Here is a 142908-nt window from a genome sequence, read left to right on the forward strand (position 1 = left end):
TGGACTTAGCACAAATGACTCCATCTTGGGCCTGTTGACTCTTTTTATAACAATTATTTATGCTGCAGAAAAAAATTCTTTCGATCATATTATTTCCCCATTCTAAAGGTAAGAAAATGCAACCAAAAAAGTTATTCCTTTATTGAATAATTCAGATAAATGGCATAGGGTTTAATATTTCGCATCATCTTGCCTTAGTAAAACCTCAAGTCTGCTTCCTACTTGAACCTGGCCTCCCAGTCTTTTTATGAGATTATATTTCCTTTTATTTATTTATTTTTTTAAATATTGTATTTCCAAATGCAGCTCACTGGTTATCTCTAGCCTTTTTTATCTTCCTTCAGGCAGGGAAAACGCAGAATCTACTTTTAACATGTATAGAATAAATATTTAATGTCCATTCATTTCCTTGCTGAGATAGATAGACCTGTTGAAAGCCAGTCCCTGGCCATACAAAGAACGCTTGCTGTTTCTGGCTATAACATAAATATTTAATTAAAACCTACTTTGAACCATTCTTCCTTAAGGTATAAAATATACTAGCCTTGGGATACACTTAAGCCATTTCCCAAACCATCTGTTATTTATCCCAGAGTTTTTATCAGCTTTGCAAATTCAGGAGGCAGTCACTTGGCTTTTGGAAATGTTTACAAGAGGTGAATGTTTAACCTTTAGCTACTGTTTCCAGAAGAGTATCAACCATCACTGTAAGAATTGGAATTTGGAGGGGCACCTGGGTGGCTAAGTCGGTTAAGTGTCTGACTCTTGATTTGGGCTCAGGTCATGATATCATGGTTGTGAGAGCCCCCCGCTGGGCTCTGCACTGACTGCACAGAGCCTGCTTCGCATTCTCTCCCTCCCTCCCTCTCTCTGCCCCTCCCCTGCCTGTGCTCAATCTCTCTCTCTCAAAATAAATGAACATTAAAAAAAGAAGGAGGAGGGGGAGGAGGAGAAAATGGATTGGAATTTGGAATAAAATGAGACGTGTACCATTCTAAAGTTAATTCTTTAGCTCCATAGTTAATTTGCGTCTATTTTAAGGTATGGCCGTGGTTAGCTCTCGGTTGCATGCGCCTTCCAGCCGTCTGCAGATAAATTGAGGAAATTGAAGCCTAGAGGTAGAAGCTATGATCCACAAGCTTCTTGCTTTCCTGTGCATTCAGCATAGTTCCAGCAGTACTTTTGTTTTAAGTTATTAAGGATTTGTGGGGCGCCTGGGTGGCTCAGTCGGTTGAGCGTTGGACTTCAACGCAGGTCATGATCTCTTGGTCCATGAGTTCAAGCCCTACATCCGGCTCTGTGCTGACAGCCTGGAGCCTGCTTCGGATTCTGTGTCTCCCTCTCTCTCTGACCCTCCCCTGTTCATGCTCTGTCTCTCTCTGTCTCAAAAATAAATAAACATTAAAAAAAATTTTTTTTAATTATTAAGGATTTGTTATAAGTAAAGATTCCTCTTTAATAAATAGCAGATCAGTTCCTGTTTCCTGAAAGCCAGTCTTTATCTGCTTGAATAGAAGAAAGTCATCACTTCTTTTGATTCCATTGCCCAAGATTATGAAGTCACACATACACTTCTGTTGTAATTATTGAGAGGATTGGCAGTTACTCTGTTAATTTTACCTATATCCAAAATGGCAGTCGGAAAAAGTAAAAAGTTGAAGTGTCACAGTATAAAAGAGAGAAACTTAACTAATAACGGTATGGTGGGTGGGGTTTTGTCAGTGTAGATATGAAGGATTGATTTGACCTAGCAAACTAAAATGGATTTTTACTGCAATTAAAAAAAAAAAATTACGAGTTCAATCTTCAGCTCTATTCCACACTAAAAAGAAAAAAAATGCTGATTCGGGCCAGCTGTGATTTAATAGTACTTATATTGACAGTAAAACTCTTTATTAAGATAACAGCAGAGTTGAAAGTCTAAGCTGCAGGCTCAGAGCTATTTCTTGCAGTAACTATTTATTTTATTATTTATTTTATTTTATTTTTTTGCAGTAACTATTTAAGTGTCATCTCGCCCATCTTAAAATGCTTCCCATTTGTAAAGGGAGTATTAATTTTTTCTCTTTTTTTTTCTTTTTTTTTTTTAACATTTATTTTTGAGACAGGGAGAGACAGAGCATGAACGGGGGAGGGTCTGAGAGAGAGGGAGACACAGAATCTGAAACAGGTTCCAGGCTCTGAGCTGTCAGCACAGAGCCCGACGCGGGGCTCGAACTCATGGACCGCGAGATCATGACCTGAGCCGAAGTCAGCCGCTCAACCGACTGGGCCACCCAGGCGCCCCAATTTTTTTCTTTTTTTATTATAGTTGATACACAATGTTACATTAGTTTCAGGTATACAACATAATGATTCAAATTTAATGTAAATTACTTTGAGCAAATATATATTATCCCTAAATGATGTAATCCCATAGATAACTACATTGTTCTAGTCACTGCAAAGATGCTCAAAGCTTTACTGAGTACTTTCAAGACAACACTGTCTCAAATGAAAGTGGTTTTACATTCAAACTTTAATTGAGAGGACGATAGAGGAAATATAAATCATGACCGAAAAGGTTTGGATAAGAAAAAAATTGTGACAGGGCGCCTGGGTGGCTCGGTCGGTTGAGCATCCGACTTCGGCTCAGGTCATGATCTCACGGTCCGTGAGTTCTAGCCCCGCGTCGGGCTCTGTGCTGACAGCTCAGAGCCTGGAGCCTGTTTCAGATTCTGTGTCTCCCTCTCTCTGACCCTCCCCCGTTCATGCTCTGTCTCTCTCTGTCTCAAAAATAAATAAATGTTAAAAAAAAAAAAAATTTTTTTTTAAAAATAGTGACATAATTCTGGAATGTTGTGTAAATAAGATAGATATTTATAGTTCTAAGATAGATGTAAGAAATGATATTTATTTCATAAAATCTATGTTTCAAAGTATACTGTATAATCTTAATCTTATTTCAATATTGTTTTACACCTTTCTTACCCCAATCCTTACCCTAAATCATCTTTCATTCAGTCACCTTTTCAGGTTGCAAGGTAGGGCTTTTTCTCATCCTCCCACTTTGCAGCTGAGAATACTTTGGCAATGAACCAGAACCGCGGGGACCTAGCTCAGATCACACTTGGACTGTGAGGGATGTTTGCCTGCCAAACCATGTAACACTAGCTGCAGTCTCTCCCCGGCTTTTTAAGGAAGTGAAAACATTTGGATTGTTTTTCTTAATTCTCATGAGAGATACCAAATAAAAACAAGATGTCTTGGATTCTTTTCATTATGAACTGGAATTCAGAGAAATTTGCTACAAATTCTTCTTTGAGAGCCTATGCTATTTTTGGAAAAGCAGTTTACGATCGATGTAGTTTAAGAATGAGGTAGCTGGGGGTGCGGTGCCTGGGTGGCTCAGTCGGTTAAGCGTCCGACTCTTGGTTTCAGCTCAGGTCATGATCTCACAGGTTCATGAGATTGAGCCCCATGTCAGGCTCCGTGCTGATAGCATTGAGCCTGCTTGGGAGTCTCCCCTTCTCTTTCTGCCTCTCTCTCCCCCTCCCCTCAAAATAAGTAAATATTAGGGGAAAAAAAAAACTTAAGAACAAAGAATGATGTAGCTATGATGAACTGATCAGAAACTGATATGTAGCTGCTTCAGTAACAGGTTCACACATCTGTCCTCTTTTTTCCTGCTCAGAGTGTTTCCTTGGCACTTAACATGGTTCCTATCATAATTTTTTAAAATACTTTTTTATTTATTTATTTATTTTTTTTAATTTTTTAATTTATTTTTGGGACAGAGAGAGACAGAGCATGAACGGGGGAGGGACAGAGAAAGAGGGAGACACAGAATCGGAAACAGGCTCCAGGCTCTGAGCCATCAGCCCAGAGCCCGACGCGGGGCTCGAACTCACGGACCGTGAGATCGTGACCTGGCTGAAGTCGGCCGCTCAACCGACTGCGCCACCCAGGCGCCCCTAAAATACTTTTTTAATGTGTATTTATTTTTGAGAAGCAGATAGAGTGTGAGTGGGGGAGGAATAGAGACGGAGACACAGAGTCTGAAGCAGACTCCAGGCTCTGAAACCATCAGCACAGAGCCCGACGTGGAGCTCGAACTCACGGACCGTGAGATCATGACCTGAGTCAAAGTCGGACACTTAACCGACTGAGCCACCCAGGCGCCCCCATAATTTTATTTTTAAGTAAGTTTACACCTAGTGTGGGGCTTAAACTCAGGATTCCAAGATCAAGAATCACATGCTCTACTGACGGAGCCAGCTGGGTGCCCTCTCTATACTGCTGTTTCACAACCAGCTGAGTAAGGCACTTTGTTTCACAGAAGTCCTTTGTGGTTTCCCCTTTTCCTTTGCAAATGTTGAGCTTGGGGTCGAAGAATGGAGATGTTATCGACCATGATGAAAAAATCACATGTACATAAAATGTTTGAAGATGAAAAGTGGATGGATGAAAGCTAAGAGAGCACACCTCTTCATTCCGGATGCTTAGCAAGCGGCTGTCCCAAACATTTGGGGGTGGGGAATGGTATGTTGAATTAAAAATTGTGAAACAAAGTCATATTTGCTCATGATTCTCTTCATACCTACTAAAAATACACAAATATAAAATGGAGGGAAAGCTCCAATCTCCAGTGAGAGAACAGCCCCAAGTATTATGAAGGGAGAATACTGCTGAGAGCTGACACTCACCTCTTAGACCTTGGACAATCCGTATCTTCTCCACAACAGCATGACAACATGGACGCTGCTTGGGATTCTCTCTCTCCTCTCTCTCTCTCTCTCTCTCTCTCTCTCTCTGCCCCTTCCCCACTCACATATGAATATGCTCTCTCTCTCTCTCTTTCAAAAATAAACTTTAAAAACAAAAATCAGGGCTGCCTTTGTGGCTCAATAGGTTGAGCATCTGGCTTCAGTGCAGGTTATGATCTCACGGTTCCTCATCGCTTCTTGGCCTTTTGGCTGTATCAGATGTGATCTTGCGTTTCTTGAGTTCCAGCCCCACATCGGGCTCTCTGCTGTAGCACAGAGCCTGCTTGGGGTCCTCTGTCCCCCTCTCTCCGCCCCTCCCCCACTTATGCGTGCTCTCTCTCAAAAATAAGGATTTTTTAAAAAATCAATTAGGGGCACCCGGGTGGCTCGATCGGTTAAGTCTTCAACTCTTTTTTTTAATGTTTATTTTTGAGAGAGAGAGAGGGAGCGGGGAGGGGCAGAGAGAGAGATGGAGACAGAGGATCCAAAGTGGGCTCTGTGCTGACAGCGGAGAGCCCAATCTGGGGCTTGAATCCACAAACTGTGAGATCATGACCTGAATCAAAGTTGGATGCTTAACTGACTGAGCCACCCAGGTGCCCCCAGAGCCTTCGTGACTCTTGATTTTGGCTGAGGTCATGATCTCACGACTGTGAGATGAGTCCTGCGTCAGACTCCCTTCTGGGCCTGGAGCCCGCTTAAGATTCTCGCTCTGTCTCTCTCTCTCTCTCTCTCTCTCTGCCCCTTCCCCACTCATGCTTTGTCTCCCCCCAAAAATAAAACTAAATCAAAATTAAAAAAATTACAAAACCCCAGCAAATCTCCTTTCTGAGCGATTGTAATCAGTTTAAAAGAATTCTTTTCCTGTTGTCTGCTAGTGTGAATTACTTACCATCATTTGGCAATTTGAATGTCCGTGAGGAATTAGAAAACAATTATTGGGCTTCAAATTCTTGTGAGCAGCGGGTACACTGTGGGTGTATGTACACTGTTAATATTCAAAATATAAATGAAATTTTAGGCAAATGAAAAAAGGCTACATTGACGTTAAAACAAATCGTGACAGTTTTGTGAGTTGGAGCCCCTTGTCGGGCTCTGTGCTGACTCTGCAGAGCCTGCCTGGGATTCTCTCTCTCTCTCTCTCTCTCTCTCTCTCCCTTTCTCCTCCCCAGCTCATACTCTCTCTGTCTCTCTCAAAATAAATAAATAAACTTTAAAAAATGATTTAAAAAAATCCTGATGTCGTGAATGTCATGGAGTTGTCCACGTAAGAATGAATAATTTTGATGTAGGTAGAATAAGCAAGTTATATTACATCAGTGGCATTTTAATTTTTAAAAATAATGAGATTTGGGGCACCTGAAGGGCTCAGTCGGTTAGGCATCTAACTTTGGCTCATGTCATGTTGTCACAGTTCGTGGGTTCGAGCCCTGCTTCAGGCTCTGTACTGACAGCTCAAAGCTTGGAGCCTGCTTCAGATTCTGTGTCTCCCTCCCTCTCTGCCCTTTCCCCACTGGTGCTCTGTCTCTCAAAAATAAATAAACGTTAAAAAATTTTTAAAAAATAAAAACAATGTGATTCTTTTGAATAACATAACTACGAGTTCTCAAAAAAGAAAAGAGATATTCTTTAAAAAAAAAAAAAAAAAAAAAAGATTTACTTTTGAGAGAGAGAGAGTGCAAGCGGGGAAGGGGCAGAGAGAGAGGGACAGAAAATCCGAAGTGGGCTCTGTGCTGACAGCTCAGTGTTGGGCTCGAATGCCTGAGCTGTGAGATCATGACCTGAGCCAAAGTTGGACACTCAACAGACTGAGCCACGCAGGTGGCCCCCAGAAAGAGATATTCCTTTTTTTTTTTTAATTTTTTAAAAAGTTTACTTATTTTCAGAGACAGAGAGACGGAGCATGAGTGGGGGAGGGGCAGAGAGAGAGAGAGAGAGAGAGGGAGACACAGAATCCAAAGCAGGCTCCGGGCTCCAAGCTGTCAGCATAGAGTCCAATGTAGAGCTCAAACTCGTGAGCTGTGAGATCATGACCTGAGCCAAAGTTGGGCGCTCAACCGACTGAGCCACCCAGGTGCCCCAGAAAGAGATATTCTTTATGAAGTGATCTACCAAAGGGTTTGCTCTGCTCATCTTATTAAAATGTTCTAACATACACATGCAAATTTATTTACAGTAAACTTTTAGACAATCTAGTATAAAACAAGGTTGCCTATAAATGCATTTCTCCCTTCATGCAAAAGGATATTTACACTCGTAAGAAATGTGCTTTGAGGGGCGCCTGGGTGGCTCAGTCAGTTAAATGTCTAACTTCAGTTTGGATCATGATCTCAAGGTTCTTGAGTTCGAGCCCCACCCACATCAGGCTCTGTCTGCTGTCAGTGCAGAGCCTGCTTCAGGTCCTCTGCCCCTCCCCTGCTCTCTCTCTCAAAAATAATAAACATTAAAAAAAAGAAAGAAAGAAGTGTGCTTTGAGAACTCACTGGCCCTTGGAGGTCTCTGATTTCCTAAAAAATTCAGTTTTCTGAAGTAGAGGGCCTGCTATCTGGTGGTTTTGAATTCCAAGGAAACTGATTGCTACACAGGGCCCGAATAAAGTTTGCCGTAAACATCTGTGGGAAATCTGGGGGTAATCTTGTAGAGGGGTATTAAATTTGCAGGGCCTGTTGGCTGTTTACCCCCGAAGTGTTAGGTCCCCGTCTGGTAAATGAGGTGAATTCTTTGGCACTTTTTTCCTAAGGAGTCTGGAGAGCTCTAAGGATTGGTAAGCAGGCTGCCTTGCACTTTTTAAGCCCTGGTTTGAATCTAACCCGGGTTAACCTTGTGACCCTGAATTGTTTGTGTGAAATGAAGTGGTGATCTCAGTCTTGCCTGAAGGAAACGCCTTTTACACAGAAATTGGCACTAATTGGTCTCCCTGTTGACAGGCTTCACTGAGAGCCGGTGATTGAGTAGGCAGTGAGAACAGAAACTAAATTACCCCACCTCAGCTCCGCATGTCGGCTGAAGGACACCGAGGGGGCAGCTACCAGTTCTCCCCTCTTCAGCGGCATCGAACATGTAAAGCAACGGACTAGATCCCGAAGGTCTGAAGGCCTGTCGTGTGTACACTAAGGAATGATCCTTGCCATACGTCTGGCCCTGTTCTGCAAAGCAGTCTTGGCGCCGATAGGGCTCTCGACCAGGATTCTGCAAACTTTTTTTGTAAAGGGCCAGAGAGGAGACAGAGATAGGTTAGGTTTTGCAGACCATACGGATTTTGTTGGAGCCACTCAACTCGACTGACAAACGCAGCCACATAGCATACATATGTGAATGCATGTGCCGATCTCCCAACACAACAGTAGGGACGTGAAAAATTGAGTTTTATATAATTTTCACATGTCAAGAAATAGTCTTCCTTTTTTTTTCCTTTCAAGCATTAAAAAATATAAAGATTACCCTTAGCTTACAGGCCATACAAAAACAGGCAGTGGGCCAGACTTGGCCTAGCACCCATAATTTGCAACCTCTGCTTTATTTTATTTTATTTTATTATTTTATTTTATTTTATTTTATTTTATTTTATTTTATTTTATTATTTTTAGGCCATAATTCTTTTTTTTTAATTTGAGAGAGAGAGAGAGAGCAAGTGGAGGAGAAGGGCAAAGGGAGAAAGAAATCCATGTTCAGCAAGGAGCCTGACCTGGGGCTTGGTCCCACGACCCTGGAATCATGACCTGAGCTGAAATTGAAATCAAGAGTCAGTCGCTCAACTGACTGAGCCACCCAGATGCCCCCATAATTCTTTTTTAATTCAAGTATAATTAACATACAGTGTTATACTAGTTTTATTATATTAGAATCAATATAATGATTCAGTAATCCTATACATTTCTTGCTGCTCATCAAGATATGTGTACTCTGAACCCCCTTTACATCACCCAAAAAATGTGGAACATTTCACAAATTTGTGTGTCATCCTTGCTCAGGGGCCATTCTAATGTCTGTATCATTCCAATTTCAGTATATGTGCTACAGGAGCAAGCACTGCTGACCTCTGCTTCTGACCAAGACTTGGAACTTTCCCTCGCTCCCACGCCAGCTAGTTAGTGACTGAGCTGTGGAACCCTGAGCACTGGCTTAACTTCCGTGGGCCACGGTCTCTTTATCCAGTGTGGTTTGACAGAATGGGGAGGAACAGAAACAAATGAAACAAAGTTCCTTTTAGCTATAGTAGATTTCCTGATTCTATTCTAGGAGTGTAAGTCAACATAAGCAATGTTATGTATGTGGAATGGAAATTAGTTAAGTTAAAGGAACCACATAAATCTTAATATTCTCAATGTGATTCTTTGTCCTAGTAAGAGGAGTAATGTCACCATCCTGAGAGCAAGACCAAAATTTGTAGCCTCCTATCTCTATTTGAAGGCTCACACCCTTTCTTTTTGTTTTGCCAATGCTATTCTTTTTCTTTCCTGGTTTCTTTCTTTTTCTTCTTTCTTTCTTTCTTTCTTTCTTTCTTTCTTTCTTTCTTTCTCTTTCCTTTTCTTTCTTTCTGGTGGGTGGGGAAAGTATGATCCCAGAGTTTATTGGAAAACAGAAATGTTTCTCCTTCAAAGATGTTATTTTAAAATGTTAATGTTTTGGGGGGGTGCCTGGGTGGATCAGTTAAGCATCCAACTCTTGACTTCGGCTCAGGTCATGATCTCACAGTTTGTGGGTTCGAGTCCCACATTGGGCTCTGTGCTGAGAGTGTGGAGCCTGCTTGGGATTCTCTCTTTTTGCTGTTTCTCCCTCTCTCTCTTTCTACCCCCCCTTTCTGCCCCCCCCCCCCCGTGCACATATCCTCTCTTTCTCAAAATAAATAAATAAACTTAAAAAATTGTTGGTGTTTTTGCAACTTATTGGCAAGTATATTTTATAAGCTCTCTGCTACCGGATATACCTTATTGTAGGAGGTGATGACTGAGGTTAGTAATCATTTTTGCTGAAGATCAGAAAAGAAAATCACCAAACAGCTTACCCAACGCGCTGATTTTTTTTAAGGTGGAAGTATTTTCAGAACATATTCATTTCTTCATAAATCACATTCATGTATCCCTTTGTTTTTCCTTTTGTTTTTTTGTATCAAATACCCCGTCAGTGTTCAAATTTCTCATAATTGTTTCACATTTGGTTTGTTCAAATTAGGATCCAAGTAAGGTCTACACTAGCCATTGCATTAGTTGATAGCTCATTCTTTTTACTGTATGCTCTTCCCCTGCTTTGTTTTTCTCACCATAAATTTGTTATGAAGGCTCTGATTTTTTTTTTTGTTTTGTTTTCTTACTTATTTTTGAGAGGGAGAGAGACAGAGCATGAGCAGGGGAGGGGCAGAGAGAGAGGGAGACACAGAATCTGAAGCAGGCTCCAGGCTCTGAGCTGTCAGCACAGAGCCAGATGTGGGGTTCGAACTCACAAACCGTGAGATCATGACCTGAGCCCAAGTCAGACGCTCAACCAGGAGCCACCCGGGAGCCCCAAGGCTCTGATGTTTTGAAAAACACTAGATTGCAAGCTATCTGAGTGAATGGAAATGTTTCCTCCATCTTTGTGTCTTCCTCTTTATTTTAAACATCTTATTTATTTTGAGAGAGAGAGAGAGAGAGAGAGAGTAGGGGAAGGGCAGAGAGAGAGAGAGAGAGAATCCCACACAGGCTCCGCACTGTCTGCTCAGAGCCTGACCCTACAAACCATGAGATCATGACTGGAGCCGAAATCAGGAGTCGGAAGCTCAACACTCAACCGACTGAGCCCCCAGGGCACCCCTGTGTCTTCCTCTTTATTAACCAAAGCAGCACCTGGGATTTAGCAGGCTCAATAAGTATTTTTTTTCTTTCTTTTTTTCCTTATTTTTGAGAGCAGGAGAGAGGTGGGAGAGGGAAAAAGAGAGAGGGAGACAGAGGATTGGAAGCAGAATCCACGCTGACAGCAGAGAACCCGATGTAGGGCTCAAACTCACGATGCTTAACCAACTGAGCCGCCCAGGCGCCCCAAGTACTTTTTCTTGTTGTATTATAGGTATTTCTACAAAGCCTCCTGTTCTATTTGGATGCTCTAGTGAACGCTGAATGAACTGCATCCATGCAGTCCCAAACCAGGGTTGGTTAGCACCGACTTGAACATCCAGTCCTTCCATATCACACTGTTGTTCTTTAACCATCTTGTTCAGAGAACCATTGTCTGGCTTTTGAGCCATGCTGGGGTTGGGGGGCGGGGGGGTTCTAGAAGGTACAGATGAACACGAGGTAATCCTGCATTCCTGTTATGAAGCTTAAACAACTGGTAACAGGTAGCTTGTGAGAAGGACAAAGCAACAGTTTGTTCCCCAATCCAAGACAATTTCAGTGTGTGACAGAAAAGACAGCATCTTTTCTCCCTTCCCTCCATATGAAAGCAAAGAAGAGGGGCACCTGGGTGGCTCAGTCGGTTAAAGCTCTGACTTCAGCTTAGGTCATGACCTCATGTTTCGTGGGTTAGAGCCCCACATCAGGCTCACCACTGTCAGTGTGGAGCCTGCTTGGGATCTTCGGTGCCCCTCTCTCCCTGCTTCTCCCCCACTTGAACTTTCTCTCTCTCTCTCAAAAAGAAACATTAAAAAAATTAAAAAAGAAAAAAAAAAAGAAAGTAGAGAAAAGAGACTCCTAGCTACAGGGTAGGGGCCTCACTGGAAACAGAGTTCCTTTGAGATCTGGGCATCTGGAGTGCAGCCAACTCATTTTTGAAGGGATTTGCATGGAAATAATGGATATGAGGCCCAGCTTTATACCCTGTGCTGTAATAAAACTAAAGAGAAGTGGTTTCTCCTTTAAAATCCTGAAACTAAGTTTGGCATCTTGCCTTAGGCCTGCATACTTTATTCCTTTTTTTTTTTTTTTTTTTTTTTAAGGTGTAGGGAAAGAGTTAATTTGATTTTCCATGTTTCAAATAATAAGAATTTTGCTGACTTGCTCTGGTTCCAGGGCACTTCATTGCATGTTTTTTAAACAGGCTGGCGTTGCAGCTTTCCTTCTGGAAGTAATTTTTTCCAGCTCTGAGACCTGCCCTCTGACCCCAAGTTCAATGGGTAAGTGGAATGACAGAGTCTCTTCATTTTGTTTAGAAGGCTTAGTGGCATCGATGGCCCCAGTGCAGGAGAGACAGCTGCCTTCACTTCTTTTAAAAGCAAACATTATTGGGGCCTTAAAAAAAATTTTTTTTTTGGTAAGTATAGAAAAACTCAAAGAAAGAAATAAAAATTGCTTGCAATTCCACCTTCTAGAAATAATCTTTTGTAATATAATGATAAAATTCCAGTTCCCCCTCCCCAAACAAAAATAGGGTTATAGGGGCACCTGAATGGCTCAGTGGGTAGAACATGTGACTCTTGATCTCAGGGCTGTGAGTTTGAGCCCTGAGCCCTACATTGGGGGTAGAGATTATTTAAAAAAAAAAAAAAAAAGGATTGGGGCGCCTGGGTGGCTCAGTCGGTTCAGCTTCCAACTTCAGCTCAGGTCATGATCTTGTGGTTCATGAGTTCAAGCCACTCATAAGGGTCTGTGCCGACAGCTCAGAGCCTGCTTTGGATCCTCTGTCCCCCTCTCTGCCCCTTCCCTGCTTGCTCTCTCTCTCAAAAATGAATAAACATTAAAAAAAATATTATGAGGGTGTTTTAAATGTTTTCTGAGTGTTAGTTCCTTTAACCAGTGGGGAGGGGCAGAGTGCAGGAAGTTAGTATTGGTTCCTGACAAAGACTCTCCCTGACCAAACTTTGGGTCAGGCTCCTCTAAGCCTTCTTTCTTTTTTTTTTTTTCTTTTTCCTTTTTTTTTTTTTTTTTAAGTAGGCTCCACAGCCAAAGTGGGGCTTGAACTCAGGATCCTGAGATAAAGAGTCAGGTGCTCCACTGAGTCAGCCAGCCAGGTGCCTCTCCTCCAAGCCTTCTTTCTGGATAAGCCTCACCTTTGGGCCCCAAAGTGTCTTCTGCCTGCCCAGTCCAGCCTTAGCAAGAATCCTGCCAAGGTCAGTTTAGTATGAATCCCTGACCCTTGATATCTGATCAAGTTCTTCACTCCCCACCTTGACCTGCCCTTAGCCAGGAGTCCTACTAGGTCAGTTTAGCAAGAAACCCCCTACCCCGGAAGTCTTGTTAGTAATTTTCTATCCACTAACTCCCTCACTCTGCTTCTTGGCTGAAATCCCAAGCTTCTCTGCTATCTTTGCTTTACAACTCTCTGCTGTCTAGACTTTGCAAAGTTTTTTTTTTTTTTTAATTTTTTTTTTTTTCAACGTTTATTTTATTTTTGGGACAGAGAGAGACAGAGCATGAACGGGGGAGGGACAGAGAGAGAGGGAGACACAGAATCGGAAACAGGCTCCAGGCTCCGAGCCATCAGCCCAGAGCCCGACGCGGGGCTCGAACTCACGGACCGTGAGATCGTGACCTGGCTGAAGTCGGACGCTTAACCGACTGCGCCACCCAGGCGCCCCGAGACTTTGCAAAGTTTTGAATAAAGTCTTCCTTACCATTTTAGCAAGTGTTGGAATAATTTTTTCTTGAACACTTCTCACGTCAGAATCATGGGGCTTCCAATATTCTTAGCCTTTAAGTGTTCCAAACTAAGGATCCTTTTTTCTCCAATATTTATTTCTCTGTTGGCCTCTTGCCATTGGAGAGATAAAGTGGACTGTTCAAAGGCAAATCAGAATCAGCTTTGGGATATCCAGCTCTCAGCCTCTGAATTTGCATCCCTTAGTGTCTCATTGGACTCAATGACTATTTAAACTACATTTGGGTTTCTATCTTTGGGTGTGAAAGTGGAGTTGTAGCACCAGGAAGCTGGAAGGGACCCTAAGACGTTCTTCGGTTGGCTAAGTATTTTTACTCTCTTTTTAAAGGAAAGGCTACCATGGTCCAGAGTCTTGTATTGTCTGAGTTCAGTGGCTAGAATAATGGAGCTAGAATAATGGAGGTAATTTGTGGGGTGTGTGTGTGTGTGTGTGTGTGTAAAGAAATGGTATTAAATGCCTTTCCCCTGCCCCCACCTCCTCTTCTCTGCTCTTTGCATCAACACAGTTGCTTAGCAAAGCCTTACATTGCTCCTTGAGAAATACAAACAAAAGTCTCCAGGATTTGTTCGTTCTTTCTTTTCTTTCTTTCTTTCTTCTTTCCTTTTTTCTGGAACAGGGGAAAAAACATGCTGTGGAAGCAGAAATGGTCATAAATAAAGAGAAGCCAGACAGAAAATGATTTCTAAATCAGCCTTAGATGTCAAGGCATGATTGTCTTTTTAAAATTTTTTAAAAAGTTTTATTTATTTTTGAGAGAGAGAGACAGAGTGCGAGCCAGGGAAGGGCAGAGAGAGAAGGAGACACAGAATTCGAAGCAGGCTCCGGGCTCTGAGCTGTCAGCACAGAGCTGGATACTGGGCTTGAACTCATGAACTGCGAGAACATGACCTGAGCCAAAGTTAGCTGCTCAACCAACTGAGCCAGCCAGGTGCCCTAAAGCTTGATTTTCTGAGTTAAGGGGGGAGGACCTTCAGCCCGATGAATTTTGGTATGGAAAAATATTTTGAAGCAGTTCATCAAAACATCATCCTCAGTGTAACATGTGTGCTGTAAACAGACTCCAGAGAAACCACTGCACTCCAAATGTGTGGGTATGGCCTGGGTGTGTCTATTCCTTGAGGCTTTGCCCTGGCATTGGCTGTTGGATAACCAGGTCTTCCTGTGAATCACCCACAACCCAGAAATGCTTTGGTGTGTGATGACCCCAGGCTAGTGGGAAGCAGCAAAAGTGGAGTTATTCTAGATGGAGTACTAGTTAAACTGGACTTGATGCAAGCAGAATGAATCTACGGCTCAGGTACTGGACTGTGTGCTGGGTGACAGAGATGAGTCAGTCAGGAGGCTGGCCCTCCAGGGATCTCAGGTTGCCTGATAATTGACAGATAATTAAGTATTACAGCCCTTAACACACAGGGGTTTTAAAGGGTTAACAATGTGCTCCAAGAACAGATGATACCTTGCTGGATTTGTCTCAGGCTTCACGAGCTGAGCTTTGGAGGATATCACCTGGTGGAAAGGGGGAAAGCCTTCCAGGCAGATGGAATAATGTGAGCAAAAACATGGGAAGATGTGCAATTTTGTGTACCTGGAGTACCCCGTCCTTGTGTGGATTGCAGGAGTAGAGCAAAGATAGAAATGGAGATGAAGCTAGAAAGACAGGCTGGGGTTAGAGTAAGAGAAGCATTGAATGCTCTACTCAGGACAGACCCCAGGAAGATATGAGCATCAAATGATCAGGTTTATCTTCCATAGCAATTACAAATGTAGCAGGCATGCTTTTGTTCCTCCTTCAGGTTGTTTTCTAAACCAAATGAAATCTTTTTTTTTAAGTTTACTTTGGGAGAGAGAGAGAGAGACAGCATACATGAGGGTGGGGGGAGGGCAGAGAGAGACAGAGGATCTTTTTTTTAATTAATTAATTAATTTTTTTTGAATATCAGCTTTCTTTCTTTTTTTTTTTAACGTTTATTTATTTTTGAGACAGAGAGACAGAGCATGAACGGGGGAGGGGCAGAGAGAGAGGGAGACACAGAATCGGAAGCAGGCTCCAGGCTCTGAGCCATCAGCCCAGAGCCCGATGCAGGGCTCGAACTCACGGACCGCGAGATCGTGACCTGAGCTGAAGTCGGATGCTTAACCGACTGAGCCACCCAGGCGCCCCGAGACAGAGGATCTTAAGCAGGCTCTGTGCTGACAGCAAAGAGCCCAACGCAGGGCTTGAACTCATGAACCGGGAGATCATGACCCGAGCTGAAGTCAGATGCTTAACTGACTGAGCCACTCAGGCGCCCCTTGAAAGTATTTTTTGAACAAGTATTTGCACATGGTAATACACAGTGAAAAATAAGCCTTCCTTTGATCTTTTCCCCATTCCTCTCTCTACAGATGACCTCTGTGATGACCAGTACCCTTCCAGAGATTTTCCAGCCACACATGAATATATATGCCCATTTCCCCCCCACCCCCATGTTTTAAATGCAAGTAGTGGGTCTATCTTTCTTTTTTACTTCAAAATATGTTGGGGGGTGCCTGGCTGGCTCAGTCAGAAGAGCATGTGACCCTTGATCTCAGGGTCATGAGTTTGAGTCCCACGTTGGGTGTGGAGATTACTTAAAAAATTATATCGGGGGGGGGGTGGCGCCTGGGTGGCTCAGTCGGTTAAGGCTCCAACTCTTTTTAAAAAAAAATTTTTTTTTAATGTTTATTGATTTTTGAGACAGAGACAGAGCATGAACGGGAGAGGGTCAGAGAGAGAGGGAGACACAGAATCTGAAACAGGCTGTCAGCACAGAGCCCGACGCGGAGCTCAAACTCACGGACTGTGAGATCATGACCTGAGCTGAGGTCAGACACTCAACCAACTGAGCCACCCAGGCACCCCAAGGCTTCAACTCTTGATTTTGGTTCAGGTCATGATCTCAGTGTCATGGGATCAGGTCCCTTGTCTGGCTCCATGCTGAGTGTGGAGCCTACTTGAGATTCTCTCCCTCTCTTTCTGCCTGTCCCCTACTCATGCGAGTGCAGGCTCTCTCTCTCTAAATACATACATACATACATACATACATACATACATAAAACATCTATATTGATATAGATACAGATATAGCTTTCTGGGATACTGTCTTATATCAATCAGTACATAAAGTTTTGTCTCAATCTTTTTAACTACATAGCATGTTCTTTAGATGTATATATAGTGTTAGAATGACTTTGTTCTTTCTCAGGCATAGATTTCACTGAAAAAAAATATTTAAAAATCCTTTTATCATGAGACTTTTTAGTGTACCTTTTAGTTTGACTACTGTGTCCCTCTTTAAGTGGAGAATGATACCAAATCTGTCTTCTAAAAACGTTTCTGTGTCTAGTGTCCAGAGATCGCAAAGATGGAGGGCCCCTGAGAAGATTCTGTTTCTCTAGTTTTGCCATGTAACACTGGCCATTCAGGTTGGAGACCTTGTTTTCCATGAACTCTTTTTTTTTTTTTTTTAACGTTTTTTTATTTATTTTTGAGACAGGGGGAGACAGAGCGCAAGTTGGGGAGGGGCAGAGAGAGAGGGAGACACAGAATCTGAAACAGGCTCCAGGCTCCCAGCTGTCAGCACAGAGCCCGACGCGGGGCTCAAACTCACGGACGGACCGTGAGATCATGACCTGAGCCGAAGTCGGCCGCTAAACCGACTGAGCCACCCAGGCGCCCCTTTCCATGAACTCTTAAGACGTGTTCCATTTGGGAGGAATTTGGGGATATTTGTGAGGTAACTGATCCTTTGGGAAAACAAGTGGATGCATATTTGGCTGTAGTTTAAATTTCTCTCCTTACAGGGGCACCTGGTTGCTCAGTTGGAAGAGCGTGCAACTCTTGATCTCAGGATCATGAGCTTGAGCCCCACACTGGGTGTAGACATTACTTAAATAAATAAACTAGGGGTGCCTGAGTGGCTCAGCTGGTCGGGTGTCCGACTCTTGACCTCGGCTCAGGTCATCATGTCATCATGGTCTGGAGATCGAGCCCAAATGGGGTTCTTGGCTGGGTGTGGAGCCTGCTTGGGATTCTTTCTCTTCCTCTGCCCCTTCCCTGTGCTCTTTCTCTCTCAAAATATAATTTTTTAAATAAATAAATAAATAAATAAATAAATAAATAAATAAATGAAACAAAATAAAAGTTAATAAATAAATAAACTTAAAAATAAATACAATTTTCCTCCTACAGTCTTCCCCCTTGTTTTGTTAATTGGACTAGCTTAAGTAAAATGATAATGGAAATGTCACACAGCTGAATGAATGTTTCCACAGTTTAAGACAGTTCTACCTCATAATTTCAGGCCGTGAAACCTCATAGCTGGGTCTACTTCACAGCATCCCTGTAGCTAACAAGGGCCTGATTGTATATTTCCAGTTCAAGTGCTTGGGAGACAGAAGCAAGCTCAGGACAATTTTTCAGACCAGGCGACAGGTCCAGTGAGTCAGGGCATCGTGTCTGGGCTTCCTCATCTAGCCTGGTGTGTGGACAATGTTGGCATCTCTGCTTCACCGTCCATTAGCCTCGTCCTCATAGGCAAGTGGCCTAAGCTATCTAAGCTTTCTTTTCCTTTCTTTTTCTCTTCTTTCTTTCTTTTTCTTTCTTTCTCTTCCTTCCTTCCTTTTTTCTTTTTTCCTAGCTTTTGTTCTTCTTGTGGAAGGTGTGGCTTAATATTACCCTTTTCAGAGGGTAAAATTTGAGGATAAAATTAGATTGCACATGTAAAACCCTTAGTACAGTTCTAGGCATAGAGTGAGCTGAGAATAAACGAGAATTATCATTACCCTTATTATAATGGAAAAGACACTGTGCCAGATGCTAGAGATAACAGAGACAAAAGTTATAGTTCTCCAGGATGGGAAACACAGCAAAGGTATCCTTGATCCTGCAAGGTTAGGGTTACCATAAAGAGAACTCACCGGAAGAAACAGCCCTCACTGTGGAGCTTATACAGGCATAGGAGTGTAGTTCATTTAGACTCCCTGCTGTATTTACCCATCCATCGCCATCAGAGTCAGAATTCAGATGTGAGATGGTTGTCTCAGGTTTGCATGTTTATTTGAATTGAGAATTGTGTCTGACTCGGGGCACCTGGCTGGCTCAGTCGATTAAGTCTCTGACTTTGGCTCAGGTCATGATCTTGAGGTTCGTAGGTTTGAGCCCCGCATCGGGCTCTGTGCTGACAGCTCAGAGCCTGGAGCCTGCTGTGGATTCTGTGTCTCCCTCTCTCTCTGCCCCTTCCCTGCTTGCACTCTCTCTCTCTCAAAAATAAATAAACATGAAAGAAAGAAAGAAAGAAAGAAAGAAAGAAAGAAAGAAAGAAAAAAAGAAAGAAAGAAAGAAAAAATTGTGTCTGACTTATTTGTCATAAGGAACCCTGACCAGTGGTTGCCCAACTCCATCTCTTATCACCTGTGTGATCAGGTCGCACTTCTTGATCAAACACGGCTTGCAGTTTCCTCATCTATAAAAAATATAGAGATACTGGGGCACCTGGGTGGCTCAGCCGGTTGAACATAAGACTCCTGGTTTTGGCTCAGGTCATGATCTCCTGGTTAGTGAGATCGAGCCCGCATCTGGCTCTGCACTGACAGTGTGAAGCCTGCTTGGGATTCTCTCTCTCTCCCTTTCTCTGCACACCCCTGCCATCTCTGTCTCTCTCAAAATAAATAAGTAAACTTAAACATATATAGCAATACTAACAGTAGTTAACACACAGTTGTGAAATTAATGCCCCCAGTGTATAGTGTTCAATAAATGTTAGCTATCATCATTTAATAACATCATCTATCATTACGAGAATGATTTACAAGGAGCAGGGTATAGATGATCTCCGATTATTATGGTTGTTATTGATGATTGATGAGCTGAGGGAGCGGGAAGTCTGGAATGACCCCCGGGTCTGGCCAAGCATCCCTCCTCCCTCTTATAGGGCCAATTTCTAGTAGTAATAACAAACGCCCTACCTCTCATTAACCTGTCTTTCCTCCAGGAGCTCTCACCCAGCCTCTGTCCCCAGCATATGAGGTTCCAGCCTCTGTCCTCAGCATATGAGCTGGACCACCTCACTCAGAAGCTCTGGCTAGAGCCTGATAGATCACAAGCCCCTCTCCCTTCAGTCCTGGGAGCTCCTGGGACAAGACGGTTTCTCAGTCTTTTGGGAATGCCCGGGGCCAAGCCAAGGCTGAATTCCACGGACTTCACCACTGAGCCTCGCCAATCGGGGTGGCACCTCTGGAACACTTTACTTCCCTCACCACCTAAGTGTATAGGATATCCGGGGGTTGGGGGAGGAGCTAGATCCCAGACCTCAGAAATTCATGTGTAGAAAGAATTTTAGAATTCTTAGATTTCAGTTCCAACTCTTCATTTTACAGGACAGTAAACGGAGGCTCGGAGACAAGGGAAGTAGCGAGAAAAACAGCAGACCGAGACTCAAACCTGGGTCTACAGACTCCCGGGCCCGAGCGAGGTCCTTGACACCCGCGGGTTGTCCCTGGTCGCCTCTCTCACTAGGAAGGATCCCAAAGCCAGGGAGATGGCGGCCACTCCGGTCGGCTCAGCTCTGGGGACCAACTGGCCGTGCTACTCGCGCCGCGGTTGAAAGAGGCTCTCGGGGGCTGCGGGGCCCCCCGTAGGACTTGGAAAAGCCCCAGCGCGGCCCCCCCCCGCCCCGGGGTAGGGGAGCTCTCGGTTGCCCCGGGAGCTGGGAAGTGCAGAGAGACACGGGGGTGGGGGAGGCAATGGGGGGCAGGGCGGCGGAGTCCTGCCTGGGGTGGAGCAAGGCCTGGTAACTCAGCCCTTGGAAACCCCCATTGGGCGCCGGCGGTCGAGGACCGTGGCCGCTCCCAGGCCTCGCGTCCCGCCCCACCCCCCGACCCGCCGAGCACAGCCGTCCCCGCCCCCAGGAGCCCGTTCCCCCGGCAGCCGGCGCCGCGCGCAGTAAGCCGATTCCTCCCGCCGCCGGTGCTCGCTCCCGACCATGCGCTAGGCTGCGGGCCCCGGCCACCCGTGGCGGCATGGCCCGGCCTGTGCAGCTGGCGCCGGGCTCGCTGGCGCTGGTGCTGTGCAGGCTGGAGGCGGAGGAGGCGGCGGCGGCGGGCACGGAGGAGCCTGGCGGGCGCGCGATCTTCCGCGCGTTCCGCCGCGCCAACGCGCGCTGCTTCTGGAACTCGCGGCTGGCGCGCGCCGCCTCGCGGCTGGCCTTCCAGGGCTGGCTGCGGCGCGGGGTGCTGCTGGTGCACGCGCCTCCCGCTAGCCTGCAGGTGCTGCGCGACGCCTGGTGCCGCCGGGCGCTGCGCCCCCCGCGCGGCTTCCGCATCCGGGCGGTGGGTGAGTGCGGGGCCCGGGCGGGAGGGGCGCCCCGCGCCGGCCGCGGGGACGGAGTCCTGGCCACCGGGGACGTGTGCTGCCCGGGCTCTGCTCTGAGGCCGCGGGAGCCGGGGGAAGAGGGGATGGGCGGCCCGTGGGCTGCTGGAGGAGGGCCGTCCTCCCAAGACATTTCTTCCTGCCAGGACACTGAAGCTCAGCTCCCCCCAGGTCTGCTTGGCCGCTGCCCTGGGCCAACTCCGGGATGCCTCCATATCCCAAGTCTTTCAGCCAGTGGAGCCAACAGGTTCCCGGCCGAAGGAACTTTCTACTTAGAAAAGTGATGCTCTGGAGGAGCCACGGGGTACCCAGACTGGGGTCAGGAGACAGAGGCCTCTGCCCCTGCACCATGAGTATGCTTAGGAAGGATACGGATTCTGAACTGGTTGCTGCTTTTTTTTTTAATGAATGAATGAATGTGCTTAGGAAGGATACTGATTCTGAACTGGTTGCTGCTTTTTTTAAATGCATGAATGAATCAGTGAATCAATCAATCTATTTATTTATTTATTTATTTATTTATTTATATTTATTAAAGTTACAGGCTTGGAGCGGACAAGTCTGTGGTTTCTATGCCCTTCTGTACTGGGTGGTGTGGTGGTCTCGCGGTTCAGGGCCTCGTGGAAGGTTTGGGGTGATTAACTGCTTGGGAAAAAGAGATGACAAATGGTGCTCTGAACACAACCCATCCCATTAGCCTAAATAGAAAGAATTCCTCCTTTTCAGCCTTTTCAGAGAGCCCGTTTGTTAGAAGACAGACAGCAACTTTCTGCTTGTATAAAATAGCTTCATTTGAGAAACGAAAGCACTCCACCGTTGAGCGGTCTTTGACACCCACCACTAAACTCCGGAGGGCTTGTCAGCGCCCCGCCACAGTCTCGTTTGTTTGCATTTAAGAGTGGGGTAGTGACGACCATTTGATGGTGTGCTGTTGACAAGTCACCAGTTGTCCAGCCCTGAATTTTGACTCCTACCAAGGACACCCCCCCCCCCTCAGTCCATAAATCCTCCTCCTTCCGTGGAGCAAATAAAACATTTGTTTTACGTCCTCTGGGAGAAGGGGGGTGGGGTGGGGGTTGGGAGGGTACAAGAGGCACTTGATGTTGTGTATCATCTGCTCAGAGATGATGTCTCAATATCGGGGCCAGTGAGGCTAAATAAACCTTGGCTTTTCATCTCCGTGCGTTCCCATCTTTCTGGTACCCCTGCCCCACTTTTGTTGGGGGCAGACCACTTTAACTCTTCTGTTAAAAGCAAAAGAGAGCTCATTTGCAAAGCCACGTACACACATTTCATCACCTTTGACTTGTGGGAATTAGTGAAGAAAATCGGTTTCTGACTCTAATAGCAGAGAGCTAAGTAGCCAGGCCAAAATTCTCACAGGGAAGGGGTCTTTCAGACAGGCTGGATGAAAAACTCTTTCCAGCTCTGTGTCCTCTGTTTTTCTGGTTTGAATTAGTGGTTGCATTCTCTGTTCCCCCACCCCCTTTCAAAGGGTGAGAAAGAGTATTGCAGAGAAGGAGTGGATGGAGTTGGGGTCTGGACCTGAGGGTGACACAGAGCACTTGTGCTAAGCCAGAGGCAGCCATGGTACTACCTCCTGGGGCCCATCAAGCAGTGGAGAATGCTGGTTCCTGGGTTGGCCCTGTTTTCTGCCATTTGAACAGTGCGGTGGACAAAGAAAACATGTCGCCAAGTACTCTGATTCTCCACCCACTAGATACTGCTGCCTTGTTGCAAAACTCAGGATGCTACGGACACTATAGCCTGTGGAGTGAACAGTAACAGGGGTCTTTACGCTGGGTCATCACCCCTGACTTGGGTCTCTTAGAAGGAATGGTGTTGAGGTTTTTAACAGTGTCCTGATAAGAATTTGGACATTTTAGCCAGAATTTGCACAAAACCACCTATTAGGACAATTTGGATAGCAGAATGGAGAAAGATCTTATTTGATGCAGGCCAATGGATGCACATGGGGAGGGGGGTTATTTTGAATAGAATTGATAATTACTGATTTAACTTGGGGTCCTGGGGTCACATCAGAGAACTGCATCAAGACAGCTCTTGGGCCATCTCAGTCCCAGAATGTGGTGAAGGAAGGAGGAGCTGCTTCCCCACAAAGAAATTAGAAGTTTCTGTTCACTTGCTTTCCTGAATCTGGCAGCATTGACTTTCAGAAGCAAATATGGGCTTCCAGGAAGGCAAGGAAGAACAATGGTGCACTCTTGCGGGTACTGTTACTTTGTGGTGAAGAGCAAAATGTTAGCAAAAGACAAAAAAGATCAATTTGGTTCCTTTGCTGTAGATTTTTTTTTTTTTTTTTTTTTTTTTTTTTTTTTTTTTTTTTTTTGGTGAGGCTCATTTACTCCCATATAAAAGTATTTGTGCATGGGGAATGCTGTTGGCCAGCTCAGACAAAGCACAGGGAGGGAAGGAGAGGTGGCCACCACCAGCTTTATAAACCCATGGTACTCTGCTGGGTTCTCCTCCTGGGCTTCTGGACCTGGAACTCCTGGGGCCTCATAAAATATGAGGTAGGAATGTCCTGGTTGAGCGGACAAGTGACTGGAGTTTCCACTTTCTGGTGCAGACCTGAATTTAAGGAGGAGTTTATATTTTCTCCTTGTTTTGTGTCTTTTCTTTCCCTCTTCACTCTCCACCTCAACTTCCCTCTGGTGAGAAAAATAGTTCCCAGACTGAGAGCATTCTCCTAAAAAGAGGGACATCTTTAACGTATGGGCCAAGAGCTAACTCTTCTTTTGTGCTCCAGTCTTCCTGTCTCTTTTTGTTTGTTTGTTTGTTTGTTTCTAATAAGCAAGTGACATTAACAAATGAAAGGGGTGAGCTCTGGAAACTGGAGGGAAATATCTGCTCTGCAAGCTGAGCCACTGCAGGTGGTTAGGGGTGGGGGACACCTGTATTTGTTTGGCTGAATCAGTGGTTACTCTGGGACCACACCTCCTGGGGTGGTGAAAAGTTAATGATGGCTTCCCAGGGTAAGAGAGGGAAGGCCACTTGGCCAAACAGTTTGTTCCTTTCTCCTGAAATTTATAGCTGCGGTGTCCCTACTCTTTCACCCCTAGCATGGCCTTCCATCTGTTTTCTTTGAATAAAAATGCCTGTGGCTCTTTCTAAATACTTGCTTCATTAATCCATTCATGTGTCAGGTGCTCTTCTGAGTGTGCTTGTGTTTTAATGCATACTTCATTAAGAGCTGCTCGTGTACAAGGTGAAAATAGAGTCAGCCTATTTCCTTCATGTTCACTTCAAGGGGGGATAGCTGAATGGGAGGCTATGTTCTAGAAGTTGGCTGGTTCGAGTGCCTGGGCGGCTTAGTTGGCTAAGGGTCTGACTCTTGATCTTGGCTGGAGTCATGATCTCATGCTTTGTGAGATCGAGCCCCACATCAGGCTCTGCTGTATCAGCTCTGAGCCTGCTTGGGATTCTCTCTCTCCCTCTCTCTCTGCCCCTCAAGAGCACACTCTCTCTCAACTCTCTCTGTCTCTCAAAATAAATAAACATAGAGAGGTTGGCTGATTCACACAGAGTCTTTTCCATCCCACTGTGACATGTGTGGGCACTGCAGGATTGGCCTGTGATTTAGTTGGGCAAGAGTTCTCTGGCATGTGATTTGGGGGGCAGTCTGATCAGGCAGGTCAGACTGGTGAAAGGGAGGTGATAGAAGGATCTTTCCACCTCTCCCCATGTCCCTTATACATCCTGGTTTGCCTGAGACTGCCCTGACTTTAGAATTGATAATCATGCATCTTGGGAACCCTTTTGGTCCCAGGCAAACTGGGATGATTGGTCATCCTAATTTGGGGGAGAATTGACATTTTAGCAATCCATGAACATGGTATATCTATGTTTGAGTGTTCTTAATTTTTCTTACTAAGGGCTTGTACTTTTTAGGGTAGAGGGCATGAATATCATTTGTTAAATTTATGTTCCTAAGAACTGTATGCTTTTGGATGCTACCATAAGTGGAGTTGTTTTACCTTTTTTTTTGAGAGAGAGAGAGCAGGAGTGTGATCAGGGAAGGGGCAGAAGGAGAGGAGAGAGAGAATCTTAAGCAGGCTCCATGCCCAGCTCTGAGCCCAATGAGGGGCCCAAGGCAGGGCTCCATCTCACGACTGTGAGTCATGACATGAGCTGAAATCAAGAGTCAGATGCTTAACTGAATGAGCCACCCAGGAGTCCCCCCCTTAAGTTTTTATTTATTTTTTTAAAAAGATTTTTTAATGTTTGTTTATTTTTGAGAGAGAGAGAGACAGAGACAGAGTGTGAGCAGGGGAGGGGCAGAGAGAGGGAGTCATAGAATCCGAAGCAGGCTCCAGGCTCCGAGCTGTCCGCACAGAGCCTGACGTGGGGCTCAAACCCACAAAGCACAGGATCATGACCTAGGCTGAAGTCGGATGCTTAACCGACTGAGCTACCTAGGTGCCTCCTCTTTTTAAAATTTTTAAATTTAAATTTTATTTTAGAGTGAGAGAGCAGGGGAGGGGCAGTAAGAGAGAGAATCTCAAGCAGGCTCCATATGCTCAGCACGGAGCCTGATGTGGGGCTCAATACCACGACCCTGGGATCATGACCTGAGCCAAAATCAAGAGTTAGATGCTCAACCAACTGATCTACCCAGGCCCCCCCTAGAATGGAATATTCTCAATGTATCTGTTAAATGCATCTGGTCCAGTGTGTCACTCAAAGCCATTGTTTCTTTGTATATTTTCTGTTTAGATGATCTGTGTGTTGATGTAAATGGGGTGTTAGTTTTTCTACTATTGGGGTGCCTGGGTGACTCATTCAGCTAAGCATCTGTTTCTTGATTTCAGCTCAGGTCTTGATCTTAGGGTTGTGAGTTCAAGCCCCACGTTGGGTTCCATGTGTGGCACCTACTTAAAAATAAATAAAAATTTAAAAACTATAGTTCCCTACCATTATTGTATTATAATCCATGAGTTCCTTTGTTTGTTATTAGCTGTTTTATGCATTTGGGTGCTCTCAAGTTGGGTGCGTAAATACTTAGAATTGTCAGATCTTTTTGTTGGATTGTCCCCTTTATTATGATATAGTGCCCTTCTTTGTCACTTGTTATAAATTTTTTTTAAAGTTTATTTATTTTGATGGGGCGTCTGGGTGGCTCAGTTGGTTAAGCGTCCAACTTCAGCTCAGGTCACGATCTCGCGGTCCGTGAGTTCGAGCCCCGCGTCGGGCTCTGGGCTGATGGCTCAGAGCCTGGAGCTTGCTTCCGATTCTGTGTCTCCCTCTCTCTCTGCCCCTCCCCCGTTCATGCTCTGTCTCTCTCTGTCTCAAAAATAAATAAAACGTTAAAAAAAAATTAAAAAAAAATTTTATTTATTTGGAGAGAAACAGAGACAGCACAAGTTGGGGGGGGTGCAGAGAGAGAGAGACAGAGAGAGAGAGAGAGAGAGAGAGAGAGAATCCCAAGGAGGCTCCACACTGTCAGCATAGAGCCTGATGCAGGGCTCGAACCCACAAACTGTGAGATAATGACTTGGGCCAAAGTCAGACATTTAACTGACTGAGCCACCCAGGTGCCCCGACAGTCTTTGTTTTAAAGTCTAGTTTGTCCAACATATGTATCGCTACTTGGGCTTTCTTTTGATCTCCATTTGCATGATAAATGTTTTTCCATCCTCTCACTTTTTTTTCTTTTTTCTTTAAAGTTATTTATATATTTTGAGAGAGAGAGAGAGAACGGACACAGGATGGGCAGAGAGAGAGGGAGAGAGAGAGAGAATCCCAAGCAGGCTCTGCACTATCGGTGCAGAACCTGACGTGCGGCTCATACTTACAAACTGTGAGATCAGGACCTGAGATGAAACCAAGAATCAGACGCTTAACAGACTGAGCCACCAGGCATTCCTCCCCCCCTCACTTTCAATCTGCAGGTGTTCTTAGGTCTGAAGTGAGTCTCTTAATAGGCAGTTAGGCTGTCCTTTTTCACACCCTGTGTCTTTTGATTGGAGTATTTAGTCTCTTTACATTCAAAGTAATTAATGATAGATACGTATTTATTGCCATTTTATCACTTGTTTTGTGATTGTTCCTGAAGATTTTCTCTGATCCTTTCTTGTCTTTTTCTCATGGTTGGCTGGTTTTCTTTATTTGAATTTCTTTCTCTTTATTCTTTACATATTTAAACATTTTTTTCTAATTAATAGACTGTGTTTCTTTTTTTTTTAAGTTTGTTTATTTTGAGATAGAGGGGGTGGGGAACAGAGAATCTGAAGTGGGCTCTGTGCTGATAGCCCAGTGCGGGGCTCAAACTCACGAACCGTGAGATCATGACCTGAGCCAAAGTCAGATGCTTAACTGACTGAGCCATGCAGGTGCTCCAGTATTCTTTGCATACTTAGTCTGTCTTTTCCTCTTTTAAAATGTCATTCTAAGGTGCCTGGATGGCTCATTCGGTTAAGCATCTGACTCTTGGATTTCAGCTCAGGTCATGATTTCACAGTTTGTGAGATCGAGCCCCAGTCTATGCTGTCAGCATAGAGCCTACTTGGGATTCTCTCTCTCCTCTCTGTTGTTCCCCTCGCTCGTGCTCTCTTTTTCTCTCAAAATAAATAAACTTTTAAAAAATGTCATTCTAGTGACGAGAACTGTCTAGCCTGTTGAGAAAATAACGGTCATGTCAAGATCATTTAGACAGTCACCAGGAACAAATATCTCTGCCCCATGTCTTCTTTCTCCCAAACACATCTTCATATCTCCCCAGTCTTTTGTAGCTTGGTTATTCCTTTTCTTCTGTTAGGTGGTAAGCTGGAATAATTCTGTCCATTTTGCAGACAGGAAATGGAAATTAGGACTGTCATGTGGGTGGTGTTGTGTGCGTTTCTTGCCTTCCTCTTTATTCACTACCAGTCTTCCCATGGTTCCTGTGAAGGTTCTGGCATTTTTCACAAGCCAGTGCCCTGGCCCTCACTCTCCCTGTGAGGCTATCAGATTGCCACCATGGCTTTGGTCCACTCCAAGGCCCAGGAAATGGCAGAAACAGCTGCTCTGACCATGCCCCTGCTCTTACCTCTCTCCTTTCTACCCAGGATCCTTCCACACATGTTTTTCTGGCTTTGTTCTGCCAGATGTTACCTTTCTCCTTATTCTGTGCTGAGACAGCTGAACAGTTCAGTCCGAAAGAGCCAAAGGGCTCACAACAGGGTGTCTTGTAGGCATATTGTTACTAAGCTGGATGATCTGTATGTAGCATCTGAGCAGTTAATGAGTGTTTCTGGCTCCATGTTTTGATTTAGCAACTGGTGGATAAGAAAAGACACCTCGAGTTGCTGCCATGTAGCATTGAGGCCCAATGGGATGAAAAGAACCATTAATCTGAAAATCAGCTTGGACTCCTCTGCCTTCTTCCTCATACCCCAGGCCAGTAGGTCACCAAGCTCCAGGAGGCTTAACTCCTCAGTGTCTCTTAAACTCAGTTCTTTCTCTCCATTTCCCCTGCTAGGCCTTTGTCCACCCAAGATCTTACCATTTCCTACCTGAGGTTTTTTTTTTTTTTTTTTTTTAATTTTTTTAACGTTTATTTATTTTTGGGACAGAGAGAGACAGAGCATGAACGGGGGAGGGGCAGAGAGAGAGGGAGACACAGAATCGGAAGCAGGCTCCAGGCTCTGAGCCATCAGCCCAGAGCCTGACGCGGGGCTCGAACTCACGGACCGCGAGATCGTGACCTGAGCTGAAGTCGGACGCTTAACCGACCGAGCCACCCAGGCGCCCCCCTACCTGAGTTTTGACTTCAGCTTCTTCCCTTTTTTGTGGTGCCTCCTCTTGGCTGGCTCCGTGCACTTCAGTCCATTCGCCACCTCACAGGTAGATGGACTAATGGCATCTAAAATGCGTATCTAAGGGGCGCCTGGGTGGCTCAGTCGGTTAAGCGTCCGACTTCGGCTCAGGTCATGATCTCGCGGTCCGTGAGTTCAAGCCCCGCGTCGGGCTCTGTGCTGACAGCTCGGAGCCTGGAGCCTGTTTCGGATTCTGTGTCTCCCTCTCTCTCTGACCCTCCCCCCATTCATGCTCTGTCTCTATCTCAAAAATAAATAAACGTTAAAAAAAATTTTTTAAATGCGTATCTAATTCTGCTCTTCCTCTGCTCAGATACCTCTGCTGCTCCCCTTTGCTTTTCAGAAAAAGTCCAGAGCCCTTAACATGCATCACAGTGCTTCTAATCCCATTCCAGCCTGAGCCTCCTGTTTCTCCCCACCTTCTGAAAGGTGCCTGCCTTCCTGTTATCAGTCAAGTTTCAATCAGAGATACAGAACCGGTATGAGATATATATATTCAGAGATTTATTACCAAGAATTGACTTTTGCATGATTGTGGGGGCCAGGGAGGCAAGTCCAGAATCTGCAGTTCTCGCCATCATGCAGGGCAGGTGGGGACTCTGAGGCACAGCCAAAGCTGCTGTGTATAGGTAGAATTTCTTCTTTTGAGAAGCCTCAGTTCTACTCGTAAGGCCTTTCAGCTGATTGAAATCTAGATTAGGTAGGATCATCTCCCTTACCTAAGATCAACTGAGTGTAAACTTTAATCGCATCTATAAAATATGTTCACAGCAGTCCCTGGGTCAGCGTTTGATTGAATTACGGAGCTGTAGCCTAGCCAGAGTGATGGTCGAGACTGACCATCACGCCACCCTTCAGCCAGACCTGAGTGCCACCCTCTGAACAAGCTGGGCTGTCACCGAGGGTGTCCGCATGCTGTACCCTCTGCCGGGTGCCCAAAGTGGGTGCTCTTTGGTCTCCCCCATGCCAGCCATTGGCAGGCTTCCCATCACTGGCTGTACTTATGTGCCTGTTGCTCTTCAAGGAAAAGTCAGTTATTGAGTCATCCTTGAGTTCTAGACACCTCTGTTCTTACCTCTGTTGCTGGCTGAGGGGTGAATGTCCCAGAAGGTCAGCTCCACACTGTTTGTTTGTAAAAGATGGTCATCTTCCTTCTCCCATTGTGCCACGCCTCGAGTCTTTTATTTCTTATTGTATTTTAGAGAGAGAGCAGGGGAGGGGCAGAGGGAGAGAGAAAATCTCAAGCAAGCTCCACGCTCTGAACGTGGAGCTGACACGGGGCTGGATCCCACGACCCTGGAATCATGACCTGAGCCGAAATCAAAGAGTCTGACACTCAACCGACTGAGCCACCCAGGCACCCCAGAGAAGCACATTTTAATAAAGCAAAGGGGGAGGGCATGTGTCGCAGGGCATGGCCCACATGGGGAACCACAGGCAGCCAGGCACGGCCGGAGCGTGGAGTGGCACGTGGGCAGTGGCGTGAAGGGCCTAGAGAGGGGCTGGCCTGTGACAGACTCTGACCACCATACTGAGGGGTGTGGATTTGAGCCCGAGGCCACTGAAGAGTATCAAGTTGTGGGGTGAATAATGCGTACGTTACACATAACATTTGACATGGTGCGTAGGAAATCTTTCCCAGCCTTATGTGAGCATTATCTTTCCTCCAGAGTGTTTTCTGCAGTGGTGGTTCTTTTGGAGGGTTACATAGCCTGTGGACCTACTGTAGTTTGTGCCATTTGCGCCCGTGAGGTGGTGGTCTGCCCTCCGAGTAAAGCTGTAGGGAGAGGCCGAGGGCCATTTAGGACACCCAGATCTAATCCTCTGCCACTAAGCAGCTGAGTGACCAGCTTCTGATCCAGTCCTCTGGGCGCCTCGGTTGCCTCCTGTTGGCAAGCATGCTACCTGCCCTTTCTGCAGAGTTGGCCTCAGGCTCAGATGGGACACCCTCTGGGAGAACACTTTGGAAAGTACAGAGTACAAGAACCAAGCCTTTCCATTTATTTATAAATCTTTTTTTTTTTTTTTTTTAATTTTTTTAACGTTTATTTATTTTTGAGACAGAGAGAGACAGAGCATGAACGGGGGAGGGTCAGAGAGAGAGGGAGACACAGAATCGGAAGCAGGCTCCAGGCTCTGAGCTGTCAGCACAGAGCCCGACGCGGGGCTCGAACTCACAGACCGTGAGATCATGACCTGAGCCGAAGTCGGACGCTTAACCGACCAAGCCACCCAGGCGCCCCTAAATCTTTTTTTATCTTTCATCAATTTTTGTTAGTTTTCAGGGTACAAATCTTTCACTTCCTCAGTTCAGTTTGCTCCTAAGGATTTTATTCTCTTTGATGCTACTGTCAATGGGATTGTTTTCCTAATTTTCTTTTTGGATACTTGTTAGTGTATAGAAATGCAACTGATTTTTGTATGTTGATTTTGTTCCCTGTAACTTTACTGAATTTGTCAATTAGTTCTAGCAGTTCTTTTGTGGAATCTTTTCGAGTTTTCTACGTGTATCAATCAAAAAGTGATTCCTCTCCTTCTTCTCCTCCTCCTTCTCCCCCTCCCCCTCCCCACCTTTTTTTTTTTTTTTTTTTTTTCAACATTTTTTATTTATTTTTGGGACAGAGAGAGACAGAGCATGAACGGGGGAGGGGCAGAGAGAGAGGGAGACACAGAATCGGAAACAGGCTCCAGGCTCCGAGCCATCAGCCCAGAGCCTGACGCGGGGCTCGAACTCACGGACCGCGAGATCGTGACCTGGCTGAAGTCGGACGCTTAACCGACTGCGCCACCCAGGCGCCCCCCCACCTTTTTTTTTTAAAGTACTCTGCCCTCAACGTAGGGCTTGAACTCATTGCTGAGATCAAGAGTTGCATGCTCTATCAACTGAGCCGGCCAAGTGCCCTGTACTTCTTCCATTTCAATTTAGATGTCTTTTATTTCTTTTTCTTGCCTAATATCTCTCTGGCTAGGCTAAATAGACGTGATGAGAGTGGCCATACTTGTCTTGTTCCTGATCTTAGAGGCAAGGCTTTCCGTTTTTCCCCATTCATTATGACCTTAGCTATGGGCTTCTCATAAATGGCCTTTATTGTGTTAATTTAATAAGGCTAGTTTAAGGTAATTTTTTCCTATGTTCATGGATTGGAAGACCTGATGTGGTCTACAGATTCACTGCAACCTGTCAAACTCTCAATGACATTTTTTACAGAAACAGAAAAAAACATTCTAAAATTCATATAGGATCACAGAGGATCCTGGATAGCCAAAACAATCTTGAACAAGAAAAACAAAGCTGGAGGCCTCACGATTCCTGATTTTAATGTGTTATAAAGCTATAATAATTAAAACATTTATGGTACTGGCATAAAGGTAGACATATACACCAGTGGAACAAAATAGAAAGCCCAGAAATAAGCCCACACATATACAGTTAGCTGGTTTCTGGTAAGGGTGCCAAGAATACACAATGGGGAAAGGCTCGTCTCTTCAACAAATGGTGTTGGGAGAACTGGATATCCACTTGTGAAAGAATAAAATTGGACTCTTTTCTTAGACCATACACAGAAACCAACTCAAAATGAATTAAAAACTTGGGGCACCTGGGTAGTTCAGTTGGTTAATAAGCATCTAACTCTTGATTTTGGCTCAGGTTATGATCTCACACTTTGTGGATTCAAGCCCCGTGTGGGACTCTGCTGTGAGCAGAGACTCTCTCTCTTCTTCTCTCTCTGCCCCTCCCCTGCTCACACACACTCTCTCTTTCTCTCTCTCAAAATAAATAAAGTTAAAAAAGAAAGATTCTCTCTCTCTCCCTCTGCTCCTCTTCCCCACTTGCACTCTCTCTAAAATAAAATTTTAAAAAATGGATTAAAGTCTTTTTAAAAAAAATTTTTTTTTTTAACGTTTATTTATTTTTGAGACAGAGAGAGACAGAGTATGAACAGGGGAGGGGCAGAGAGAGAGGGAGGCACAGAATCTGAAATGGGCTCCAGGCTCTGAGCTGTCAGCACAGAGCCTGACGCGGGGCTCGAACTCACAGACCGTGAGATCATGACCTGAGCTGAAGTCGGACACTTAACCGACTGAGCCACCCAGGCGCCCCAAAAATGGATTAAAGTCTTAAATGTAAGACCTGAAATTGTAAAACTCCTAAAAAAAACAAAAAACAAAAACCTAGAGGAAAAGCTTCATGACATAGGTCTTGGCAATGATTTCTTGAATAGGACACCAAAAGTACAGTCAACAAAAGCAAAAAAAGGCAAGTGGGACTAAAGTACAAGCACCAAATATTCACAGTGGCTGTGTTCTCTCGTATTGATTATGGTTGGGGTGTTCTGTGTGCGTGTGTGCGCTCATGCGCTTATGGAATACTTTTTATATTTTTAAGATATTACCTTTTTTTAGCGCCTGTTATTTTGATTTAATGGGTTGCTTAGGGTAACATATGCAGCTGGTACAAAAGGGCACATAGTAAAACGTCTCTTTTCCCTGCCCCCAGCCGTATTTCTTTTCTCTGGGAACAGCTGCAGTGCCTGGTTCCCTAATCCTTCCAGAGATAGTTTATACATCTACAAGCAATACAAAGGTATATATTTGCCCCCATTTTTTACATAAATGTTAGCATGTTACAGGTATCTTTTTTTCTTGGAAACACAAGGTTTCTAGAAAGGTCGTTAAAAAAAAAGTATAAATGCAAGGAAGCTAACAGCACTGATCCAGTTGCGTGTGGAAACACTAGCTGTGTGGCATGTAGACAGGTATTACATAGAAGAGTTTCCTAGGTAAGTGCGTTTGGAAACCACATTTAAACAGGTTTTGTTACTGCAAAGACTTCTGGGAGAACTTAGTCTGTTGACTGCCTGCATCTAGGAGGCGGGAGAAAGATCTAAGTGCTCCAAGCTTGTTCTACCATGGAAACCTCTTTTGCCAAACTCTTTCTCAGGGAGACGTTTGAGGAATTCTTGGGAAATTCTGGGTTCCTATGGAGCGTCTTGTAGAAGGAGTTGATAGGCTCATCAGGTGGGCCCAGAGGCCTGTAGTGGGCCTCTGTCTCTGAGCTGTTGTGATAGTGGGATGGAGAGAGAGAAAGTAAAAACTGCCAAAGCACACCTGCCCTGGGGAGTCTGAGCCATGGAGTATGGAAGGTTGGGAGGGGAAATGGGGAACATGGACAGAGTCTGGGCTGTTTGAAGAGTACTAAAAAAAATTTATTTTTAACATTTATTTTTGAGAGAGAGAGAGAGACAGTGTGAGCAGAGGAGGGGCAGACACAGAATCTGAAGCAGGCTCCAGGCTGTCTGCACAGAGTTCGACTCAGGATTCGAACTCATAAACCGTGAGATCAAAACCTGAGCCAAAGTCAGATGCTTAACCGACTGAGCCACCCAGGTGCCCCTGTTTGAAGGGTATCAATCATGGGACTTGGGACTGAGTTTTCCCAGCATTCTGATCCTGCAGCCCTCCTCTTATTAATGAGAGTCACCATGCCTGCCCTGCCCCCAGAGTTGTTGGGGCTTTGGATATGGAAATGCCCTAATCAGATATTACACACACACACACACACACACACACGCACACGCACACGCACACACGCACGCACGCACACAATTAATGGAAGAAGTTTCAAGGAGTAGAGTTTGACTTCACAGGTTTTATAGGTCAGAGGGCTTTCAAAGGCTCCCTGGGGGTTCAGCTAAATTGTGCTAGTTAGGGAAAGTCAGACTTTAAATTTTAATACAGGGTACTCTCTAGATCAGCTGACTTTTTACAGATGAGGAAACAGAAACTGCTTGCCCAAGATCATTTGCAGAATTAAGGTTTTTACATGATAATTTAACTTAAAAAAATTATCTGTTGGGGCAAGAATGTTCAAAATGATCCCCTTGCTGAGTCATGGCACCTCTCTATGGCTCTGCCGCATTTCTTTAGCTGTGATTAAGGATCAGTAAGTCCCTTGTGAAATTCTTTTTCTCTTTTAATTTTTATTATTTTTTTATGTTTATTTTTTGACAGAGAGAGAGATAGAGAGAGAGCAAGCTGTGAAGGGGCAGAGAGAGGGAGAGAGAATCCCAAGCAGGCTCCACACTGTTAGCACAGACCCTGACGAGGCTCCATCTCATAAACGGTGAGGTTGTGAACTGAGCCAAAATCAGGAGTGGGACGTTTAACCGACTGAGCTACCCAGGCACCCCATATATTTTTTAAGTGTTTATTTTTGAGAGAAAGAGAGACAGAGAGAGAGAGAGAGACAGAGGATCCGAAGTGGACTCCACACTGACAGCAGAGAGCCTGATGTGGGTCTTGAACTCATGAAATGTGAGACAAAGACCTGAGCCTAAGTCAGAAGCTTAACTGACTGGGCCACCCAGGTGCCCTGTGAAAATTCTTTTTAAATCAAAACAGCTTTTGTCTCCTCAAGTCTAAAACCATCAGTTGTAAGTGTATTTATTTGATGGAGGGGTCTGGCAACACAAATTTTTTCATGGCTGATTAGTCTTACATAAGTGCAATTGCTTATAAGTTACATTTTAAAAATGAAATATTTGGCTTCTTTTTGGGGGGTTTAGTGAGGCATAATTTACATACAGAAAAATTTATTCTTTTTAGGTATACAAGTTTGAGTTTGGGCAAATGTAAACAGGTAACCACTACCACAATTAAGATATAGGGTATTTCTGGGACGCCTGGGTGGCTTAGTTAGTTAAGCATCCAACTCTTGGTTTCAGCTCAGGTCATGATCTCATGGTTTCGTGAGTTTGAGCCTCTCGTCGAGATCTGAGCTGGCAGCTTGGAGCCTGATTGAGATTCCCTCTCTCTCTGCCTCTACCCGACTCACGCTATCTCTGTCTCTCTCAAAATAAATAAATAAACAAACTTGAACTTAAAGGTATAGTGTATTTCCATCACCTCCCCCCCAAAATTCCCTAGAGTCCCTTTGTGATCAGTTCCATCCTTCCACCCTGATCCCAACAGCCACTGATCTGATTTCTGTCCCCATAGTTTTGCCTTTTTTGGAATGTCATAAATGAAGCATTTTGAGTCGGGCTTCTTTCACTTTGGATAATGCTTTTGAGATTCATCAGTGTGTGTATCAGTAATTCATTCCTTTTGTTGCTGAGTAGTATTGTAACTTGTAGATGTTCCTCAATGTGTCCTTCCATTCACCCAGTTGATGGATACTTGGGTTGCTTACAGATTTTAGTGATTATGAATAAAGCTGCAACGAACATTAACCACAGGTCTTGGTGTGGGTATGTGTTTTCATTTCTCTTGGGTAAATACCTAGTGGGATTAGAGAGCTGTTTTCCCCAGTGGCAAAGCATTTCGCATTCCCAATGTAGGAGTATTCTAGTCTAGCATTTGATACTGTCTTTTGTTTAGTTTGATAATTTTTGGCTATTCTAATAGATGGATAGTGGTACTTCATTGTGGTTTTAATTTGTATTTCTCTCATGCCTAGTGAGCTGAGTATCTTTTCATGTGTTTATTTGCCATTTGTATCTTCTTTGGTAAAGTGTCTGTTAAGATCTTTTGCCCATTAGAAAAAAAAATGTTTTTTCCCTTATTGGATTGTACAAGTTCTTCATATATGTTAGATACAAGTCCTTTATCATATATGTGTTTTCCAAACATTTTCTCCCAGTCTTTTTAAAAAATTTCTTAGAAAATGTTTATTTGTTGAGTGCCTGGGTGGCTCAGTTGGTTGAGCGTCTAACTCTTGATTTCGGCTCAGGTCACGATCCCAGCGTTGTGGGATGGAGCTGTGCATCAGACTCCACGCTGACTGTGCAGCCTGCTTGAGATTATCTCTCTCTGTTTTTCTGGCTCTCTCCCCAGCTTGCACACTCTCTCTCTCTCTTTCTCTCAAATAAATAAAATGTAAAAAAATTAATAAATATGTTTATTTTTGAGAGAGAGAGAGAGAGAGAGAACGAATGGAGGAGGGACAGAGAGAGAAGGAGACACAGAATCTGAAGCATGCTCCAGGCTCTGAGCTGTCAACACAGAGCCTGACTTGGGACTTGAACTCAGCAACCGGGAGATCATGAGCTGAGCTGAAGTTGGATGCTTAACCAGCTGAGCCACCTAGGCACCCCTCTCCCAGTCTTTGTTTTGTGTATTATTCTTTTTACCAGCACCTTATGAAAATCAGAAATTTTAATTTTAATGAAGTACAATTTATCAATTTTTCCTTTGTGTGTTTGTTGCATCCTAAGAAATCTTTGCCTTACTAAGATCATAAAGATTTTTGTCCAAGAAATTTTTAAAAATTTTATACTTCTGGTTTATGTTTGGTTTTCTGATGCATTTCATGTATGTGTTTGTATATGATATATGTGTTGAGGTTCATTTTTCTGCATATGTATGTCCAATTTTTTAAGAACTATTTGTTGAAGAGACTGTCCTTTCTCCATTGGCCCTTTGTTGAATGGAAATTGACCACATATTCCTGGACTATGTTCTCTTCCTTTGATGTCTATAACCTGTCATTTCACCAAAACTACAATGTTTTGATGACTAGCTATATAGTAGATCTTGAAATCCAACTGTCTTTCTTTTGTTTGTCTGTGATGGGTCCTTTTCTTCTCTTTTCTTTTTCTTCTTTTTTTAAAGGGTCGTATCACAGTAACTGCGTATTAGGACAATGTCTCAGTTACATGGGTTGATTTGTTTATTTTTTAAAGATTTTTGTTTTTTTAAGTTTATGTAAGCGTTCTACACCCAACATAGGGCTTCAACTCATTACCTGAAGATCAAGAGCCATATGCTCTACTGACTGAGCCAGCCAGGCACCCCCCCCTTTACTTTTCTGTACAAACATTAGACTTAGTTTGTCAATTTCTACAAAGAATAAAATCCTGCTAGAATCTTTTTTAGGATTGTGTTAAATCTACAGATTAATTTGAGGAGGCTTTATATCTTAACAACATTGAATCTTCTGATGTATATATCTCTCTCCTAAATCTTCTTTTTTTGACTGTGTGTTACAAATGTAAGTGTTGACCTTTGACCTCTGGAGTCTTTGAAAACCTGTGAAATCAAATGCCTTCCAGATACCAAGGAGTAAGCAAGGTAGGTGCAGGAGGAAGCAGAGGAAAGAGAAACCGCAGAAGACCTATTTAAATTCTGGAGAGGCACAGGGGCACTGAGGATCAAAAAGGAACAGATTCTTTAGGAAAAATTAGAAAATCCGTATCAACTAAGGGGAAAAGTATTTTGAAAGGCAACCAAAGATGATGCTAACTTAAGTTTTAAGAGCATCAGCAGATACCTGTTTATTGTGGTGGTTTGGGTTGGTGGGGGGTTTTGTCCAGTTGGGAGTGGGTCTGGGGATTGGAGGGTAGAAATGTTTTTAAGGAGGCGCCTGGGTGGCTCAGTAGGTTAAGAGTCTGACTCCTGCTCAGGTCATGATCTTGTTCCACATTGGGCTCTGTGCTGATAGCTCAGAGCCTGGAGCCTGCTTCCAATTCTGTGTCTCTCTCTTTCTCTGTCCCTGTCCCTGCCCCATTCGTGCTCTGTCTCTGTCTCTCTCTCAAAAATAAATATTTAAAAAAATTAAAAAAAGAAAAAAGAAGTGTTTTCAGGTCTTTTTCCTGTCTGCACCCTGCCTGGAACTGATCAAGGCCTTTCCTTTAGTTGTTGATCAAGAACCATGCTAGGCCAGCTCTGACCTGGGTGCCAGGAGGGCACAGTGAGCAGTGCAAGGTCTCCTAGCCCTGTGGACATAGGCCAAGTGGCATTTCCTGCACTGAGAAACATACCTGTCATTTTATTCTCAGTTCTCCTTCAAGGCAGAGGCTAGGAGGCCGCCCCCAGTTCCTGCTAATTGACCCAAACTAAAAGGTGCTAATTCTGGCCAGACCTTATCCAGGTCAGGCCCAACCCAGCTTCACTGCTGCCTTCCACCAAAGCCCAAGTGGCTTACAGGCCTCCTTCTCCCAGCCTTTGCTTGGGCTCTTTGGGGGCCTCTGATGCCACTGGCTAGGGCCAATATTTAAGGAGGAGGAAGAGCAGTGTGCCTGAGTGGCTCAGTTGGTTAAGCCTCCGACTTCAGCTCAGGTCATGATCCCATGGTTCATGGGTTCAAGCCCATGTCAGGCTCTGTGCTGACAGCTCAGGCCTGGAGCCTGCTTTGGATTCCGTTTCTCCCTCTCTCTCTGCCCCTCCCCCGCTCAAGCTCTTGAGAGCGCGCACTCTCTCTCTCTTTTTTTTTTTAACGTTTATTTATTTTTGAGACAGAGAGAGACAGAGCATGAACGGGGGAGGGTCAGAGAGAGGGGGACACAGAATCTGAAACAGGCTCCGGGCTCTGAGCTGTCAGCACAGAGCCCGACGCGGGGTTTGAACTTAGGGACCGCGAGATCATGACCTAAGCCGAAGTCGACCGCTTAACCGACTGAGCCACCCAGGCGCCCCTCTCTCTTTCTTAAAAAAATAAACATTAAAAAATTAAAAAAAAAAATTAGGAGTAAGAGGGATTTCAGAACATAGTGCTCAATAAATACCAGTGGTCAAGAACACTGGCTCTGGAGCTAGACTGCCTGGCTTCACATCATATCAAGGCTACCGAGACAGTGGACAGTGTGTTTAACTCTCCATAGCTCTACCTCCCCGTCTGTAAAACTTACATACTACGACTACATTGGGTTGTTGGAGTAGTAAATGAAACAATGCAGGTAAAGCACTTAGAAAAGTGCCCAGCCAGCAATGATGAATCCTCAGTAAATGCTAGCAATTCATTATTATTGTGGATCACACAGAGTGCCAGGCCAGGCACTTGGGCAGTACTCGAATCTGCCATCAAACTGTCCTGGAGGCCTCATTCTGTCACTCTGGAGGGTGTACTTTGGCCATCTTGGTTCCATGTGCCAAAAGATCACTACTGTGTTAAAACAGACACAGAAACAACTTTTTCTCTATTAGGGCTGCACTAATATTTATTAGTGTGCCCCAGGCTTTGCTTTTTCAGATTCAATCAGGCATTATTGGCCTCTGAGTCTGTGAGACCTGGCTTCCATTCCTAACTTGTCCTGTCACTGGCCAGTTCCCGGCTGCCTCTGGACTTCAGCTTCAGTCTGTAGAGTGGGCGTGTTTCCTACCGTGTTGTGCTGTTCTCGTCCCACTGAATCACTGAATGATTCTCGCAGGCCAGTAATTCCTGGCCTCTTCTGACTGTTTGATATATAAATCATTATTTCCTAAAAATATGGAACAATCTACATTACTTTTAATCTAGAGTGAATAAAAATTACATTTGAAAAATTGAAAATTGCGTGGTTTTGTTATGCCCAGAATTCACGATCCCCAAAGACCACCAGGGAGCCGAGTCCGATGCAAAAGCAAAGAGCCTTTATTCGAGCTAGCTCGAGCTCAATCTCCTACCTGCACCGGCGCAGCGGTGAGATGCCAGAGAGAGAGCGAGTTTCAAAAGCACAAAGGTTTTATAGGGGTCTGGGGGCAGTTGGTGGGGTGATGGTCGTGGCCTTAGCCGGTTGGCTGGGGAAGGATCAGAGTCCCGTTGCGCAGGTTGCCAGGTGTGGTTTGAACGGGAAGTTTGAACGGGTGAGCGGGAAGTTACTCAAGGGGAGGAGGTTTTAGCGGGTGAGCGGGAATTTCTTTCTGCGGTTTGCCCGGAAAAGGGGGCCATGTCGGGGACATAGTCACTCAAGATGGAGGACACAGAACAAAATGGAGTCGGCTGGCCTAGGTCCGCTCTTTCAGTTTCTGCCCACTTCCCATCTGACAGAGGCACTTGCAGCTTCTGGGAGCTACAGAAGGAGTCCTAACCAGGGTCGTTCATCGCTGCATCAGACTGCAGAGAACCATGATGCTCAAGGCGAGCCCCTGCCTTGTCTTCTGTGTGGGAGGCCTCTCATGTCTGTTTGACCCGAAGGTTCTGTGCACAGAGATGGCAAGCCAGTAAGGCTGGGAGCCTGGTCTTTCCATCCCTCTACACCAGACTGTGATTCCTATTGGAAGAGAGGTAAAAAAAAAAAATTACCTGCAGGGAGCAGTTTGATATTTGCTTTGTTTTTGTTTCGTTTTTGCCCCAGCCTTTGCCAGAATCCATTCTAAACTTTTCATCATCTCACTTCTCCATAACTGTAAGAAAGGGAATAAAGGAATGGTGTGGGCTTTAAATGGTAATTGTGGGTCACATAAACTGGCTGTCCCTGGAGAGCAGTGGCATTTGGTGATGGTGCTTTTCAGAAAGCCCAGGGCTGTGTTTTTTGTTTTTAAACTGAGCTTAATTGTCTAGCCCTGCAGCTGCCTCTAATTGTATTTGCTGGTTGAAAGCCCTGGTAATATATTTTTTTTAATTTTTAAATTTTTAAAAAATTAGTGTTCTAACTGAATGCACTGTAAAGGTGTTTCCTTGATGTGCCTTGAGAAGAAAGGCGAAGACAGTCTCCTCAGAGGGAAGCCTGATTCTCAAACCCAGGGCGCTTCACAAAGACAGTGTCTTCTGTTTCTGTTCTCACCCATTCATCCCACACAATGGATTAGGGCAAGGTGTGGCATATATAGGATTGGTGATGGCACACAAGTTGATTTAGATATACATTTATTTTTTTTAATTTGTTTATTTAAGTAATCTACACCCAACATGGGGCTTGAACTCATGACCCTGAGCTCAAGAATTGCGTGCTCTACTGACTGAGCCAGATAGGTGCCCCTAGATACACATTTAACCATTAAGCATTTTTTTTAATGAAGTAAGGTGTATCTTCTGTTAATAGCTAATAGTACTGATTTTCCACTTACAGTTGGGACATAAAGTTTCTTTAGTAATGATTTTAATACAGTTGATTTTAAGATAAATATATATGTAGATAGGTCCCAAATCCCAAATGTGACCCAAATGATTGATGTTTAGGAAACGAAGGCTTAGGGTTTCTGAAACATTAACTTTTCAACTTCCCTAAACCATAAGGAGCCCCTGGTGGGTTTGGTGTTGCAGAAGAAGCTTCCTTGGAGTTGAATACTGTGTACATGCTCATTGTATGTATGTGTGTATGTATGTATGTATTTATCATACTCACTTTAAAGTTGACACTTTTGTCATTAGCTGAGATTCCATGACATTGCATTTGTTTATTTTTTTAATATAATTTATTATCACATTGGCTTACATACCACACCCAAGTGCTCATCCCAAGTGCCCTCCTCAATGCCCATCACCCATTTTCCCCTCATCTCATTTGTTTGCACTTAGACTTTTGTGTAGCTTTGCCAGCTTCTTGAAGGGGGGGGGAGGGGCTGTGGGAGGGCTGGAGTCATAGGAACCTTCCTGACCAAGGAGGCAGGAGTGAGAGGTGTGGTTCCTCTGGACACCAACTCATTCTCTGCAGATGCCAACTGGGTGTGTCCCACAATTCTGACACTGACTGCCCGGAGTTAGCATCAGACTCCACAGGTTTTAGGGTTCAGTCTCACAAGACTGGCCCCCCTTTCAGATAACTGTTGTAAGTACTGGGTCCCCCAGGTTACCAACACTCCTAACTTGACTATAAAATCAGGAGTTCCCTGGGGTGCCTGAGTGGCTCAGTTAAACGACCGTCTGACTCTTGATTTCAGCTTCAGGTCATGATCTCGTAGTCCTGAGATACAGCCCTGTATCAGGCTCCACGCCCAGTTTAAGATTCTCTCAATCTCCCTCTGCCTCCCAAAAAAAAAAAAAAAAAAGAAAAAAATCACGCATTCTCACAATCACCTCATGTTCATTAATTTGCTAGAATAACTCAGAACTCAGGAAAAGTGCATTGTTACGGCTTGTTACATATTTTTTTAATGTTTATTTTGAGAGAGAGGGCAGTTATAGAATCCCAAGCAGGCTCTGCGCTGTCAGCACAGAGCCACACTTGGGGCTCAATCCCATGAATTTTGAGATCACGACCTGAAATCAAAGAGTCCGATGCTTAATCGACTGAGCCACCCAGGTGCCCCTCAGCTTATTATAAAGGGTACAACACAGGAAACAGCCAAACAGAAGGGATGCATAGGGCAAGGTGTCGGGGAGAGGAGTTCAGTGGTTCATGCCCTCTCCAGCACCTTGGTCTATTCACTAATCCAAAAACTCTCCCAACTTCGTTTTCATGGAGGTTTCATTACATAGACGTGACTTACTAAATTATCGGCCATTGGTGAAGAATGAGATCTCCAGTCCCTCACTCATCCCCAGAGGTTCGGGAGTGGGGCTGAAAGTTCCAAACTTGTAATCAAGGCTTGTTCTGGCAACCAGGCCCCATCCTGAGGCTATCTAAAGGGGCCTGGAAGTCACCCTTATCATTTAGGGAATTCCAAAGGTTTTAGGAACCAGGAACTATGCCAGGAACTGGGGATAGAGACCAAATGTCTTTCCATGTATGATAAGGGGCAACACACAAAGTCAAACACAACTCTATCCTTGCAAAAAGGATGGAGGAAGAGGGAGCCTCAACATTATAGGAAATTTGAGTGTTCCATGAGCATAATGAATCATGTGGATCTTAACTCACTTTCTAATACACTTGACATCCAATTGTGGCAGTAAAAAGTCATTAAATTTTAAAATCTTTTAATTAGAGTATTGTTTGGTTTTTAATATTCATCTTTATTAATTTTATCTGGAATGCACACCTGAAGTGTTCTGGGTCAGAGACAATTTATTCTTTTTATTTTTTTTAAGGTTATTTATTTTGAGAGAGAGAGAAAGAGAGCATTATGTGCAGGGGAGGGGCAGGGAAAGGGAGAGAGAGAGAGAGAGAGAGAGAATCCCAAGCAGGCTCCTCGATGTCAGCTCAGAGCCAGACTCGGGGCTCTGATCCCACGAACTGTGAGATCATGACCTGAGCTGAAATCAAGAGTCGGTTGCTCAACCAGCTGAGCCACCCCGGTGCCCTAGACAGTTTATTCTTTCATCGCTTTCAATATGTTATACACTGAGAAAATAAAAATAAATCTGTATGCACTGCCTTCTGGCCTCTGTTGTTTTGGGTGAGAAGTCAGCTGTTCATCTGTTTGGGCCTCCCTTGTATGTGAGTTGTTTTTCTCTGGCTGCTTTCAAGGTTTTCTTCTTGTCTTTGGCTTTTGGTGTTTTCACTCCACTGTGTTGTGTGAAGCGTTATCTTACTTGAAGTTCTTTGAACTTCTCAGGTATGTAGATTGGTTTTCAAAATTTGGGAACATTTTACCATTAATTCTTCAAATCTTTCTGCTCCTTTCTCCTCCTCCCAACCTTGTGGTATTCCAACTCAGACATACACTGGTGTACTTATTTAAAAAATTTTTTTTTTTTAATGTTTATTTACTTTTGAGAGAGAGAGAGACAGAGAGACAGAGAGACAGAGTGTGAGCAGGGGAGGGGCAGAGAGAGAGGGAGACACAGAGTCCAAAGGAGACTCCAGGCTCTGAGCTGTCAGCACAGAGCCCGACGCGGGGCTCGAACTCACAAACCGTGAGATCATGACCTGAGCCGAAGCCGGACGCTCAACCGACTGAGCCACGCAGGCGCCCCTACACTGGTGTACTTAAAGACGTCTTGCATTTCTCTGAAGCTCTGTTCATTTATCTTCGTTCTGTTTTCTGTTCTTTGGCTTGCTCATGTGATCTCTACTGATCTTCAAGTTCCCTGGCTCTTCTGCCATTGCAAATCTGCTGTTGAGCCCCTCACATGAATGTTTAAGTTGGGTCATTGTACTTTTCAACTCCAGAATCTGTGTTTGGTTTTTATAGTTTCTCTTCATTGATACTGTCTATTTGGTGAGACGTTGTCTTTATACTTTACTTCTTGAAGCATGGTTTCCTTTGGTTCTTAGAACATATAATGGCCACTTTGAAGTCTAAATCTGTCATCTGGTCCCTGTAGGCAGTTTCTGTTGCCTACTTTCCCCCCTGCATGTGGGTCACAGGTTCCTCGTTCTTTGCAGGTCTTATGTTGAAAACTGGACCTTTCTGGTAATCTATTATAGCAACTCTTTCCCCTTTCTGGGACTTGTATTTGATTTTGTGGCTTGACTAGGCTAGGTTAGTGAAGCCTGTTTCCCCCCAGCAAGAAGCCTCCCCGAGGTGAGCAGCCTGAGTGGTGACAGTTCCCAGGGACAACGGTGGCTTTAGCAGAGTCTCTTTCCCTGATCTCCAGTTAAGAGGTCTGCTCTGTGAGGTGCCGCACCACTCTTATTAGGCTCTAATGACAACTGATTTTTGTCTTCAACAATGCCCCAGGGCAAACTTGCCAGCAGGCTGGTCCAATTCAATTCTGGCAGGGATTGTTTTTTGAGGTCAGTCTTTTGAATTTTTTCCTGACCCCAGGAGTTTGGTTTTGTTGTTGTTGTTGTTGTTGTTGTTTTTAGCTATCTCTTTTTCTGGTTCACTCTGGTGCACTAGCTGGTCTATCGTTTATTCGTTGTTCTTATGAGGAACTATTGTTTTTAGGAGTGCCCTAAGGCTTGAACTTTCCAACAGTCTTAAATCAAGTCTGTTCCTTCAGGGAGTGCTTTGGAACTCTTTTGGACTGCCTCTGTCCTGCTGTGGGTGCTGGGTACCATGGTAGCCTCTGGTCTTCTGTTTGCTCTCCCAGGGTGGGACCTATGCCCTGTGAGTGAGTTGGGGTGAAGGTGTTGGGGTCCCAGTGTTCTTGGCTTGCTGCTCCTGGAGTGGAGCCTGGACTAGGTGGGTAGGCACTGGGTAAGAGGAAAAGAACCCTTAATCCTTCAGCCACACTCACCAGGAATTTAAATTTAGCCTCTTCAGCTTGAAATTGGAGGGGATGGAAAATGCTGGCAGCCTGCCTCTCCCAGTGAGACATGGTAAACCTTGATTGGGAGCTGAGGGAGGGGGAGCCCAGACTTCTTGACCATATTTACCTGTAGTGGAGCCCTCATCAAACTGAGCTGGGGTTTGGAAGGGTGGGGTAGGGAGGGGGTTGTGGCTTAATTGCCACAGACTCTGTTCTTACCAAATTGTACTAGATTTTCTCGAATAAATGTTTCCTCGTTTGGCATAGGACCTTAGAAGAATTTCCAGGGACTTTGGCGGTTCTTTTTTATGGTTGCCACCAGCTTGTTTTGCTAAGAGTGGTCCAAAGAATTTCTCACACTGACATCCCGAAGTGGATTAGTTATTACTTCCGTAACAACTACATCAGTCCTGGGCAACACCATGGGAAGCAGTGGAGAAAGCCACCCACACAAGGAGCTGGACGTTCCATAGACGTGGGACTGAGAAAAATCAATTTTCTCTGACTTTCCACAGGAGAAGGGCAGCAGCCCCTCCTCTCCCTCCCGAAAGGAGAAAAACATTTGCTACTTGGAGACAGGGTGGAAAGCATTCTGGGTTCTCTAACCTTATGCAATGTAAACACATCTCTCTAGGGTCAGATAAACTCCAGCTTTTTGACCTAGAGAAGTCTCCAGGGTTGTGGGTTTCATTCCCATTGAAATAGAAACACATACCCTCAGAATTAGGTGAATCTCTGGAGCTCCCTACCTATACAGTTGAAAATTAATTTTCCAAGACTTGGCTCTTAGCTGATTTTCAGCAAATTTATTCAGGAAATCCCAACAGTGCAGAAACACAAAAACTATTTTCTCTCTACCCAGTGATTCCACCTCTTATGTTTCTCCCTAGTTGGCTCCTGGTAAGTTTTTCTAGAATATGCCACTCCGTTGGTCATTTTCTTTTAATCTGACTGGCAGGAGATAGGACCAAATCCACTGGATTTGTCTTAAACAGCACATACCCAGCTATTGCCCCCAGAACTCCAAGGGCAGGATGAGGTCATTCCCACTGCAGTGGTCTTCGCCTCAGCCTCCGAGGTCCTTCTGGTTTTAGTCAATTGAACAAAATCTCATTTACCATCAAGGTCTACCTTAGAATGGCTGGTGGCTTCCTCAGGTTTCTGAATCAACCTTGCCTACCTGGCCCGAGGCATATACCCAGGTTCAGCTGGATGTATTAATACTTTGTATGGACTTTGCCACAGCCTGCAAGAAGGAAATCTAGAGCAAATTCCGTCATCCTTGTAACTGGCCCCAGTGAGTTGAAGCTGACCTGAATGTCTTTGAGGCTGAGATGGGGCCGTGAATCCCTTCAACTAAAATGTGAGGAATAAATTTCATACCACCTTTCTTTTTTTTTTTTAATTTTTTTTTTAACATTTATTTATTTTTGAGACAGAGAGAGACAGAGCATGAACAGGAGAACATGTCTCTCCCTCAGAGAGAGGGAGACACAGAATCTGAAACAGGCTCCAGGCTCTGACCGTCAGCACAGAGCCCGACGCAGGGCTCGAACTCATGGACCGCGAGATCGTGACCTGAGCCGAAGTCGGCCGCTTAACCGACTGAGCCACCCAGGCGCCCCTCATACCACCTTTCTAATGGAATAACACTGTAGGCAAGCTGCCCTAAGAGTATGTGTCTGAGGGCTCCTTGGTCTACCTGCAGTGTTTCTATAAACACTTGAACATTCCTGATAACCGTGTCTAGGTGTAGGTCAGTGTTTTCACCAGAGAGAAGTTAATGCCTGCCTTTCAAACACACAGCCCCAGAGGGCACGCGGAGGATTATACATCAGTTAGGCAGCATAAGTGCACAAGATCCCTAATGTGGCCTTCCACCAGTTAATAGGTTTTGGGGTTCCCCACTTCAGCCCAAATAAATCAGTTCAGTTCTTGTTTTCAGAGGGATTGCCTTCAGGCAATCAGTTTCAAGCAGTCCAGCTTGCTCGTGACACCCGATCATCTGTTCCTGAGGTGCAGACGGTACCTGGAGTTGTTACACGTGGACCATGCGGAAGCTGGGCCCACCCCCTCCTGTCCGGTCAGCTGTCAGGCAGCAGGAGCATGCTCGGTGGTCAGTTTGAATTTGGAGTGCTCACAGCAGCAAGGAAGGCAGTTGAGAAGAGGAGTACAGGGCAGCAGGTCAGGAGAGCAGCGGGGAGGAGGGCTCCAGGAGCAGATTCTGGAAAACAAGCGTCATGAATCCCCTGCCCTCCATCTCCTGGGTGTGAAGTTCTTCCTTCTCTAGGGCCTTGCTTTTGACTTTCCTTTCATTGTTACTGAGTCAGTGTGTCTCCTTACTGTGACTTCACGAAGTTTTTCCCATCATACACTCCTCTCACCCAGACATTTCGTCCACAAGGGTTGGGTGTGAGAGAGACAAAAAGCCTTTTCACAGAACATTTGCACACAATTCAAACAGACTTAATTATGAAATCTGCATCTCCTGAGACCCTTTGCAGGCAAGCTTACCTGGGATGATTGTCAGGGGGAAGAAAGATACATCATATGCAGGAGACTGGTCAGGGCAGAATTCTGAATGAAAACATTTTTTGAAATAGATCTATACTGCCCTCACTCCTACCTTTCTGACCACGAGCCAGTGAAAAGCTCAGAGAATCTGCCCTCCCTGGTGACGGCTGCATTGATCATCAAGCTGCCTTCCTGAGGTGTGTGTACTGGGAGAAGGCGAATCCGACCAGCAGCTGATGGTTAAGTGACCTCTGCCAGAACCAGAGGAGGCACAAATGACCCGACTGCAAAGGTCAGAAAGGCTGACGGCAAAAAGCCAACAGCAATGAGATCTCACCGAGGGAGGTCCCAGAGTCCCCTCTGATTCCATCCACCTGAGCGGGCGGAGGGGCTGCTAGGGATGGGGCAGACTCCGTCAGCGGTGGCCTCCTGGACAACAGCCCTTTCCGTGGGCACCTGTGTGCGATCCAGACAGGTCCGCCCGTATTCAGGATTCGTTTCTGCAGCTCACAGCCTCACAGAAGGATGTCTTTGAACATTCTGAGTTCAGCTCACAAAGCCGGGTAGGAGAGAGGCACCACACCTCTTTTTAGCTTAGGAGAGCTGAAAACCTGACTCTCCGCCCCTAAAAGCCAGTGGCTTTTCCTTGCTTGGGGCAGCTAGAGGAGATCGCTCTGCCCCTTTCTCATGCAAAGCAGAACCGCTGCTCGGCTAGCAAGGCCTTTCTTACAAGGATTTTTGTAAAAGCTCCTTTTACCTGTCGGTCACGGAGTGTGAGTTGACCCATTCCACGAATGGGCACATCTGAATTCCACAGGAGCTCCTTAACAAGCTCATAAGCTGCTTTTCAAAAAGACACTATGTAGTATCCATGTCAAAAACTTCTACTAGGGTGTACCTGACTCTGGAAGCTGTCCCCCTTCTTGCTTTGGCCTTACTACCTTTCCTAAGGCAAGCATCACAGCAAAAATCTGGCATGGAGACTTGTTCTGTCTCTCACACCTATAATCTAGTAAGATTTCAGGTCTCCAAATTTATGGTAAGAAGCCAACAGTTTTCTCCCTGTTGCCAGAGAACCTCAGGGCTAAGAGACATCCATTCCACTCACAGGTGACAAAAGGCAAGGGCAGCTTTCTCTTTGCAGCCTTCCGTGAGGGAGGAGGTGAGATGATCCCTCTCGAGCACTTAGGACAAGCTTATAACCTCCAAATCAAGTTCTGCCATACATTCAGGTGTAACAGCACAGACAACAATACAAAGTCATTTTTAAGCTCCTCTTTTTTCCCCACTGCAAATTTTTCCACATACTCCTAACAGTTAAAATCAGCATTTACAGGGATAAAATCACAGCTGCAGGGAGAAGCTGTTTCCTCCCCGGTGGGGAATGTAGAAGTGGGGCAAAATGCAGGCAGCAGGGTGGTGTTTTATAACAGCCCTCTCCTTTCTCTTTGGCCTATGTGAGAATGCTCCAGGACTCCTGCTAGCTCACAGGCCAGGCCAGGCGTTCCACTCTGCATTCCTCAGCATCTCCATTTACCCCTGAGTCCTCTCTCCACAGAACTGTCAACATTCCAGGCTCCCTGTCCCCTGGTGGGTGTAAAGGGATTAGTGCAGTGCCTTCTGAGACAGGAAAGTCAGCTGGAGTCTGGAGTCGCAGGGGAACTAAGGAGCAGAGGGGAGCAAGGAAGCGTCTCCAAGGTGGTGCTCCACACCCTTTTCCCTGTAGTGTTGACTCAATACCTGTAGCTGTGCGGTCCTACCAGTCTTGCTCTTGCCTTGGGAGCTGAGTAAGTCTCTCTTCTCACCTGCAGGAGAGCAACACGAGCTTCTCCTGTCCCACCTGAAGCCCACCCTGAAGGATTTCTGGGTCCACCCAGAGCAGAGAGCAAAATCCCAATCCTCACTTTCCAAGCCTATCTCCTAATCCCTAACAAATTTTTCAATCTTTTTAACAGATCTGATTCCTGTGGATATCCTTTAAATCCTGCTAACCAGCCTTGGGGCTCTGTCTCTTCCAGTCAACCACGTGACAAATAGGATACCATCATCTTTGCTGCCATAATAACTGTTGGGCTTTTCATATGCACCTTTATTAATGAAAGCCAGATGGCAAAATCTCCAGCATAGGTGGTTAGACACTCCCTAGGTGAGGGATGGAGAAGAATGGATTTTCCTTGCTTCTATACAGAAGAGGCAACTGCTTCCTTCTCTTCTCCCAGAAGGGAGAAAAACCTTTGTTGCTTGCAAACAGGATGGAAAGGATCCCGGGTTCTCCCTCTAACCTTTTGGAACATAAATACATCTCTGCAGGAGCCAGAGCAACCCTGGTGGCTCCAGTTTTTATGACCTAGAGCTATTTCCAAGGTCATGGGTCTCATTTGCCCTTGAAATGTAAACACACCTTCAGAGTTAGGTAAATCTTCCGAGAGTTCTCTCACTACATAGTTGTAAATTAACTTAGCTGAGGATCTCAAGATTTCAGCAACATTTCTCCAGGAAGTCCCAGCTCTTCAAAGTCAAAGATTCTACTTCTCTTGCTGACAGTTTGCTCCACTGTGCAATGTTGGAAGCTGGACAGATGCGTGACTCTCGTGACCCAGAGGTCTGTGCTGCTCCAGGCACTTCCACAGGAATTGTCTTTGCTCTCCTACAGCTGAGTTTAGGCACCATGCATTGGGCTGCCGGCAAAGATGTGAGGTGGCAGCGGCCTGACTAAGAGGGTTGGTGAAATGAGCAGTGTGTGTAGCAGGAGTACGGTCTGCGCCGCATTTGCAAGAAGGGATATTTCATAAGTGAAAGGAGAATGTCAGTCTTAGACTCCTAGGTAGGAAGAAGAGGGGACCAGAGAAGCAATAAGCTGGGAAGTAGTGTGTCTAAAAGATGTGTTGGAGTCTCCTTTTCTGGGCTGAGACCAAAGAGAGTGAGGAAAAGAGTGCATTTGTTTTGAGTGGGGTAGGGAAGCCATGTCCATGTGGAAGATGAAGGGAAAAGTCAGCTAACCGTTGCAGGCGGACCCTAGCAGTTTCTGCCTGGACACACAACGTGATGTGCATGAACCCACACTCTTTTTTTTTTAATGTTTTATTTATTTTTTAAGAGAGAGAGAGAGAGCAGGAGTGGGGGAGGGTAGAGAGAGAAGGGACAGAGGATCCAAGGCAGGCTCTGCGCTGACAGCAGAGAACCTGATGCAGGGCTCGAACCCACGAACTGTGAAATCATGACCTGAGCCAAAGGCAGATGCTTAACCAACTGAGCCACCCAGGTGGCCCACAAACCCACACTCTTTCTGCCAGCATGTAACCTGAGCAAACATCTGGCTGCCTTGGGTCAGAGGTGCAGGAATGGACAGCTTAGTATAAAGCAGGTGGTTCGCTCCCAGAGGCAGTGGTCCTATGACCCCACATGTAAAAATCAGAGCCATGGATGGTAAGCAAGGCCTACAGCCTCTTTTAAGATTTCTCAGGTGGTGAACTTTTCATTTCTAAGGCAATGACCTTGTGAAAAGGTGCTAAAGGCCTGCTGAGGTATGGGCACATCTGCCCAAACGTAACGTGAAGCCTTCTGGGCCGAATAAAAGGGAATTCACAATCTTAGAATCGACAAGTTTATGTCATTAAAGTCTCTAACAGCCTGGAAGTGCTTCTCAGTAAAACTACATTTCTATGAATTGTTTTCCCCGGAGTGGCTTTTATCTTTAAAAGTTGATATTTCAGGAGGCCAGAAGAATCTGTAATCAACTTGAAAGCAGCTGGGGCATAGCAGATAGTCTGGGAGGAGTGAAAGAGACCATTGATTTAGAAACCCAGTGATGCTTTCCTGATTGGGGCAGGAGCGGTTCCCAGGTGGGAGAAAGGGTGGCTGACTGCGCTGAGTGCTCTGTTCTGGGGGCCTGGGCAGGAGCCTGCGGGCAGGGATTATCCTCCCTGGATTCTGGGGGCAGGTCCTGTTCATTATTCTGGGTCACCCGACCCCCACCTCCATCAATAGGAGAGGCACAGGCCAGGCTACAATTTTTGTGATGCTTTTAGTAAAGTATACATGTGTGTGTGTTTGGCCTGGAGTATAAGTCAACACTAAGTTTGTATCTCATGATGTAAATAAAGTAGAGCCTTCTCCCAGGTCCCGTCACCACAGAACCCAACTATCTTCAACAAATGGCAGGGATTACCTACTCCTGAAATAGAAGTGGTGTTGTTATTCATTATTTGCCTCTTCACATGCTGAGTTAATCTTACATCGACGTGAGTGGTGATACTGACTTATTGGCTGCATTTCACAAGACTTCCTTTCAGGAGAGATTGAAAGGCATCCCGTTCTCAGGGCTGTAACTGTAGATATCCATTTGGAGAGCGAGCTGTACAGCTGTGACTGTTCTTATCTCCCCCTCTGTGGTTTCTACAAGCAATGACGAAATCCTTCCTCATCCCGAGGAGAGTGCCTATTGTAGCCTCTTTAGGACAGATTTTCCCGAGCAGTTAAAACGTAGCAGTACTAGCTAAAGTTGCTGCTTCTCATCCTTCTCGTGGCGTGTTCCAGACCTGGCATGATAGGAGGAAAGCAGCAGAAGCCCTGACACCTTTCTTGTGAAGACCCGTCAGCATAGCATTTTGGCTTAGAGTCACCCAGCTGCCGTAGAATCCAGAAGCTTCACTCCAGCCCTTGGCAGGGCAAACATTTTGCCCACAGTGGAAAACCTGAAGGGGAAACAAATGTCAAAAGCCCCTGACTAAACATGTGTTTTGCTGCAGATTATAGAAAACCCTCTCAAAATGGCATGAACACGTGAAGGGTGGATTTGTCTCAGAACAAGAAGGGACAGGTCTGGCTCTTCTCATTCATGATGATCCTGCCCAGGCATCCACACACTTCTGAGAATGGCATTCAGGAGGGGGACCAGGAAGACTGAGTCCCCGTCCTACCAATGATAGCCCTCCTCTTGGGCTGTGATTGCCTCCAACCACTGTTCTTCCACTAGAATCAGAGCCCCTGGAGGCCAAAACTGTATTCTGTTCACTGTTGTATCTCCAGGAACTGGCATATAGTAGGTACTCAATAAATATTTGCAGGATAAGGAATGATTGAATGACTGTGTTGTTATAATATTACGAATAACTAAGCTACACCATGGGAGCCGCTCATTCAATGTTTCTTTAAGTGGTCCCTGTAGGAGGGAGAATGTAACTCTAGCTGATGGGTTCCGAGAACAGTTCAGGGGAGAGTCAGTCAGCATTTGGGCCAGTCCTCCTGACGGGATTTTGAAACACGGGCACGGGGAGATGAGAGTACAGACTATTCAGGGAGAAGTCAGAGCTGAAGGGTAATACTAGGTTTTGGAGAAAGATTGCTGCCAGGTATGACTGGGAAATACAGGGTTAAATAAACTAGATTGTCCGTAACAGTTCTCAGAGCTTTTAACAATGCCACTGTGACTCCAGGCAGCGTTTCTTAAACATTTGGCCTTGGGACCCTTGCAGAGCATTTTATGGAATGAATTTTCCACAGAACACATCTTGGGAAACACTGATCTAGTTCAGTCCCACATTCAGAGACAAGGAAACTGAGACTCAAGAGAAGTGGTTTACCCAGAGCCACATAGCAGAACCAGGTCCCTTGCCCACCAATATAATGCTCATTCGTAATACGAAGACTGCATAATAAAGGACAGCTTCTTCGTCACGGGGAACTTTTTATTTATCTATTATCCAAACAACAACCTCGGTGCTAAACATTTCCCCCGGTTTTGCACAGTGGTATTTTATATTCATCACCATGACTCTCAGCTGCCAGTCACAGCCATTGTGTGTGTGGCCTCCAGACTCTTGGGGAGAAGGTTCACCTTAAATCAGTCCCAGGTTTGCCTCGAGGGCAAAGAAAAGATTTTCTCCTGCATGGCCATTTTTAGGGAGATCCAGGACCGTTGCAGTTTACAACCTGTGCCTCTCTTCTCAGGTGTTCCTGGTCCCCAGCCCTTACATCTGCTGAGGTAGGCAGGGCGGTGCCCCAGACTTGTCCGCCTCCAAATCCCTGGAACCTGTGAATATGTTACCTTACATGGCAGAAGGGACTTTGCAGATGCAATTTTATGTCATGGACTTTAGGAAGATTATCCTGGATTATCTGGGTGGGCGCAATCTAATCACATGAGCCCTTAAAAGCAGAGAACTTTATCTGGCTGGAACAGAAGTGAAGCAACAGTAGGGCAAGTCAGAATCGCGGTGTGCAGAAGACTCCATGCTGTCTTTGAAGATGAAGGGGGCAACAGGACAAATATAGATGGCTTTAAATCGCTGAGAAGAGGCTCCCTTCTGACAGCCATCAAGCAAATGAAGACCTGAGTCCTAAGTCCCATAATCAGAAGAAAATGAATTCTGCCAAAAACCTGAATGACCATGGTGAGAGACTCTCTCTAGAGCCTCTAGTTAGAGCCTAGGCCAAGGGACCCGGAGCAGAGGAACCATTGTAGCCCAGGGGACTATTGATGTGTAGACTGTGAGATAATAAATTTCTGTTGTTTTAAGCCAGTAAATTTATGGTAGTTACTTTTGACAGCCTGAGAAAACAGACACCCCTGGGATAAAATCTTGAACATCCAAAGTGGAAGCCTTAAGGGAAGAGAGGTTAGGGAAGGGCACCAAAGGGCCTGGAGGGCTTTGGGGCTGAGTACTGAGTTTCAGTGTTTTTTAAAAAACCAGCCAGTTTGAGTCATGCACATCTTCCCCGTCACCCCCCACCTCCCCCCCCAACCCCGGCCAGGTGTCCTTGTATCTCTACCCAAAATGAGGTGGTCATGGGGGAAGGGTGCTAGAGGCCAAAGGGCTCCCCAAAGTAGGACCACCTCTGTCTTTTCTATACCCCATGTACTGTCTGACGACTGAATCGTGGAGTCTGTCATAAATGGCCCAAAGCCTCTGCAACTCGTTTGAAAGTGGTTATTAGTGGCTATATCAGTTGAAAAGAAAGGGGCTGCTAATTCACAAACCCTGACAGGTTGAAGTGTGGTTATTACAGAAGACAACATTAAGGACTCCTGGTGTTGGACTGGCCCAGGCTTCCAAGGCAAAGCCTTTAGCTTTTCAACAGAGGGCATGTCCCAGAAGGGAAAGCATTTGTCTGGGAGTTCAAAATAAACATCACCGTGCTTGAGAAAGATTTCAGCTTCCATGGCAGATAACCTGACTAACCTTAGATCTACAGCCTGTTTCTGAGTCTTGGTACTCTTCAGTTTCTAAATGTGGAGGAAAGTGTTTGCATTCTTTTATTTTACTGAAGTAAAAGGGAGACATGGAGAGGGACTTGGTATTGCTGGTCTGAAACGTTTTTGTTCCTATTTTGTTTGATTTTCTGAACCTATTTAAGGTTCTAACACAAGAGATCTAATTATTTAAAGCTATGGAGATTTTGCACAGTGTCTTATCTCTGATGAGATACACATTGTTACAAAATACTTTCATTTTTAAAAGAACAGGATTAATTTTAATGTTAAAGGAATCTGGAAATTCTGCCTTGGATAAAAGTGGAGTTAAAAAATCAGGGAAGCTTCTTGGATTACTTAGAACAAAACATCCCTTTTTTTTTTTTTTTTTTTTTAATTAAACTTGAGTGTATTTGCAGGCTGTTTTATTCATGCTCCATTGTCATCTCTAATCCACGTAGAAGATACCGTTCCCACAGTGTGATTCAATACAGGCACCCAAAAAGATGGTCTCAGATTTCATGTGTCCGGGTAATTAGCTGAGTTTGAGCGGCTCAGTTAAACCCTTTGAAGGTCAATAATGCATGAATTTCTGGCAGACTGCCTAGTACGGAGTCCATAAACTTGTATAGGGACTAAACATTTTTATAGTAGAGAAAATTTTGTGTTTGAAATATGAACTAAATGATCTTAGCATCAGTTTTGCCTAGAATTTTATGGCAAATTCATGTTTTAGTGGGACAACAAAAAAGTTCTGATGTGAGTGCTTTCCAAATTTTCAAAGAAGTCTTTCCTCTGTTTTGCATATTTGGTAGCACAGTCTCTTATGAACCTTAAAATCGTATTTTAGTACTCCCAATTAAAATGTCAGGATTTAGATTCCACGAGAAGGCCCTCTGGGAATGTGTCTAGGTGTCTTGAAAACATAAATGTAAATATTACATGGTATTTAACTTTTTTCCCCTAAAGGTAAAGGTTTTATAGAAAACTTTAATTTTGGCCCTGAAATTTAACTGGAGCATTCAGATAGCAAAATAAAACTCAGTTTTGATAAAGATGGGTTTTTCTTCCCAAGTTTTCTCAGTGGACAAGGCAAACGTGGGATTGGGCCAGGCAGATTGCCGCTTGATTTTGGTTCCGCCTTTCTCACTTGGGAGGCCTAGGATCACACGGTTTCTTTGCATCTGGCTCTTTCCTCCAAAATGGTTATGATCCCAAACCTCCCCTTCAAGAGGTGGAGCGAGTATGTTGTTTGAACCCCAGTACTGCTGCGTGGCATCCGACGCTCACTCTGGGTGCCGGGACTGATCACGGTCACACTTCTGTTGGCTTGTGCCCCCCACACCCACTAACCCTGGAAAACTAACCTCACTGGACCGGCCACTAGGCTGACACCAGTGCTCCCAGTCATGAGAGTGCAAAGTTGAGGCTCGCTTAATTTTACTAAAGCTTCCAACTGATGATCTGTAACTGGCAGATTTAGGAGTCTGCTGTCCCTGGTTGGAGGTTTCTCCAGTACCAACAGCGTTGGGGGACAGTTTGCTTGGTCGACTCCAGCTGCCTTACCTGGGTCCGGTGAAAGGCAGTCTTGCTGTATCCATATTTGTCATGAGTGTACCTCCTGACATTTTACACTGGGGTGTGAGTATTTACGCCTCATGAATTAGCCAGGAAATGACTTTTTTGTAGCCACTTTGCTGATAGAAAACAGCCAAGATAGGGTATTCTTCTAGAGGCCTTCCACCAGAGGCATATGGACGAGGCCTTTTGTCTTGACATAAAGAAGCCACCTCCTTTTCTTCAGTTTTGTTTGGTTTGTGCTTTGTTTTGTTTTCCTCTCAGAGTTTTGATGAGGAGTTTGCACTGGATCCTCATAGAGCTATTGTCACCAACTCCAGGAGCAAGCTGCACTTCCAGGCTTCTGCCATCAGCTAGGGGCTTTCTAGGCCACTATTATTAGGCATCAGGGGCAGAGATTGATTGCCTGGGGTTGTATTTTTTTTTTAACTTTTTTTTTTGGTGGGGGCGAGGTTATATGAATTTATACCCGTCACACAGGAGTGCAATTCCAGTCACAGTTGTTGGATCCCAAGCCATAAGGGGCCTGCTTGTCAACCTGTGACAGTTCAGAACTCCATACTTTCATTTCTGATTGGACTTCTACACACCACAGCTATTTAATTTGCCTTGTGCTGTTTTTGTTTCTTCTCCCCCAAAGTGGACTTTTAAAGAATAATTGTTTTAGAACTCATAATTTGGAAACTCAAAAAATATATGAATAGCAACTAAATCCTTTGGGAGTACAGCAAGTTAGTAACAGAAAGTCCTTTCGGAAAAGATGGCATTAAATGTAGTAGGCACCGATATATATGGTTCGACTTTGTTGGTGTTTTGGTCAAACCAGTCTTTCAGCCTAAATGCTTTTCTCATTTCTGCAGCACCCAAGAGTGCAAGACTGTGTAAACAGAGAGAACATTGTTGGGAACTGTTTACTCTGGCGCACAGCCTCTCCTAGCCTTCTGATCACTGCTACAGGTCAAGGGTCAAAGGTCCACGACAGGCCTGGGCTTAAGGGTGCTCTTCAATTACTCCATAGTAATTGAGGATAAAGCCAAAGGATTGCCTTTTCCTCACTGTGAAATCTGGTCACATCTGTAAGTGGGCTCTTCTACACAGAAAGTTAATATTTGGTGGAAATCTCTGTTAAGGGTTATTTACTGAAAGAAAAAAGATGGCTGTAGCGTGAAAATGATTCCTGCGTCTGTCACAAATGTTCCCATGTCAGGGTTCACTCTGCTTTTCTGCACAAACAACTCTTGATGATTTATGCACCTGAAGACGTATCTTACTAATGGCTATGAAGGAAATGTTCTGAGAAACGTTCTCTAGGCTTTGTTTAGAGGGAGCTCCGAAGCAGAGGTTAAATGCAATTTAACATGTTCCTCCAAAATGCAATTGACATATTGCTGTATTAATTTTAAGGAGAAAAAAAAGGCCATTTGAATTCCTGGTTGATAGATTTGTTGACTCTTAAAATACTCATTCCCACACCTTGGTAGGAATTATGAGTACAATTTCTGAGAGTGTCTTTGGATTTGGCAAGCAGTGTCAGGATTCTTTAAAAGAAGTTGCTTGGGATTTTTTCAATGTAAGAAAAAAGTTCTGTTTCTCATTTATATCTGCTTGTTAACTAAAAGTGATCGTTGATTATCTGCTTGATTTTATTTTTATGTAATCTCTACACCAAGTGTGGGGCTGGAACTCACAACCCTGAGATCAAGAGTTGCACACTCCACGGACTGAACCAACCAGGTGCCCCTAAAAGTAGTGCCTTCTGAAAAATCTATATTTAACTTTTATTTTAAAATAATTTTAGATATACGGGAGATTGCAAAGAAATGTACAGGAATATCCCGTGCATCCCTCCCACCAGCCCCATGAAAAATCCATTTTGACTATTTTTCCTGTGAAAAGAGGAAATAAATTTAAGGGTTGAGCTAAAAAACGGGCTGCTTCAGTGTATCCCGAAGGCATAGTGGAGATCAGAGTATTGGACCCCCACCCTTCCTACAGCTTCCTTGTTTCATTTGCCAAAAAATGGACAGCTACCGGCAGAGGGCGCGATAGGGATGCTGACGCTCTAGCCACTCATCTTCCTTTTAATGCTTCCTCCTCCTCCTCCCATCTCAAAGTTCAAAGTGACTGGGTTTAGGGTAGGGATGAGGTGAGGCTTGAAAGTGGATTGTGTGGTTGAGCAAAACTTTTGAAGTTTTGCCTTATACTTCGCCAATACTCTAGCCCTAAACTTTCTAGGAGAGACCTTTCTCCTCCCTCTTTTTGAATGAAGGACTTCTAGTCCACATGAAAGTGAGGGGGGAGGGTGCGGGGGCAGGTAATCAATATAAAATCACATACAAGAAAAAAGTCACTTAAGAGTGTTTTGGGAGATGAGGAAGAAAGATACCGAAAAGTCACTTATTTCAAATTAAGCACATAGAGTTATGTTAAAGAAGCATGGAACTATTTGAAATTGTATATTTTTTCTGGTTGAGGAGGGAGATGAAAGAAAAGAAGGTAAATCCCAAATTCTGAGGGAAAAAAGAAAGGCAAAGAGGGAATGAAGAAAGGCAGAGACTTATTACGCTCTGCTTAGAGGTAGAGTCTCTAGGAGGAATTTGAGGTTTAGGTCAGCTATCGTCCCTCTGGACAGTAAGCTTCAGAGCATCATCTCTTATCACTGCCCTTAGAAACGTTAATCGATTAGCCATTCATCCTAGCTTCTCAGAATGCTGTAAGTATCCTGGCATCACCCAGTGGAAGAGCCACAAGTACACAAGAGGAGATCCTAACCTCAGTTGCCTTGGTGGCAGACGGCAGTTCTGCCCTGTTGTGACCTTCCAAGTTCGGAGATGCCCCAGTCTGCCAGATAGAGAAGCTAAAGTACACAGGGAAACAGACCAACGTTATGTATAACAGCAAACTGTTTACCAGTTTCCTTATGACAGACCTTTTTCTTCACGCAGATACAGTAAGTACTGTGGGCCTCTCACCAGCTGGCTACAACCTTTCATACCTTGCCAGCCCTCACCACCTTCCTTCCCCCTCAATAACCAGTACAACGTACTGGCTTCTCCACTATCACTAGGGGAATCAACTGCAGGGCATAACCAGGTTTTCTCAATTCTTTGCCTTCCTTTTGGCTACACTTGACTCCCTGTGCCTCAGGGCCATGTTTATTTGTTGAATGGTTACCCACTTTAACATTGCTGTCATTACCACCCTAACCCTCTACCATTCCCAAGTGGACCTCACCTGGGAAGTTGTTAGAAATGCAGAATCAGAGGCTCAGCTTCAGACCTTCTGAATCAGAATCTGCACATTAGCACAGTCTCCTGGGGATTCTCATATGCACATTAAAATTCGAGAAGCCCTGCTGGCCTCCCTGGCTCTCACCCTTTTCTATTGCAGATTGCCACTTCACCTGCCAGAAACCATACTTCCATCATCTTGAGACCCCTGCAGGGCTCCTTCATAATCTTTGTATTCATTTTTTTTTTATTTAGTATACTCCAAGAATAGCTCTTCCAACCCCCTTTCCACTCTTCCTCTCTTCATTCCTGTTTTTTTTTTTTTTCTCCTATTCCTATCCTTTCTTTCACTGCCTTAACTTTACAGAGATCAGACGACCTTGCTGTGCTAATGTTTTGTTTGGTTTGGTTTTTTTTCCTTCTACGCTTCAGTATATTTCTGGTGTTCTACCACCCTCTATTTTCAGATCTCAGATGATAATATCTTCCCTGTTTCTAAGGCAGTTCTTCTACCTGTGCCTTTTGTGCATTTTCCTATGCCTTTCTTCTGGGATCTTGCTGTCTCCCTGGTCTTCTGTCTCCCAGAATCATGTACATCGTTTCCGCTAAGCCTTTCCTTTTTGCATCCAAATGTGCAGAGATCTTCTTTTAAGAAAATCACAAGATACACACACATTCATATTCACTTGATCCTACTCCTTGCTGGTTTGCATTCGATTTTTCCTCTTTCACAATCGATTTTTCCAACAAATGGTATAGAACAATGGCTTGTAGTTGGGACAGTTTTGCCTTCCCTTGCCTCTGGAGGCATTTGGCAATGTCTGGAAGTATGGTTGCTGCAACTGTGGGAGATGCTCCTGGCATCTAGAAGTGGGTGGAGACCGAGGATGCGACTAAACATGCTACAGTGCACAAGACAGCCCCACACAACAAAGAATTATGTGGCTATGGTGACCAACCATCTTGGTTTGCCTTTGACTTTCTCAGTTATCACGTTGAAAATCCTATGTCCCAGGAAACCCCTGAGTTTTGGTCATCCTGGGATGGTTGGTCACCCTATCATCATGCCACAAATGTCAAAAATGCTGAAGCTAAGAAACCCTGCTTTGGAAGGAGGATCCATTAACTTTACTTTTTTCTCACCAACTCCCTTCCCTTCAACTTGACATTTAGTTTTGGTATTCTTTTCTATGGAAACAATTCTTAATGAAAGTCACCAGTGGTCCCCTTCTCATCACGAAATTCAATGGCCGTTTTGTCTCCTCCCTCAACCTTTTGATCTCATTCAAACATTTTGACACTGTTGCTTTACTATTCACTTTGGAGCATTTTATTCTCCTACTTTTGGTTCTCTCCCTTCTACCCCCATTATGGGGCCTTCTCTCTTTTGTGGGTCCCTATTTCTATTATCTCTCTCTTTTTTATGGGATTAGTGGCTTTTATTTATTTATTTATTTAGAGAGAGCGCACATATGAGCGGGGTAGAGGGCCTGAGGGAGAGAGAGAATCTTAAGCAGGCTCCATGCTCAGTGTGGAGCCTCATGTGGAGCTCCATCCCTTGACCCTGGGATCATGACCTGAGCTGAAATCAAGAGTGGGACACTCAACTGACTGAGCCACCCAGGTGCCCCTATTGTCTCTTAACTGTAGATAGTCCTGTAGTTAAGTGTTCCTTGGCTCTCTTCCTTACTCTCCCACTGAAGAATTTACTCCACTCCATAGTTTCAGATCTCATCTGTATTAGTTGATTCCCAAATCTCTTTCCTGAGTCCTAGTCTTTCATGTCCAAGTAACTGAGGGATTCCCTTGGATGTTCAGCAGAATCTAAAACTCTAATGTGAGTAATAGCAAGTTAAGGACATTTATGTAATACGTTAGCAAGGAGGAAGGACAATATGGTCTAGCTTCCATTTCCAGTCGGTCTTCCACTTGGGTCTGATATAACCCTTCAGCTCTATCCAACCAGGATAATTTTCATGCTTTTATATACCTTGTGCTTTCCTCCTTCCATGGTTTTGTTCCATGGCTTTATGCTTGTGAAGAACATTTCTGCACTTTCCTTCCTTCCTAATCATTCCAATCAGGAAAATGTGGAATGATGAAAATACTGGATTAGGAGTCAGAAGACCTATTTCTGTCACTCTACTTGCTCTCTGACCTTGGGACAATTTCTTGAGCTTTCAGAGGGTTTTCTATATATGTTTTAAATTTTATTTATTAAAAAAATTTTTTTAATTTAAAAGATTTTTAATTTTTAAATTTTTTTTAATTTTTAAATTTTAAATTTAATTTTTAAATTTTTTAAACTTAATTTTGAGAGAGAGACAGAGACAGAAACAGAGCAGGAGTTGGGGAGGGGCAGAGAGAGAGGGAGACACAGAATCCAAAGCAGGCTCCAGGCTTCAAGCTGTCAGCACAGAGCCCTATGCGGGGCATGAACCCGTGAACCACGAGATCATGACCTGAGCCAAAGTCAGATGCTCAACCGACTGAGCCACCCAGGCACCCCGAAGGTTTTATGTATTATAAAGAAGAATCCCATCCCCGCCTGCCTCAGATAGCTAATGTGAAAAAAAAAAAAATGCTTTGAAAGATGAGAATTACCATATAAGCATTGTCCAACCTGTACTCTGATAGCACTTTGTGCCTTTAATCTGGGGACTTACTATCTCTTGCATGTAAAGCAGTGACAAAGTCTACAAACTTCTTAAAAAGTAGGGACCCTAATGTAAAACTTTTCTTCTATGCTCTCTATCATTGTACATATCATGTTAACAGATTCTGAGGAAAAAGTGATGAAAAAAATAGCAATTCCATGTACTATTCAGTTTTTATTCTTGATTCACTAATTTCAAATATTTAAAAAAAATTTTTTTAATGTTTTGTTTTATTTCTGAGAGAGATAGAGTATGAGTGGGGGAGGGGCAGAGAGAGAGGGAGACACAGAATCTGAAGCAGGCTCCGGGCTCTGAGCTGTCAGCACAAGAGGCCAATATGGGGCTTGAACCCACGAGCTGTGAGATCATGACCTGAGCCGAAGTCAGATGCTCAGCTGACTGAGCGACCCGCAGACGCTCCCCCCCAAACATTTTTTACTACAAATTTATCACCTTTCCTTTTTTTTTTTTTTTTTTAAACCTCCAATTTAGGTGATGTCTTTCCAGTGCAAATGAATCCAATAGCTCAATCTCAGTTTATACCTTTGGCTGAAGTTCTTTGCTGTGCTATATCTGATATGAATGTTGCTCAGATTGTGGTGACACAGGAATCACTATTGGAGCATTTGATGAAACATTACCCAGGTAGGACAGCAAGTTTTCTCTATTAGTTCATTGTATGTGTTTGCTTTCTATTTATAAGTCATTTTTTTTTAAAGAGGGATTTCAGCAACTTAAAAAAAATTTTTTTAATGTGTATTTATTTACTTATTTATTTGAGAGAGAGCGCGAGCTGGGGAGGGGCAGAGAGAGGGAGACAGAGAATCCCAAGCAGGCTCTGTGCTGTCAGTGCAAAACCCGACATGGGACTCAAACCCATGAACCATAAGATCAAGACCTGAGCTGAAGTCAGACACTCAACCGACTGAGCCTCCCAGGCGCCCCTATTTGTAAATCATCTTAAACATGTAAATAAACTGGGCGATATCTACTTTTTTTTTCTATTGTAGACCCTTGTATTAGAGCCCTGCTAGGAAAAGGCCTGCATCAACAAATTTAATAAGGGTATTTCTTTTACTTTCCAAAGGAACTTTTTCAAAAATTATGCTTATGGGTTTTAAAAAAAAATTTTTTTTTAATGTTTATTTATTTTTGAGACAGAGAGAGACAGAGCATGAATGGGGGAGAGTCAGAGAGAGAGGGAGACACAGAATCTGAAACAGGCTCCAGGCTCTGAGCTGTCAGCACAGAGCCCGACGCGGGGCTAGAACTCACGGACCGTGAGATCATGACCTGAGCCGAAGTCGGTCGCTTAACCGACTGAGCCACCCAGGCGCCCCTCAAAAATTATGCTTATGACAACAAATCAGATTGCAGAAAGGAGTGCAGAGCAAAACAAGGGAAAGTTCATCTTCTCCCTCCCCTCCCCGCCAGTCACATCCTTCCATTGCCACCTCCCAAAGGCAACAGCTTCTATTCTCTTTTCCTGTGTATACTTTCATAAATTGTATTTGAGCATATGTGTTCTATTTTTATAACATAGATTGGATCATTTTTTAAAATGTTTATTTATTTTTGAAGGACAGAGAGACAGAGCATGAGCCAGGGAGGGGCAGAGAGAGAGGGAGACACAGAAGTCTGAAGCAGGCTCCAGGCCCCGAGCTGTCAGCACAGAGCCTGACGCAGGGCTCCAACTCACAAGCCGTGAGATCATGACCTGAGCCGAAGTCGGGCGCCTAACTGACTGAGCCACCTAGGAACCCCAAATTAGATCTTTACATTCTCTCTGCCCCTTGCCTAGGTTAAAAACATATTTTAGAAATATTTCTGTATTATTATATATCGATCTATCTCATTCTTACACAGCTGCCATGATATCCCAGTGCATGAATGTAGAAGAGTATTTTTTGATTAATTAATAATATTATTATCTTTAAAATAATTTTAAGGATTTTATTTTTAAGTAATCTGCACCCAACATGCAGTCAGGCACCCCTGCAGAAGAGTATTTAAAAAATTTTCCCATTGTAAAATATGCTCATTGTAGAAAATCAAGAACATCTAGAGAAGTAACCACTTATGGTACCACCACTCAAGGAAATCAATGTTAATATATGATGTATTTTCTTCCAGTGTTATTCAAAAATGTTTTCACAACATAAATACAATTTTGAACGCTGCTATTTGGAAAAGGGAAAATTCTAAAGTTTATTTATTTTGAGAGAGGCAGAGACAATATGAACAGGAGAGGAGCAGAAAGAGAGGGAGAGAGAGAATCCCAAGCAGGCCTGGCACTGCCAGCTCTGGAGCCTGATGCAGGACTCGAACCCACAAACTGTGAGATAATGACCTGAGCTGAAACCAAGAGATGGACACAACTGACTGGGCCACCCAGGCACCCCAGGAATTTCTTTTAATTTAATTTAATTTAATTTAATTTAATTTAATTTAATTTAATGTTTAATTTAATGTTTAATGTTTATCTATTTATTAAAAAAATTTTTTTAACGTTTATTTATTTTTGAGACAGAGAGAGACAGAGCATGAACAGAGGAGGGGCAGAGAGAGAGGGAGACACAGAATCTGAAGCACGTTCCAGGCTCTGAACTGTGAGATCATGACCTGAGCCGACGTCAGATGAGTAACTGACTGAGCCACCCAGGTGCCCCCCCCCCCCACCCCCAGGGATTTCTTTTAAAAAGATTTGTTACCTTCCTAGTTTAAAAAACTATCATAATATTGATGTTAGATAGTTTGCCCTCCCCTTGACACAAGCTGGTTTTCATTTTGTCTTTAGATTATTAAGATTTAAGCTAGGAGACTGTGATTATTTTCAAAAACTCTTCAAGAATGCTTTCTTGAAGTGAACATTTAAATTTGTGATGGGTGGGGCACCTGGGTGGCTCAGTCATTTGAGGGCCAGACTTTGGCTCGGGTCACCATCTCACGGTTCATGAGTTCGAGGCCCACATCGGGCTCTCTGCTGTCAGTGCAGAGCTGGCTTCGGATCCTCTGTCTTGCTCTGCCCGTCCCCCACTTATGCTCTCTCAAAAATAAACATTTAAAAAAATAAAATAAATTTATGATGGGGTTATATAGCTTAGTGTTTGTATTTGAGTGGACTCATTTTTTTTCTCTACTCAAACATTAACTTAGCCCTATGTCTTTGTGTGGGCCAAAATATATTCCTATTTTTCAATTAAGTTATGATTATTATTAATGCCTCTTTGGCATTTTAATCACATATATTACTTGTGTTATAGTCAGCTCTGGGTTCATCAGGCAAATGTGTGGTCATTTCTGACTTACTGACTTCAGGCATTGAAATGTTTTTCATTCAAAATCTGTCAGTGTAATAAAATGCTTGTTTGTTTCAGGCATCGCAGTTCCACCTCAAGATATTCTCTATACCACTCTGGGAACTCTGATTAAAGAAAGGAAAATTTATCACACTGGAGAAGGATACTTCATAGTCACTCCTCAGACTTACTTCATCACGAATATAACGCCCCATGAAAATAAGAGAGACCTATCGGATGAAAGCTGCCAGATGCCAACTTGCGTTACTTATCTGGTGAGCGTGGAGAGCTGTGCAGAGTTGGCCCAAGAAAAGGCTGCCGCCATTTCTCACTGTCAGTCTTGCCGGTGTTTCCCTGATCTGTGCACTCAGGATGTACAGGAAACACCAGCTGCTGCAGAAGTGACTAGAAAAAGCCAGAAAGGTCTGCGGGAATCCAAATCTTTGGGACAGAATCAAGCAGTTTCCCTGTCTGAGGGGAATCACGTCTGTGAAAGCACCAAACCTTTACCATACACAAAAGACAGAGAAAAAGGCAGGAAGTTTGGCTTTAGCCTCTTTTGGCGTAGTATATCCAGAAAGGAGAAGTCCAGAATAGAGCACAGTAGTTTCTCTGCCCAGTTTCCACCAGAAGAATGGCCTGTTCGAGATGAAGATAACTTGGACAATATCCCTCGAGACATTGAACATGAGATCATCAAACGAATTAATCCCATTCTGACTGTTGACAATTTAATCAAACATACCGTCCTAATGCAAAAATACGAAGAACAGAAAAAATACAATAGCCAGGGCACTTCCACTGATCTGCTGACAGTCAGGCATAAATATCCCTCAAAAGAGGGAGTTAAGAAAAGACGGGGCCGGTCTGCAAGGCCTCGAAGGCGGGGCCATTCTCATAGGGAAAGACACAAAGCCAGGAGTCAGGGAAGTGAGCCTCCTCCAGGAAGCCTTAGACTGGAGAAACATCCCAAGTCCCCTGCTGCACAGCCCACCTCCAGAATTCAAAGCCCAGATGAAGCACTAGTTCAGAAACCACTTGATGAGAATCCATCAATGCTAGGTTCCCATTTGCTTTACAAGAAGCGAATTAGTAATCCTTTCCAGGGTTTGTCTTACCGAGGGAACCCAACAACCAAAGGGCACGACATCCAGACCAGTGATCTGAAACCGGGTCAGATTGGACCAAAGGGAAAGCCTTTCCAGAGGTCAAGGTCTTTGGATTCCTCAAGAATCTTTGAGAGTAAAGGCAAACAGCCACGTGCTGAACAGTATGAAGATAAACTGACAGCAGAATCCATTTCTATGAATAACTCTACCGTCAAGCCTATCAGTGATGACTTTAGAGATCCCCTCTTAAATCACTCTCAAGGTAGTGTTTTGCAAAATGGTAGTAAATGTTTTTCCTTTAGGGAAAGCCTGAGGAGACACGATGTGTATGGTGGAAAAAATGAGGTAATCCCTGAAGTCTTGAGGAAAAGTTATTCTCACTTTGACGCATTAGGGGACGCAAAAGAAACACAGTATGTGCTGCCATCACAAGGTTCCTCCTCTCTAGGCCATGCTTCCTCTGCGTGTAGACTAGTTGATAAAACAATACACCAGTTCCAAAATCTTGGTATTTTGGATTACCCAGTTAGTATGAACTGTTTGAGACAACCCGAGAGACAAGAGGGAGACTCAGAAGAAACACGAGTAAGAAAGGCATTTGTCCAGGAAACAAAGACTGTGAGTCCAGAAAACGAAGGGCTTTCTGAGGATAACCAGGCCTTGTATCAGAAGGAAGTGGAAGATGATGATGGAGCCTGTAGTTCATTATATCTAGATGAGGAGGACTTTTCTGAGAATGATGACTTATGTCAAATGCTGCCTGGCCGCATTCAGTATTCCTTTACAGGGGGAAGCAAGTGGAATCATTTAGGAAAACAAAAGGGGACTGAAAGATTTCTGACTGAGTACAACCGCAGAATACACAGGTCTGAGCCTCAGGTGCTTAAAGGAAATGAGTGTTACAAACCCCCTGGGTTGTTCACTAACCCAGGTGAAAGCCAAACCCCTAAACTCTCTGCTGAAAGCTGTGGCCTCAATTCAGGGACTCGGTCCACTTTTAACTATGAAGACGGACCCAGTGCTGCTACATGTGTGCAAGCCTCAGCAGATACTGATGGAAGTGTATTTGATTACTATAGCACAAGGAAAGCCACTTCTGAGACTGAAACCCTACAAGACTTGGTTGGTGACATAGGAAAGAAACCAGCTAGCTGGAGTCAGGGTGCTCAGAATCAGGAAGTGAGAAAACAGTTCATGCAAAAGTTAGAACTTTTCAGCCCTTCACATATGCCAGTGTTGGCTCAGGATGTCCAACAGGAACACAGTCATCTGGAAGGAACAGAAAATCACAGCATGGCGGGAGACAGTGGAATAGATTCTCCACGGTAAGTGTATGTAAAAGTGTTTGATTAGCCACTATTCCCCAGGAATTATTACACTCAAGGGAGTACTGAATGACCCAGTAGGAGACTCCCCTGAATACACTTTTTATAGTGATAGAATTCTGCCAGCCTTTACTGAATGAATTGTATAAAGTTAAAATGAAATCTCTTACGTAATAGGATAGAGTTCATTTTGAATGTGAACAAAAATTTGTTCCACTACTACTAAATCTTGAATTATTTCTAAATATAGGAAGGAACTGCTATAAATGAAGCACTTCCTGAACTGAGGGCTAGAAGTTTTCACTTATATTTCTGGTTCTACGCAGTTCAGAAAGAGATGCAGCTATTTTCCACCAATCTTTTCCATGTTTCTTTAAATTTTTTTTTTTACATTTATTTATTTTTGAGAGACAGAGAAAGACAGAGCATACAAGTGGGAGAGGGGCAGAGAGAGGAGGAGACACAAAATCCAAAGCAGGCTCCAGGTTCCAAGCTGTCAGCACAGAGCCCAACGTGGAGCTCAAACTCACAAACCGTGAGATCATGACGTAAGCCAAAGTCGGAGGCTTAACCGACTGGGCCACCAGGGCGCCCCTCCATGTTTATTTGTTTAAATTAAACATTGTACGTGTTATGAAAGTAATATGCACATAATAGAACATTTGAGAAGTACTGAAAAGCATTTTAAAAAACACCTATAATCACCCTACCATTTAGATGTGTTTAAAAACTCCTTTTATATTTGGTATATTTGTAACACTTCAGTCTGAACATATTGATCTATGTATTTTGTCTAAATGTTTTCCCTATACTGTCATTACTGTTTTGCATAGTGCTTTTTTCAGGGTACAGTGTGAACATTCCCCTGAGGTTATTTAATAGTTTTCAAAAAGGTCATCTTAAAATTTGGCATATATCTTTACCAGTTTTTTATTATACAAAATTATTATATACTTCCTTTTGAAAAAGTAATACAGAAATGTAAAAGGTGAAACTGACAGTCTGCATTCCCCAACCTTTTCCATTGCCTTTCCGTTGAGGTGACCTAAACATTGTTGACAGTGTGGTTTATATTCTTTCGGACTTTTTTCTGTGCATTTAGAAATAGAATTATTTTTTTAAAAAAGAAGAAATATAATTATTTTTTAACAACAGATCATACAGAGCTGTGACTTTCTTTTTTCACTTAACGTATCATGCATATCCTGCAATCAATACATACGGATCCAACTCATTCGTTTTAATGGCTGCTTAGTATTCTGTTATGTGGACTCTAGTATTTATATAACTATTATTTTCCCTCCTTTGACATTTAGATTCCCATTTTTTTGCTGTAATAAATCAATCTTCAGTGGATTGTTTTCACATGTAAATGTTTACAGACATTTCTGACTCTACCTTAGGCTAAATTCCTGGAGGTCTGCAGTTTAAAAATATATCTTTACTTCTTATTGGGAAACGGATCTTTTATGCTCGAAAGAATTGCTTAATTCTTATCAAGTCTTTTTTTTTCTGGTTTTGTTTTGTTTTTGTTTTTTGAGAGAGAGAGCACAAGCAGGGGAGGGGCAGAAAGAGAGGAAGAGACAGAGAATCCCAAGCAGGTTCCGCACTGCCAGTGCAACCCCAATGGAGGGCTCGAACCCACGAACTGTGAGATCACAACCCAAGTCAAAACCAAGAGTTAGAGGCTTAACCGACTGAGCCATCCAGGTGCTCTTCATATCAAGTCTTGAAAGTATCAACACATATTGTCTCCAAAGTAAACAATGGTAGTGTAAACCAACAAGCTATGGGTCCCCTTTCACTTTGGCAAAAGCAGAAACAGAAGGCTGACCAGAACCTCATAAAACAAGGACCCTTGCCTATAGTCCTTGGGCATTTACTTTCAAATGTCCCCTCTCTGTAAAGAGAGCTTTTCTACTATTCTTCCTTTCTAATCTTATATTCTAATAAACCTTTGCCTGCTGCTAAAAAAAAAAAAAAAAAAAAAAAAAGCAGAAACAAAAACAAAATCAAACCCAAAACAGGTAAGGGCAATTGCTCCTTGACTTGCATGTCAAGGACATGCAAGAATTTATTTGTCAAGGATATGAATGAGAATTTAAATTTGTGAAATCCTGAGAAATTTGATTTTTTTTTTTTAATTTTTTTAATGTTTATTTATTTTGAGAGAGTGAGAGAGACAGATCATGAGTGGGGGAGGGGCAGAGAGAGAGGGAGACAGAATCCAAGGCAGGCTCCAGGCTCTGAGCTGTCAGTACAGAGCCTGACGCGGGCCTCGAACTCACAGACTGTGAGATCATGACCTGAGCTGAAGTCGGATGCTTAACCGACTGAGCCACCCAGGCGCCCTGAGAAATTTGATTTCTTAAAAAATTGCGTATAATATGGTTCTCTTAAAAGACTTATAAGTATAATCAAGAAAAGGAAGGGAAGATAGCATTTGAATATCAACTCTGTGCCATAATTGTTACGAATTAGAGGGACAGAGAAGACCCACAAGATGTTGCTACCCATAGGAAATTTGCACTTTAGTTGAGTAGACCAACAAAATATAAGTAGCCGAATTGAACTCAAGAACAAAGTGGAGGGTGCCTGACTGGCTCAGGTGAAACCCACATTGGGGGTAGAGTTTACTTTAAAAAAAAAAAAAATGAAGTGGAAACTCTCTGTAATTGCTGAAGAGATGTGGAATTAAGAGTAATGAAATGTTTGGGGGGACACTTATTGGAGGATACATTTTTGAGGCATCTCTCTTTTTTTTTTTTTAAAGTATGGTGATATTAGTTTTATTATTATTTTTTTTTTAAGTTTATTTATTTATTTTGAGAGACAGAGAGCTAGAGCAGGACAGGGGCAGAGACAGAGGGAGAGAGGAGAAAAAGAATCCCAAGTAGACTCTGCACTGTCAGCACAGAGCCTGATGTGGAGCTCCGTCTCAGGAACCATGAGATCATGACCTGAGCCAAAACCAAGAGTCCTACACTTAACCAACTGAGCCACCTAGGAGCCCCAAGGCATATCTTACTGTAATGAGCAAGTGATGGAGAGGATGCAAGGTGAGAAAAGGGGAATGTCAAAAGCAAAATGCCCAAATAGTAATGTGACTTGGCTGAAGCAAGGCAGATGTGTTAGATAGGGGACTAACCTAGCCTACAGCTCCTTAGAAAGGAATCTTGTCAATATGAAAAATGCTATGGTCAGCTTTTCTCTTTCATATGACGTCTCAAAAAAGAAATTACTCAAGAAGGTATGGGTTACTACACTTGTAGGGAAGAGTTTTTTAGGGAACTTGTTATTTCTTTTTCTTTCTTTTTTGTTAAATTTGTGTATTTATTTAAGTAATCTCTACACCCAGCGTGGGGCTTGAACTCACAAGCCCAAGATCAAGAGTGACACGCTCTTCTGACTGAGCCAGCCAGCCACCAAGGAACTTACTGTTTCTGACTAGAATATACTTGATATTGGATCTGAGAAGATGTTCAAAAAATATGAACTTCTTGGAAAGCAGCTGCCAAATAATTGAGGTGCTATTGTGAAGCCTTTAAAATATAAGGAGCACTTTAGGGGCACCTGGGTGGCTCAGTCAGTTAAGCATCTGACCTTGGCTCAGGTCATGATCCCACAGTTGGTGGGTTCAAGCCCGGCGTTGGGCTCTGTGCTGACAGCTCAGAGCCTGGAACGTGCTTCACATTCTGTGTCTCCCTCTCTCTCTGCCCTACCCTGCTCATGCTCTTTCTCTGTCTCTCTCTCAAAAATAAATAAACATTAAAAAATAAAATAGAAGGAGCACTTTAGATTTTTAAAGGTTAACTTCTAAGCGCGCTTTAGTGTTAGAAAATGTTATATTGCTTCAAAGTAACAGATGAAGGTATGATGCCTTGATTAGAAGCCCAGGCCCCTTTGGAAGGTAATAATTCTGTTATTTTTAATATCTTTAGGACACAGAGTCTGGCATCTAATAATTCAGTCATTTTGGATGGACTAAAAAGAAGACAGAATTTTCTGCAGAACATTGAAGGCACAAAGAGCGGTCAAACACTCACATCCAATTCCTTACTACAACTAACTCCAGTCATAAATGTTTAATTCTTATTTTTCTTTTGGAAACTCTTTGGTAAAAAGGTACAGCATTAATATAGAATATTTTAATCAACCGAATATGTAAGAATTCTCTAAAGCCAAGTATGAGATTCTGTTAATTTCATTACATATTTTGTTCTAGTTGCTGTTTTTTCCCCTTTTTTTGACATTTTAAAGCTTTTTTAAAAGATTATTTTACTATGAACTTATTGGGAATATACAGATTATTTTGCAATTAAACCATAAAATACATGGTCCTTTTCCAATTAAATGTGATTAACTCAAATTTTCAGACATTCATTAATTTCCCAAGCACATAGGATGTTAATTTACTATACTCAGTAGTGAATTTCTCTACCTACACTAATCCATTCTTATGTTAAGTGGATTTCACCGGATTTCAACACAAAACTCCCGAAAATAGTGTATTAAGTTTGCATAGATACTTTGTTTGCAACTAAAGTCTTTTATCATTATCAAAGTTTATATAGATGTATTGGGTACTTTGGAACAAGAATTTTTTCTCTCTAGTCATTGCTGCCAAAGATCTTTTCTGCAACCACCTTGAATGTGAACAGATGGCCCCACATCATACTGACTGGCAATGTCCAAAATATGTGTGGCAGCAACTGGGTCTACTGTTTTTCTGGTTCCTCCTCACATTCAAGGCACTCTCTGTAGCATGGCAGTGAGAAATCAGGATGTTCTCAGAGGGTAGAGATAGAAAGGAAGCAGAATGGTTGCAGAATGGCTCGTGAGTGCAAGGAGGTTCTGAATTAGAGATTTAGAGAAAAGATGGAAAATGGATGATAGTTCATTTACATCTGGTCTATTTCCACTAAGACTTAGACAGCTTTGCCAGAATTTTTTCTGGCTGGCCTTTTCAGGCAGGTAGTGGAATGGTCCGTTCTCTCAGGTTTGGGGAATATGGAGCAGTCAGGTGACTGGTTTCAGCATATTGGATAGATGCTAATGCTGACTTATGGTTCAGGGGATGTTTCTTCTGAGAGGTTTCTAAGGGTTGCCAAGGCCTTACATCTCAAGCATGACTGAATGATTGGAGGGTGCCTCTTTCCAACTCTCACCAGTGAAGACAAGATAACAGTGAAGGCAAGATGAAGCTTGGCACCATAGAGAGCTGTCTCCAGGCTCTGGGGGAGTACAGAGAAGGAGAGGTCACATATGCCCATGTACAAAAGTAGCGGTTGGCCCACTCAATTCTGACTATTGGCTTGTAGTGGCTCTGAGCAACCTATTATGGCATTTCCAAGAAGATCAGCTGTGGTCACAAGGACATTTGAAACCCTGGGCAAAGTAGCAAGAAGGGTAATTTGTATAGAAAGGCCTTGTGTGGGAGGCATTGTTTTAGGGGGTGTGACAGCTTGGAATCATCGTCAGTGAATGAAAGTTAGAATAAAGATTTCAGCTCAGATAAAGAACTTCCCACTAGTCAAAACTACCCATAGATGAAATAGACATTTTATAAATGAAAGCATTTCCCATTATTTAGGGTATTCAAGCAGAGACTTGGTGATCCTTTGATTGGTATATACTTAGCATAACAGGATAGCTGAACTAGATGATTTTTTAAATTAAAATTTTTGTGTTTATTTTTGTAAGAGAGAGAGACTGAGCGTGAGCAGGGGAGAGGCAGAGAGAGAGGAAGACACAGAATCTGAAGCAGGCTCCAGGCTCTGAACTGTCAGCACAGAGCCTGATGTGGGCCTTGAACTCACGGACCGTGAGACCATGACCTGAGTCGAAGTTGGACGCTTAACCGACTGAGCCACCCAGACGTCCCAAAAATTCCTCTTGACTGTAAGGTTTTGTTCTTATAAGATTCAGTGAGGGTTATAGGTCAAATATGCCTCAAGGGCGGGGGGAAAAAGATGAAGTGAGGATCCTACAAAACACTGAACTCCTGCAAGATTCCAGAGTTCTTCCACTTCTCCATTTCTGTACTATCCTTGTTACTCCTTGGAAAAGGGAGCAGCAACAACTCATTCTATCTTTGATTTTGGACCTGGACAAGTTTCTTAACAGAATGAGGAATCCAAAGTCTTTTGTGGCTCTAGTCACATGTAGGGACCAATGAAATCCGTCTAATTTTGCCACTGGATGCATTATGACACTCTCTAGATGTATTAAATGAAACCTATTGTGAGACCAATAAAACTTTTCTTCTAAAAGTTGTGTTTCTTCTAAAACACAACATATGACAACAGATATTAAAGATGGGTATGCGTGTTGTTTGGGAGGTTATTCTCTAAATAGGTGGCTTGCATTTTCCCCCCCAATATTGTGTGTGATGACATTAGTTCTTGATTTCTCCTCCGCATGACAGTTCCCTTGAGGTAGCATGATGACCTGAGTTTAGGATTCAGACAAATCTGTTGTTGTTGTCATTGTTGTTGTTTTAATGTTTATTTTTGAGGGAGAGAGACAGAGCATGAACAGGGGAGGGAAAGAGAGAGAGGGAGACACAGAGTCTGAAGCAGGCTCCAGGCTCTGGGCTGTCAGCACAGAGCCCGATGAGGGGCTCAAACTCGTGGACCATGAGATCATGACCTGAGCCAAAGTCAGATGCTTAACCGACTGAGCCACCCAGGTGCCCCTGTTTTGTCTTTTTTTTTTTTTCCTTTTAATGTTTGAGAAAGAGAGAAACAGAGACAGAGACAGAGTGCACGTTGGGAGTGGGGGGAGGGAAGGAAACACAGAATCTGAAGCAGGCTCCAGGGTCCGAGCTGTCAGCACAAAGCACAGAACCCATTGTGGGACTCAAAACTCAGGAACCATGAGATCATGACCTGAGCCAAAGTCTGATGCACACCCAACTGAGCCATGCAGGCACCCCAGATTCAGACAAATTTGAATCCCAGTTACAATCCTTGGGAGCTGTGTGATGGAGAGAGATTCCAAACTTCTCTGATTCAGTTTTCTCATCTGTAATGATATCTACCTTTCAGAACTGTTGTAAGATCTAAGGCTCATCTATTCAAAGTGCCCAATGCAGGAGGCACCTGATATTGTTATAAATATATGTATGCATATTTTTATATATTTATATATTCACAAAACTGGTCTGAATACATGGCCTTCTATATAGGTCTCCTGTTTTTTCTAGGTTGTCCTGAATTCCTCCATTTAGAGATTCAATCCTTTAAGATTTTTTTTGTAGTAAAGTATTTTTTGTTCTTTTTTAAAAAAATGTTTATTTTGAGAGAGAGGGAGGGAGAGGCAGAGAGGAGAGAGAGAATCTCAAGCAGGCTCTATGCTGCTGTCAGCAAAGAGCCCGACATGGGGCTCGATCCTATGAACTGAGACCTAATGACCTAAGCGGTTAAATCAAGAGTCAGACACTTAACTGACTGAGCCACGCAGATGCCCCTAAATTAAGATTATAAGAAATTTCATCCCAATCCAAATCTGGATTTGCCTGGGGAGTTATTATGCCTTGGCTAATAGGAAATATTATGTCTGATGCTATAATAGGAATAAAATATGCAAATCATGGGGTTAATTTAGACATTTCATACAAGATCATCCTCTCTCATCTGGGATCTCAGACCCCTAGGAATCCTCAGAGAGTAGCTGGGTTCTGCAAGCTATTTTCAATATTTCAAAGATTCTAATAGAAATTGTATATTTCCTTTGCTTAACTCCTTACTAATTAAAACATCAAGTTTCTTTGGCAGTGGCTGAAATTACACCAGCTCCGTAATAGAACACCATCACATGCTGGTGTGACATTGCTAAGCTGCATTTGTATCTTATTTATAGATTAGAATGATCATGAGTCTATTACTAAATGCAATTTAGCAGACAGAGGTTTCAAAATGTCAGATATGACAGGAAAAACAATGGAGAGAACAAGAACAGTAGTAGTGTTGAAAACTGGGAACGACTACATTTTGAGAATCCCTCCTACAGCTGAGAAGGCTTTGGGGGAATGCGGGAGAAAGACTACTGCCAAAATGGAGTGGGGAAGAGAGACACGGGAGTCATGAAGCAAGAATGGGGGGGTGGGTATCAAAAACTCATGACTACTTTGCTGGCCTCTACAGACCTGTCTTCCTTTTAAACCTTAGATGCAAGCAGCTTCCATTAGTAGTAGCAGCTTCCATTTTTTGGGTAATAGTGCCCTCTCTGGGTAGCTGATGTCACTACTCTTCCACCATTTGATTCAAAGCATTTACAAAGTGGCTAAAAAACCAGTAAGACCTCTCTCTAAAAGTTAAAAAGATCTCCCCCCCCCCCACCCACCCCCAGGGGTGCATGGCTGGTTCAGTTGGTGGAGCGTGGGACTCTTTTAATCTTTTAATCTTGGGGTTGTGAGTTCAAGCCCCACATTAGGTGCAGAGATTACTTAAAAATAAAACCTTAAAAAAAATTCCACCTTTGAATTAGGAGCTACATACGTTAAGTGTACATGTGCTAAATGTGTTCAAAGCTGTGCCTTCCTCAAGGCTGTTAAAACCTTGACCTAAAGGTAGAAATGTAAGCAGCTCTGTATATCATCTTCTCTACAGTACTGTTTCATCAGCTGATCCTCCCAATTTCCCTGCACTACCAGCAGGGAAGGCATATTTGTCCCCACATTACTAACAAAAAGACCAGATTTTATTTATTTAAAAAAATTTTTTTTAACATTTATTTATTTTTGAGAGACAGAGTATGAGCAGGGGAGGGGCAGAGAGAGAGAGGGAGACACAGAATTCGAAGCAGGCTCCGGGCTCCGAGCTGTCAGCCCAGAGCCCAACGCGGGGCTCGAACCCACGGACTGCGAGATCATGACCTGAGCCGAAGTCAGACACTTAACCGACTGAGCCACCCAGGCGCCCCGCAAAAGACCAGATTTTAGAGTTGAGTTTGGCAAGGTCATGTGGCTAGCAATGGAGGAAACATGTCCTGTTCCCTCTTTTATTTTCTCCTTACTTCTTTATACTCTAAACATTCATTCTATGCAAGTGTCTCTTCATCAATTTATAACTGCTCCTTAAACTATTTCCATGTCCTAACATTTAAGCATGGTAGTTCAGTTCCTTTTGTCACATAAAACTGAAATGCAGATGCAAAATGACTTTTTAACTTTCTATTTTTTAACTATGGAGTAAAAAAACCAAAAAGCAAAAAAAAACCCCTAGCCCTGTAGGCTTGAGAATGACCAGAGAGAGGCAAGTGTAAGTCCTCTTTCTATCTTCCAAGATCAGACAAGATTGGGCATGTTCAGGGTAGTATGGTCGTAGACCTCTTATTTTTATATTTAAGGTCATAGAGTTTAAGGAGCTGAAGCCAAAGGCAAGATAAATCTTTACAGAATCGAGAAACAGATGAGGTATTCTCTTAAATTTTAAGAAATTATATCAGTGATTTTGGTAAGATATTTTGGAAAATAAACATATTCTAATATATTTTGAATTACTTGTACATTTAAATTATGCTACTCCTTCATGTCCTCTCCAATAGATTTTATTATCAGATACAAATCTCTTGAGAGTTATAGTGGGAACAAATATGAAAGAAAAAAAAGAATTCTCCATCCCTTCATTACCATTCCCAAGTTTTCTAGTTGAGGTCCCTGGAGAACATATAGTTACCCAAATTTGGTAGTACTTAATTTTTTTCCAGCTAAGCCACAGCTTGGGAAGTTACTTATGACTTGGTTTAAGACACCAGACAGAGATTTGATTCAAGGAGTTTGGGGCTTAGAAAGGCGAGGGTTGTAGAATGTCCTAAATCACAGGTCATTCTGAAAAACACTAATATGCTTGTTAGTCTCTGGCATAGGGAGAGCTGAACAGTCTAGTCCTTTTTATTTCCATACCTGCTGTAAGACCTCTGATAGAAAAATGAATGCCAAAAATAGAATCTAGAGGAGCTAAAAACTTTACCTCATCTTTATTTGGTCTTTAACCACAACATACTAACATCTGTTCCTATTATTTTCCCAATGTTGCATGTGTGAAGTTGCCACATCCACTCCATGTTCCTATGCACCTCAGGCTCTGTTGTAGGGCTACAAAGACCTTACAATGGTAGAACTGGGGTGGGTGTACGAGAATGGTAGAAAAGGATTTACATCTAGAGATGCACAGCGATTCTCATACTCGAGAGAGATGCATTTTTTCCACTATCTTTTGCTGACACTCTTTGTTCACAGTATGGAACCCATAAGGTGACTTTTAGATACACAGTCCTTTGACTTCAGGCCAATCCACAATAGCGCAGAAGGCCTGTAGCAATCATTTGTGGTTTCAGCTATTCTGGACCGATAGTTTGGGGCAACTCCATGATGTATATAGCAATACGTAATGTTGCCAAGACACAAGCCTGATGCCGAGGTAACAAGGCTGGTGTCTTAGAAATTGTCAAGTGGTTGTGAAGTGCCCCTGCACCTACAATCTCAGTTTGGGTTCTCATTCTCCACTCAAGGGCAGCTGAGGTGAAGAGATCATGAAGAGATAAAGAAATGGCTTTGAAAAAGAACGCTAACCAGCCGGCACCAGTGGCGGAAGAAAAGAAGTATGCTAAGGAATCAACCTTTTGTGTTGTCGAAAGGTTTCCAGTTTTGTATGAGGTTGTAATTTAGGGGCGGTTAATCTCCAATAAAATAAAATCCTTTTATTCACTGCAACTACGTCATCTGTCGAAGACATTTAGGCTTGTTTTTCTCTCTACGTTTCTCCCGAGTTTTCCTAGTTATTATTTCATGGGAGCATCTTCCCCCAAATGCTTTGCGAAACAAAGTCTTTATGTTGGTGTGCCAAGAGAGCACTGATCTCAGATGCGTTCTCTCTAGTCCTGACTATGCCACGAACTGGTTTTGTGTCTTCAGACCCGTAAATCCCTTTCTCGGGGTTTAGTTTCCCCTCAGTCACTGGGGAGTGTGGAAAGAACCTAAAATGAACCAAGGACCTATTTCCTGACTAAAACTTAAGACTTGAGAAACGACTGTCCAGCCCTGACCCTCACTTCAAGCCCCCCTAGCCCACTCCAGACCCCACCAACCCCTTCCCAAGAGCGCCGGACTGCCGGCTCCGCGCAAAGCCGTTAGACGTTAACGCCTCACCCCGAAATGGGCGGGCTGAGGCCTGCAGCTTCCGGCGGCGAATGGCGAGGAGGCGCGTGGCGCTCCCCACCGGCCCTGCTCGGGCCTGCCCACGCACCATCCCGCAGCGGGCGGGCCCCTCTCCGCCGCAGTTCAGGGCCTTCTCAGCCCCAGCAGTGCTCCCTGGAAAGCCCCAAAGCGACTCCGCGGGGCCGAGGAAGACTGTTCGGAGTGGGGGAGGGGGAGAGAAGGCGAGGAAAGAAAACCCGTATCATTTTATGCTAATCAGTTTGCTCATCCTTTATGGAGATTGGCCAGGGTTTTACCCTAGCAGCCAATCATTTTAGAACAAGGGTGGGCCAGTCGAGATCGCTCACACTCATTGGATGGAAGGTTGCAACGCAAAGGATGAGTTTAAACCTAGAGTATCCGGGATTATTTTTCCCCGCCGCGCGGTGCGTGTCCCGGAAGTGACGTAGGCCCTGGCCGGGCGGCCGCCCTGCCCCCGCTTCCTTTCACGCTGCCGCTGCCCGTAGGTGGTTGTGGCCACCGAGCCCAGGAGGAGGCGGCGGCGGCGAATGATGCCTGGGAAACTCCTCTGGGGGGACATTATGGAGCTGGAGGCACCCTTGGAGGAGACCGAGAGCCAAAGGAAGGAGAGGCAAAAGGTGCGCTGGATGGGCCGCGCCTCCTTTTGGGCTGCGCCGGCTTGGGCGGGGAGGGGAGCTGTCTCTGATCTGATGGCCTGTCAGAACCTGGCCGGAGCATCCCAGGGCCTCCCCTCGCGCAGCCGTCGTCCCTCCTGAATGGTCATTCCGGAACCATTCCCATCTCCGCACCCCGAACCTGGAGAAGGGCTGCACTAGGCTTTGGCCGGGCCTCCAGTGCTCCCTCAGCCCTTCCCGTCGGCGACTACGAGATGGGCTGACTCAAGTTCCCATCGCCGTGGAATCTGTTCTTTCTTTCCTCTCCTTGCTTAAGCAGCGAGGCCTGTTACTTGGTTCTTGTTGGCCGCGTTAGAAGATGGTTAAGAAAATGGTTGCCTTGAATATGTGTTACTTCTCCGTCAGCCCGACCTGTGAGCGAGAATCTTGGGGAAAGCGATCTTAGGTTTACAAACCTCGAGAGCCAGTCTCTAGAGGCTTAAGGAAGAGTGTCACAACCGACATTCCCAGGATTTGGCTGTGATGGAGATCGTGTGGGTTGTTTTACTAGTAGGCTTTACTGTTAGTATTTTCATTTAGACCCCAAGTGTTTAATGAGCTTAATTTGTGCCACACTCTTTGCTGGGCACCACAGGATTTAAATAAGTCTCTGACCTCAAGGACCCCGTAGAGGAGTTGTAGAGAATTCCCACCCTAAACCTCAAAAAAAAAAAAAAAAAAAAAGAGACCCAGAGAAAAGAAAACAGAGCTAAGGTGGGCGAGGAAGCTGTATTTGAAGGCTGACATTTGACAAAAAAAAAATGAAAATACTCGGTATAGCCCCAGAGAGCAGAACCTACCTTACCTTATCACCAAGGTAAAACTTTGCCATTCCAGCCAAGCGGTTATTTTTTTTAATCATGGTGAAATACATACGACATAAAATTTGCCATTTTAACTATCTTAGAGTGTACAGTTTTGTAGCATTAAGTACATTCACATTGTTCTGCAGCCATCACCACCATGCATCTCCAGAACTTTTTCATCCTCTAAACTGAAACTCTGTTCTCATTAAACACCAACTCCCCGTTGCCCACTCCCCTCAGTCCCTAACAATCTCCATTTTACTTTCTGTCTCTGTGAATTTGACTTCTCTAGATCCCTTATGTAAGTGGAATCACCAAGCAGTTATTTTAATTTTGGCTCCTCCTGAAATACCTCTCCTTTTGCATTCAAATCCTGTCTCTCTGTCAAGGTTTAGTTTGTATGTGTTTTCTAAACACTCCAGTATACACATCCAGTAATCTCATTCCCCTTTGAAGTCTTGTTCCAGTGCCGTCTTTATCATTCGACTGGTATCTATTCTGTGCTGCTTTGTAAAGTTAGCTCACTTTTCTTGTGTGTTCTTCTCAAATGTTTCCAAAGATTCTTGAGGTAAGTGGCCATATATTTGTCCATCCGTACATATTAGTACATTCTTGTAAATTGATGGCTTTCACATTGTACGTTCTCCAGAAATACTTGTTGATTTTTCTTTCACTGTGAGGGATAACTAAAGATTTGGAAACAGATCAGAGTACCAGCTAACAAACACAGAGCATTTGGGTAGTGATCTGGCATTGAGTTGAAGACAACTACGGATTTGGATTTGTAGAACTATGAAGCTGGGCCGTATGTTCTCAAAACTGGAGTGCAGGGGAGGAAGGAATCATGGAAGTGTTGAAACCATGAAAATGGTATGAAAGCGTACACGGAGAACTTAGACTTAAGGAGCATCTACAGAAGGAGGCGGGAGAGGAATCATTAGGGTAGAGGTAAGAGGATAAGGAGGGAATATAGAGTGTCATGGAAGCCAAGGAAGTGAAGAGTGTCAAGCACTATGGATCTGATGTGGAACAGTGTATTTCATCACCTTGCGATATCTCTGGGCTTGGACTTAAAGGCCTCTCTTTACCTTGCTTCATTTCCCTCAAGTACATGGCCCCAAAGCATTTCTAACCCCAAGGCTGGCTCTGTAAATAACCTTGTTTTTCTTTGGAACTTATTGATTTGGGGAGATGTGGGTTAGTTCAGTTAATGAAAGATCAAATGTTTAACATGTAACTGTATAATTTATGTTAATGTAAAGCTCTACTGTTTACAGAGCATTTTCACATATGTTATTCCGTTTTCACAACATCTCCATTTTATGGATGAGAAAATTGTATGTGAAAGTACTTTGTAAAATTTATGTAAATCATGGTCAAAATTTTGGTGGCAGTAGTGTTTGTTACCACTAATAACTATTACCTAATTTATTTTGAACATTTGACCAGGTAATTCTGAAGTGCTAAATTGCCAAATAATTTTTGCTGTTTGCAAATATTAAAACACTGGTCACCAGTTTGGCATTTTAGAAGTAAAGTTGCAGAGTAGTCTTTTTTTTTTTTTTTTTTAAAGTTGTATTAATTAACAAAAAAACTTTTTTAAAAGTTTCCAGGGTTACTAATATACTTGTCTTTCCATGGGAATATAACGATTGGAGCTTTACATGAATTATTTAGGTTTTTTTTTTTGTTTTGTTTATTCGTTAACCTATTAATTATCAGAGTTCAGAGAGGAAGCATGATGTGAAAAGAGCATGGGCTTTCAAATCAGACAGAGCTTGATTTCTAGAACTTCCACTTGAAGGAAATCCTGCATGTGAGTCTTTGGCAAGTTATTTACCTCTAAGAACTTCCGTTTCCTCATCTGTACTATGGCAAAGGTAATACAGGTTCGCTATCCCTTATCCAAAATCCTTGGGGCTAGATTTGTTTTGGAATTCAGAATTTTGGGGGCTTTTAAAAGGGTAACACCCCAGTAGGGCTTGGGGCCCCCAACCTATGATCAAACACCTTAATATTAAATATGAATATTTATACTAAGTGGAATAAGTAAAGGTTAAAAATACCCTCACATCAGTTTGAGTCAAATTTTTCCATCAAATGAGTTCAGGTTAGGTAAGGTTTTGTCTCCAAATAAGTTACCAAAAAACTTTCGGTTTTCAGAGCTTTATGGATATCGGAATTTCGGATAAGGGATTATGGACCTGTACTTCCCTTATAGGGTTGTTATGAAGATTTAAACAAGATAAGCCGAAAGCATTACACAGTGCTGGGTAGGTACTCAATAATATTAACTTTTTTTTTTTTTCTCTTGGAGATATTAGAAGTTTTTGTTTTTGGATTTGGATATGTTTTTTAATTTACAGATCTCGGGTTCTCATCTTTTTCTGAAAGGAGGTATTTTGATTTCCCTTAAATCATGTAATGGGATTAGAGAGGGGCTAGAGGCCAAGTCTTGAGAATGCAAGAGATGGGATGAGAAAGAACGCAATAGGTGAGGCTTAGGCTTGACATTAGCAACCAGTTGATTTTTTACCAGGTAACTTTTCAAGGTGGTTGGGGGTCACTCTCTAACTTCTCTAGAGTCTTAGGAGACCTTGTGACCCTCTTGTCACTGCTTCTTTGTTTTTCCACAGAGTGATAGAAGGAAATCAAGGCACCATTATGACTCAGACGAGAAATCAGAAACAAGAGAAAATGGTGTGGCAGATAACTTGGATGCTCCCAAGCCCAAAAAAGCTAAAATGAAAGAGAAGCTAAATGGAGACACTGAAGAAGGATGTAATAATAGACTTTCAGATGAATTTTCTAAATCTCATAAGTCAAGAAGAAAAGATCTGTCAAATGGAGATATTGATGAATATGAAAAAAAATCAAAGCGAGTGTCATCCTTAGATAGTTCTACTCATAAATCAAGTGATAATAAACTAGAGGAGGTATGGATACTTTTTGTTTTGCATTTGCCTTTATCCTTGAAATACAGGTTAATTTGATCTTTTAGACCAATTAGAATTGATTCCATGATGTTTCCTGCTTAGTGTCCAATACCCTCAATTGGACAGGGAATCTGTACAACTGAAACTGGAAACTTTTTTCCTTTGTCCCTTGTTTCTGTCATTGTATTTTGTTTTTCTTGGGGTGGAGGTTGGGGGAATGGTCAAATGTAAACCTTTCCTATGCATTTGGGTTCCTAAATAGTTTTTCCAAATTGCTTATTGATGGTGATCTGCTTGCATTTCTTATGGTTATTTCAGTCCCTACCAGTACTCATGAATTGACCTCTGACTTCCTGAAACAAGGTACATAAAGCCTCTTGACTTTGTGTATTTTGCCTTCTGCTTTTTGTGCTTCTGTAACAATAGCAACTTTAAGTGATCTTTAGGTCATATTGTAACTCAAAAGCTGTTTGCATTTTTAAACAGAAATGAACCATATAAAAATGAACTGAAGAAATCTGTTTTCCAGGGTATTAATTTTTGGGGAGTTTAGAAAACATGCTTAGCATAGAATTTGTATTCCTGAACCCATTGCTTTTGCCTTTATCTGTTAGAACAGATATTTTCTTGCACAGAATTTGTCCAATTTGTTCTTGCAGTTTTCCTCTAGCAGAGTTCATAGGTTTACCTAGGTATTATAAACTGTCAGTTACTCAGGTCTTCAGACAGAAACAACTTTTGATAGTCTTAGTAATTCTTGGTATTAATAATTCCTTATATTTAATTTTCAAAAAATACTTATTTTTGGGAGAATGCAAGTGGGGTGGGGCAGAGAGAGTGGGACAGAGGATTGGAAGTGGGCTCCACACTGACAGGCTGACAGCAGCAAGCCTGTTGTGGGGCTTGAACTCACAATCGGTGAGATCATGACCTGAGCTGAAGTTGGACGTTCAGCCGACAGAGCCACCTAGATGCCCCAATAATTCTTTATATATATATATTTTTTTAACGTTTATTCATTTTTGAGACAGAGAGAGACAGAGCATGAACGGGGGAGGGGCAGAGAGAGAGGGAGACACAGAATCCGAAACAGGCTCCAGGCTCTGAGCGGTCAGCACAGAGCCTGACACAGGGCTCGAACCCACGACCGCGAGATCGTGACCTGAGCCGAAGTCGGCCGCTTAACCGACTGAGCCACCCAGGCGCCCAAATTCTTTATATTTTAAAATCTGATGGTTGCCGATAATTTAAATAGGTCTTAGCCTAGCTTATTGTGTAAACTTTGGGGAAACATACTGAATTTTTGCCTTAAAATATGGTGTTTCTTTTACTTGGGAATTTGATATTTGTCAGGAAAGCACGTATGTTGAGAGTTGATCTAAATAAGGCCCACCAAGGAACCTGGAGTGGTTCAGTCGATTGTGCATCCAGCTTTTGATTTCGGCTGATGTCATGATCTCAGTGTTGTGAGATCAAGTCCCATTTTGGGCTCTGTGCTGAATGTGGAGTCTGCTTGGGATTCTCTCTCTCCCTCTCTCTTTGCTCCTGCCCCGCTCACACATGCTGTCACTCTTTCTCTCTTTCAAAATAAATAAGTAAATAAACATTAAAATAAATGAGGCCCTACAAGTTTGTATTGCTAGTGGCAAAATGTACAGAGTTGCTTTTGCTCTGTTGCGATTTTATGTGGTATAATGCTCTGTATTATAATAGGCTTAATTGTTTATTATTTTATTTAGATCATATTAGGGTTCAGGAGTTCTATTTGTAGGCAAGTGTCTTAAGGAGATAATCATGAGGTGTATAGGGTTGTATGAAACTCTTACTACAATGATGTTGATAATAGTGGAAAATTTATGCATTCTAAATGCCTACTAAATGCCTGATAGTAGGCAGTTGGTTTTAGAAAATATGCTACATTTATGCAATACATGACATCTATCCTGAAGGTCATAGAAGAATGTTAAAAAGGTGTTTAGTGTATCTTATTAAATGAAAGACACAGATTATAGAACAATATATACAGTATTATCCTATTTTAAAAAATTTATATGTGCATAGAGTGAGGATTGGAGGAGTGTCTGTTTCAAATGTGGTATCAGCTGACTGGATTATAGTTTTATTTCTGTTTATATGTGGTTTCTATAATGAAAATGTATTTTGTAATAAAATTTTTTCTTTTAATTAAAAAAATGATAGCTTTGAGGTTTGCTTAAATAGCTTACAATTTCAGTTTGATATTATGTCTTTTATCTGGTTCTCTGTTTGAAAATTGCTATTGTGTATGGTTTTGGAACAACTTTCTTTAAACACACCAATAATAAACTTAACAGGTAGATAATATTGTCTTTCTTCTATATACATATTGACCAGTACACAAAGTTTTCAATAGATGTTAAATGATAATATCATGCTAACCTATGTATATGTTAAAGAAACTTTCAAGCTTGCAGGAACTTTGCTTTGTTTTGGTGACCTAAAACATGCTTTTTGGAGCCATAGAACAACTTTTTAACATTTATTTTTAGAAACAATTTATTTTTCTCATTGTGTAAAATTTTTTAGGATGGTTTATAAGGCTTCTGTTAGTCCTTGTAATTAATACTGCCTGTATCTGTGAATATGGCTTAGGTGATCAAATAGTGTTTTTGTAATGTTTCAGTCAAATGAAAATATATTTTAATTTATGTAGTAGCTGTATTTCCAAAGGGAGTTTTATGTGTGAGTGAATCATTTTTAAATGTACTATGGGAAAATGTATTAAGTAAACTTGGTATTTAAAGGGATGCTTTTGAAATTAAAAGAATTTTCCACTAATTGGTTGTGTAAGTTAATCTATACAATTTTTGCAAGTAGTAACTAACTTTGATTTGTTAGCTCATTTAGTAAAGCTAAAATTGGTAAATGAGTAAGAATCTAAATGCCTAGTTGAATATGAACTATTATTAGTTAGAACTTTGATTTCATTTTGACAGAGCCTAACACGTGAACAGAAAGAAGGAGCCTTCTCCAATTTCCCTATTTCTGAAGAAACTATAAAGCTTCTAAAAGGTACTATGAACTTTAATGGCTATACAACTAAAAATCTACAATTAGATTTTATAAGAATCTTTGCCTCTTCTTACCAAAAAGAGAATATAGAAAGTGTAAGAGAAATAAGCCCTTCTTTAATTGCAGTTATTTCTACATCATCCTTTTTGATATTCTGACCGGTTTTTGACTTTAATTGTATGTATCTGTCAAGAGTTCAGACCAACTTTTAAAAAATTCCTCTTTGGGGTAGGAATAACTGTAAATGTCACTAGGTGGTATATTTTTAGGCTGACATAGAGGAATCTGGATTGTCATTTTCAAATAAATATATTTTTTCCTAACGCTAGTCTTAAATATATTTCAATGAAATCTCATTTTACAGGTCGAGGGGTAACATATCTCTTTCCTATTCAAGTTAAGACCTTTGGTCCTGTATATGAAGGAAAAGATTTAATTGCTCAAGCACGGACAGGAACAGGAAAGACATTTTCTTTTGCTATCCCCTTGATTGAAAGACTCCAAAGAAATCAAGAGACAATTAAAAAAAGCCGCTCACCAAAGGTAACCATTATAGGGAGTAAAAGGTTTAAACATTATTCTAATGGTTAGGGAAAGAAAGAGTATACTGATCTCAAGTTCAAGAACCCCCGAGATAGAAAAGTTAGCTCTGTGGCATAAAGTAAAAATTTAGGTCCTAAAGCAAAAATTAGTGGATTTTTTAATATAAATCTCAAGCCGAATGAAGTAGTTATTACATGTGAGTGTAATGTGTATGGATCCATAGATGTCTTTGATAAAGATGTTTGTAAACATAGATGTTATAAAGCCAGCATGTCTAATTTTAGGTGTATTTATAGGGAATATATTTAGTGACCTTGTCTTCTTTTTTTTCAGTCTTGACCTTTGCTTTTAAACAATGAATTTGCTAAAGAGGTATTCATTTATTTGGTCATTCAGTTAATAATCAATATCATTTATTTCACTGGTTGATTTTTTTAAAGAAGAGATTATAGAAATGATATTGCTAGTCCATATGTTACTGGGGTATTAGAGATCTGTCTTAATGTATAAGTAGGAGAGAGCAGAGAGGACCTAATGAAATTTTAGCCTGAAATTTGATGTTTTTAGAACCTGTGTTCACTTTAAGGTTAATAAAATAAAAAAGAAAAAATCAGCATCATGATTTGAACAGATAATGTGACTAAAAGTAATTTGTTCTTTGAGATTCCTAAATGGTACTGCAATATGAAAGTAAATTCACATGTATGAGTATAATTAAGTCATAATGGTCTTGGATCAGGGTGGCCAACAGGAAAAACCTTTTTGAGAGAGTTTTGTTTCTTTGGTGAAATTAGGAAAGACTGCAAGTAGTAGAAATAGGACCCTGCCTTAAAAAGCTTTTATGCTAGAAGGGCGTTATTGGAGATTCCAGCTCCACCACTTCTAGCTGTTTGATCTTGGACAAGACTCGACTTCTCTAAGACTCAGGTTCCTCATCTGTAAAATTGTGATAATAATGCCACCTCACAGGGTTTTTGTGAGGCTCAAATTCTGTAATTTGGCCAAAGCACTAGTGGTTGGCTCGTAAACGTTTGTGTATTCATTTCACAAATACTTTTTGGGTATCTGTTCTGTGCCAGGCATGGTCTCAAGTGTAAGGAATTCAGTAACTTAAATTGACATAAATCCTTGCCTTCATGGCAGCTTATATTTTAGTGGGTGAGACAGACAATAAACAAAAAGGTAAAATATGAATATTTAATATGACCTAAGTGTTCGGGAGAGACCGTTAAGGAGGGGTGGAGGATATGAAAAGAGAGTTAAGAATCTCATTGAGAAAGTGCGTTTTGAAAAAAAAAACCTGAAGGAAGTGGGGAGGATATTATCAATATAAGCTGTTCTTGTTGGCATTGGTGCTGTGTCTTTAAATACTACGACTTTAATGTTTAGATTTCTAGTTTTAAATGCGCCTTAAAAAAAAAATCTCATTTTGAATTTAGTTGTTTTTAGAAAAGTATCTTTTTATTTTTTAAATCTCTTGCTTAGGTACTTGTTTTGGCTCCTACAAGGGAACTGGCAAACCAAGTAGCCAAAGACTTCAAAGATATCACTAGGAAACTCAGTGTGGCGTGTTTTTATGGTGGAACATCCTATCAAAGCCAAAGTGAGTAAATATGTAAGAGGATAGTGCAAAGATCTACTTGCTACTTAAATCTAAGGAAATAATGTGAAAACGTATATTTGATTTTTATATGTTACGGTATTTCTCTCCTCTAACAGTTAATCATATTCGAAATGGTATTGACATCTTGGTTGGGACTCCTGGTCGTATCAAAGACCATCTGCAGAGTGGCCGATTAGATCTTTCTAAACTGCGCCATGTTGTACTTGATGAAGTGGATCAAATGTTAGATTTAGGATTTGCTGAACAAGTTGAAGATATCATCCATGAATCCTACAAAACTGGTATATCCTAATTCCAAATAAACACATTAGCAATTATTCTTTATCTAAAAGTTATGAATTTTTTATTTCATAATTATTATTACACTGTCCCCAGCGTTCAAACAGAACTAAAGTTATTTGGTATGTGTTCTCTTCCTAAACAAGAGAGTATGGTGACGTACTTTAACATATTTGTTAGCTTCCTACAGTTTCTTTCATCTATTATTTTTTATAGTCCATAGTTAGATTTACTAACTCATTTTTACTGATTTCTTTGATCATTGTCCCTTCTTAAATTCTCACCTTTTTTTCTGGGTTGAGTTTTCTTCATTTTTTCCCCTAATTTTGAAAGTTGAAAGTTTTAATAATTGCAGTGAAGTTCGTATGTTCAAATTTTACCCCAAGTTTTGAATTTTTAATTATTTCTTTAAAGTTTGGGGGGGGTTCAAGAGCTGACTACATCATGGATATTAAGAAAGCATTTGAATTCTTTTTGTTTATTTAAGATTCTGAAGACAATCCTCAGACTTTACTTTTTTCTGCAACTTGCCCACAATGGGTATACAAAGTTGCAAAAAAATACATGAAATCCAGATATGAACAGGTTGACCTTGTTGGAAAAATGACTCAAAAGGCTGCAACTACTGTGGAAGTAAGTAGCTTTCTAGCATGAGAGATTGTAGCTTTTTTTTTTTTTTTTTTTTTTTTTTTTAAATTTTTTTTTTTTAACGTTTATTTATTTTTGAGACAGAGACAGAGCATGAACGGGGGAGGGGCAGAGAGAGAGGGAGACACAGAATCGGAAGCAAGCTCCAGGCTCTGAGCCATCAGCCCAGAGCCCGATGCGGGGCTCGAACTCACGGACCGCGAGATCGTGACCTGAGCCGAAGTCGGACGCTCAACCGACTGAGCCACCCAGGCGCCCCGAGAGATTGTAGCTTTTAGTTGGTATTTGAAATTTGTTGAAGCTAAACTTTTAAGTTTTAGGTACCAGTTCAGGCCAAATCTCTTTTTTCACCTTTAGTCAGTAAGATACCTATGTATTTCTATGGTCTGAGATTAAGGAGCAGAATAGAATAAGTAGAAGAAAATATGTAAATAAGCAAGTCCTAACAGGAGATACTCTACAAGCAGCCATAGGGAAGGACTTGAAGTATGTGGAAAGTGACAAAGGAGACAGTTTATATCAATATGAAGAGAAGAGTGCTGATAATAGTTAGAGCTTCATCTCATACCCTATACCAAAAAAGGTCTCAAAAGAATTTTAAAAAGTGAACCGTAAAATTTAAAGCAGGTGTAGATGAACAATTTTTTGATTTCATGGAAGGGAAAGCTTTTCTAAACATAAAGTCAGAAGGAAAATGTTGATAATTTTCACTCCATAAAAATTTAAATCAGTAGTATATATATTTTTAAAAAGAATGAAAGAGGTGCCTGACTGGCTCAGTTGGTAGTGCATGTGACGTTTGATCTCAGGGTTTTGAGTTCCAGCCCTGCATTGGACTTAGAGCTGATTTGCAAAAACAAACAAACAAACAAACAAAAGACACAAAAAAGAAAGGATTAAAGATGGCATTTGCATTATTTATGGTAGGTACCATCTATGTCACTTTCCGTTTAATAGATGTACATATATATATGTATGTATATATATGCAAATAAAAATAGGCTAAACAATGGTATAATGTATAAGTACAATGGAATGGTTAAAAAGAATGAATTTGAGTGATAAAAGCCAAATTACAAAGTGATATGTACAGAATTACACTGTATTTTTGTGTGTACAAAAAATACACAAATAATGCTAAATGGATTCTTTAGGTATTTATGTAAATGTATAAAGATAGTTTGGAAGGATAAACATCAAACCAATAATTACTTTTGGGAAAGAAGATTTTTATAGTATGGGATAGTCAAAGGAAACTCTTACATTTTGTAATGGTTGAAAATTTTATGAGAATACAATGCATCAGTGAAAAAAATTGATTAAGGAAGTTTTCAAACATATGCAGAAATCGAATATTATAAGGGACTCGATGTACCCATCACCAGGCTTTTTTTTTTTTCTTTTAATGTTTATTTTATTTTTGAGAGAGAGAGAGAGAGAGAGACAGCAAGAGCAGGGGAGGGGCAGAGAGAGAGGGAGACTGAGAATCCCACGCAGGCTCTGTGCTGTCAGCGCAGAAACTGCTGTGGGGCTCAAATCCATGAACTGTGCGACCATGACCTGAGCTGAATCCAAGAGTCTGACGCTTAACCCGCTGAGCCACCCAGGGGCCCTCATCACCAGGCTTTAATGATGATCTTTTCTATACCCCCATACATTCTTCATTCCTACATTGGAAGCATTCTTGTCGTCATTTCATCTTCATGTAATTGTTTATATTTTGAAAAGAATAAGTGTTCTTTAAAAAACAAAACAAAAATTACAAAGTTATCACATTAGAAAAAAACCCAATAATTTAATATTATTGAATATCTAGTGCCCTTGTTACCTTAGTTGTCTTTTTTTTTTTATATAGTTTCAGTTTGGATCCAAATAAGATCTTTGAATTGCCACTGGTTTATATTTCTCTTAAATCTTATAATCTACAGGTTCCTCTGTCACTTTATTTTTACAATTTTTTTTTGTTAAAAGGACATGATCATTTTTCAAATGATACATTTCCCACAGTCTTAATTTTGGTAATTGGCAACCCTGTGGTGTTATTTAACATGTTATTCCGCTTTCATTTTCCTGTGAATTGATGTTTGGATTGTGAGGCTTGGTCAGATTTAGGTTCTTGTTTTGTTTTGTTTTTTAAACCATGGTGAAGAAGCAGGAGTGTCATAGGTGGTACAAAAGATTCTTCATTTTCTTTGTTCTTTTCTCTATTTTCCAGGTGCTGTGTAATTAATTTGTGTTATATTTTATTATAATTTTTTTAAAGTTTATTTTGAGAGAGAGTGCGTGCGCATGTGTGCGCACACCTGTGGGAGCAGGGAAGGGGCAGAGAGAGAGGGTGAGAGAGAGAATCCCAAGCAGGCTCTGCCCTATCAGCATGGAACCTGACTTGGGGCTCAAACCATAAATCACATCATGACCTGAGCTGACATCAATTGTTGGCCACTTAACAGACTGAGAGCCACCCAGATGCCCTATTTTTATTATTATTATTTTAAATGTTTATTTATTTTGAGAGAGAGAGAGAGAGCATGCACATACCTGCACAAGTGGGTAAGGGCAGAGAGAGAATCTCAAACTGAGCGTGGAGCCTGACCTGGGGCTTGATTTTATGTCTGTGAGATACGAGATCACGACCTGAGCCGATATCAAGTCTCATGTTTTTTTTGTTTTTCTTGTTTTCTTTTTAAATGTTTATTTTTGAGAGAGAGACAGAGACAGAGTACAAGTGGGGATGGGCAGAGAGAGAGGGAGACACAGAATCTGAAGCAGGCTTTAGGCTCTGAGCTGTCAGCACAGAGCCTGAGGCGGGGCTTGAACTCATGCCACGAGATCATGACCTGAGCTGCAGTTGGACGCTCAACCAATTGAGCCACCCAAGTGCTCCAAGAGTCGGATGTTTAACCTACTGAGCCATCCAGGTGCCCCTGTATTACGTTTTAAAAACAATTTTATTGAGATATAATACATGTTAAAGTGCACAGATTTAGAATATACAATAGCAATTGAAATATAATACATGTTAAAATGCACAGATTTAGAATACACAATTTTATCCCGAGCGTTTTTTTGTTTTTTTTTTTTTAAATTTTTTTTTTCAACGTTTTTTATTTATTTTTGGGAGAGAGACAGAGCATGAACAGGGGAGGGGCAGAGAGAGAGGGAGACACAGAATCGGAAACAGGCTCCAGGCTCCGAGCCATCAGCCCAGAGCCTGACGCGGGGCTCGAACTCACGGACCGTGAGATCGTGACCTGGCTGAAGTCGGACGCTTAACTGACTGCGCCACCCAGGCGCCCCTTCCTGAGCGTTTTTAAAAGATTTTTATTTTTATTTTTTAAAATATTTTTTAAGTTTATTTATTTATTTATTTTGAGAGAAAGAAAGCCTGTGAGAGTGGGGGAGGCAGAGAGCAATTGAGAGAGAATGAATCTCAAGCAGACTCCATACTCAGTGTGGAGCCTGATTAAAGATTTTATTTTCTTTAAAAAATTTTTTTTTAATGTTTATTTTTTTGAGAGAGCGCGAGCAGGGGAAGGGCAGAGAGAGAAGGAAACCCAGAATCTGAAGCAGGCTCCAGGCTCAGAGCTGTCAGCACAGAGCCTGATGTGGGGCTCAAACTCACAGACCGCGAGATCATGACCTGAGCCGAAGCTGGATGCTTAACTGACTGAGCCACCATGCGCCCCTACAGATTTTATTTTTTAAGTTATCTCTATACCCAGGATGGGGCTTGAACTCACAACCTGGAGTTTAAGTGTCACATGCTCTACTAACTGAGCCAGCCAGGTACCCCTCCCAACATTTTGTCATGAAAATTTTCAAACACTGAAAAGTCAAAGCAATTTTACAGTGAGCGCCCATATGCTCATATTATAAATTTTTTATTTATTTATTTATTTATTTATTTATTTATTTATTTATTTATTTATTTTTATTTGAGAGAGTGTGCAAGAGGGGCAGAGGGAGAGAGAGAATCTTAAGCATGCTCCAAAGCTCAGTGCAGAGTCTGATGCAGGGCTTAATCCCACTACCCTGGGATCATGACCTGAGCCGAAATCAAGAGTCAGATGTTCAGCCAACTGAAACACCCAGTTTCAGTAGGCACCCCTACAAAGTTTCTGAGGCAAAATTCACAAAATAAACTGTATAACATGTATATATTCATAATGTTGTGCAACCATAGCTTTTGTCTACTTCCAAAACACATCATCACCCCAAAAGGAAACCCAATAATCATTAAGCAGTTGCTCCCCATCATCCCCTTTGCATAGCCTCTGGCATCACCAATCTGCTTTCTGTCCCTATGGACTTACCTATTCTTGATGCTTCATATAAATGTAGTCATACAGTACATGACCTTTTTGTGTTGGGCTTTTTTCAGTTAGCATATTTTTGGGTTTCATATGATATTTGCAATTTTTAAAGATGAGATTTACATATTAAAAAGCCAGAATTTTAAGTATATTTGTTTAGTTTTGACAAATTCATAAATGTATATAACCTAACCTCCTAACCACATGTAGAAATATTACCATCATCCCAGAAATTTCCCTCATGGCCCTGCTCAGTGAAGTCCCCCATCCAGGGACAGCCACTGTTCTGATTTTTTCTACATAGATTAGTTATGCCTATTCTAGAACTTGATATAAATGGAATCCTACTATGTGTGTTCTCTTTCTGTAAAACTTCATTTACCTAATGTGTTTTGAGATTAATCCCTATTGTTGCATGTATCAGTAGTTGATTCTTTTCTCTTTTAGTTTTTAGTTCCTTTTAATTACTGAGTAGTATTACATTGTATAAATATACTAGTTTATATATCCCTTCACCTATTGGTGGCCGTTTGTATATTGTTTTCAAATGGGGTTCAGAAGAATTGTCGTTTTATTGTCTCCCAGAAAGGCCAATTCTTGAACAGATTAGGAAAAAAATATACAAGGGAAGTCATTTTCACTAATTTTAATGAAACAGATAATTGGTATTTTCTTTCCTCAAAGCATTTGGCCATCCAGTGCCATTGGTCTCAGAGGCCAGCAGTTATTGGAGATGTCCTTCAAGTCTACAGTGGGTCTGAAGGGAGGGCTATTATTTTCTGTGAGACCAAAAAGAATGTAACTGAAATGGCCATGAATCCACACATAAAACAGGTAAGTCTTTTCTGATGCTTCTCTAATTGAGATTATAGGGATGACTCACTGAAGAAAAATATTGTCCTTTGTGGACCAGGTTTGACAGTATTTTTAGAATCGAATCTAATTCAGAAGGAAGTTATAGCCAACCTTTCATGATCTTTTAAGTCAGGATAGAATTCTTCCCATTTTCATGAGAAGGTTTTTCAAGACTTTGCATAAATTGATCTTGAAAATATAAAGGTTGAAACAAAATGAATTCCTGTGGGTAAGAGTGGGTAATAGTTGAAAGTTGTGTTATAAAATGAATTACAAATGTTTATTGAATGAATGGATCAACTGCAACAATTAACCTTATTTCATCCAAATGCCCACTCACTTCCTGCTCCTGAATTCTTTTTATGCAAACCCTGGATAACATATTATTACATATTATAAATTTTTGGGTATGTGTCTCTAAAAGAAAAGAATTTTTTTAAACCTATACTAATGTTACCACATCTAAAAAATTAATAGTAATTAATATTTTCAAATGTCAATTTGTGCTCAAATTGTGAATTGTCTCATGATTGCTTTTTTTCTTTTATAGTTTTTGTTTAAAAACATTTTTTTAAATGTTTGTTTAGTTTTGAGAGAGAGAGAGAGAGAGAGAGTACATGAGCAGGTGAGAGCCAGAGAGAGAGGGAGACACAGAATCTGGAGCAGGCTCCAGACTCTGAGCTGTTCCCACAGAGCCCCACGTGGGGCTCGAACTCCTAAACTGTGAGATCATGACTTGAGCTGAAGTTGGATGCTCAACCAACTGAGGCACCTAGGGGCCCCTATAGTTTTTGTTTTTATAGTTTTCTTTTGTGGATTCAAATAAGATTCGTAAATTGTGTGATTTTATTATATCTCTTTCTTTTTTTACTTTTTTTAATGTTTATTTTTGAGAGAGAGAGCATGAGTGGGGAGGGGCAGAGAGCGAGGGGGGACAGAGGATCTGAAGCTGGCTCTGTGCTGACAGCAGAGAGCCTGATGCGGGGTTTGAACTCAGGAACCGTGAGATCATGACCTGAGCTGAAGTTAGTCGCTTATCCAGCTGAGCCACCCAGGAACCCCTCAATATATCTCTTTAATGTATGGATTCCTTTCTCATCTGTTTTTTCTTGTAGCTTTTTTTCTCGTGTATTTTTTTTATTTTTTGAGAGCACAAGAGAGGCAGAGGGAGAGAGAGAATCTTAAGAATGTGGGGCTCAGTCTCACGAGTGTGAGATCATGACTTGAGCCAAGATTTAGAGTTGGACGCTCAACCAACTAAGCCACTCAGGTGCCTCATCTTTTTTGTTATTTAAAAAACCCAAGTTTCCATCATCTAGAGTATTGCTTCCCTGTGAAGTCATTTAACATGTTCCTCTCGTCTTCTGTATTTCTTGGAAATTCAGGTTTGTTTGTTTATTTAGGGCAAAACTATGTTATAAGAGTATATAATGCATAGTTCTTTCTCTTTAAAAACTCATAAAAAAGTTTTTAAACTTAAAAAAAACTCATAAAAAACTCTTTAGTTTTTATGTCAGTGTCTCTCCAGTCATTTTTGTTGTCTGAGAGTGGCATAGTAGATTCTTGAAGAAGGGCTTATGGAAATAATATTACCTGTTGATAATAGATTGTTTGTGATTTGTAATGATACCTGAAAATCATTTGGCTGGATATTAAAATACTTGGTTCATATTTCCTTTCCTTCAGTATCTTAAATATGTTTTGCCATTGTTTTTGGAGTAAATCATATCCCACTTTCTGAGCTCTGGCTGTGGCTGTCTTTTCCCTAACTTTATTTTATTTTTATTTTATTTTATTTATTTATTTATTTATTTTTTCCAATATATGAAATTTATTGTCAAATTGGTTTCCATACAACACCCAGTGCTCATCCCAAAAGGTGCCCTCCTCAATACCCATCCCCCACCCTCCCCTCCCCCCACCCCCATCAACCCTCAGTTCGTTCTCAGTTTTCACACGACCCTTCTTCTCCCCCCCATCCAGGGCCCCCGGGGCTGACCGGCCCCGGCCCCGCCCTCACTTCTGAGCACACCTTCCCCTAACTTTTTTTTAAAGTTATTTATTTTGAGAGGGTGGGGGGAGGAGGGGCAGAGAATAAGAAAGAGAGAATCCCAAGCAGGCTCTGTACTGTCTGCGTAGAGCCTGACACAGGGCTCAAACCCACGAACTGTGAGATCATGACCTGAGCCCTGAAATCAAGAGTTGGACGCTTCAACTGAACCACTCAGGCGCCCCTTCCCTCATTTTTATGCGGATCTTCTATTCCTTTGCTTCTGTAATCCCTGGTATCCTCAGTTTGGATCCTAGGTCCAACACTTTCTCCTCAGTGTGGAGCTCTTCCTGGCAAGGAAACATTGGCTTATTAGTTTTGAAAGTTCACGTAGGGTCCAGGCTGCTCCAGCCTTTTCCAGATCTTACCTCTGGATTCTTAGAATCCTCTGGAATCACCATTGAGTGTACAAAAACTCTGCCACGTTCAGCTGCTGTTCTCAAATTGGTCCGTTAGGCTTTGCAGGGAGTATCTGTTCTTAGGACCAGCAAATCTCCCCACCTCATACATACACACACATCTGTCCCTACCTGCTCATGTTTTGGAAATCATGAAAATACTTTCACTTAGTTTTGTCATAGATGTCTGTGGATTTTTAATTTTGTTATACAGTTGCTCTATTTGTTTTTATGGGAGAACGAGAGATTCAAAGACTATTCTGTCAACATCTTCCTCAGTATCATTTTAACTAATTGTGTAGCTTTAGCTTTGTATATGGTATACACAGATGCCAAATGGTGAAAGTGATTGAGGGTGGTTGATTTACCTTTCCTGTTACTGCCTTAGAACACCTAGCAGCAGCAGTGTTGCAGCCGCTCTTGTTCTGTCTCCTAGGGAGGAACTGCCTTGCTGCAGAAGTTGGGTAAGAATTCCCCCGCTTACTGGACGATAATCAGCTTCTGTGGCTGAGAGCAATGCAGTTTCTGCTCTGCTGGTTTACTGTTTAGGTCAAAAATAGTAGCATATCATTATAGGTGATACAGGATTTTAGGGACTGTTGAGGGAACTTCAGTGGTTATTTTCTTTATTTTTAACTATTTTTTTCCTTAAGGTCAGATTTTACCAAGAAAAATGCTTTCTTAATTCTAAACAAACCTACACACACACATGCGTGCATGCATATGCGCACACACACACAAACTTTTGGAAAATAATTTACTCAGATGTTAGAGACCTGGAAACCATCACTGTGTGTTGTTTTTTTTTTTTAATTATTTTGTCACTACACCAACATGGGGCTCCAACTCAAAACCTCAAGATCAAGAGTCGTATGCTCACCAACTGAACCAGCCAGGTACCCCCATCATTGGCATTATTAATGTATTATGTCCCTCCTTAGGACTAATTATCAAGAAAAAAATCAATGTTGTATCAAATTTTTTTAAAGGGAATTTGAAGGGTGCCTGGGTGGCTCAGTTGGTTGAGCATCTGACTTTGGCTCGGGTCAGGATCTCGCAGTTTGTGAGTTCGAGCCCTGCATCAGGGCTCTGTGCTGACAGCTCAGAGCATGGAGCCTGTTTTGGATTCTGTGTCTCCCTGTCTCTGCCCCTTCCCTGTTCATGCTCTGTCTCTCTCTCTCTCTCAAAAATGAATAAACGTTAAAAAATTTTTTTTTGAAAAAAATAAAGGGAATTTGAAAATTTCACTATGAAAAACTGTCCCAACTGTTTAACATATGTTTGCTTTTGACTTCTTTTTAAAGTGTTTATTTATTCTTGGGAGAGAGAGAGCATCTGGGGAATGTCAGAGAGGAATCCGAAGCAGGCTCCAGGCTCTGAGCTGTCAGCACAAAGCCCAACATGGGACTCGAACTTGTGAACTGCGAGATCATGACCTGAGCCAAAGTCGGATGCTTAACTGACTGAGCCACCCAGGCGCCCCAGCCACAAAGTATTTTTAGATTCTATCTTCCATGGCTGAAAATGGTCCATTTCTTTCTTACTACTGTTGCAGAAAATTAAAATCTGGGAGTCAAGAATAATGCTTCTTTCCTTTGTACCTCATTTCTCCTTTCTTCACCAGGTCCCCCCAGTTTCATCTGACAGTAGTTCTTGAATTCATTTATGGCTTAGCCCCCTACTTACCTTTCCAACTTCATCTTATTATACTTTCCTGTCATTTCTGTACACTCTTCCATATCTGCCATGTTTCCTCACACCACAGGGCTCTTGAACTTGTAATCTTCCTTGCCTAGCAACTCCTACTTATCTTTCAGATAAAAGTCTAGAGCACCACTCTCAGGGAATTCTTCCTTGCTCCAAACTAGGTCAGATTGTCCTTTTTTTTTTTTTTTTAACAGATAAACGGTTTTTATATTCCTCCTCCTTTTTTATTCCTCCTCCTCCGCCTCCTCTGCCTCTGCCGCCGCCTCCTCCTCCTCCTCCTCCTCCTCCTCATCTTCTTCCACCTTTTCCCGGCAACTTTAGCAGGACCCTTTGTGCTATCAAACTTTCCTTGGGACTTACAGTCAGCGACATCCTTCTTCTCTACTTCTCCTTCAGTTTTGCTGCCTTATTGTTGTAAGGCTACTTTTCACTGTCACTTAAGTTATTCCCCATTTCACCCAGCTTCTTTGCCGTGTCTCCAATGGAGATACCAGGGTTTGTAGATTTGATCTTGGGGCAGAATTCTGAACAGAACAGGAAGAATCCAGACGGCCTTTAGGGGCATTAGGGTCCTTCTTCTTGCCTCCCTTAGCTGGTCCATAATTCTTCATTTTCCAATAATAGTGCATTTCATCTGCCTTTGCCATTTCATCAACTTTAGACTTTTCTTTCCCAGACGTTATCTTCCACCTCTCAGAGCACTTCTTGGAAAATTCTGCAAAATTGACAGGGACCTCTGGGTTTTTCTTCTTAGGTTCCTCTCTGCATGTCTGCACAAAGAAGGCATAAGCAGACATCTTGCTCTTTGGTTTCTTGTGATCACCTTTAGCCATCCTGACTTTACAACATTTATCTTGCTGATTGACAGGCTCCCCATCAAACAGTGGCCATGTGAGGGCAGAGACCTCTGTTCTCTTCTCTGCTGTTTCCCCAGTATAGGATTGCCCTCCTATAAATGCTCTTTGCCTCTTATACCCGTGCATCGATTACGGTTGTTGGCTAAATTTGTGTGTCTCATAATTTGATTAACTTCCATCTCCCCTACCAGAGTATAAAGACCATGAGGACAGAGGCAGTCTTATTTTTGTTTGCAATTTTATCCCTGGTGTCTGACATTTCGTAGGTTATAAAGTATTAGTTGAATGCATAGAGGGTGATTGGCACTGCCTTGGTGAGGCCATTGATACATCTTTTGAATTCTACAACAGCCTGCTACCTAGGTCTCTAGCTTTTGTCTTTCTGTTTTGCCATTTTCTAATACATTCTATACATTATAATCAGAGTGTTCCTTCTATAATGCAAATATGTTCATGATAATCTGAATATGTGCATGATAATCCTGTTTACAATCATTCAGTTGTTTCATATTGTTCTCAGGATGTAATTCATATTCCTTTCCAGCCTCATCTCTCATCATTTTTCCTTTACACACTATGCTTTATCAATACTCAAATATTGTAGATCCTCAAGACACCCTGTTCATGTATGAAGTTTTTTTTGCCCAAAACTCCCTAGCCTCCTGCTCTCCTTCTACCTGACTACTGGTTCCTTATTATCTGTCAGGTCTCAGCTTCAGTGCTGCCTTACCCTTAAACAAAATTAAGTTAGGCTTCCCTTGTAAGTATTCCTATAGCAGCCTGCACCCGGTCATAGTATATATCATCATACTGTATTGAAAATGCCTGTCAGCTTGTCTATCCCAGGGCTGTTGCTTCGTGATTGTTCCAGAATCTGGTGCACACCAAGTATGTGAATTCATTCATGAATGCTTAAGACTTGGTTACTAAGGTTTAGATGTGGACTGTTACGAACTTTTTAATTTTAATAGTGGCTAGAATTCTAGGAAATATGTTTATAATAGTAGGAAAATTATTTTCAGTACAAATGAAAGGTAATATATAAATCGCATAAAGAAGGCTCAACTTCACTAAATACTATAGAAATGTAAATTAAAACATTGGGAAATCATTTTTGCCTAAATGATTAGATTTACAAAGATGGTAATGATTCACAATACACAGGGTAGGCAGGTTATGATGAAGTAAAGACTCATAAAGGTTGAAGAGTAAATGGGCACAACCTCTTTTTATAATACACTTTTACAATAGCTATTAAAGTGTTAAATGTTTATAATTTTAAATATTATTTATTTTTAGTGGGGTGATGGGGAGAGGGGTAGAAGGAAAGAGGGAGAGATTCTTAAGCAGCCTCCATGCTCAGCATGGAACCTGATGCAGGGCTTAGTCCCATGACCCTGGGATCATGACCTGAGCTGAAATTGAGTCAGACATGCAACCGACTGAGCCACTCAGGTGCACCAAATGTTTATAATTTTTGACCCCAAAATTCAACTTCTAGATATGATTCCTACTGAAATACACATATACTGAGTGGTCCAGAGGTATAAGTACAAAGTACTTATAGTATAGTATAGTACTTGTAGTATTATGAAAGATGAAAACTTGGATATGACCCAAACATCAGTAGGATATTGCTAAAATATATGACACTGCATCCATATGAAGAAATCATATCCAGTTTTTAAAAATTAAGTAGAGTTATATCTATAGATGTAGAAAAATGGCTAAGGTAGTAAATTTATAAAGCATTTCGTTGTTTTGAAACAATACATATATGTATATAGTATGATCCCATTTTTATGAGTAAATATATAATATTATAGTATATGCCGTTATGTGTGGGTTGTGTGTCTTGTATGTTTTTTTAAAACAATATCTGGAGGAATATTCACCAAATGGTTAGTCGATTATTATGAGGCTGATATTAAGGGAAGCTTTTACATTTTATATTAAATATTTAGTTTCTCTAATATTTGGTCTTTTTGAACAATAAGCATGCATCATGTAATTACCAGAAAATAAGATTGGGGCACCTGGCTGGCTCAGTCAGTGGAGCATCTGATTCTTGATCTTGGGGTTGTGAGTTCAAGCCCTACACTGGGTGTAGAGATTATTTAAGAAAAAAATTTTTTTTTAAAGTAACAAAAAAAGAGTACAGACTGTGTGGTGTTATGGTGCTATCAATTGCAAGTGTGAGTTGTACACTTACTTTTTCTCTTTTGTCAAATAGAATGCCCAGTGTTTACATGGGGACATAGCACAGTCACAAAGAGAAATTACCCTGAAAGGCTTCAGAGAAGGTAGTTTTAAAGTTTTGGTGGCAACCAATGTGGCTGCCCGTGGTTTGGACATACCTGAGGTGGACCTGGTGATTCAAAGTTCTCCTCCCCAGGTAAGAAATGAGATTTTATTTAGGGAATAGAAGAACAACTGTATAAATTGCCATTTTACTTATTTACAAGATGTTGCCTGGGATATGCAAAATATGTTATCTGTTCTTCCTCTTAGCCATTTTTTTATTAATGCAGTGTTAAATTAGTCAGAATCTGATGCCTTAGCAAATGATTAACTTTCCTTTTTGGATCTAAAGCGTGGAATCATGCAAAGGAATTATAAAAAGTTGTCATATGAAGAGCCCTGGGATTAGGTGGATTAAAAAAAATCCTATTTCTTTTATCCAAAAATTCAGCATAAAAGTTCTTTGGAATGTTGAAAGAGCAAGAAGATTGAAATAATATATTTATTGGTGGTAGTAGTTTTGTTATTATTAGCATTATTTTTTGAATGTTGGAATGACTGTGTTTACTTGCCAGATTTTTTTAAGAAGTATTAAAAAATGCCTCTTTTATTTTTAGGATGTTGAGTCCTATATTCATCGTTCTGGACGCACAGGTAGAGCTGGCCGGACAGGGATTTGCATATGTTTTTATCAACCAAGAGAAAGAGGTCAACTACGATATGTGGAACAAAAAGCAGTAAGTAGAGTTAAATTATTTCAGGCTTATTATCTAAACGGTGCCTTAGAGCTCTTTTTATATTTGTTCTCACAAATAGATCCTTATAACTATTTTCTCAGTTTAAGCTGCATTTGGATGTGAAGCATGTGGAGAGCTAAATTTATATGAGCTGCAAGACTTTGTTTTGATACAGCTTTTATTGTGAAGACAGAAGAGCTGACTTTCTCATTTTTCCCTTGAATTTCTCCCTTGATTCTAAAATCAGAAGCACATTGTGATTTCAGTATCTCATAGTCCAGCATTGTGAAGGGGTGACTGTGACATAGTCTTGGTGTATTTATAAGATTATATTGAATAATAGTACAACGGCCAGTTTCTATAAGAAATTATGTACATTTTTTTGTGGCCTGTATTGTTTTGTGGCATTTTACATTTTTTCCTATTTTTATGATGTGTGTTTTTTGTTTTTCTTTCTTTCTTTTTTTTTTTTTTTTTTACATTTATTTATTTTTGAGAGACAGAGCACCAGTGGGGGAGGGGCAGAGAGAAAATGAGACACAGAATCCGAAGCAGTCTCCAGGCTCCGAGCTGTCAGCACAGAGCCCGACATGGGACTCGAACTCACAAACTGTGAGATCGTGACCTGAACCCAAGTGGGATGCTTAACAGACTGAGCCACCCAGGCGCCCCTTTGATGTGTGTTTTTTAAACACTATTTCATCTACTTTGTAAAATGAGATAGGGTAATAAGAAAAAAAAGTTGATAGACATAAACAGCATCTTTTTTCCTCTTTTAGAATCAGCTTTATTTTGTAAGTGAAATTTCATGATTGTAACTAAGGGCAATTAAATTTTTTTTCTCTTTCTAGAATTTGTAATTGATGATTTATTAGAAAAAAAGCAGGTCTTTTGATCTACTGGGGCTTGGAAATCTTTAAGTCCAAGAAATGGAAATTCAACAAACTATATTAATTTAGGAATTAATTGTAAAGACTTCCATTTTTCTTTAATGTAATTCTTTCATTTTCAGGGAATTACTTTTAAACGTGTAGGTGTTCCTTCTACAATGGATTTAGTTAAATCTAAAAGCATGGATGCCATCAGGTATGCTTTCTGACCTTGCTGAATAAGTTTTTCTTTTGTATTAGGCTATTCATCTTTAAGCTCTCCTAGTTCAAATATCAGAAAACTTAATCACCAGTTTTACCAGCAGACTTTTAGTTATATTAAAATACGAAAACGTTGCTCTTTCTTTTCCCATTCATTCTCTTATCTTTAATTTTTTACATTTGTCTTGACCAAGAAAATGTACTATTTTTAAACCATAGGTCTCTGGCTTCCGTTTCTTATGCTGCTGTTGATTTTTTCCGACCATCAGCTCAGAGATTGATTGAAGAGAAAGGGGCAGTTGATGCATTGGCTGCAGCATTAGCCCACATCTCTGGTGCATCAAGTTTTGAACCACGATCTTTGATCACCTCTGATAAGGTAGAAATCTATGAGAAAATTATGTGATTGAGAAAAGATTAAAATTGAACCATAGATAATTCATCTATCTGGAGAGAAAACCATGAGACCTTTATTTTGCCAGTACTGTGTTAATTGAAACTTACATACCAGAATCTATTCTTTATTTTGTAAGTTGCCATGGAACCATGTAAATCAAAGCATAGACGCTATGCAGTTCACACAGTACCACGCAAAGGAAGGATTGCCTGTATATGTGTAGGGGTGTGTGCATGGTGTGACACTACTGATCTAGTCCCCTGCTAGATCAGTGTCAGATGTCAAAACAAATCACATCAGAGCTATTGGTTGCAAGTAGTTAAAAGGTACTCACCATGGTATAAGTGAGGAGAGTCCCTGGGTGACCGGACCCATCCGTAAGAGAGCACTCTGATGTCTGGGTGGAGAGAGAAAGATTGAGAGAAGGAGTTGGTGGGAGAGGGGAACAAAAAGAGCAGGGCAGATAAAATTACTTGGGACTATTTGGTGGTGTAGGATAAATGAGTACATCTAGTGTGTCTGAGGCTTTCCATCTGGCAAGTGTTAATGGTTTAGCCAAATGTCATTTTGCTGGGAGTGACTTCATGTGTCCATCTCCTCCCACCAGCACACTGTGTATTTCTAAAAAAACATCGGGATTTGGGGCACCTGAGTGGCTCAGTCGGTTGAGTGTCTGACTCTTGATCTAGGCTCAAGTCATGATATCACAGTTCATAAGTTGGAGCCCCACAGTTTGTTAGTTCAAGCCCCACATAGCACCCTGCACTGACAGCATGGAGCCTACTTGGGATTCTCTCTCTCCCTCTCTGTCTGCCTTTCCCCTGCTCACTTGCTCTTGTTCTCTCTAAATAAATGAACATTTTTAAAAAACCATCTGGATCCAATTCAAGTTCATATGTTACATTTGGTGTTAATGTTTCTCTTTTAATCTGGAACTATTTTCCCATCATTTTTATTTTTATTTTTTTAAAGAGTATAGATTAGTTGTCTAGATCAGAGTCTAAAACTTCTCACCTGGATTTTTCTGGTTTTCTCTTTTTCATACATCATGTAACTTTTGTCTTTATTCAGCTTTTCCTGTAAACTGGAAGTAACGTCAAAGCATGATTTTATATTCAGGTTAGATAGTTTTGGCCAAAGCACCCTGTGGGTGATATTATATATATATGTATTATATATTATATATTATATTGTATATAGTATATATATGTATTTTAAACTGCATTACATCAGGAGGCATATGATGTCAGATTGTTCCAGTACTAAAATTGCTTAGTTTGATCACTTGTTTACAGTGGAAACTGCCATGTATTCCCTTTGTGAAGGTATCTTACTCTCTGTAGTTGGGGTTTTGTTTTTTGTGTGTGTGTTTTGTTTTGTTTTTTATTTGAGAGAGACAGAGAGAGTGTGAGTTGGGAAGGGGCAAAGAGAGAGAGTCCCAAGCAGGCTCCAGTGTCAGCACAGAGCCTGATGCAGGGATCGAACTCACAAAACTGAGATCATGACCTGAGCCAAAATCAAGAGTCAGTTGCTTAACCCACTGAGCCACCCGGCCACCCTGCCACCAAATACTTCTTAGGAAATTACTTAAGCCATACTTTTTAGGAAAATGTTGATAGACTTTTAGGCTAAGAAGTACCTAAGAGATCATTTATTCCCAGCCCTTATCTAATAAAGGAATCCCTCTTTGGCAGATGGGTCATCTAATTTCTGATTAAATATCTTATAAACAATGTTAGTGGGTTTGAAATTTTTTTATAGTTTAAACCAAAATCCAGAGTCTTTACCGCAAATGCACTACAGGGTCTTCCCCTTTGTACCTCTTTGACCTCATCTCTTTTTTTTTTAATTTTTTTTTTTAATGTTTATTTATTTTTGAGACAGAGAGAGACAGAGCATGAGCAGGGAAGGGGCAGAGAGAAAGGGAGATACAGAATCTGAAACAGGCTCCAGGCTCCGAGCCGTCAGCACAGAGCCCGACGCGGGGCTCGAACTCACGAACTGTGAGATCATGACCTGAGCTGAAGTCGGACGCTTAACCGACTGAGCCACCCAGGTGCCCCATGACCTCATCTCTTATCATTCTCCCCTTGTTTCAGCTACCCTAACCTACTTGTTACTCAAACATAAACCTACTTTCACATAAGACCTTTGCACTTACTTGTACTGTTTCATATGTTCTTTCTTTTTACCACGTGGGTTCCTCCTACACTTTATTTAGGTCTCTCTTCATAGATCACTGTATTATAGAGGTCTTTCCTGATCACCCTGTCTAAAATAGCTTACCTTTCCCTTTACTCTCGATTCCCTTGTCTTGCTTTATTTTTCTTCATGATGCTTACTACTATCTAGTGTTTATGTTTGCTTATTTATTTACTGTCTACTTCACCTCATCACCACCACTCCTATTCCCAACACTAGAATATAACCTTCATGAGAGAAAGGACTATTTACTGCTAAATCTTGAGCACCTACTATGTCTCTGGCACATACATAGGGGACACTCAGTGGATATTTGTTAGATAGGTGAGAGGATCCTGGCTGGCTCAGTCAATAGAGTATGCAACCCTTGATCTCAGGGTTGTGAGTTCAAGTTGCATGTTGGGCATAGAGCTTACTTAAAAAAGTAGATGAATCCCTCCCTATATCTTCTTCATGCTGATCCTTTTGCTGTCCAGTGAAGTTTTACAGAACAAGTAATCTTTGCATATGTAATAGTCCTTCAGAAATTTAGAGATTTATGTCTTCTTGTTTTTCCACTCCAAGCTTTGACTCTTTCAGCATTTCCTTAATTCTTTACAACTTTTTCTCTGATGCTCTAGGTTGTTTTTTTTTTTTTTTTAACATTTATTCATTTTTGATAGACGAGCATAAGCGGAGGGGTGGGCAGAGAGAGAGGGAGACATAGAATCCAAAGCAGGCTCCAGGCTCTGAGCTATCAGCACAGGGCCCGACGTGGGGCTTGAACTCACGGAGTGTGAGATCATGACTTGAGCTGAAGTCAGACGCTTAACTGACTGAGCCACCCAGGTGCCCCTCTGGTGCTCTAGTTTAATTATTTCTTAAAGCATGAGTCTTTACAGCAACACAAAGAAGAATTGTTCTTTCAAAGATCTGTAAGCATTAGTCTTCTATTAATACGGTTTTAAAAAAGTTATTTTTTTTAGCAGCCATGTTATAGTGATGTCTCATGAAAAATGTAGTTAAGTCATGAAGTGAGAACTTCATTGTCCTACTTTTGCTGCCTTTTTCCCAAAGATGATGTGACTTTTAATTTTTAAGGGGTTTGTGACCATGACTCTGGAAAGCCCAGAAGAAATACAAGATGTCAGTTGCGCTTGGAAAGAACTTAACAGAAAGCTGAGTAGTAATGCTGTGTCCCAAATTACCAGAATGTGCCTCCTAAAAGGAAATATGGTAGGTTTTTCTAGACAAATAAAAAGCTTTTTAATCAACTACTATAAATGTTTCTAAAGCCCAGTAGATTTTCTTTTCTTTTTTAAAAGGCTAATAGGGTGCATAATATGGTTTTCTCTGTGTGATGGTTTGTTTCCAGTTGTAAATTTGGGGAGTTTTATAAATAATTTACTTCTCTAGAAAGCTGTAAGTCATTCTGCTTAGTTTGTCTAATAACCAAGTTATCTAAGTTTCTGCTTTTGTGCACATATTATCTGTGGTTGTATGTGTTTTACTCTATGACTAAGTAACTTATAATTTCAACAGCTGAACAGCTCTGTTATTTAGAGAATATGCAGTGTTGACTTTTAAGTGGCCTGCTTTGGTTGTTAATGAGGATAATGAAGTAAAGTAAGAATTTTAATACATTTTTGAAACAGCAAAGTTAAAACTATCTCTAATCTTACTGACTGTTTCTTCTAATGGTTTTGAGGAAAGATGTTACATTTATTCATCCAACTTTGCTACATAGGTTTATTCTAGCCTAGAATTTATTAACTTTATTATTTATTGGAAATAATCATTTCTCTCAAAGTTTAATATTACCATTAAAAAAAGTTTTGTGGCAAATCTGAGACAAATAAACGCATTCAGAAAAAATATGAAGGGCATGGAAAATCTAACAAAATCTTTAGGCCAGGCTAGTTGCTGTACTTGAGAATTAAATTAACTTTCAGTTTATTGACAACCAGTACCAAAGAAGAAGCATCTTGGGTTATATCATTCCCATTATCCGATAAATACTGCATCTCTTCAGGATAGAAATTTTCCAGCATTAAATTTTCCAAAGAATTTATTACATGGATCCTTTTACAGTGGACATGGAACAACATTAAAGTGTCTACAAGAACTTTTCGAGAGAGTACTCTATATTTTTAGTAGTAGATTCCTGTTAGATATTTTTTTTACTTTTCAGATTTAGAAAATATAATAAGCAGCCACTCTCATGCATTATTTATATGTTAGTTGTTTTAATCTTGTAAGCATTCATGGGACACACCCTATCTTTTCTTTCTTTTTTTTTTAGCTGTAAGATTACCAGCAAGTACTAGTGTATTAGTAAAAATTCAACTCATCTGCATCTAAATAAAAATTTTTTCATTTTGCTTTTAGGGTGTTTGCTTTGACGTTCCTACAACTGAGTCAGAAAGGTTACAGGTACTTTAAAAATTTTATCTGTTAAATAGTTGAATATTTAACCATTTAAAATAGTAATTTAAAAGAAGTCATTTAAAAGAAGTCACAATATCATTATGATGCCTAAGTCAATTAATTTTCCTTTATAGAATATATCTAGGCTATATCATAATTTAAAACATTTATTATAATTTCAAATATAAAAAATAGAATTGCATAATAAATATTCATGTACCCATCACCCAGCTGCAGTTGTGATCAGCTCACAGCTGGTTTGTTTCATGTCACTTCCATCCATTTTCCTACTCTCCTGTATGTATGCTTTTGAGAGAAATTGTAGGTATTCTGTCATTTCAACCATAAATATTTCCATATATCTACTAGGGATACTTTTTAAAAACATAATCATAATGCCATAGTTCAAATACCTAAAATAATAATTCCTTAATATCATCTAATTTTGTGTTTAAATTTTCCCTATTGTCTCCTAAATATTTTTTATTTTTTTGTCTCCTGAATATCTTAGAATATAAGACCCATACATTATAATTTGATGTTTCTTAAGTCTCTTTTAATCTGCAGTTTCTTGCTCCTTTCTTTGTCACTTTAAAAAATTTTTCTTGTATTTTATCTGTTGCAGAAAGAGATTGTCTACTAGATTCCTACACTATAGAATTTGACTATTGCACTACTGTGCATATTTATATATGTATTTGGGGGTGATTCTGTTCTTTAAGTCTTTTTAAAAATTAAGAATATATCATGAACACATTCCTTTGTCAACTATATAGTTATTTTTTAACAGCTCCCTGCATTTGGCCATGTGGGTGGTCAACTTTTCTTTTCTTTTGTTTTTTAAAAATTTTTAAGTAGGCTCCATGCCCAATGTGGGGCTTGAACTCATGAAGCTGAGATCAAGAGTCGTGTGCTCTACTGACTGAGCCAGCCAGGCACCCCTGGTCAACTTTTGTTAATGTTCTGTTTTCTGACATTTAGGTTATTTCCAGTAATATACTGTTATAAACAGGACAGCCATGAATGATGGTATAGCTAGCTCCGTTTTTTTGGTTTTTTGGGTGTTTTTTTGTATCCAAATCTGTTTATTAGGATAGTTTCCCACTCATGCTAATTCAGGATGCTTTTACTGCCGTTGCTGTCTGAAGGAGCATCCTTCTGTAAGCCTTTTCTTCCTATTGGCTGGCACAGGACGGTGGAGCAGCCCACAGACAACACCACTGTTTGTGTGTGGTTGAAGATGGTGGTGATTTTGTAGCACCCAGGGTACCTCATATCCATGAAGTAGGAGTTGGGGCCCCGCACCAGGCGCTTCTTTTTGCCCTTCCTCTTCTCTTCTGGGGACGGGTACAGGAGGTCCTTCACAAAGGGCTTGTTCTTGTGGGCAAGTTGTCATCGCTAAAAAGGGGTAGCATAGCTAACTCTTTATGCATTGCCATGTTTATCTCTTCAAGATGAATTTTTTTTTAAATGTTTATTTTTTTGAGAGAGAGAGCAGGGAAGGGGCAGAGATAGAGAGGGAAAGAGAGACAGTCCCAAGCAGGCTCCTTGCTGCCAGCACAGAGACCTACACAGGGCGTGAACCCACCAACTGTGAGATTATGACCTGCACTGAAACCAAGAGTTGAACACTTAACCAGCTGAGCCACCCAGGTGTCCCTACATGAATTTTTTTAAGTTTATTTATTTATTTTAAGAGAGAGAGAGAGAAAATATGCGAGTGGAGGAAGGGCAGAGGGAGAGATAGAGAATCCAAAGCAGGCTTCTAGCTGCCAGTGCAGAGCCCAGCATGGGGCTCAGACTCACGAACCGTGAGAACATGACCCAAGCTGAAATCAAGAGTCCAAGACACTTAACTGATTGAGCCCCCCAGGGCCCCAAGATGGAATTTTTTTTAATGTTTATTTACTTACTTAGAGAGAGAAGGGGAGGGGCATAGAGAGGGAGAGAGAGAATCCCAAGCAGGCTCTGAGCTGTCAGCACAGAGTATGATGTGGCGCTCAGCTTCATTAACTTGTGAGATCATGACCAAAATCAAGAGTCGGACACTTAATTGACTGAGCCACCAAGGCACCTTTAAGATGAATTTTTTATTTTTATTTCTATTTTTATTTTTATTTAATTAATTATTGTTTTTTACTATAATATATTGTCAGGTTAACTAACATATAGTGTACACAGTGTGCTCTTGGCTTCGGGAGTAGATTCCCATACTTTATTGCTTACGTACAACACCCAGTGCTTGTCCCAACAAGTGCCCTCCTCAATGCCCATCACCCATTTTCCCCACCCCCCCCCCCCCCCCCCGCTCCTTGCCCTCCCTCAACCCTGTTTGCTCTCTGTGTCTAAGAGTCTCTTATGGTTTGCCTCCTTCTCTGTTTGAAACTATTTTTTTCCCCTTCTCTTCCCCCCCCATGGTCCTCTGTTAAGTTTCTCAAATTCCACATGAATGAAACCATATGGTATAAGATGAATTTTTTAAGATGATTGCTTGGCCAGAAGGTTTGTGCATTTTTAAGGCTTTGGTCATATATTGCCACTAGTGGTATATGTGTTTGTCTCTGCTCACTCTTACCAACAGGGTATTTTAATATTTACTTTCCTTGGCAACTCATGATTACAATGAACAGTTAATGTAGCAGGATATAACATAGTGATGCTCTTAGGAGTGCTGATTTGTATATCTTGAGTTGTTTACCCTGACACCAAATTATTTCCAATGGCTGTGTATTTTTGTCCTCACCTGTGTTGACAGGTTTTAATCTTCATCACTAGCTCTCACTTCTTGCTTCTGTCAATATAACTGCTGAAAGAAATGCACTACTTGTTAATGGCCTACTTGTTTCATGCCAAGAAATCAGTGCTCTCTTTTAGAGTGTATAAACTGAGTATGAAATTATGAGCCTCAAAATGAGCCTGAGAATTTCTCCTAAGACTAAAATTTAGGAACTTTAATGGATGTACTTTGAATATGTTTTTGGTTTTGTTTTCTGGCTTTCAGTTTTGTTCCAGAAACTTTGAATTTAATGGGAAGATTAATTAGCTAATAGTTAATGGACATTAAAAAAAGAATCTCCTGTACCCAGTGTATTTGCTTATGGTTTCTATTTTGCATTTATATTAATCCTCTAAATTCCCCCAACAGGCAGAGTGGCATGATTCAGACTGGATACTTTCATTGCCAGCCAAGTTACCTGAAATTGAAGAATATTATGATGGAAACACATCTTCTAACTCCAGGCAGAGGAGTGGCTGGTCAAGTGGCCGGTCTGGCCGATCTGGCCGGTCAGGTGGTCGATCTGGTGGCCGGTCAGGTAGACAGAGTCGACAGGGGAGTCGGTCAGGAAGTCGACAAGATGGTAGAAGACGAAGTGGGAATAGAAATCGATCAAGAAGCGGGGGCCACAAACGGAGTTTTGACTGAGTATTTGATAGTTAATCTACCAGTGTGAGCTTGCCTATGTCTGCCTAATCATGTACATTATCCACCAAAAATTAGGTCATCATAGTTGAGGTATGTGTCTGCTCTTTGCAAAGAAGTTGGTCATATTTTTTTAAAAAGTGTTTCACAAGAATGGTTGTAAACAAATCTACTTATCCAGTTATACCTTTGAATAAAAAAACCTCCTTTTATTGTCTCTTTTCACTATGTGTTAAGAATTTTGTCAGTGTAATCTTCTACAGTTTCTTCTAAAACATGACAGTCAAATTAATCTTAAGATTACTTGCATTTTGAAAAATGTGGTGTATTTGTATTGAGATCATTCCTTCCATAGGCTATGTAGTAGAAAAGAAATCCCTTCTACATTAAAGGGATATATAAACCATATATATATGGTTAGGTGTATATATATACCTGGTTGGGTATATATATATGGTTGACTGGTTAGGTATAACATTTAAATTCTAGATACAGTTAATTAAAAAGGTGTGCAAGCAGTGTACACTCAATAATTTATTCACCAGATAATGATTGAAGTCTACTATGTGCCTATCACTGTGTTGATCACTAGGGATTTGGTTGGTGAACAAGGCACAGCACTATCTTCAAGGAACTTACAGTCTAAACACAAACAGTTATGAATGAAATTAACATCTAAAGGCTAAGATGGATGGATGGTAGGCTAAGATCCTACCTGGATGGAATGTTAAGGACCTAGTTTGGGTACACCAAACCAGTCTTAGGAGTCAGAAAGGCTTACAAGCAGTGATACCCAAAAAAAGAAGTAAAGCAAAAGTATCCGTTGATCTAAGCAAGTATGTGTGAATGGCTGGAAGAAGTGTTCAGAAGGCAGAGGGTTTAGAGGCCGGGAGAACAGAATATGCAAATAACCAGAGCCAAAGAATACCATATCAAGTCTGAGGACCTACAGTTCAGTATGGTTTGCATGTGACAGGCAGAGGGAAGGAATAAGAGAGAATGAGTTCGTATTTAACAGGGACCTTATTTTAAAGGCCTTGTGTGCATTAAGTTTAAATGTTCTCTTGAAGACTGGTGAACCATTAAAAGATTTAAGGTAAGGAATGACATAATGAGATTTGTGTTTTAGAAAAGATTATTGGCTACACTGAAGAGACTGGATCAGAGAAGGGCCAGATTGGAGGTAAGGAGACCTCTTATGATGCAGTTAGAACAATCTAAGGTAGAGGTGATGATGGTCTGCATTACTAGTAGGTAACATATTTTGATGATAAGAACTGAGGCATTTAGGAGCTTATTCCTTGGCCAGAATCCCAGCTGGATCAATGTAGTGGAATGAGGATTTAAACCCAGATAAGTCTACCTTCTGAACCAGCATTCTTAACCACTGTGCTAAATAGTTGGTGGGTGACACTGAGAAACATGGATAGATTTCCAAAGTTTTTTTTTTTTTTAAGTTTATTATTATTTTTTAGTAATCTCTATACCCAATGTGAGGCTTGAACTCATGACCCCAAGATTAAGAGTTATGTGCTCCTCCAATAAGCCAGCCAGGCATCCCCAAAGTTTTTAGGAAATAAAATGGTTAGGACTCAGTACTTGATTGAGTTGGAAGATGAGAGAGATGCAGAAGTATAAAACAGGTTTTTGTCACTGAGATAAGGTACTAGGAGGAAGAATAAGAAAAGTTATGTGGGGAGGGAGGGGGGATATGATTAGTTCAATATTAGATATATTTTAATATTGAATAGCCCATGAGATCTTAAAAGAAGATGTAAGAGGAGGTTAACAGTATACAGTTGGATTTGTAAGTTTGAAGCAGAGAGAGATCTGTTCTAGAGGTGTACAGATTTGGGAATAATAAAACAATGGTAATTGTAGTTAAGGCAGTGGAGTATATCTAGTGAAAGTATAGTAAGAAAAGAGGACTAAGGAGTAAACCCAGAGGCAAACTAATGTACTCACTACATAACAGAGGAAGGGAATCCCATCACTATCAAGAAGAGGTAAGAAGAAGGCAGAAAGTCCAGAAGTATGAGGCTTTCAAAGGAACCAGAAGATGAGCCTGAGATGGGCATTGGATTTGGCAAAAAGGAGACGTTTGACGTGGGGAACACCCAGAGTAATAAAGTGTTGAAAGTAGAAACCATTGAACAGTGGGTTCAGGTGGAAATGAGAGATAAAGAAGTAGAGACGACAAATCTGTCTTCCAGAAATTTGGCTGTGAATAGAGAAGAATAAGCTAAAGCTGGAGTGAAAGAAAGGACATGAGATGACAGTTTTTTGTATGTGTGGGCTGGGGGAGGATGAAGGAAATTAGAGCATGGACTACTACTACAGGAAGGAGCCAGAAAGGAGGGAGGAAGAGAAAGAACATCTGATGGAGCCATATCTCTATGAAGACCCAGAAGGATGAGCTTAGGCAGACAGAATTTAGCCTGAGAGGTAGAAGCACATTTTGCCAGGAGGAAAGTATGGTTATCACGTAGGTGAGTTTGCAGGTGATAAGGTAAAAATTAAGGGAGTGCCTGCCTGGTGTCTTCTTTTTTTTTTTTCTGTGGTATTCTTTCATGGTCATCTACTAAGGGTGAAGAGGGAAGTAGCAGGCTAGGAGATTTGAGAAAATGGGAGAAACACTGAGGTATCAACTGTAGAACAAGATAGCTTACTAGGGAAACTGAGGGTCACAGGCAGCTTTGAGGGTCCAGCTGAGATTAGAGACTTCATTTATTCTGGCAGCAATTAGGGCAGCAATTAGAGCACTTGAGTGACTTCCTGTAATAACATTTCAGTATTCTGTTGTAGGAATGGAGATGGCAGATACCTGCTTGATCCAGGATTGCGGTTTTGCTCTGTGAGATGAAAGGATGAAGAACTTTGGCAAAAGTGATCGGAGTAATGGTCCATGGAGTCTAGACTGCCTAGGCATTGAAGTGGAGGTAGGGTTGATAACTGGGAGAATATAGGAGCAAAGACCTGAAGGTCACTGAAAGTTCTCTAAATTTGAGATTTCAAAAGTGGAGCAGTTGGGGAGAAGACAAGTTCAGGGTTTGGTAGCAGGCCTGTTCAGGGGCAAAGGTCACTTCAGATGAGATGGTCAAAGAACTGAGAATCTAGCATTCTTTGGGTGTTTTCATGGACAATGAAGTTTTTAGGACTGAGGAGGGAGAGGAAGACTAAGCCAATGAATGGTAGAGTTTAAGTTACGGAACAAGAAAGTGTATAGGGTGATATTGCCACGTATCTTCAAGGGGAAAAGGGCATTTGCATGATAGTGAAGGAGTAATAGTTTGGAAATGGTTTTGAAGAAAAGAAAAGGACATGGATACCAGGGTACGTGGGATATGAGGGAATGAGCAACGTGTGAGGGAAAGCTGCAAGAATAGTATTTTTCAGCAAACCCAGATTTCAGTTAAGCCGGGGTGTGTGGGGGGAGGACTCAGTGCTGGATTGAGAAAGGGAGAGGTTTTGATTATGGGAAATGGGGTTCCAGATAGCCATGACTCGGGGGAAAAGTGTCAGTTGGCTCTGCATATGAGTAGCTGTGAGCTCTGCATTTATACTGAAGATGAAATTGGGGCTCCATTCCTACAAAGGTGCACGAGTCCTAGTACTTTAGTCAGAGTAAGTTGTATACCTACAATGCCCCAGGCACCGTGTTCAGGGTACAAAGGTGAATAATGTGTGCCTGGTCTCTGCCCTCAGGAACTCAGAATCTAGTGAAATAAATGGCCACAGAAACCTAGGTCCAGGGCAATGACTAGTGCAATAATTTGAGAGCTCTGCACAAGGGCACCTAGCCCAGCCCACCAAACGGGGGTGGGAGTTCAGAGAAAGCTTTTTGGACATGATGATTGAAAATGGATTAAGTCAGGTAAAAGGAGCAAAGTGGGAATGGACATCGAGGCAAAGGCATAGAATAGCTAATAAAACAAGCTCTAAGCATGGTGAATGAGAAATAGCTCTCATTGCTGGGCTTCTCACTTCACGGAAAGCAGTGATGAGAACAAGGTAAGGTCCTATCTCGGAAGGCTTTGTAGGCCTTGTTTTGAAACCCATTGAAGGCTTTCAGGGAAGTGAGTGAAAAAGATAAGCATGTAGGTGCATGCTAGCAGGGTGGAGGTAGATTTTAGGGGTCCACTTGCTAAAGGCTGGCTTCCCTATTAGCAAGGAAGATGGGGCAGGTCCTAAAAAAGATTAATAGCTTTCCATACCTTCTAGAAGAAGGTGGGGGCAGAATTCTCCTCTTTGGGCTGCATTTAGCCCCTTATTTTTGCTCTTTCTTCATAGAGCCCAGCACCTTCATGCTTCCACCTTTTGGCTATTCAGAGCCTCCTGTTTGGTATTTGTGCCCTAGTGTGGTCACTTAACAGCTATGAATTTAATTAAATCAGTTACCCTGATCTTCAGTTTTTGAACTTGTAAATGTCTGTCTTATTAGAAATTTGAATAATGAATTCACATTTATGTGTGAATGTCTGAGAGCTTCCTCTCACATTGTTTTTGTTTCACATGTCTTGTGGGTAGTGTTTAATGTTTTTTTAAACCATATTCCTTTTTCATATTAGTAATATGCATCCATTGTTGAAAATTTGAAAAAAATAGAGGAGCAAATGGAAGAAAATAAAAACCATCCATAATTACATCACTCAGATAATTACTGCTAACATATTGTTGTGTAGACTTTTGAATCAGTGTGTGTGTGTATGTATGTATGCATACTTTTTGAAACAGAAATTCTCCCCCCATTTTATGAAAACACGACATTATCTACATCAGAGGAAACTGGTCTGGCGGAATCAATACCCAGAACTTCACATTTCCAATCAAATGTATGTATAAGACCTATTTTTTTTCTACTTGTTGCTGAATTTTATACTGATAACTAGATTTAATGCAGTAATTTGGCTGCCTTTGACCCAAAAAGGGCCTTTGCAGGCTTCCTCTGAGAATTTTGGCCTTATGCCTATGTGTGGGTATATTACAAAGGAACTTACATATTTTATAAACCTTGACAACAGTTTTCCATTAAGGAGTGTTCTGGGCTCACTCAGTTGTTGAACATCTACGGGTAATAAAAATGTCCCTGTATGGTTTATAGCAGTATCACAGAGGTTCCTTAAGGGAGGGACTGGGCCTTCACTAAAGGTACCCCAAACTCCCATGTACAATGCTGAAATCCTAGATGTTAAGCATTTTATCAGTTGGTTGATTGCATTCATGCTTCCTCCCCCTTCTACACCTAATACCAGGATGATTGAATTGCTTTCCTGCCTGGGCACAGAGCTAAAATTTATTTCAAGGGATTTCTCTGTCTTCCCCACACCCCAACATTGCCATTTTAATGGTCAATCAACTTTTAGTGTCAATCTACCATGTGCCTATGTACCAGGCGCTGTTTAAAATCTTTGGGATACAAAATAGGTAAATCAAGGTTCCTAGCTCAAAGATATCACAGAGTATAAGTTAAAGAAAGAGTTGCTGTAGATTTACATAAGTTTACCTGTTAAAAAACTGAGACTGTGAAACATCAAGTAACAGTTTTATGTGAAACATGAAAATTTTCCATTGAACTGTCATTTTAAAATGTGCAGTAAATACAGAAATAAAACTTCTGCATTTACCTTTGTCATAAAATGATTATATTTTAAGTTGTCTTTCTAAACACCTACAAGTTTTAATGGCTGTCATTTATTGTGCTTTACTTGCCAGACACTGCTAATCCCTTTTCATTCATTATCTTACTTAATTTTCTCAGCCCACGAGATAAGTTTGTTATCCCGATTTCATACAGGAGAAACTCAGGTTCCAATTAAGAAATGCGTGCAAAATCAGAGAAAGACCAAGCAGTGCAGACTTTCAAAGCCAGGCATGATTTCAACGGATTTTAAAAATTATTCCCAATTCTTTGGATCACTAGTTCTTCAGAGTTTAGTGACGTTGTCATAGGTCATTCTATGGATGATCATGGACCACTTTCCTCAACTCCTCGAATTAGTATATTGCCCCAATTATGCAAGATTTAGAGCCCTGTATTTTTAATTAAAATTTTTGTTACGTTTTACTTAGAGAGAGTGCAAACAGGGGCAGAGAGAGGAGGTAGAGGATCCAAAGCAGGCTCTGCACTGACAGCAGTGAGCCCGACGTGGGGCTCGAACTCACGAACCCCTAGATCATCACCTGAGCCTAGGTCCCACGCTCAACTGCCTGGGCCACGCAGGTGCCCATAGAGCCCTGTATTTTCTTATAGAGGTCCATGTGGTTTGGGTGCTCTTCCTACTGGTCCCAAGGACGGTTGGGGTGCCTCTCTGTGTCTTCAGAATAACTGATACTCCTCTATCTTCCGGCAGTCTATAAAATTTCTTTATGACAAGTATCGTATATTCTCTGTTAACTGAATCCTAGCCTTGTTTCTCCTGACACCTGACACTGAATGGTTGGGGGATGTTTACGTGCATGCAATTAGGAATGACATATCCGACTGAATTCTAATTCTTATCCAGGCTTGCGAGTCTGGGCATCTCCTTTCAGTGTCGACGTTTCCACAAGGTGATCAAGAAGACACATTTACCGCGTCTGTGCGTGAAAGGATCTTGCAAACTCCAGCAATCTAATATATACACTGAAGAGACACCACGGAAAAACAAGTTATTTATCAGGTCGGGGGTTGGGGGAATCTGACTCGTGTTTACCAACTTTTGTGGTTCCTCCCAGTTGGTTGGACTCCTCAGGCGTTGTAAGCGGTCAATTCACTACTCGCAGCCAGCGGGAGCACCACAAGCTCCAGCGCTACCGCGTGGGCCGTGGCGTCTCTGGGACTTCCTGCTTCCGCAGGAAATGCTTTGCTTCCGGAAGTGACGAAAGTGGGTGGGCTAAATGGGTAGTACTGTCTCTTCCTCTCCACGCGGTGGAACTGACTGGTCGGCCTCAGTTGCTTGTGCTGAAAGATGCCGGGGAAACTCCTTAGTGAAGTGGATTTGGACTCAGACACGGCCATGGAAAAACTGGAGACACCGCGAAAGCAGAATGCGAAGGTGCCATCGGGGGCTGAGGGTCCTAGGGTGCTGAGAGGAGTGGGGTACAGGATGGGCGGGGGTCCGGCTAAGGAGCCCGTGGCGCACACGCGGACCCGGCGCGTCCAGAGCCCGGCCGTGGGGCGCCGGGGAGCTGTGCCGCCGACGGGCGCAGGCGGACCGGAGCTGGGGTGAGCACCGCTCCCATGTGGTTCTGGAGTCTGGGCGCCCCGCACCTGGTGCGCAGTTCACGGTTGGGCCCCACGTTGCTGGCTCAGGCTCAGACCTGACCGGGTTTGAGCGTGCGCGGAGGGAATTGTCAGTCCTGGAAGAGACTGAAGCTTTAGCCTAGACTGGCCACACCTCAAACCCACCTGCACATGTGGGCGGCGTGAGCAGTGACATTTTACTGTAGTAGTACGGGAAATACAGTTTGTTTTTCGGTAAGCAACCTTTAGAAGATGAAGTAATTCAGTTCGGCTTAAGGTCTATTGACCAGATTTCCCGTGGAAATGTAACGTGTTGTGGTGCTAACGGCACACAGTGTTTTTGATAGAGGCCAGCAGTGTGTAGTGGTCTTAAGTTACCTTGATACCTGTCTGCCTCTTTACTGTTACTTCCTTAGTGATTTCACTTGTGACTGGGTGTCTGTTCTGAAATAAGGTCAGTCAGTGAGAGCAAACATTGTCCCTGAATTTGTATCCTACATGATTTAGAATTTCCTTTCCTTGGCTGTTTATGGGCCTTTTTGATGGGGAGCTTTTACAACAGCAATATTTTGGCGTTGTAGGAAGCCGAGGGAGCACAGACTTGTCCCCACAGGTGGGGAGGAAGTGGTCCTGGTTTGCCTGCTCGGCGTCAGTGAAGGTATTCAGTTGTGGGATGGTCAAGTGAAGAGGGACGCGGCCAAACTCCGTTACATTCCAAGAGAGGCCACTGAGTTAGGAAATCCTCTTACTTAGTGGAGCGAAGGGATGAAAGAACTGAAATCTTGTGGGGAGACCAGATTATTTTTCAGATGTCTGAAAGATGATCATGTGGGAAAGATCACCCTCATCTGTGATTTGAGAGTGGAGGCGGGGCCTGAAGTTTCAGGGAGGCTGATTTCAGCTAAATGTTCTAGTCTTCATATTTCTGTGATTGGCCTTTCAGAAAGTTTTTTTTTGTTTTGTTTTTTTTAATTTTTTTTTTGTTTTTTTTTTTAGCGTTTATTTATTTTTGAGACAGAGAGAGACAGAGCATGAACGGGGGAGGGTCAGAGAGAGGGAGACACAGAATCTGAAACAGGCTCCAGGCTCAGAGCTGTCAACACAGAGCCCGACGCGGGGCTCAAACTCACGGAACGTGAGATCATGACCTGAGCCGAAGTCGGATGCTTAACCGACTGAGCCACCCAGGCGCCCCTCAGAAAGGTTTTAACAGAGGCTAAGCACCTATTTGATTTCAGTAATATTAAGTAATTAACTTTCAGGAATAGGAAAAGTTGGAAAAGGTCACACATTTCAGGTAGGAGCCATAGTCTGATTTGGCTTTGAGGTTTCACCCATCCCATTTCCTAGTAACTTATGCTTTTTTTTCCTCTTTAAATTAGATCATCTTTTTTTTGTTATCGCGTGGGGTGATAGATTGTGGGATTTTATAGCTTTTTGGTTCATAAAGTGTCTCTGTAAATTCATTTGCACTTGTCACATAGCCAAGACAGATATTATGAATTCTAGCAGAGAAAGAAATCCGCTTAATATTGTCCATCTGTGGACATATGTGGCCTTATTGCTCTATTAGAATTAAATTAAACTGTACTTGATCACTTTCTGTAGTTGTACCTCTTGACGACTCTTGGAGCATCCCATAAGAAACCCCAAATCCCTTATGAAAACTTGATTTTACAACTTGTTCAACCAACATGAATTAAATAGTTGCCAAGAGGCATTCTCTTCTGAGCTCATGAAGTCATTGATATACAATGTACTTATTTCCATATAACTAAGAAATGGTACTAAAAAACATAGTGTTTTGTCTTATTGAAAGGAGAAGGTACAGACGTTGAAAAATGCCCCAAGATTGTGTTCTTCATAATTACATGATCTTGAAATAATCGAGAATTGATGCGTCATACAAATGTATACATGCTTTGCTCAGTAGTTTGTATTTTTTAATTTCTTAGAAGGGTAAAAAAGAGAAGCCAAAGTCTAATAAGACTGAAGAGGCAACAGAAGTAAAGGAAGAAACTATTTCCCCCAAAGCCAAAAAAATTAAAAAGAAAGCCGAGTCTTCTGAGATTGACATGAATTCTCCTAAATCCAAAAAGGCAAAAAAGAAAGAGGAGCCATCTCAGGATGACATTATTTCTCCTAAAACCAAAAGTGTGAAGAAACCAAAGGAGTCCTTTGAAAAGAAAGTTGTTTCTCCTAAAACCAAAAAAGTAATGAAAAGTGAGGAGCCTTCTGAAGAAGAAATAGGTGCTCCTAAGCCAAAGAAGATGAAAAAAGAAAAGGAAATGAATGGAGACATTGGAGAGAAAAGCCCCAAACTGAAGAATGGATTCCCTCATTCTGGACCTGTCTCTAACTCCAGTGAAGAAAGTAACAGTGAATTAGAGCAGGTAAAGTTGCATTTTCATACGTAGAGTGTATCTTTCATTGTGGTTTCAGATAAATAAGTAGGTAATTGCTACCTAGAGGCAACAGAAGCAGGAGAAAATTTGATGTGTTGACACTTTATGGGGGGTCCCTTGAGCTGCATGCTGCCTGCAGTCAGGGTAAGACTTCATCTTAAAAATAGCTTAAAGTTAGAATGTTTCCTTTGCAAAGAAACAGGCCTATTTAAGTTTAGGGAATGTCTTCTCTCCACGTCTGCTTATTTGCAAGTCAGAAATTAAAAGGAGAGATTATAGTTATGCAGATAGGCCCTAGCTTCCCTCTGAGGGGTTTCACCAAAAAATCTTAATTAGTAGAGCTACTGAAAAGGATTTTGTTTGATTTTGCGTAAGTTTTTGTTTGGCCATTAACTCAAGTTGAACCCGATGATTGGATGTCCACTTGGAAGTAGTTCTGTTACCTTTCAGAAACTCAGTCATCAAAGAAATCCTAATTCTAATAATTTTCTGTTTGCCATAGGTCATAATCAACATTTAAATTTTTTTTCCTTGGTTCATATCCAGGTGCCCCTCAAAATAAATAGGTAAATAAATAAATATTTTTCCTGATTATAAATAAGTGATTTACAGAATTAGGAAAATATAGAAATTTGGGGCGCCTGGATGGCATCTGACTTTGGCTCAGGTTCTGATCTTAATGGTTCTGTAGGTTTGAGCCCCAGGTCAGACTCTGTGCTGACGGTTCAGAGCCTGAAGCCTGTTTCTGATTCTGTGTCTCCCTCTCCTGCTGCCCCTTCCCCACTTGCTGTCTCTCTCTCAAAATAATAAAAAACATAAAAACATTTTGTTTGCTAAAAACAAAAAGTTCCCTAGAATTTCAGCATTCATTAATTCAGTAAATATTAAATACTCATTAGGTATAGAGGTAACCTGTTGTCGAATGCTGTTTCTTTACAGTACTTTATATATATATATTTATATATATACGTATATATATATGTATATATATGTGTGTATATATACATATGTGTATATATATATATATACACACACACATATATATATACATATATATATGTATATATAACTATTTTTTATCAGATTAGGATTGTACTATATGCAGTCTTGTCTCCTGCCTTTCCACTTTTATTTAAACATTATATTCTATTTTTTTAATGTTTACTTTTTGAGAAAAAGAAAAAGACAGAGCGTGAGCGGGGGAGGGGCAGAGAGAGAGGGAGACACAGAATCCGAAGCAGGCTTGAGGCTCTGAGCTATCAGCACACAGCCTGGTGGGGGCTTGAACCCATGAACCGCGAGATCATGACCTTAGCCGAAGTCGGCGCTTAACCGACTGAGCCACCCAGGCACCCCTAAATAATAAATATTTTCATTGGTTCCATAATCCATTATATAAATGTTTAGAAAATCACTTAATTCCTGTATTGAGCATTTAAATTTTTTACTATCAAATAATGCCACAGTGACCACTTTGTCGTAAATGTTTGTTTCTTATTTTCTGTGAATATATGTGAAAGATGTGGCTATGCAAAAGGGTTAATGACCTGTTCGGCAGTATAGTAGTCCCCCCTCATCTGATGTTTTTCTTTCTGGGGTTTCAATTGCCCCCTGTCAACCACGTTCAAGAGTAAATGATTCTCCTCCTGACACATTGTCAGAAGGACAGTAGTAGCCTGATGCTGCATCACAATGCCTACGTCATTCACCTCACTTCATGTCATCACATAGGCATTTTATCAATCCTGTATCATCACAAGAAGTAGGAGTGCAGTACCGGAAGATATTTAGAGACAGACCACATTTGCATAATTTTTATCATCTGTTGTTATAATTGTTCCAGTTTATTATTAGTTATTGTCATTAGTTTGTTACTGTGCCTAATTTATAAGTTAAACTTTATCTTGGGTATGTGTGCATAGTAGAAAACCGTATATTTAAGGTTCTGTACTATTCAGGTATCCACTAGGGGTCTCCCCTGTGGATAATGGAGGACTCCTATATATTGGTATGGGATGGCAACAGAATAGTTCTTAGTTGAGACTGAATCTGCCTTTACTAGCCACACGTAGTATATCTACAGTATATATTTGCATTTTCCTTTTGTTAGGGTTTTATAGATGATTATGATTTCCTTTTTGGATCTTAATTTACCTACCAAAGTTTCTCTGTCTTTGTGGTTGATTTAGAAGAGATGTTTTCAAATAGGTTCTTTTGTTTCTTTCTCAGAAGGCGTCTCTGTGACTACCTGTGGGATTAAAGTTACTGATTTCTTTCTGTGGCCCTTTACTTGATAGGAAATACCTGTGGAACAAAAAGAAGGAGCTTTCTCTAATTTTCCCATATCTGAAGAGACCATTAAACTTCTCAAAGGTAATATTTTGGAGCTATTGTATAATGTTACTATATATTATTTGGAAGCACTCCACTATTTTTGTTGAGATGAAGGACAATATGTGGAACCACATAATAACTTAGATCTGTATATATAGTATAGGACCATACTGGTGATAGCTTTGCTCTCTTAAATAGGTGACTAAATTTTATTCAAACCAATGTATATATTCAGAAGTGTGAGGACTGATTGTTCTGGTACAAATAAATGGTTCATGCCATTTATTTGTATGGTTCGTATTTTCTTTGTTATTCTCTCCCACTTCGTGAGGCATCTCTTCATAATACCAACTTGACTCAGAACTCAGCCTAGCGGTGTGCCTCTGAACAAACTAGGTAGTCACATGTGTGGGTAGGTGTTTTCTGAATCAGGTGTGGCATAGTCTGGACTGCAAATCCAGATTTGGGGCTTCTGTTGACCTATGGATGAGATTACACAACAAGTAACTAATAAATTTCTAAAAAAAAATGCTATAATTCGGTACTTTAATTTTTTTTTTTTATTTTTTAGAGAGTGCAAGAGTAGGGGAGGGAGGCAGAGGGAGAGAGAGAGAGAGAGAGAGACAGACAGACAGACACAGTCTCAAGCAGGCTCCATGCTAAGCACGGAGCCTGATGTGGGGCTCAATCCCAGGACACTGGGATCGTGACCTGAGCCAAAATCAAGTTGGACGCTCAACCAGCTGAGCCACCCAGGCACCCCTAATTTGGTGCTTTAAAGTTTGTTGATATTTTTCAGTCAAGCAGATTCTTCACTACCAGAATACATTGGAGCCTGACTTTGTAGATATTGACAAGAAAGTAGAATTCTTTAATTCTCTAGGACCAGAAACGTGGCTGGGATTTTAAGAACTACAATGTCAGGTAACATGGTAAATTTGTTCACAGGCCGTGGGGTGACCTTTCTGTTTCCGATACAAGCAAAGACATTTCACCATGTCTATAGTGGAAAGGACTTAATTGCACAGGCACGGACAGGAACCGGGAAGACCTTCTCCTTTGCCATCCCTTTGATTGAGAAACTTCAGGGAGAACTACAAGACCGGAAAAGAGGCCGTGCTCCTCGGGTAACTATCTTTAACATAGACCTCAGGGGCTCCAAATCTGTAGTATAGTTTTTTACTGGGTTCTCCTTAAAGTGTTTTTTCCTTTTCCTTTCCTTTCCTTTTTTTTTTTTGTATCTTGAGATCTTTATTTGAAGCTAAAGCAGGACTATTCTCTTAAGATCGTTGGCCACAAACCTGTGTATTTAAATATTGTAATCTGCCCCATGGTTGTGACTGCCTGTATTATTAATGCTCTTTGTGTTCCCTTCAAACTATTAGATGCCCCTGCAGCTCACAGGTTTGATCAAGTGTCTGGCCATTTTTGCCTAGATGGAGAAAGCAGTTTTAAGTAGAGATGCATGAGTAGAAGGAGGGGTACTCAAAGAGGTGAAGAGGCCAAGCTTCCTTGTCAGGGTGGTGCTCATCAGGTTCATTTCTGGAGAAACTGGCATTTGACAAACCTTAACCTCACTGAAATGCCTATGTGGTCATCATGGTTATGGGTTCTTGTGCTTGACTTTCTGGCCCTGCCTCATTTGTTTACTGGCCTTCCAGTGTCCATACTCACCCCTCATTAATTCATTGTTTATTGCTGTAAACAAATGCAGCATTAAACAAATGAATTACTCCAGCACTTGGAGTTATTCCAGCCTACACGTAGTGGATGTTCAGTAAATATCTGTTGGGTGAATGTATCTGATGAATTAGTGAACATTGTTCTTAAGTCACACTTGTTTCATGCTGTTACCCTACTTAAGGATCTGTAGTAGTTTCACGTTTTATGTCTTGTTGGGTCAAACTCCGACTGCTCCGGGATTCAAAGCCCCTCACCATGTTGGTCCTGCCTTAACTTGTCTTTGTTCTACTTTAAGTTTACTGTAATGTAGAGGTTCAGTCGACAGGTTTTGGAGCCCAGCTGTTTGAATTTAAATCCAGGCTTTGCTTCTTAGCCTTTTGGTTCAAAATCTTGTGTGTGTTTACTATAGGTACAGTTGTCAGGTAGGTCAGTAACTTGTGAGAATTACAGAAGAATGTGTAGTAAGTGTGTAGTAGAGCCTGAGACAGTAAAAGCTCAAAGATTAGCTAATGTTGTTATCCTCAGTGGTGTTACTCCTTGCTCGAGTTGTTGCTTTTCCTGGAATGGTTTTTTTTAGTAACACCTCCACGAAACTCCTCACTTCCTCCAGCCTACTCCGGGCAGCCCTCCTGGAGCACCACATGTTTGAGCATCTACTTCTCTTCTGATTGGTAGGATCACAAACTTTTCTTCTGAGTAGATTTGTCAGGGACTGTATTACATTTATGATCCTTCCCCACACGAAACTATGTTGCAAAGCACATAATAGATGTTTTGAAAATACTTGGTAGGATGAGTTGAACCTTCTGATGAATTTCAAATTTGTTAAGAAACAAGTACTTCACGATACTTTGAATTCAATGATTAGTTTTTGCTTTTCAGGTACTGGTTCTTGCACCCACAAGGGAGTTGGCCAATCAAGTAAGCAGAGACTTCAGTGACATCACAAGAAAGCTGGCAGTGGCTTGTTTTTATGGTGGAACTCCCTATGGAGGTCAAAGTAAGTAAATCGAAAAGTGAGGGAAGGAAAATGCCAACCATTGTTGGGTGCCCTGGTAGGCTTTCTCTGACCTTGACATCTGTCTTTACCTGGTTTAGTCATTTATAGTTTTCTTTTGTCATCATTGTTTTTAAAAAAGTTTTTTTTAACATTTGTTTGTTTTTGAGACAGAGACAGAGCGTGAGTAGGGGAGGGGCAGAGAGAGAGGCAGATACAGCACCAGGCTCCAGGCTCTGAGCTGTCAGCATAGAGCCCAATGCGGGACTCGAACTCACCAGCCATGAGATCATGACCTGAGCTGAAGTCGGACGCTCAACCAACACCATGCAGGCGCCCCTCTTTCGTCATTACTGTTTAAAGATGGTCAAGAATATCGTCCTGCATAATGATGCGTAAAATCCTGTATATAGTTCTTTGGAGTTTTGTGTTATTTGCCTATGTTTATCTAAAGGAGGCTACAAAGGTATCTTACTGAACCCAAGAGGATAGAGTCCAGGGGGCTCTTAGAACTAGAAGGTCATGATTCAGAGTTACTCTTTTTATCTGTCAAAGAGGATGGATCTGGCTGTTTTGGGGTCTTTGTTTCTTTCTTGCCGTAGGCGGGCCTTCCTCTGATCCTAGGGGCCAAATGTTGCAGGCCCCTATTGTAGGATTCCGTTACTTAACCAGTTCAAGACCTGGAAGCTTTATTAGGTAGAGCAGATAATATAATTCAGGAAGGGATTTAAGGCATTAAAAATGTTAGTATTGGCATGTAATGCTTGTGACTATTTCTTTCCAGCTTTGATTGAGTGAACTAGGCTTTGGCATCAGAAAAGTGTATGTTTGAATTTAGACTCTGCTCACAGTGTGATTTGAAGTTCAGGGTGCTTGATTTTTCTTTTCGTTTGCTTGTGTGAAAAAATAAGTTTACTGAATTCACCCTGCCAGGGGTGTTATGAGGATTGAATTGGAGAATGTAGAGTGCCTGGTGAGACCCCTAGACTGCAAGAGCAGTTCAGTAAAAAATTGCATTATTAACCACCTCACCTCATTATACTGAATTCCATTTTCTTGACCATCTCTGTGCCTTCTGGGAATACTTACCCTTCTACCCTGTCTCATTCTTTCTATACCTGATTACCCAACTGTGTATACAGTTCTTTCTTCCTTTTTTTTTTTTTTTTTTAATTATTTTAAAATTTACATCCAAGTTAGCATATAGTGCAACAATGATTTCAGGAGTAGATTCCTTAATGCCCCTTACCCATTTAGCCCATCCCCCCTCCCATAACCCCTCCAGCAACCCTCTGTTTGTCCTCTATGTTTAAGAATCTCTTATGTTTTGTTTTTATATTATTTTTGCTTCCCTTCCCTTAGTTCGTCTATTTTGTATCTTAAATTCCTCATATGAGTAAAGTCCAATGATGTTTGTCTTTCTCTGACTAATTTTGCTTAACATAGTACCCTCTAGTTCCATCAACATAGTTGCAAATGGCAAGATTTCATTCTTTCTGATTGCTGAGTAATACTCCATTGTATATATATACACCGCATCTTTATCCATTCATCCGTCGATGGACATTTGGGCTCTTTCCATACTTTGGCTATTGTTGATAGTGCTGCTATAAACATCGGGGTGCATGTGCCCCTTCGAAACAGCATACCTGTATCCCTTGGATAAATACCTACCAGTGCAATTGCTGGCTCCTAGGGTAGTTCTATTTTTAATTTTTTGAGGAAGCTCCATACTGTTCAGAGTGGCTGCACCAGCTTGTATTCCCACCAGCAATGCAAAAGAGATCCTCTTTCTCTGCATCCTCGCCAACATCTGTTGTTGCCTGAGTTGTTTATGTTAGTCATTCTGACAGGAGTGAGGTGATAATCTCATTGTGGTTTTGATTTATATGTCCCTGATGATGATGTTGAGCATTTTTTTCATGTGTCTCTTGGCCATCTGGATGTCGTCTTTGGAGAAGTGTCTATTCATGTCTTTTGCCCATTTCTTCACTGGATTATTTGTATTTTGGGTGTTGAGTTTGCTAGGTTCTTTATAGATTTTGGATACTAACCCTTTATCTGATATGTCATTTGCAAATATCTTCTCCAGTTCCATCGGTTGTCTTTTAGTTTTGCTGATTGTTTCCTTTGCCATGCAGAAGTTTTTTATTTTGATGAGGTCCCAAGAGTTCATTTTTGCTTTTGTTTTCCTTGCCTCTGGAGACGTGTTGAGTAAGAAGTTGCTGCGGTCGAGGTCAAAGAGGTTTTTGCCTGCTTTCTCCTCGAGAATTTTGATGGCTTCCTGTCTTACATTTAAGTTTTTCATCCATTTTGAGTTTATTTTCGTGTATGGTGTATGAAAGTGGTCCAGGTTCATTTTTCTGCATATCGCTGTTCAGTTTTCCCAGCACCATTTGCTGAAGAGACTGTCTTTACTCCATTGGATACTCTTTCCCGCTTTGTCAAAGATTAGTTGGCCATAAGTTTGTGGGTCCATTTCTGGGTTCTCTGTTCTGTTCCATTGATCTGAGTGTCTGTTCTTGTGCCCATACCGTACCGTCTTGATGATTACAGCTTTGTAATGCAGCTTGAAGTCTGCGATTGTGATGCCTCCAGCTTCGGTTTTCTCTTTCAGGATTGCTTTGGCTATGCGGGTCTTTTCTGGTTCCATACAAATTTTAGGATTGTTTATTCTAGCTCTGTGAAGAATGCTGGGTTATTTTGATAGAGATTGCTTGTATTTCTTTAAGATTCTCATTCTAGGGGCACTGGGGTGGTTCAGTCACTTGGGTGACCAACTGTTGATTTCAGCTCAGGTCATGATCTCATGGTTTGTGGGATTGAGCCCCACGTTGGGCTCTGCTCTGAGAGTGTGGAGCCTGCTTGAGGTTCTCTCTGCTCCTCCCCACTCGTGCTCTCTTGCTCTTTCTTTCTCTCTGTTTCTCTCTCTCTCTCTCTCTCTCTCTCTCTCTCCCCCCCCCTCCCTCCCTCCCTTTCTCCCTCCCTGTCTCCTTCAAAATAAATAAACTTAAAGAAAAAAAAGATTCTCATTCTCAGTTTGTCTGTGAAACCTTGACACTTTGTGTTACCAAGGAAGTCCTTCTTTCCTGGTGCTTCCATCTCCCACTGGTGCATTTTTCTGGACTGTCACTTCTTATCTGTTCTTCCCACTAGATTCAGGAGTGCCTTGAGTATCTTTATCTTTGATACTTAGCATATTACCTTGTATTGTAGTTAACATTTTAGAATAAAAATATATTTAATTGGTACCTGAGACTAATAAAAGGATTTAAAACCTAGTATATCTTATTGATGTTTTTTATAGTTGAACGCATGCGGAATGGGATTGATATCCTGGTTGGGACCCCAGGTCGTATCAAAGACCACCTGCAGAATGGCAAGCTAGATCTCACCAAACTTAAGCATGTTGTCCTGGATGAAGTTGACCAGATGTTAGATATGGGGTTTGCTGATCAAGTGGAAGAGATTTTAAGTGTGGCATACAAGAAAGGTAAGCTCCAAATTCAAGGAAGTGATAAAAGGATTACAGGAAGGGTGGTGATTAAGTGGTCTTCTGAGAGTTAAATGAAGCCTTAAATTGGGGGATGATTTATTTTATTTAGGAAACTTAAATTAAAAAAAAAACAAAACCATGATTTATCACATAATAATGGGGAACGTAAAAGATAAAAGAAGAAAATTTGATACTCTGCCAGCTTGGCGTGTTTTGCTTTTGGTCTATTTCTTCCTGACTCTGTAGTATTGTTGCATATGTGTGTGTGTTAATTATAATCTTATCATGCATATAAAAATTTGGCATTACACTCCATGAAGAGGTTTTGCCATGATTTAATTCCATCTGTGTATTTTGATTTTTAGATAATACAAATAATTCTGCCTATAGACGTTTGTATGCAAATAGCTTCCTTCACGCCTCAGTATTTGGAATTTATTTTTTAGGGTAGATGTCCAGAAATGAAGTTACTGAGTTGAAAGTTATAAATAGTTCATGTTTCTCGATGTACATTGTCAAGTTGCTCTCCAAAAGGGCTCTACTTATTTACTCCACCATTTGAAATACTGTATGAAAATGCAGTGTTATTCAAAGAGCAAACTAAAAAAAGGGGGCTGGGGTGGGGCTAGGGAAGTATTTTAGTACCTGACCTCAAAGAATGAATAGACTGGAATTCTAAACTCAAAATACTCAGGAAATGCTAGAGAGTATAGACGAATATAGAATCTAATCTGTGTTGGTGTTTATTGTAGGTTATTTACTTAGTGATCTAAACGAGGTGGTTACTGGTCTTGATGAACAGGTGTTTTCCAGGTGACAGGTCTCATAATGGACAGATTTCCTTCGTGGTTCATAAAGGCCAGGGTCAGAAAGCAAAATAATTTTAAAGTACCTTTGGTATTTCAGGTCTCCTTTACATAAATTACATAGGAAGTATTTCTTTGCCCATTAGGAATCTTTGTGTCTTTCATTTCTGTGTCATCAGTGCCTGGCTTGGCCTCAGGTGGTTGCTGTTGCATGTTGATTGGGGAAGAACTGGGTGAGGTGGAGTACTGTGTAGGCTTATTTGGGTTATTCATACTGACTTTTTTCCCCCCAAAGATTCGGAAGACAATCCCCAAACATTGCTTTTTTCTGCAACCTGCCCTCATTGGGTATATAACGTTGCTAAGAAATACATGAGATCTACATATGAACAGGTGGACCTCATTGGTAAAAAGACTCAGAAAACGGCAATAACTGTGGAGGTAAATGATTTATTCAGTTAGAATTTTGTATATCATTTTTTCCCTGTCTAATAATATTAAGACTGGAAAATACAAACTGTTTTTCCAGATAAATACTAAATCCATGTGAGGAGCCAAGTAAAGATCTATTTCTGTTTGTGTTGTGTGTGGTTATCTGTGTTCTCTAAGTTTCATTATCTGGTAGTCTGATTTCAAAATCTTTCGGAATCTGTCTGAATTTTGTAAATAGAAAGAAATTACACTAGAATTGATTGACTTTTTTTTTTTTTTTAATATTATGTTTTTAAGTTGTCTCTACACAAAATGTGGGGCTTGAACGCACAATCCCAAGAGTTGCATGCTCTACCAATTGAGCCAGCCAGGTGCCCCAACACCTAGAATTTAAACACTCGAGGGCAGCAGAGATATCTAGTACTTTGTTTTGAAGCTGTTTTCATTTTAGGGCCCAGCACCTAGAATTCCTTTCACCCAAGGAATAGACATGCACGCTGACTAATCGCAGTTTTAAGTGGATGAAAGGACAAAAAAAATACTGAAATTTTTCTCTGGTCAATTACTTGGTTTCCTGTAGGAATCAAGGGAATGGCATTTCTTCTTTTGTTTTCCTGGTTAGTTCAGAAAACAGAGGAACCAGATGCTCTTTGGAGAAAGGGGAATGGCTCTCTATGTTAATGAGTTTGGGTTTTTTTCTCTACACAGTGGTGGCAGCAGTCTGCTCTAGTCCATATTAAACAATTGCTTCTAGCACCGCTAGTGTTGAGCAGGTGATTTCAGGTTCCAGGTGGGCTTTACTAAATAGATCTTTTTTCCACTCCTATAAGCACCTGGCTATCAAGTGCCACTGGACTCAGAGGGCAGCAGTTATTGGGGATGTGATCCGAGTATATAGTGGTTTTCACGGGCGCACTATCATCTTCTGCGAGACCAAGAAAGAAGCCCAGGAGTTGTCACAGAATGTGTCCATAAAGCAGGTTGGTTCTTCCCCCTTTTTCCTGTAGGGAGGAAGCATCTTTCAACTGATAGACCCCATTAACATTTTAGAGTTCACCTGATCTGACAGTCTCCTCTCACAGATGAGGAAACAGTGTCTCAAACCCAAGGTTACACTGACAAAGTAGGTTTGATCAGTCTGTCTAGTGTTTTTTACCTAGTAAATATAGCTGGACACAGTTGATCTAATGACCAAGGAGTAGAAAAAATTTGAGGCTTGTCCGTGTGAGGCATATGTTTTTCCCTTGACGTTATTTTCAGCAGAACTATCACCAAAATCCGAATGTCCTTACAGGCCTGATTTGTTGTGTTAAAAGTAGCTGGATCGTTGGATCTGGTGTTCTTATGCCAGTTTATTTCTTTGGCAGGACGCCCAGTCATTACATGGAGATATTCCTCAGAAGCAGAGAGAAATCACTCTGAAAGGTTTTAGAAATGGTGATTTTGGAGTTTTGGTTGCAACCAATGTTGCTGCTCGTGGGTTAGACATCCCTGAGGTTGATCTGGTTGTACAGAGTTCTCCACCAAAGGTAAGTGTTCTATACTACAGTTTTGTTTTGTTTTGTTTTGGTTTTTGGGGAGAGAGGATACTAACACAAATTGGAAGTTGTATGGTCTAGTTTCATGTGGTTAGTAATAGCTGTCTCTTTTGAGTGCTAGGAAGCTGTGGTGATTTTTAAAACAAACCTCTTCTGAGGTCCTTCTCTCAGAACTGATAGTTGAGTGGAAGTGTGGTCAGTGGCCAGAGGCTAGGAAGATTGTTTCTTGTTGAAGGGAATTTTGGTTGGCTCGTGCAGGTAGTGCAGTTGTGAACTGGGCTTTGAAGATGGGTAGGACTCCGGCGGGGTGAGGGCAGCATAAACCCATGAACTACAGGATAAAGAAGGGAAAAAAGACCTGTGATTAATAGCCTCTGTGGGTGATGAGAACCTCTTAGGGAGGGGGCCGAAGCATCAGGTTATGTGGTATGAACAGTGCTTCCTGTCAGTAAAAGTTGGTCTGAAGGAGCCTGCTCTGCTCCCATCACTTCAAATGTGAGGACCCCCACAAATTGGCAGATTCCTCAGGATTAAAGGTTGTTTTACAATGATAGAAAAAATACCTGATTACTGTGAAGTCACCAGTTCTTACAAAGGAAGTGTTGTTTAAGGGAGTCTGTAGAACTGTGCTGTCCAATTTGATGGCTACAGCTATGTGTAGCTGTTCAGCACTGGAAACAGTCTGAATTGACATGTGTGTTCTAAATGTAATATACACATTGGGGTTTTGTTTATGTTTTAAACTTTGTATTATGTACTCTGGATTTTGAAGACATACAAAAAAAGAATGTAAAATATCTCAGTGATCTGGTTGTTTTTTTTTTTTTTTTTTTTTAATTTTTCTCTCCCCCACTTTATTTATTTTATTTTTTTTAAACGTTTATTTATTTTTGAGACAGAGAGAGACAGAGCATGAACGGGGGAGGGTCAGAGAGAGAGGAAGACACAGAATCTGAAACGGGCTCCAGGCTCTGAGCTGTCAGCACAGAGCCCAACGCGGGGCTCGAACTCACAGACCTCGAGATCATGACCTGAGCCGAAGTCGGACGCTTAACCGACTGAGCCACCCAGGCACCCCTCAGTGATCTGTTTTTTTATGTGGATAGTATATTGATAGTATATAGGCCTTATGTTTAGATACTTTTAGATATATTGAGTTAAAGAAGATCTATCATTAAGTTTTTTTTTTTTTTTATAGCTTTTTAGTGGGTTACTACAAAGTTGAAGATTGAAATTACTTACGTGGTTCTGTAGTACAGTACTATTTAGATGATGCTTTTTTCAGATTTGCCCATAGGATAGGAACTGCTATTCTAGAGATTTTTTTAAAAATGGTCACAGTTCTTTAATTTAAATTGAAGTGCTAAAGAACCGCACACTCTGGGTGTAGATTAAAACCACCACACTTGCCTCTGCATAGACCACTCAGGTCTTTGTCTCGTTTTGTTCGGTGTCACTCATGTCTCTTACTTCAATAGGATGTGGAATCCTACATTCATCGTTCTGGAAGGACGGGCAGAGCTGGAAGGACGGGGATTTGCATCTGCTTTTATCAGCACAAGGAAGAATATCAGTTGGCACAAGTGGAGCAAAAAGCGGTAAAACTATGTTCTTAGCTTTTCATTCAGCAAATGTTGAATTCTAAAGTCAGTCTTTGTTTTTTGTTATTCGATTTTTATTAATTTTAAGTTTTTATTTCTAGCATGTTGCCATAACTGAAAGCTTATTTAGGTACATGTTGTTTTACACATTGTACTATAACATAAAGCCCATTTTGAATGAAATAAGTTTGCATTTGAAAGCAGTGGTTTTGTTTTTATATTTACAATTACATGGGTTATTTTTATGTTTGAAAGGCAGTTTTCAGACAATGATAACATGAACACATCCCAAATATTTAAGCATAGATTAGGGGGTTATAGGAATTACTTAAAAACCAAAAGGATAAATTTAAAATGGAGAGAGGAGACTGATTTTTCTGACAGATTAATCTCTCCCCATATCCAGACTTATGGAGGAGAGGAGCACTTTACAGTGCACAAAGCAAGCACTCCCCGGCCAGGGTGGTTGTCATTAATAGCAGTGATTGGCATATGCCTTGAGAATGATGTGATGAGACAGCATTCATCTCTGGTTTTCTTCCCCCAAATCCATAATCTCAGTCTTGAGCACGCAAAGAACCCGAGGCAGCCTCACAGTGAGGGACAGAATTCTATAAAATACTTTGCCAGCACTCCTTAAAACTATCAAGGTCATGAAAAATCAGGAAAGGCAGAAACTGCCAGAGATCAGAGTAGACTAAGAAGATATGATCACTGAATGTAATGTGTCACTGGAACAGAATAAGGGTATTTGGGGAAAAACTAGTGAAATTCCATTAACTCTGGAGTTCAGTTAATAGTAATGCTGCAGTGTTGGTTTCTTGCCTGTGGCAAACGTACCATAGTACTAATAATAGGGAAATTCGGTGCCTAGTGTACAGGAACTCTGGGTACTATATTTGCAACTTTTCTGTAAGCCTAAAACCATTCTAAAATTAAAAGTTTATCTTTTAAATGTGTAATAAGTATGTTTGGTAATATAAAAAATTAGAGAATTTAATCTCAGTGAAAACAATTGATGGCCATATTGTATATTAAACTATGGTTCTTTTTCTTGTAGGGAATTAAATTTAAACGAATAGGTGTTCCTTCTGCAACGGAGATAATAAAAGCTTCCAGCAAAGATGCCATCAGGTATGTTCCCTACCCACTGCTACGTCTGTTGTAGTGCTTGTTCCATTTACTGCCTAGCTTTGTGCAGAAATGAGATTTGGCTATCGGATTTATGTATTGACAACTTACAACCTATTTGTTATAAAAATAGACTGTGCTTCAGTAAAATTTTACAAAACAAAAGTCCTAATTTGTATTTATCCCTACCCAATCCTGTTCACCAGAAGAAACCATTATTAATAGTTTGGTTTGTCTTGGGCGTTTTAAGGAACCGTATCTTAGATACAGTATGGGCACTTACCGTGTGGAGATTGATTAGATTGGGTCACAAGATTATACTTCACATCATCATCAATCTAGTTCCTCAACTGGTGGGAATGAATTGATTATTTCTTTAAGTTACTCCGAGATGGTGAGGATTAGATTAACTAACAGTGTTTGTCACTGGAGGTGCTACTGGCATTGGGGGCAAGAGAATTATTTCGTGGGATTGTGCTACAAATTGATGGATAGTTAGTTGTTTAGCCTCTCTGGCTATGCGGTGTATGCTGGGGGGCGAGTGGGTTGGCATTACGAAAACCAGAAGGTCCTGACTATTTTCCAAACGTTTCCAAATGGTGGCCTACATTCTCTGCTTAAGAGAACCACTGAATCTGGGGGAGCCTGGGTGACTCGGTTGGGTGTCCGGCTTCAGCTCAGGTCATTAGAGCCCTGTGTTGTGCTCTGTGCTGACAGCTCAGAGCCTGGAGCCTGCTTCAGATTCTGTGTCTCCCTCCCTCTCTCTCTCTCTCTCTACACCTCCCCCACTCACACTCTCTCTCTTCTTCAAAAATAAATAAACTTAAAAAATTAAAAAAAAAAACAACCCACTGAATCTGAGGGGCACCTGGGTGTCTTAGTTGGTTGAGCATCTGACTTCGGCTCAGATCATGATCTCATGGTTCGTGGGTTCAAGCCCTGCATCAGGTTCTATGCCAACAGTGCAGAGCCTGCTTGAGATTCTTGCTCTTTCCTCTCTCTCTCCTGCTCCTGCTTTCTTTCTCTCCTTTGACCTTCCCCTGCTCCTGTTTTTTTTTTTTTTCTCTCTCAGAATAAATAAAACTTAAAAAAAATTTTTTTCAGAGTTTATTTAGAGCATGTGCACTCTGTCTCTCAAATAAGTAAACATTTTTTATAAATAGAACTCTGTGATCAAAGGAAATGCTTTGTGTTACCATATTAATTAATGGCTCAGGAAAGTTCTCCAAATGAAAATAATTTAACTCAGTAATTTTCAAATTTTTTTTTAGCATGGCATACTTTCAGTATTCTGTAGACAAGGTTCCCTATGACACCACTTAAGGAAATTTGGGATTAGATGGCCAGGAAAGAGAAAAGAGGACAAGCTGGTGGTGTATGTAGGATGTCCTGTAAAGGGGCAGTCTTGCTGAAAGAGGCTGCCTCGGGTGGCCTTGTTCATTTGTGTCCTTTTGAAGATGTGACGTTTATTATCACCAAGATAATAGTGATTCTCTAACAAGTGTGTAGTCTCATAAAAAGTCCTTATCATTTTTAACCTGATTTAGAAGTCTTTTTTCCTTTTTATTGCAGAATGGAGGGGCCTCTGGGTGGCTCAATTGGTTGAGCATCTAACTCATGATTTCTGCTGAGGTCGTGATCCCAGGGTCCTGGGATTGAGCCCCACATCGGGGTCCATGCTGAGTGTGGAGCTTGTTTAAGATTCTCTCTCTCCCTCTGTTCCTCTACCCTGCTTGGGTGCGTGCACGCTCTTTCTCCCTCTCTCTAAAACTAAAAAAAAAAAAGTTAAAAAAGGGGCGCCTGGGTGGCTCAGTCGGTTGAGCGTCCGACTTTGGCTCAGGTCACGAACTCATGGTTTGTGAGTTCGAGCCTCACGTCGGGCTCTGTGCTGATAGCTCAGAGCCTGGAGCCTGCTTCTGATTCTGTGTCTCCCTCTCTCTCTGCCCCTCCCCCGCTCATGCTCTGTCTCTCTCTGTCTCTCTGTCTCTGTCTCTCTCTCTCTGTCAAAAATAAATATTAAAAAAATAATAATTAAAAAAAAGTTAAAAAAAGAATGGAGATAGCTATAGTATTTTTTTTTTTTTTTTTTTTTTTTTTTTTTTTTTTTTTTTTTTCAACGTTTTTTATTTTATTTTTGGGACAGAGAGAGACAGAGCATGAACGGGGGAGGGGCAGAGAGAGAGGGAGACACAGAATCGGAAACAGGCTCCAGGCTCCGAGCCATCAGCCCAGAGCCTGACGCGGGGCTCGAACTCACGGACCGTGAGATCGTGACCTGGCTGAAGTCGGACGCTTAACCGACTGCGCCACCCAGGCGCCCCGCTATAGTATTTTTTGATCCGTAAAGTAGCATATGCTTATTATTGTAAGAAATGTTCAGGGGCACCTGGGTGGCTCAGTCAGTTAAGCATTGGACTTTGGCTCAGGTCACGATCTCACGGTTCATGGGTTTGAGCCCCATATTGGGCTCTGCACTGACAGTGAGGAGCCGGCTTGGAATTCTCTCTCCCCCTCTTTCTCTGCCCCTCCCCACTCATGCTTTCTATGAAAATAAATAAATAAATTTTAAAAAGAAAAGAAATGTTCAACATCTTTAATATCACTTTCAGTAGCAGCATGGAATTCCATTATATCTGTCTCATGGTTTATTTAACCAGTCCCATTTTCTTACATGTTTTGTACCCTTTAAAAAATTTTTTTGTTAATGTTTAGTTTTGTGAAAGAGAGAGTCCACATGCCTAAGCAGGGGAGGGGCATAGAGATAGAGGGAGACCCAGAATCCAAAGCAGTCTTCAGGCTCAGAACTGTCAGCATAATGCCGGGTGTGGGGCTGAACTCACAAACCATGAGATCAAGACCTAGGCCAAAGTCAGTATACTTTTTCTATATCATAAATAACACTGTGGTGAACATCTTGATATTTGTTCTGTTATTTCCTTGGGATAAAACTTTGTTTAATTAATTTTAGAGAGCATGCGAGCAGGGGAGAGGGGCAGAGAGAATCTTAAGCAGGCTCCATGCTCAGCGCAGAGCCTGACACAGGGCTTGAAATCATGACCTAAGCAGAAATCAAGACTCGGATGCTTAACCAAGTGAGCCACCCAGGTGCCCCAGAATGAAACTTTTTTTAATTTGATAGTAAAATCAAATTAGATGTAATCAAAGGGATGGCTTTCTTTCTTTTATCTTTTAATTAATTTATCTCTTTTGAGAGAGGGAGAGGGAGTATAAGCAGGGGAGGGGCAAGGAGAGAGAGAATCCCAAGCAGGCTCCACAATGTCAGTGCAGAGCCCGACATGGGGCTTGATCTCACAAACAGATTATTATCTGACCCGAAATCAAGAGTTGGATGCTTAACTGACTGAGCCACCCAGGCACCCTAAGGAATGGATTTATTTTTACAGAAATGTGGTGATTATACATATACATTACATCAAAGTGATGTGTGTTAGATATATAAAAGATTTGGTTTGGAAGTTACTGATTTATCTTGAGATGCTGTTGTCTTGAAAATGAAATATGTCAGCTCTTTCTTTCTCCTAACAAATATACTCAATCACACCATAGGCTTTTGGATTCTGTGCCTCCTACTGCCATTGGTCACTTCAAGCAGTCAGCTGAGAAACTGATAGAGGAGAAGGGAGCCGTGGAAGCCTTAGCAGCAGCACTGGCCCATATTTCAGGTGCCACGTCAGTAGACCAGCGCTCTTTGATCAACTCAGATGCGGTAAGGCTTCCTGTCGAACTCTGACACTTGGGGTAATTTTGAGTTTGAGCAGGATTTAAAAGGGTTCAGTTAGACTTCCCAATTGTTTTAACTTTTGTCTGAAGGTAGGTATATATATATATATGTATATATATATATATATATACATATATATATATAAACAAATCCCATGGAGAAAGAAAGTAAATTACTCATTTCCACTGTCTCAGTTGGGGGCAATGACATTGACTGCTAATGGGCATGTGGTTTATTTTTTGCGTAATTAAACATTTTGGAATTTTAGTTAGTGGTGATGGTTGAAACCTTGTGAATATACTGAAAACCCGTGAATTGTATACTTTAAAATGGTGTACGATATGGTATGTGAATTGTATGTCAGTTTTTTTAATCCTCCAAAGAAAACCTCAACCACATAAAGACATAAAAGCATATGATACATTTGGTCAGTATACCTAGAAACTTAAGGTATATGCATTTTTTCCTTTTTTTTTTTTAATTGAAATTTTTGAGACAATTGTAGGTTTACATGTAGTTTTAAGAGGTAACACGGAGAGATTCCTTTGTACACCTTGTCCAGTTTCCCTTAGTGGTATCATTTTGCAAAACTATAATGTTACAACTGGGGTACTAACATTGGCACAAACCGTCAGTCTTGTTCAGAGTTCCCAGTCTTACTTGTACTAATTTATGTGATTGTGTTGGGAGAGTGGTGTATGCTTTTAGGAAGAACTTTTCCAGAAATAGTTTAGAAACATGAGGGCAATTTTTTTTATCAGTTACGTTTGTTTTTGAGACTAATTTTGTTCCCCTTTTTTCTCTAAGGGCTTTGTGACCATGATCTTACGATGCTCAATTGAAATGCCAAACATTAGTTATGCTTGGAAAGAACTTAAAGAGCAGCTGGGCGAAGAAATTGATTCCAAAGTGAAGGGAATGGTTTTTCTCAAAGGAAAGCAGGTAAGTAATGTTGTGACCCTGCTTTGGTTCAGTAGCTTAATGTGGACAATAAAACACCAAATGTAGGCTTCTCCCTGTGGTGTGGGGATGGTGCATCTTTTTGCTCTGTATATAGTCTTCGCTAGGCGATGTCATCCCTGACCCTCAGTTGCCACTTAGTGATGGACAACTACCTCATCTGGTATCTTTAGCCTGAACTATCTGCGTGCAGTGCCGGACATGAAGTCCCAGCTGCTTCCCTGACATTTCTTCTCAGATGGGGTTATAAACAACATGAAATTATTCAAAATTGAATTCAGAATCTTTAATTCAAACCTAAAATTTTAATTAAAAAAATTTTTTTTTAATGTTTGTTTATTTTTGAGAGATAGAGACACAGAGTGTGAAAATGGGGGAGGGGCAGAGAGAGAGGGAGACACAGAATCTGAAGCAGGCTCCAGGCTCCAAGCTATCAGCACAGAGCCCGACGCGGGGCTCAGACTCATGAACTGCGAGATCATGACCTGAGTGAAGTCGGACGCTTAACCAACTGAGCCACCCAGGCGCCCCGAAAACTAAAATTTTAAATCTTGCCTTCCAAACCTGGTGTTCTTTCTTCTGAGTCTTGCTGTCAGTTAATGGTAGACCAGCACAGCAGTTCTCAAACTGTTTGGTCTCATGACCCTTTTACATTCTTAATGAATGGTGAGAGTACCAAAAAGCTTTTGTTTGTGTGGGTTGTATCTATTAGTGTTTACTGTGTTAGAAATGAAAACTGGAATTCGAAAACCAAAGAATACCGTTCTATTTGCCATCAGAGCTGTGGTAGCATCACGGGTAAATGGTGTCCGGGAAACTCCACTGTGTGCTTATGAGAGCGTGAGAGTGGAAAGGACACATATTTTAGTATTAGGAAAATTGTTTTGACTTTGTGGAACCTCCGCAAAAGATCTCAGGTTTCCCGGGCGGCGTAGACTGTACTTTGTAAACCACTTGCTTAGAGAACCAGATCTGGTTTATCGTCACCTCGCTGCATGTCTGTGTTTACTTCCTTAAGGAACTCCACATACAGTATGGGTTACAGTCTCAGCTTTCACATGGCGGATGAGTCTTCACAAGCAGGCTCCTGCTCCCCTTACTGCCTCCTCACTGCTAGTACCTCCACTCCAGCAGTGCCAAGTACACCTTGCTTTCTGTCATTCTAAGTGGCTCAACCCGGTGTTCATAGTATTTTTTTTTTCCTCCACGTTATTTGTGGTGTGGCTTAACCTTGAGTCTCCCTGTGAAGCTTTCCCTGGCCATACAGTAGAGTCGGGGGCACCATATCCATACTTCAGGGTTTTTAGGGCGTGCCTTTATTCAGGCAAATTTTATCTTGCTGGGCTTGCTTATTGACTGAGAGCCTCGAAGCCTATGATGTACTCAAGGGCAAAAACGATTTTTTAGTTATCTTTATACTTCAGTGAGTGGCTGGTGTTAAATACGTAATAATTTTGTGAATGATGATCCCCACAAGTGGCAAAATCCATCAGTACCTGATGCGACCTGTGGTTATGGTTGGGTGGGTTGTTGGGTGGAAGTGGGGTGTTCCTCATAAAATGTTGCAGTTAAAGATAGCTAGGGAAGAGGAGTGCCTGTGTCCGTTGCGGGGGTGGTTCTAACTACATTTGTGGAAACCAAGAAATAGGATCTCCTTAACTGGAGGTGATGGCACTGCTATGGTCCTATAAAGTGTTTATTTTTGTATTTTTAATATATATTTTTAAGTTTACTTATTTTTAGAGACAGAAAGACCAGGGGAGGGCCAGAGAGAGAGGGAGAGAGAAAATCCCAAGCAGACTCCACGCTGTCAGCCCAGAGTCCAATGCGGGGGTCGATCCCATGAACCGTGAGGTCGTGACCTGAGCTGGAATCAAAAGTTGGACGCTCAACCAACTGAGGCACCCAGGCGCCTGTATTTTTTTGTTTAAAAAGAAATATTTATTTTGTGAGAGAGAGCATGCGTGCGTGCAGGGCTGGGGGGGAAGGGAGGGAGAGAGAGAGAGAGGAGAGAGAGAGAGAGAG

General features: G+C 41.7%; 3 protein-coding genes, 1 non-coding gene and 2 pseudogenes across 8 annotated transcripts in view; 3 read left to right on the forward strand and 3 right to left on the reverse strand.

The window, feature by feature from the left end:
* Window positions 1–8671: 8671 nt before the first annotated feature.
* LOC122202865 lies at window positions 8672–8775 on the reverse strand. Its single transcript, XR_006194922.1, has one exon. It is a non-coding gene; the product is annotated as a U6 spliceosomal RNA (small nuclear RNA).
* Window positions 8776–20352: 11577 nt separating this feature from the next.
* Window positions 20353–78805, forward strand: STOX1 (storkhead box 1). Of its 3 annotated transcripts, XM_042908798.1 has the most exons (5): window positions 20353–20665; window positions 62899–63051; window positions 65784–68139; window positions 72081–72264; window positions 78655–78805. In XM_042908798.1, the coding sequence occupies exons 1-4, from the start codon at window positions 20353–20355 to the stop codon at window positions 72226–72228; spliced, it is 2970 nt and encodes a 989-aa protein (XP_042764732.1). In that variant the 3' UTR covers window positions 72229–72264; window positions 78655–78805. The 3 variants fall into 3 exon arrangements, with proteins under 3 accessions (XP_042764732.1, XP_042764733.1, XP_042764734.1); XM_042908799.1 differs by lacking the exon at window positions 78655–78805 and having other exon boundaries at window positions 65784–65980; window positions 72081–72168; XM_042908800.1 differs by lacking the exons at window positions 65784–68139; window positions 78655–78805 and having other exon boundaries at window positions 72081–72209.
* A 922-nt stretch (window positions 78806–79727) lies between these two features.
* Window positions 79728–112761, forward strand: DDX50 (DExD-box helicase 50). 3 transcript variants are annotated; one of them, XM_042908804.1, is made up of 17 exons: window positions 79924–79938; window positions 82503–82660; window positions 82944–83053; window positions 83417–83716; window positions 86692–86767; window positions 87132–87310; window positions 88796–88913; window positions 89030–89215; window positions 89701–89846; window positions 94859–95008; window positions 102275–102436; window positions 102900–103019; window positions 104032–104105; window positions 104330–104489; window positions 107790–107924; window positions 109077–109121; window positions 112261–112761. In XM_042908804.1, the coding sequence occupies exons 4-17, from the start codon at window positions 83525–83527 to the stop codon at window positions 112537–112539; spliced, it is 2022 nt and encodes a 673-aa protein (XP_042764738.1). In that variant the 5' UTR covers window positions 79924–79938; window positions 82503–82660; window positions 82944–83053; window positions 83417–83524; the 3' UTR covers window positions 112540–112761. The 3 variants fall into 3 exon arrangements, with proteins under 3 accessions (XP_042764736.1, XP_042764737.1, XP_042764738.1); XM_042908803.1 differs by lacking the exon at window positions 82503–82660 and having other exon boundaries at window positions 79851–79938; XM_042908802.1 differs by lacking the exons at window positions 82503–82660; window positions 82944–83053 and having other exon boundaries at window positions 79728–79938.
* On the reverse strand, window positions 99409–100020 carry LOC122202443 (annotated as a pseudogene).
* LOC122202441 lies at window positions 110140–111923 on the reverse strand (annotated as a pseudogene).
* A 6634-nt stretch (window positions 112762–119395) lies between the features above and the next one.
* Window positions 119396–142908, forward strand: part of DDX21 (DExD-box helicase 21) — a 26748-nt gene continuing 3235 nt past the window's right edge. The window contains exons 1-13 of the mRNA XM_042908801.1: window positions 119396–119570; window positions 121714–122151; window positions 124461–124536; window positions 125446–125624; window positions 127063–127180; window positions 130485–130670; window positions 131775–131920; window positions 132742–132891; window positions 133279–133440; window positions 134928–135047; window positions 136111–136184; window positions 139749–139908; window positions 140731–140865. Of these exons, the coding sequence (XP_042764735.1) occupies window positions 119484–119570; window positions 121714–122151; window positions 124461–124536; window positions 125446–125624; window positions 127063–127180; window positions 130485–130670; window positions 131775–131920; window positions 132742–132891; window positions 133279–133440; window positions 134928–135047; window positions 136111–136184; window positions 139749–139908; window positions 140731–140865 (2031 nt within the window). The 5' untranslated portion in view covers window positions 119396–119483. The remainder of the gene's footprint in view (window positions 119571–121713; window positions 122152–124460; window positions 124537–125445; window positions 125625–127062; window positions 127181–130484; window positions 130671–131774; window positions 131921–132741; window positions 132892–133278; window positions 133441–134927; window positions 135048–136110; window positions 136185–139748; window positions 139909–140730; window positions 140866–142908) is intronic.

The sequence above is a fragment of the Panthera leo genome, chromosome D2 (genome assembly GCF_018350215.1).
Source record: "Panthera leo isolate Ple1 chromosome D2, P.leo_Ple1_pat1.1, whole genome shotgun sequence".
NCBI lineage: Eukaryota > Metazoa > Chordata > Mammalia > Carnivora > Felidae > Panthera > Panthera leo.

What these genes read in the sequence shown, in the direction of transcription:
- DDX50 (XM_042908802.1), top strand. Translation starts at nt 79,849, where the DNA reads ATGATGCCTGGGAAACTCCTCTGGGGGGACATTATGGAGCTGGAGGCA. An exon ending in TGAATCCACACATAAAACAG is followed by an intron (nt 95,009 to 102,274) that starts GTAAGTCTTTTC and finishes TTTGTCAAATAG; the next exon opens with AATGCCCAGTGTTTACATGG. An exon ending in AAAAGCATGGATGCCATCAG is followed by an intron (nt 104,106 to 104,329) that starts GTATGCTTTCTG and finishes TTTAAACCATAG; the next exon opens with GTCTCTGGCTTCCGTTTCTT.
- STOX1 (XM_042908798.1), top strand. Translation starts at nt 20,353, where the DNA reads ATGGCCCGGCCTGTGCAGCTGGCGCCGGGCTCGCTGGCGCTGGTGCTG. An exon ending in CTTCCGCATCCGGGCGGTGG is followed by an intron (nt 20,666 to 62,898) that starts GTGAGTGCGGGG and finishes CCTCCAATTTAG; the next exon opens with GTGATGTCTTTCCAGTGCAA. An exon ending in TTTGATGAAACATTACCCAG is followed by an intron (nt 63,052 to 65,783) that starts GTAGGACAGCAA and finishes TGTTTGTTTCAG; the next exon opens with GCATCGCAGTTCCACCTCAA.